The sequence below is a fragment of the Panthera leo genome, chromosome D4 (assembly GCF_018350215.1).
Source record: "Panthera leo isolate Ple1 chromosome D4, P.leo_Ple1_pat1.1, whole genome shotgun sequence".
NCBI lineage: Eukaryota > Metazoa > Chordata > Mammalia > Carnivora > Felidae > Panthera > Panthera leo.
The window spans coordinates 65,135,683-65,250,257 of record NC_056691.1 but is presented as its reverse complement, the minus strand read 5'-3'; the positions used below and the strand labels follow the sequence as shown (position 1 = coordinate 65,250,257).

Here is a 114,575-nt window from a genome sequence, read left to right as displayed (position 1 = left end):
TTTCTAAAAAAAAAAAAGCATTCAGAAATGCTTATTGTCTTAAGCCACTGGATTTTGGAGTGATTTGTTACACAGCAATAGTTAACTGACACACTGATCTTTAAAAAGTGATATAATTTAGATTAGAGGTGAATATTTAATCACACCTGTAAAAGTTCAAAGCTCACGTTCTTTCCATACACTGCATGGGATATGAATAATGAAGAAGTGTTATTGGCTAAAGTAGTATGGCTATTCCAAAGAGGGAAGACCAACTTTGATTGACATGATTTAAAAACCTATTACAAGGAAGATAGTCTTTGGATTGTGCCCTTAATAGTGGGAGAAGGAGGCTTGCAGTTGAAAATGAACTAAGATACAAAAGCAGGAAGGTGAAAATCGTGTTCAAAGACTAGCCAATGAGGCTGTTACCCACAAAGCACAGTTGTCAGGAAAGAGCACTGGGAGATAAGGCTCCCAAAGTGGTTTTTATTTATACTAGTTCTTTTTTTCATTCATATGGAAAGACATTTTTATTAGTTTATAAGCAGAAATAATAACTGGTTGAGTGTTTTGATTACTTTGGTTATAATTCATCATGTTTTGAATTAAAATATACAAATGTCAAAGTGTTATTTATAATAAAAAATAGGTGTTTAGAGAAGAAAATATACTTATACTTTTAAATGACTTCAATATAAATGAAAGGTTATAGATGTTAGAGAGACAACATTGGATGTGAAATTCAGCTTAGCCATTTCCTGCTTGCACCTGGACAACACCCCTAACATCCCTGAGTCCTTTTTTCCTACCCTGCACAGTGGGGACAATGAATGTGTATTTCATAGGATTGTTGGGAAAATTAGATATAAGGTATATAGAAATATCTAGCATGTAGTCAGCACGTGGTACATAGCAGTTATTTTGACAAAATTTCATAATTTAAAAACATTTCAACATTTCATGTGTTAAAAAAAATCCGTGGGGTGCCTGGGTGGCTCAGTGGGTTAAGCATCCCACTCTTGATTTCAGCTCAGGTCGAGGTCTCATAGTTCGTGAGTTCAAGCCCCACAAGGAGCTCTGTGCTGCCAGTGCAGAGTCTGCTTGGGATTCTCTCTCTCTGCCTCTCTCTTGGCTCCTTCCCACCCCCCACCCCCACTTGTGCATACATGTGCATGTTCTCTTTCTCTGCCAAAAATAAATAAAACTAAAAAAATTAAATCTTAAAAAAAATAAATCCCCTTAGAATCAAAGTGTCAATAGTGATCTCAAAGATGGACACAATCATGAATAATTTCAGTGGTGCTCATAAGTGCAGGGATTCTTCTTATTGTACTTCTGTAATTTTAGATTATATGTCAAACAGAAATACGTACACTATTATGCAATTATGGAGCCTGCAAAAACTCATCTTAATCCCTACTTCCTCTACAACATGAAGTGCAAAATGATATATATCATGTTCCAACATCAGAAAATACTGAATTGGTGATTTTGTGGTAAGAATACAGTGTAATATGAGTCCCTATCACACACACTTAAAGAATGAACCAGCAAATTGGAAAGGGGTAAATTAGGGGTGGGATCGCTTTCCCTTCAGAGGATTATCAGCTGCCCTTGTAAACTTGTCATTGTCTTAAGAGTTCTTATATCAGGCGGCTACAATCTACAAAGGGATAATGAGTCCACACACCAACAATCGGATACAGAACAAAACTAATGTGACTATTTATTAAAGGAGTAAAATCCAGTGCTGTATCTTTTCACAACTATTAGCAAATATATGCGAGTTTATGTTGAAACCAGTGCACTACTACACACCACTGACAGTATAAATTGTAGTCATTTTTTGAACACAAAGTAGCAAAAACCTTGAAAATTTTCAAGTTTTTTGACCTGCTGTTGCTATTGTTGACACTCGGTATTATTTTAAGGAAAGAGTAAAAATCACATGCAAAAGTACTCATTGCTAACTTATTTATAACAGTGACAATCTGAAAGCAGTTTAATGTCTGAAAACTAAGAACTGGTTCAGTAAATACTAGGATATCAATTTGTAGACTAGAAACCATGCAGTAAAAAGTATTATTGTGGGGGTGCCTGGGTGGCTCAGTAGGTTAGGCATCCGACTTCTGCTCAGGTCATGATCTCATGGCTTGTGGGTTCGAGCCCTGTATCAGGCTCTGTGTTGACAACTCAGAGCTGGGAGCCTGCTTTGGATTCTGTGTCTCCCTTTCTCTCTGTCCCTCCTCTGCTTGTGCTCTCTCTCTCTCTTTCTCTCTCTCTCTCTCAAAAATAAATAAACATTAAAAAAAGTATTATTGTGAAGAAGAGGAACATATAAAAATGTTTATAACATAATGTCAAGTGAAAAAAAAAAACAACATTAAAATGTACACTATCCTTCCAAACACACAAAATTGTTTTCCTTTGATCAAGAGAACACAAAATGTGAAAACACAGGATTTGTTAGTGAGGTGGGATTGTAAGAGATTTTCCTCTTTATTTATTTCTTCCATTATTAGTATAATGCCTTTAGTGCTACAAATAGAAGACAGAATTAGAAATTAATAAAATGGAACTAATTACTCCTATGTCAGATCTTAGAGGCACCTATAAGTTGATTCTTTACAGTTTACCAATATCAGTGTAATTTCTTATTTCCAGAAATGCTTCATCTCCTTTCTTCAACAGTTCAATTAAATGTTCTTGTAGCTGTAAATTGACATCAACCTGAAATAAATACCATAGGAATAATAGGCTTGAATTTATGTAGTCTGCACTGTGTAGAGTTTAGAATGAATGATGAAACAATTACTCACCTCAACACTTCACTACATCTTGGATTGGGAAAAAGAAAAAAAAAAGAATTCTTAAAAATGGTATTTTCAATATCTTTTGGGCCATGTTTTGAAAAAATGAGAACACCCTTTTTTAGCTGTGTGAATTTTAGCTGATTACATCATTCACATTCCACATTAACATATATAATTCTTTTCTTCTAAGCTTTTTAAAAGATTTATTTATTTTGAGAAAGAGAGAGAGCAGGGGAGGGGCAGAAAGAAAGGGACATAGAGAATCCCAAGCAGGCTTCATGCTCCCCACTGAGCCTCACGAATGTGAGATCATGACCTGAGCCAAAATCAAGAGTCAGATGCTTAACTGACTGAGCCACAGAGGCACCCTATAATTCTTTATATGAAATACAGAGCTCTTTCTTTTTCTATTCACATCACAGAAGGAACCATCATAATATTGAACATTTGAAAGAATCATTTTTGTGTGTTGAATGCTGACTTTTAGGAGATTTCTATCTGAAAGCTAGCACTAACTTCTAAAAGAGATATTACTCGCTTTCAGCTTCAATGATCTTATTTGTAAGCTGAGAGCAATTTCTCTTTTTCTTCTGCTTCTCAGGAAAAGTTATAACAAACGATAAATTAATGAAAAGAAGTGTCAATTCACTGGAAAACATAAAATAAAATTGTATTTGCTACCCCTTAGAGAGGTATTAATAAATATTGAAAACATTCTATTATAAAAAGAAAAAAATTATATTACTCTATTCTACATATCAATTCCTTGGTCATGCAATAAATATTAATTTGGGGCCTACAGTCCCTGTGCTAGATACATGCAATACGACCATAAAAATGGCAAAGATCTTGTTCTGCAGTCCAACAGGAAGGTAGAAAAGTGAATAGGTAGTAACAGTAGAATTTGACACTTTGTGGTAGGGTAGTATGGTAGTGCTATGGATTGAATGTTTCTATGCTCTCAAAATTGTTATGTTGACTTCCTAATCACCAATGTGATGGTATTGAGAAGTAGGTCCTTTAGGAAGTAATTAGGTTTACATAAGGTCATAGGAGCGGAAACCCCATGATGGGAGATAAAATACGATGGAAATAGGTACCAAGAAGTGGGGTTCCACTGGAATGAATACCTAAAAATGTAGATAGAAGTGTCTTTGGAAGTAGATAGTGGGCAGAGGCTAGCAGAGTTTTGAGGTAAATGCTAGCAAAATCCAATATTGCTGTAAAAGGATTTTTAAAGGCAATTAAAATTGTCCTGGTGAGTGCTTGGAATGGAAAGAGGAAAGCTATAGAGGAAGCTTCTATCTTCTTAAAAATACATTAATAATCATGTATGGAATGTTGGTACAAATACAGATGGTAAAGGCCATTCTGATGAGGTCCCAGATGGAGATGAGGAACATGTTACTGGACAATAGAGAAAAGGTAACCCCTGTTATAAAGTAGCAAAGAACTCCACTGAATTATGTTTGTGTTCCAGTGTTTTCTGGAAGATAGGACTTACAAACAATAAAACTGTATTTTTAGCTGAGATTTCTAAGCAAAGTATTGAAGGAGTGGCTTGGGTCCTCCTGGCTACTTATATTAAAATATTACAGGTGAGAGATAAATTGAAGATGGAATTGGTTAGCAAAAAGAAATCAGAACATGGAGCTTTGTAAAATTCTCAGCCTGTTCATATTACAAAAAAAAAAAAAAAAAAAAGAGACCACCAAGGGTTTGTCATTTTTTTAAGAATATTAAATATGGGCATGAACCACAGATCTTATTAGTCATCTTAAAAAAAGAGTAGAAACAGAATAGGGATGACATGGGGCGCCTGGGTGACTCAGTCAGTTAAGCGTCCAACTTTGGCTCAAGTCGTGATCTCGCAGTTTGATTTCGAGCCCCACGTCAGGTTCTGTGCTTACAGCTCAGAGCCCGGAGCCTGCTTTGGATTCCGTGTCTCCTTCTTTCTCTCTGCCCCTCCTGCACTCATGCTCTGTCTTTCCCTCTCTCTCAAAGATAAATAAACATTAATTTTTTTTTTTTAAAAGAATAGGGATGACATTACACCAGAGAAGACACTGCCAGTTTGAACTTAAGAGGACAGAGAAAGTGGGATGAAATGAAGGAAAGTTGCTGGACTTTTTAATCCCACAGAACTGGACCATAGAGCTATTTAGCTGTGAACTTGTGCTGTCCTTCAAAACAAACAAACAAACAAACAAAAAACAGAGAGAGAGAGAGAGAGAGAGAGAGAGAGAGAGAGAGAGGACTCCAAGAGTGATCCAGAGATCATTGGGATGACCACCTCAACAGGCCAGATGACCTCCAACCAAATTCTTGCTGCCATCCCAGTGGGTCTGGAGGGAAGAGCTTCAAACCAAAGAGGATTATTTTTGAGCCTTAAGGTTTAATGGAGTTTGCCTTACTGGGTTTTGGACTTAACTTGAAATCTGTCACTCCTTTATTCTTTCCCCTTTCTCCCTTTTGTAATGGGAACGTCTGGCCTATGTGTGTCCCATCATTGCTGGCATTTTGAAATGATTGCCTTCTATATATAGACCTCGTATCCTATGACCTTGTTAAACTCACTCAATTATTTGAGCTACTTTTGTGGATTCTTTGCAATTTTCTAAATAAACCAACATGTCTTCTGTGCATACATTTTTTCTATCCAGGCTACCAGTCTTTTCTATTTCTTGCTTTATTGCACTAGTCAGAACTTATAGTTTTGTGTCGATTAGGGGTAGTAAGAGTACATCCTTGTCTTCTCAATCTTAGAGAAAAGCACTCAGTCTCTCACCATTAAGTATAATAGTAACTACAGGTTTAGATTTCGATGTTGTTTATCCTGTTAAGGAAATTCTTCTCTTTTTTAAGGTTATTTATTCATTTTGAGAGAAAAAGACAGAGAACAAGTGGGAGAGGGGCAGAGAGAGGGAGAGAGAGAATCCCAGGCAGGCTCTGCACTGTCAGCACAGAGCCCAATAGAGGGCTCAAACTCACAAACCATGAGATCATGACCTGAGCCAAAGTCAGATGCTTAACCAACTGAGCCACCCAGGAAATTCCTTTCTATTCCAGTTTTTTTTTTTAAGATTTTATTTTTAAACAATCTCTATACCCAACATGGGGCTTGAATTCACAATCCCAGGATGTTCCAGAAAATTCCTTTCTATTCCAGTTTTTTTTTTAAAGATTTTATTTTTAAATAATCTCTATACCCAACATGGGGCTTGAACTCACAATCCCAAGTCATACACTCTACTGACTAAACCAGCCAGGCGCCCCTATTCCTAGATTCTTATTGAATGTTAAAGTTTGGCAAATGCTTTTTCTACTGAGATAATCATGTAGGTTTTCTTAGTCTATTTATATGGCCACTTAATTGCACGTGATGTCTTATCCTTTTTATATGTTTATGGGTATTTTATATATTGTTAGATTTGCTAATGTTTTGTAGTCTTCTGATAGCAGGTCTGATACTAGAATTTGTGCTGGGGCAACCAAACCTTTTTGTTTTCCATTAAAAAAATTTCTTTAATTTCTTGAGAGTCCAGTAATATTTTAAAGAGCATATATACATACAATATCTATCTTGTTTAGTATTTAGAAGTCCCTTCAGAATGAAGTCTCCTGATCAGTTGAGTCAGAAGTACACACCCTGCCACGTTTTGATAAGAAAACTGAGAACAAAGATGATATATAATCTGCTCACAATCCTCGAACTAGGAAGTATTATACATAGGATAATATTTTTGTGTCTGCACCAAAGTCCACATTGTCTTCGTAAAACCATCTTCCCATCTTCTGTTGGGTACATATAATGGGAAATATGAAGCCTTATGACATTCTTCATTCTTGCGTGTGTTTTCACATTATCTTATTTGCAGGAAACCACTTGTTGGTTTTATTAGGAAATCAGAATATTTTGTCTGAGCACTCAACCACAGCTTTTACTATTACCTCTGCTTACTCTTTCTTTCAGACTAACCAAATTTAGATTTGCAACAGCAAGAGTTTCTACTTCTCTGTCAGGATTCCATGGCTCCTGTATTCTGGTTGTAGTCATTTTTGTAGTCATTCATGTGCTCAGCAACTAGAGAATCTAGTTTTGGTTTCCTCAAACCTATCCTGAAATCACTAGTACTCTCCTGTAATTGGCGTGCATTAACATTAAAGACATGATTTGAAGGCTAGGATGAAAGATTTTTAGCCAGAGATTTTTTTCTCCTCATACCCATTTTGTCATTCAAACATCTGAGCATGTTGCATTATTGTGTGCTATTTTTTTAAGTAATAAAAATCCACACCTAATTTGACATGATTTCTTTGGCAGTTAATAAGAACACATTATACAGTTTAATGAATCTGCAAACTAAATAATGGTTGTAGTGGGTGTGAAAATAGGGATATTTAAATGCATAAGGAAATTTAGCACACATCCCAGTGGCCATGTAAATAGACTTCTGATTCTTTTATAAATTGCAAATACTTTCTTGTGCAGAAACACACTGAAAAATATAGTCCTGCATCCATACATAGAGCTCATTATCATACCTCAGAATGCTTACTGCATGTCTATTATCCACTTCAAAGCCCCATTAAAACAGCCACTCTGTTTCAGCAGCAGCTAAACAAGTCAAAAACTAAGCCTCATTTGTCACTATTTATCCCCAGAGATTAAAGACAGCTGTATTGATGAGTGTATTTAAGATTACATCTTCAGTTATTTTGATAAAAAGCTTTCAAATATGACCTTGTGTCATATAAAATCAGTATTCAAAAGCTCATTATCAGCATAAATTCTAGAATAGACAGAGCCAAGAGGAATGTACATGAAAAAAAATGATTGTGGGTAACGGACATTTGGTAGATTATACTGTTAACTTGCTATAAGAAACGTAAGCCTTTTGGTGTAATAGTTATTTATTGTTATTTACAATGTATGTGTGCACGGATATCTAACATGTTCAATGCTTTACATGAAAGTAAAATAATTAACAAGATAATACATTGCTGAGAAATAGAAATTGGGCTCCAGCTTAAGACCAAGTAAAGAAAACATAACACAGAGGCTACTGACATTCATAATATGTCATACAATGCATTTTGAAACCTGTGGTTTTAAAAGACTGTGATAGTCTCTTCTCTTCATTTGGCTCCATCTACCCTTTATTTAGAAAACATGGACCATTGCTGTGAGGCCTATAAATGGGCAGATGGGAGCAATAGAGACGCAAATCAGAATGTGTTAGATTAAGCTTCTAGAATGAATATGAAAAGAGTGACAGTCATATGGAGATCAAATAATTTTTTGAATGCACTATGCCTGACCTTTAGATGAATGACATGAGGTGAACTGTATGATGTCTATTTAGATGAGCATAGATCTAACCCCATGTGTGCACATGTGTTTTCCCATGTTTAAATATAAAAATGTATCACTATCTTGATCCATTCCTCTGTATCTTTATGCAAATATAATTATTGGGAATTCAATGCACATATTTTCCAGCAATATAAAAACTTTATCAGAATGAGTGTTGAAAGAACCTTCTTAAAAATAAAGATGCATGTCACTGTTTAACCAGTGTATTTAAGCATTTCTTTCTCTTTATTTATTTTTTACATTTGGAAGAAAGTTACCATCTTGCTTTTTCTTTTTACGTATGTATGTATGTATGTATGTATGTATGTATGTATGTATTTATTTCAATATATGAAGTTTATTGTCAAATTGGTTTCCATACAACACCCAGTGCTCATCCTAAAAGGTGCCCTCCTCAATACCCATCACCCACCCTCCCCTCCCTCCCACCCCCCATCAACCCTCAGTTTGTTCTCAGTTTTTAAGAGTCTCTTATGTTTTGGCTCTCTTCCACTCTAAACTCTTTTTTTTTTCCTTCCCCTCCCCCATGGGTTTCTGTTACGTTTCTCAGGATCCACATAAGAGTGAAACCATATGGTATCTGTCTTTCTCTGTATGGCTTATTTCACTTAGCATAACACTCTCCAGTTCCATCCATGTTGCTACAAAGGGCCATATTTCGTTCTTTCTCATTGCCCTGTAGTACTCCATTGTGTATATAAACCACCATTTCTTTATCCATTCATCAGGTGATGGACATGTAGGCTCTTTCCATAATTTGGCTATTGTTGAGAGTGCTGCTATAAACATTGGGGTACAAGTGCCCCTATGCATCAGTACTCCTGTATCCCTTGGGTAAATTCCTAGCAGTGCTACTGCTGGGTCATAGGGTAGGTCTATTTTTAATTTTTTGAGGAACCTCCACACTGTTTTCCAGAGTGGCTGAACCAACAGTGCAAGAGGGTTCCCGTTTCTCCACATCCTCTCCAGCATCTATAGTCTCCTGATTTGTTCATTTTGGCCACTCTGACTGGCGTGAGGTGATATCTGAGTGTGGTTTTGATTTGTATTTCCCTGATGAGGAGCGACGTTGAGCATCTTTTCATGTGCCTGTTGGCCATCTGGATGTCTTCTTTAGAGAAGTGTCTATTCATGTTTTCTGCCCATTTCTTCACTGGGTTATTTGTTTTTCGGGTGTGGAGTTTGATGAGCTCTTTATAGATTTTGGATACTAGCCCTTTGTCCGATATGTCATTTGCAAATATCTTTTCCCATTCCGTTGGTTGCCTTTTAGTTTTGTTGGTTGTTTCCTTTGCTGTGAAGAAGCTTTTTATCTTCATAAGGTCCCAGTAATTTATTTTTGCTTTTAACTCCCTTGCCTTTGGGGATGTGTCGAGTAAGAGACTGCTACAGCTGAGGTCAGAGAGGTCTTTTCCTGCTTTCTCCTCTAGGGTTTTGATGGTTTCCTGTCTCACATTCAGGTCCTTTATCCATTTTGAGTTTGTTTTTGTGAATGGTATGAGAAAGTGGTCTAGTTTCAACCTTCTGCATGTTGCTGTCCAGTTCTCCCAGCACCATTTGTTAAAGAGACTGTCTTTTTTCCATTGGATGTTCTTTCCTGCTTTGTCAAAGATGAGTTGGCCATACGTTTGTGGGTCTAGTTCTGGGGTTTCTATTCTATTCCATTGGTCAATGTGTCTGTTTTTATGCCAATACCATGCTGTCTTGATGATGACAGCTTTGTAGTAGAGGCTAAAGTCTGGGATTGTGATGCCTCCTGCTTTGGTCTTCTTCTTCAAAATTACTTGGGCTATTCGGGGCCTTTTGTGGTTCCATATGAATTTTAGGATTGCTTGTTCTAGTTTCGAGAAGAATGCTGGTGCAATTTTGATTGGGATTGCATTGAATGTGTAGATAGCTTTGGGTAGTATTGACATTTTGACAATATTTATTCTTCCAATCCATGAGCACGGAATGTCTTTCCATTTCTTTACATCTTCTTCAATTTTCTTCATAAGCTTTCTATAGTTTTCAGCATACAGATCTTTTACATCTTTGGTTAGATTTATTCCTAGGTATTTTATGCTTCTTGGTGCAATTGTGAATGGGATCAGTTTCTTCATTTGTCTTTCTGTTGCTTCATTGTTAGTGTATAAGAATGCAACTGATTTCTGTACATCGATTTTGTATCCTGCAACTTTGCTAAATTCATGTATCAGTTCTACCAGACTTCTGGTGGAGTCTATTGGATTTTCCATGTATGATATCATGTCATCTGCAAAAAGTGAAAGCTTAACTTCATCTTTGCCAATTTTGATGCCTTTGATTTCCTTTTGTTGTCTGATTACTGATGCTAGAACTTCCAACACTATGTTAAACAACAGCGGTGAGAGTGGACGTCCCTGTCGTGTTTCTGATCTCAGGGGAAAAGCTCTCCGTTTTTCCCCATTGAGGATGATGTTAGCTGTGGGCTTTTCATAAATGGCTTTTATGGTGTTTAAGTATGTTCCTTCTATCCCGACTTTCTCGAGGGTTTTTATGAAGAAACGGTGCTGGATTTTGTCAAAGGCCTTTTCTGCATCGATTGACAGGATCATATGGTTCTTATCTTTTCTTTTATTAACGTGATGTATCACGTTGATTGATTTGCGAATGTTGAACCAGCCCTGCATCCCAGGAATGAATCCCACTTGATCATGGTGAATAATTCTTTTTATATGCTGTTCTGTTGAATTCGATTTGCTAGTATCTTATGGAGAATTTTTGCATCCATATTCATCAGGGATATTGGCCTGTAGTTCTCTTTTTTTACTGGGTCTCTGTCTGGTTTAGGAATCAAAGTAATACTGGCTTCATAGAATGAGTCTGGAAGTTTTCCTTCCCTTTCTATTTTTTGGAATAGCTTGAGAAGGATAGGTATTATCTCTGCTTTAAATGTCTGGTAGAACTCCCCTGGGAAGCCATCTGGTCCTGGTCTCTTATTTGTTGCGAGATTTTTGATGACTGATTCAGTTTCTTCGCTGGTTATGGGTCTGTTCAAGCTTTCTATTTCCTCCTGATTGAGTTTTGGAAGAGTGTGGGTGTTTAGAAATTTGTCCATTTATTTCAGGTTGTCCAGTTTGTTGGCATATAATTTTTCATAGTATTCCCTGAAAATTGCTCATACCTCTGAGGGATTGGTTGTAATAATTCCATTTTCATTCATGATTTTATCTATTTGGGTCATCTCCCTTTTCTTTTTGAGAAGCCTGGCTAGAGGTTTATCAATTGTGTTTATTTTTTCAAAAAAACAACTCTTGGTTTCATTGATCTCCTCTACAGTTTTTTTAGAATCGATATTGTTTATTTCTGCTCTGATCTTTATTATTTCTCTTCTTCTGCTGGGTTTAGGCTGTCTTTGCTGTTCTGCTTCTATTTCCTTTAGGTGTGCTATTAGATTTTGTATTTGGAATTTTTCTTGTTTCTTGAGATAGGCCTGGATTGCAATGTATTTTCCTCTCAGGACTGCCTTCACTGCATCCCAAAGCGTTTGGATTGTTGTATTTTCATTTTCATTTGTTTCCATATATTTTTTAATTTCTTCTCTAATTGCCTGGTTGACCCACTCATTCTTTAGTAGGATGTTCTTTAACCTCCATGCTTTTGGAGGTTTTCCAGACTTTTTCCTGTGGTTGATTTCAAGCTTCATAGCATTGTGGTCTGAAAGTATGCATGGTATGATCTCAATTCTTGTATACTTATGAAGGGCTGTTTTGTGACTCAGTATGTGATCTATCTTGGAGAATGTTCCATGTGCACTTGAGAAGAAAGTATATTCTGTTGCTTTGGGATGCGGAGTTCTAAATATATCTGTCAAGTCCATCTGATCCAATGTATCATTCAGGGCCCTTGTTTCTTTATTGACCGTGTGTCTAGATGATCTATCCTTTTATGTAAGTGGAGTGTGAAAGTCCCCTGCAATGACCACATTCTTATCAATAAGGTTGCTTATGTTTGTAATTGTTTTATATATTTGGGGGCTCCCGTATTCGGCGCCTAGACATTGATAATTGTTAGCTCTTCCTGATGGATAGACCCTGTGATTATTATATAATGCCCTTCTTCATCTCTTGTCACAGCCTTTGATTTAAAGTCTAGTTTGTCTGATATAAGTATGGCTACTCCAGCTTTCTTTTGACTTCCAGTGGCATGATAAATAGTTCTCCATCCCCTCACTCTCAATCTGAAGGTGTCCTCAGGTCTAAAATGAGTCTCTTGTAGACAGCAAATAGATGGGTCTTGTTTGTTTATGCATTCTGATACCCTATGTCTTTTGATTGGCGCATTTAGTCCATTTACATTCAGTGTTATTATAGAATATATGGGTTTAGAGTCATTGTGATGTCTATAGGTTTCATGCTTGTAGCGATGTCTCTGGTACTTTGTCTCACAGGATCCCCCTTGGATCTCTTGTAGGGCTGGTTTAGTGGTGACGAATTCCTTCAGTTTTTTTTTGTTTGGGAAGACCTTTATCTCTCCTTCTATTCTAAATGACAGACTTGCTGGATAAAGGATTCCCGGCTGCATAAATTTTCTGTTCATCACATTGAAGATCTCCTGCCATTCCTTTCTGGCCTGCCAAGTTTCAGGAGAGAGATCGGTCCCGAGTCTTATGGGTCTCCCTTTACATGTTAGGGAACGTTTATCTCTAGCTGCTTTCACAATTTTCTCTTTATCCTTGTATTTTGCCAGTTTCACTATGATATGTCGTGCAGAAGATCGATTCAAGTTACGTCTGAAGGGAGTTCTCTGTGTCTCTTGGATTTCAATGCCTTTTTCCTCCCCCAGATCCGGGAAGTTCTCAGCTATTATTTCTTCAAGTACCCCTTCAGCACCTTTCCCTCTCTCTTCCTCCTCTGGAATACCAATTATGTGTATATTATTTCTCTTTAGTGCATCACTTAGTTCTCTAATTTTCCCCTCATACTCCTGGATTTTTTTATCTCTCTTTTTCTCAGCTTCTTCTTTTTCCATAATTTTATCTTCTAGTTCACCTATTCTCTCCTCTGCCTCTTCATTCCGAGCCGTAGTTATCTCCATTTTATTTTAGTTTTCTCCATTTTATTGCAGTTCATTGATAGCATTTTTTAGCTCCTCCTGGCTGTTTTTCAGTCCCTTGATCTCTGTAGCAAGAGATTCTCTGCTGTCCTTTATACTGTTTTCAAGCCCAGCGATTAATTTTATGACTATTATTCTAAATTCACTTTCTGTTATATTGTTTAAATCGTTTTTGATCAGCTCGTTAGCTGTTGTTATTTCCCGGATGTTTTTCTGAGGGGAATTCTTCCATTTCATCATTTTGGATAATCCCTGGAGTGGTGGGAGACTGTGGGGCACTTCCCCTGTGCTGTCTTGAATAACTTGCATTGGTGGGCGGGGCCACAGTCAGACCTGATGTCTGCCTCCAGCCCACCACTGGGGCCACAGTCAGACTGGTGTGTGCCTTCTCTTCCCTCTCCTAGGGGCGGGATTCACTGTGGGGTGGCTGGCCTGTCTGGGCTACTTGCACACTGCTAGGCTTGTGGTGCTGGGGATCTGGCGTATTAGCTGGGGTGGATCGGTAGGGTGCACAGGGGCAGGAGGGGCAGGCTCAGCTTGCTTTTCCTTCAGAGATCCGCTTCGGGAGGGGCCCCTCTTCTGTGGGCCTCTCGTCTGCGCTTGGCTCCGGAGACTCCATTCTGCTAGTCTTCTGGCGGTTTTCTGGGTTATTTAGGCAGGTGTAGGTGGAATCTAAGTGATCAGCAGGATGCACGGTGAGCCCAGCATCCTCTTACACCGCCATCTTCCCAGGATCCTCAAGATCAGTCTTGACAGCAAAATGTAGGAAGAACAGTATTTCACAAATTTACTTCATATTCTAACATTTTCATTTAACCTCCATATATATCCTTGTGAAATCTCCTTCTATGTCCATTTAGAGTCAGCAACTCTTTATCAGTTCTTACTGGGTAGTGGAATATAGTGATCAGATGTCCAAGTTTGGTTCATAGAACAGCACTGGGTTAATGGCCTCCATTTTTTGGTCAGGGCAGGCCTGCCTTGCAAAGGACCATCAGGTGCAGCTGACTCTTCCCCCCATCTTGCTTTTTTTTGATTTCCAGACGCAGCAGGTGTTGGTTGTCTATAAACCATCATCCTTATTCACACACCTTTTTCTCCTTTCATTTAAAAAAGCCTGGTTTATGTCATGGGTAACATGCTAAGTTCATAAAACTAAGCATGAGTAATCTACACTAATCATTTCCCTATGTTAGTGGATGGTGAAGGAGTGAACATCTGACCTGGTCCTGGTCAATAATGTGCTTGGAAGGGTACAGTCCCTACAAGGGAATCTGCCCCCTGATAAAAGGAGAGAAAGCAAGGTGTCTCTTTCCTGCCTCAAAGGGATTTTGTGGGGACCTGATGCCATGTTGGAGCAATGTTATTATCATGTCCCCTCCGTGCTAGTGCAGTGGATGGACTGGAGGGAAGAAGATGCATTAATGAGTAAAAAGTTATTCTGGGAGTCTTAAACAAAGAAATGGCAGTGGATAGAGAGTGGATGGAATAGGTTCCAGAGATATCTGAGAAGTAGAATGGACAGGAATTGGTGATGGATTTGATATGAGTGAGAGAGCAGGAGTTGTTGAAGAGGACATGAGATTTCTGGCTTAGAAACCCAGGAGTGGTAGTTCTATTAACCAGGAAGATAAAATGTAAGATTTAATAAGCCTTTAAATGTCAAGGTAGTGTTCTCCAGAAAATAGTTAAGTAAGGATCCCAGCTCAGGTTAGATTATAAGCACTAGAGCTAGAGTTATAAATTTGGAATTGTTGGTTTATAAATATTAGTAAAAGTTTTGGATATAAATGAAGTCAAAAGAAATGGGAATCTTCCTTAAATTATTGTTCATTATAATTCCTTCCTGCTTGTTATTTATTTTCTATCTTTGTGTGTCAACAATCCTAATCCATTTCTCATATATCCAACTGCCACTGAATATCTTTTTACTTGTCAACTTATAGGCACAGAATATCTAAACAGAACATCTAAAATCAAACTTGCACCTTTACCAAATATAATACCTCTTTTCTATTTTTTTATCTCCAAGAAAAATAAAAACATCCTCCCAATCACAGAATTTATGAGTCACTTAGAATTCTACTTTTTAGTTACTCCATATTTAATCATTCTACTTCCTTAGTGTATCTTCAGCTTATTACTCTTTCTCCATTTCATTGACTAGTTTAGCTAATAAACATAGCATTTGTTGGCTGTATTATGGAGATAGTCACCAAATCAACTTACTTCTAATTTCGGCCCTTCCTCCATCCCAATGGTTGTTGGAGTGGAAAGCTTAAAGTGCAAAGCTAATTGTGAAATCTCTCTGCCTAAAATCTCTCAGTGGACATTAATGTCATTCAGGATAAAATTTAAATTTCTTAGCTTGACATACCAGACACTTCACTATCTTCTACCTCACTGCACACTCACCTTTCCTCCCTTTAGTTTTCCCTATGTGTACTATTCGTTTTTTAATGCTGCCAAAGAATTAGTATAAATTTAAGGGTACCTGGGAGGTTCAGTCAGTTAAGCATCCAACTGTGGCTCAGGTTATTATCTCATAGTTCATGAGTTCCAGCCCTGCATTGGGCTCTCTATTGTCTGCATAGAACCCGCTTTGGATCCCGTGTCCCCTCTCACTCTCTGCCCCTACCCCACTCACGCCCTCTCTCTCTCAAAATAAACACACATAAAAAAAAATTACTACAGGGGCGCCTGGGTGGCGCAGTCGGTTGGGTGTCCGACTTCAGCCAGGTCACGATCTCGCGGTCCGTGAGTTCGAGCCCCGCGTCGGGCTCTGGGCTGATGGCTCGGAGCCTGGAGCCTGTTTCCGATTCTGTGTCTCCCTCTCTCTGCCCCTCCCCCGTTCATGCTCTGTCTCTCTCTGTCCCAAAAATAAATAAAAAAAAAAACGTTGAAAAGAAAAAAAAAAAAATTACTACAAATGCAGTGGCTTAAAACAACACAAATTCATTGTCTTACAATTTCTCTCTGTCGCCCTCCCTCTGCCTCCCCCCACTCTGCTAGCTCATGCTCTCTCTCTCTCAGAAATAAATATTAAAAAAAATACTACAGATTTAGTGGCTTAAAACAATACATATTTATTGTCTTACAATTTCTGAACGTCAGAAGTCCAAAATGGGTCAGTAGGGCACATTTCTTCTGGAGGCTCAAGGGGAATCCATTTCCTTGACTTTTCTAGCTCCTAGATGCCACCTGCATTCCTGGGTTTATGACCCATTCCTCCATGTTCAAGCCCAGGAGTGTGCTTTCCTCAAATCTTGATTCTCTCTGACTTCTGCTTCTGGTCATCTTCTCTGATCTTCCCTTTTCTACACCCCTCCCCCCCCCCTTTTTTTTTTTACCTTTTAATCACCTTGTGATTAGATTGGATCCACCTGAATAACTCAGGATACTCCCCTCATCTGAAGATCCTTAAGTTAATCACACCTGAAAAGTCCCTTCTGCCATGTAAGGTATATTCTGGTGATTAAGATATGGAGGTGACAGCCAACAGACACATGAAAATATGCTCATCATCACTTATCATCAGGGAAATACAAATCAAAACTACAATGAGATACTACCTATGAGAATGGCTACAATCAACAACGCAAGAAACAACAGGTATTGGCAAGGATGTGGAGAAAAAGGAACCCTCTTACATTGTTCATGGGAATGTAGACTGTGGAAAACAGTATGGAGGGTCCTCAAAAAGTTAAAAAGAGAACAATGTTATGATCCAGAAATTGCATTACTGGGTAGTTACCCAAAGAATACAAGAACAGTAATTCAAAGATATATGTGCACCCCTATGTTTGTAGCAGCATTATTTACAATAGCCAAAATGTGAAAGTAGCCCAAGTGTCCATTGACTGAAGAATGAAAAAGATGATGTGATATATATATATATATACACATATATACATATATATATGTATATATGTGTATATATACATATATATACATATATGTGTGTATATATATATATACACACACATACATATACACAATGGAATATTATTCAGCCATGAAAAAAGAATGAAATCTTGCCATTTGCAAAAAGCTAGAGTTTATAATGAATATACTCTACATATACTCATATATATACTTGTGAAGCTGGAGTATATGATGCTAAGTGAAATAGCTCAGTCAGAAAGACAAATACCATGAGTCCACGAATGTGAAACTTACAAAACAAAACAAACAAGCAAAAGAAAAAAAATAATACAGAAAAAGACAAAGCAAGAAACAGACTCTTAATTATGGGGAACAAACTGATGGTTGGGAGGAGGGGATGGGTTAAATATGGGATGGGGATTAAGGTGTGCATTCATTGTGATGAGCCCAGGGTGATGTATGGAACTGTTGAATCACTATATTGTACACTTGAAATTAATATAACACTATATGTTAATAAACTGGAATTAAAATAAAAACGTAAATAAATTTAAAAAATAAATATAAGATAGGTATGACAATATTCTGCTACCACAATTACACCTGACAGTAGCTAGAAACTGTGTTATTATTGCCTTTTTCCTGGAATGCCATTCCCTTCATCCCTGTTTCACCTAACACCTAATTTCAGATGTTTCTAAGAAAGAATGCTCAACTTCAGGTTTCAATTTCCTTTCCTTATGAAAACCACAAGCAATAAGGAGAATAAGAGACAGAAATACATACTCTAAACACATAGTCTAGATAATTTCTCTAACTCTAAGGTCAAACGTAGGAACATGGAAATGGGAGTGGAGTAGCACCTGATGTAACAGAATGAAAAATTTCAAATCTAAGAGTTTGCAGAGAGATACCATGAGAACAAGATTATTGCTTTCTCCATAGCATTCTGGAAAGGCCTAAACAATCAGAAGCATCACTTACCACAAAGGTCAGGAGGGAAGAAGTGGGTAGGGTAAATGAAAATGTTTATGAAAATGTTATGAAGAACTTCCTCTACACTCTGTAGGAGACAAAATATTGTTACTGAAGAAACAGATCCAGGGAGTCTCTGAATCAGTGTAGGAGTCTCAGTGTGGATCTAACAGAGAAGAGTTTAAGCCAAGCATGAACAACTAAATTGTCTTACTCAGTTGTTTAGTTGATGCTGAAGCTAATTTGGGCACAGACACAACCGATCAGCCCTGTGTAAGCCTGGACCATTCACACTGCTCTAATTTCACCAGTGTCCCAGTCAGTAATTTTCCTCAGCATGTCTGTTTCCCACCCATCTTTGGTTTGTAAGTTTTCTTTGTAGAATTAAAAAAAAATGTGACCAAAGAGAAATTGGTACTAGGAAATACACTAAAGACATGTTTTTTCAAATTCTTTTTGAAAACAATTTCATGTGAAGTAGATACATAAAGACAGCTTCTGGCTAAAGTAGAGACAGAACCAAAACTGGAGGGAGGAAAACAGCCACACCATATTCATAAGAGATGGCTTTTAGCACTTGTATTTATTAAGATAAAAAGACATTAGAGATTGCAGTGTGAAAGAGGCAATGGAAACATCAGTGGTCAGACAATGAGACACTTGCAGCAAGTCATCAAAGGGCGGTAACATTTTATGTGTTTCATTCTTCACCAACTAAAGGCACAGCATTCCATCAAAGGATTGCTTTTCATAGTTTTGGCCGCCCCCTGCTGTGCTGTAGTCCAGGAGGGGACTCTGCAGCAGCTGGCTTAAATAAAATCCACTCAGTGCTTTTCCTTTCTTTTCACACAACTCTATAAAATCTGGAATTGCTTGATGTCTAGATTTACCACTGGGCTTTGATATTTTTATCTGATGACGTTGCATCATCACTGGTGAATCCACTGTTGGCAAACCTCATTAATTGGGTGGAAGCATAATCGGTGACAAATCGAAATTATTGAAAATTTAAAAACCCACTTGTTATACTTTCGAGGAAACTAGATGATAGAATATGAAAATGCAGTTTAAGAGAATGCTTTAGGGAAACAGTTTCAATGAAGAAATAAAAACTATTGTAATTAGCCTATTACCCCAGGTATTTACATGTAAATGATGTTTCTAAAGTATTCGAGGTTGCTTAAAATTTCTTCCTTGAATTAGTTATAAACTTTACGCATTCTGTTCACAATGGTTTTCCTCTATTAATTTGCTTAATAAACCATTTCTTCATCATTAGCACAAAGGTAAACAGCAATGTAATTAAGAAAATTTCCAAATTATGGTGCTCTATATAAGTGGATTTCATTTTTCCAAGGTGAAGCAGGTGTAAACTTGATGTCAGAAATGGACATGGGCTATGACTAAACATATATTACGTCTGTCTGATCTCCAAGAACTAGCATATGTATCAGTTCTAGCCAAGAGATAATCTTGCTTGTAAGACTGCTTAGAACACAAAATCAAAAGACAGTGTCCACATCTAAAGCCTTTGTATCTCACAGTTCCACCCAGTGTGGGAGGAAAATCCTCTGACATATTAGGGCAGAAGAGTGAGTCCCAGGGAAAGCAGACTCCTGAGTTTAGTAGTGATGTTAAGGGCACTATTGAGTGAGTGCAAGCTGCCAAGTAGAATCAGCTCCTGTAACAGATGCTCTCAGTTTAAAGAAGTAAATGCAAGGCTGCAAGAGAAATAACTTCTCAGCACAGAAGCCTAGAAGCCCTTGAGGATAGATGATGCCAGAAAAATGTGAGATTATCATGCCTACTAGAGTATATTAATACTATAAATACAGATAATTTCCTGAGGAAAAAGATCCTTGAAAAGATGCTGCATATCATGTTAAAACAGCAGACACAGAGTGGTAAGCACGCTTAGATTGCCGCCCTTCTCCCTTCCTCAGGGTACTGAAACAAGACTGGGATGTCTCACAGGTATGTTGGATTCAAACGGGTCCCACACTAAATACATTAATTTTTTTCTCATGCTTCCTTCTCTTTCCAGATTCTCCATCTTCATTAAAGTTAGAGATAGGCATCCAGTAGCTCAAGAGCTGAATGATAAGGTTGATTCTTTCACTCAATGAATATTTATTAAACAACTAAGTGCTGGGCACTGTTCTAAGTATTTAGGATACATTAGTGAGCAAAACAGACAAACATCCCTGCCTTCTTGGATCTTACATGCTAGTGAAGGTGAGTAGTATGGACAGTAAGCAATAAATATAACAAACAAATAATTTGTATCGTGTATTAATGATTACTGTAGAAAACCAGTACATCAAATAAGTGGGGAGGAGTCAGGATTGTGGTAAGGAATGGCAGGAAGGGTGGGAGGCAATTTTAACTTGGGAGGTCAGGGTAGACTGAAATTGAACAAAACTCAACTATACTTTCTTCTGCTTCTCTTTCTCACCATACCTAGCGGAGTTAGATTCTACCCATCCTTCAATGTCCCTGTTTAGAAGTCATCTTCTCTGTGATGTCTCCCTGGTTCCCTCAATATTCCTTAAACATTCTCTCCTTGACATTCCCACATGTGGCTGTACTGTTGCTCACCCCATCCGTCTCTGAGGAGCAGAAAGGTCCTATGCCTGTGCATGGGTGCAGTCTGACAGGTTCCCCCCTCCAGTGCTTGCATCTCTGACTCTCTGCCTTGGGGCTTTCTCCAGTGCCAGTGCTCAGAAAGCGAGGAAGCCCAGAAGTGCTGGGAATTTAACACCTCCCTGGGATAATCCTCACACGAGGAGAGAAGAGAGTGGGTAGGTAACTATGCCAGCTTCCCCAGCTGCTAGTAGAGTAATTTTGAAGTGCATTCCACACAATTCCTCAGAGGCTCCCAGTGAGATTAAGCACTAGTAGCTCGTAGTATTTGTTTATTAATGCACCATTTACAGATGTTTTGCCCTTCCCTGTCTCCCTTTGCATTCTTTCACATGTGCTTTCTGTGCTCACTTTATAAATAACCTATCCAACCCAATCCTTCACGGGAATCTAAATTCAGATACCTTAGCATTTCAGTTTTGAACTCCTATGGTCTTACTGGATTTTTCTTTATATTGTTTGTGAACATTTGCCTCTTTTACTAACTTGTGAGTTCCTCAATTTATATCCTAAAAATTCTTTATTGCTAAACATAGCTTTTGACCTTAAATCCAAAATATTAGGTTACCTATATATTTGGTAAAGTTGGCCTGGCTTTAATCAATTACCTGAATTCAAATCCTGGCTCTATTATTTGACAACTATATTTGTGGGCACTATTCTGTGCCTCAAATTTCTCATTCGTAAGCTGGAGATAAAAAAACCTAAGTCATAGGATTGGGATTCATAGGATTGGGATTCTCAGGATAAAATAAGAAAATGTACCCAAAGTTCCTAACATAGTGCCTGGCACATATTAGGCACTCATTCAGTGTTAAGTTCTTTCCTGTCCCCTGCCTTTATCTCTCTTACTAAATTCAGTATTTTAAAATAAAGGAACTGGTGTCTTTTAAGACTGATTTTGACCTAAGCATATGTAATGCTAAGTATAATGCATTAATTGCAAACAAACAAACAAACTGAAACATATATAGAATTTCAAGTCTCTTTAAAATATTAACATGCTAAATCAGAGGCATTTCATCTGAGTAAGATGCGGAACCATAAACTGATACATGTTTCTGTATTTTCTCCTGTCCCTTTTAATTCAATAAAGAAGTTGGCACCATGTATGGCAAGATTCCATTTATCTCTTTAAAGTGTCTGATATATATTGTAGAAATATACTGCCAATAAAAGAATCACTTTGGCCAATTAGTTACCTAGGCAGGTATGTGCAAAAGAATTACTACGTTATTTGTAGCAAGTTTCTGCAATCAAAAAATGCGTTAATCATTAGATACTCTTTTTTTTTCTTATTCTGCATTTTACGATAGTGATTTGAGGGCAGAGACCCAAGTATTCTAAGTGTGGTGCCTTGCAAATTATAAGAAAATATTACTTAACTCACTAATAACTACAGATAGTGAAATATTTTCAGAATTTCAATTTAAGAAATATTTCCTGCATATGCAAAATCCTGTGTCAGGTGTTTAAAGTTTACAGAGAAGAATAAGAGTAGGGGGGAAGATTTAGGATTGTACGTAATAGGATGGGGTCAAATTTGGGTGATGAAAGATGTATGAACTCATTGCAACATAGGTTCAAAAGAGAGAAAGATAAGGACCATTTCAGCAATCAAGAAATGTTCTTGAGATAATATCTGAGATGAACTGCTCTAAGGACATTAGTATACAGAAACGAACAGGGGGTATTTCTGAAATGTGGGGCAGCCTACACAAAGATTGGTCAAAGGAAATAAAAAATATTTTCAAAAAGAGATTGTAGTCTTTCAATGTGGTTTAAAAAATGAAGTGTATTGGAATAGGTTGTAGTAAGTAGGGGTGGGAGAGGGGAGAGAGGCCATAAGGTGAAGGGTCATGAAAATGAGAGAGAGAGAGAGAGAGAGACAGAGACAGAGACAGAGACAGAGACAGAGACAGATTTGCATCAAATGGGAATGCAAGTAACTGAAAATGCTGTCATAACTCATTTGAACAATAAACAAAATTTATTACCTCACACAATCAGAAGACTACCTTCCTTTTGGATACAGGGTACCCCAGGTTTGGTTGATTCAGTATCTCAATGATTTAATCAAAGAATCAAGTTGTTTTCATCTTTCTGCTGAAGCCAGGACATCAGCTTTGTCTCCTGCCAGCCACCTCATCATCACAAGTTGCCCACTATGGCTCCAGGCATCAAATATCCAAACAAGATATCAGCCAGCAGAAGAATAAGAACTGTCTTTATATGTGTATAGAAACATCTTTCAGAAATCGCTCTCCCTGAAGCAGCTACCTCTCACATTTCACAGGCTAAAATTCATCACATGCTCCTTCCTAAAGTAATTACTAACAAAAGGAATGGAATGTTCATGTTGGCTCAGATGATTCAATTTATATCACTGAATTATGTTGATGGAGTGGATGTCAGAAAAAACAGTTTTTCTTCCAGAAAGAAGAAAGGCATGACACTCCCCAGGAAGTTAAGGTGACCACATATCCTGCTTTGCTTGTTGAATTCTGGTTCATACCTGCTGTCCCAATGTAATTAATGACAGTGCCCTTTCACTTTCAAAGTGTCCTGTTTGGACAATAAATTATATGGTCACTGCAGCTAAAATAAATCATTTTAGACATTTGAAGATTTGAGTATGAGAGCTATAATGTAGAGTGATTAATTAGTAAATAATGTGATAAAAAAAAAAAAACACTCACAGGTAAAGACCAAGAGAGTAGTTAAAAGATGACTAAAATACCTCAAACAAAAAATTCTGAACTGGTGTGCTGGCAATGGGAATGAAAAGAAAGAGACAAAGCGTCCTTACAGAAGTAATAATTTAATATTGGCATCTGTTGATGTAAGACATTACAGTAAGGGAGTAGAATAAAAGGTGAAAAGCTTTAAATACTGAAATTCACATTACTGAGAGGATACATTGTTCTAATGGAGGCAGTAAAGCCAGAAAGACTTGTTTCAGTGGGTAGAATGATGAGTTCAGTTTTGATACGCTGAATTTAGTTCTGTGGGAAAATTAGGTGGAAGAATAAGGAGGTATATTAGGGCTAGCTTCTGTGATAATTTAATTAGAAATCTAATTTTTTTTTTTTTTTTTTTGGGTGGGCTCTCATGGAGTGGAAGCGTATTACTCAGCAAAAGTAAACAAATACACAAAAAACTTTAATTCATCACTTACTCAGTAAATAATTACTAAGCGCCAGGCACAGTTCTAAGAGTTGAGGAGTGAGCAGTAAATGAAACAGATCAAATCTTTGACCTCTTGGAGTTTATATTCTAATGGAGAGAATCATGACAAACACACAAATGTAGTATTATGACACAGTGTGATAAAGGTTATAAAAGAAAAATAAAAGTATTGGGGTTGATCATGGAAGTCTTTTCTAATAAGGTGACATTTGAGTAAAGAGCTGGAAGAAATGAGCTCTACAACTTGTTGGGACGAGCACTGGGTGTTGTATGGAAACTAATTTGACAATAAATTATATTTTTTAAAAAAAGAAAGAAATGAGCCCTACAGATATCCAGGAAATGAATGTTCTAGTCTGAGAGGACAGCAGGTATAAAAGTTTTTATTGAAGTGTTCTTAGAACCTGCAGGAACATCAGTGGGACCAGTGTGTCTGGAGCCTAGAGAATGAGGGAGACAGTGGAAGATAACTCAGATAGACATCTAGGGGCCAGGTTGATATGGTCTAATGGGTCCTAGTGATCACTTTGAATTTTCCACTGAATGAGGCAGAAAGCCAAGAGGATTTTTAATGCTGGTGAGTGGAGAATAGACTGCTGTCAGGCAAGGGTGGAGTGGGAATACTAGTGAGGAGGTTACTGCAAAAATTTTGATAAGAAACTATAGTGCTTTAAGTAGGAAGGCAGCAGGCAAGATGGTAAAAAGTAGTCAGATTCAGGATATACTTTGAAGGTGGGATTAAAAAACAGATTCGCTGATGGATTAGATATGAGGTGTCAAAGCAAGAGAATAATCAAGTAACCCCAGAGACATGGGGAAGACTTTTGGAGGAGCATGTGTGAAAGAGAGGTGGTAAGTCAAATATTCATTTTCAAAATATTAAGTTTGAGGTGCTTATTTAGACATTGGAATGCAGATGTTAACAAGGCAGTTAGATGAAATGTGAGGTTCAGCAGAGCAATCAAAGCTAGAGATAAAAATGTTGGAGAAATTTTTATCAAATAAGGAGACGACATTTAAAACCATGGGTCTGGGGGCGCCTGGGTGGCGCAGTCGGTTAAGCGTCCGACTTCAGCCAGGTCACGATCTCGCGGTCTGTGAGTTCGAGCCCCGCGTCAGGCTCTGGGCTGATGGCTCAGAGCCTGGAGCCTGTTTCCGATTCTGTGTCTCCCTCTCTCTCTGCCCCTCCCCCGTTCATGCTCTGTCTCTCTCTGTCCCAAAAATAAATAAAAAACGTTGAAAAAAAAAAAAATTAAAACCATGGGTCTGGATAAAATCCCCTGGAAAATGAGTATAGATTAAAAAAAATTAAAAAAAAAAAACAAAACAACCTGGAATAGGTCTGAACTGATAACCCTGGGGCATTCCAATGTTGAAAGATCAGGAATATGCTTTTGCAAGGCAGGAGAAGAACTAAAGGAGCAATGTCCCAGAGTCGACACCGTGACTGTAAATGTTTAACAAAAAGCTATCTAAAATTAAAAGCCCTGATATCTAATGCTTACCAATTTCTGTGGCATAACTTCTACCATGGCCAACTTTACGCTATGTATTATTATTCAACAATAGGCTTGCAAAATTCCAAACAATTAACAGTTGTCTCTTGCAAAACAAACTCCAGTATACCCCTGCCAGAAAGCAAAGTAAGATGTTTTAAGAAAGAGGGACTGGGGCGCCTGGATGGCTCAGTTGGTTGAGCGTCCGACTTCGGCTCAGGTCATGATCTCGAGGTCCGTGGGTTCGGGCCCTGCGTCGGGCTCTATGCTGACAGCTCAGAGCCCGGAGCCTGTTTCGGATTCTGTGTCTCCCTCTCTCTCTGCCCCTCCCCCACTTGCACTCTGTCTCTCTCTGTCTCAAAAATAAATAAACATTTAAAAAAAAAAAAAAAAGAGGGACTGATAAGCTGTGCCAAATGTTGTTGGTAGAACGAGTAAGAAGAAGATTCAGAAACAACCAATGGATTGGCAACATGGACGCCAACTGATGAATTTGTTGTTTTTTTTTTCATTCTTTTTTTTTAAATATATGAAATTTATTGTCAAATTAGTTTCCATACAACACCCAGTGCTCATCCCAACAGGTGCCCTCCTTAATACCCATCACCCACCCTCCCCTCCCTCCCACCCCCCATCAGCCCTCAGTTTGTTCTGTTTTTAAGGGTCTCTTATGTTTTGGCTCTCTCCCACTCTAACCTCTTTTTTTTTTTCCTTCCCCTCCCCTATGGGTTCCTGATGAATTTGACCAATGAATATGACAGACGAAAAAGTTGCTTTCAAGAGTGTTTTTCCTACTTAGTAATGTGGGTAATGTTTAAATTTTCTCAGAAAGCAGTTTGAGAACGTGAAGCATTTAACTACATAAACAGTGAGGGAGAACATTCCAAGGAGAGAAAGGCCCTATAACAGGAATGATTTTCATGGTTTCATGAATTGAGAGAACACCTATGTGTTGCAGTATAGTGGGTAAGGCAGGAAATAGCCAGAGATTAGCTGGAGATGTAAATAAGATCAAAGTGTTCCTTGTAGGCTATCAAAAGCAATTTATATTCATTATAAATAATATGGAATTATGTAGAAGGGTTCTAAGCAGAGGAGTCTCATAATCTGATTGGGATTTTACAAAAGATTACTGGCCAGTGTATAAATAATGCATTGGGAATTAGGGGAAAAATAAGAAAGTGTAGTGTCCCAGTAGGAGACTTGTTACAGTTGTTCAGGTGGAAGGAAGATAATGGTGACCTGGTGCCAGATGCTGGCAGGAAAGAAGGAAAGGAAGGGATACATTTTCAAGGTATATAAATCATTTGTTGATAAACATAAACAAGAAGGCGGCATTAAAAATGTTTAGATTTGTGGCTTGGGCACTTGGGTAGGATGTCATGCCACTTACTGAAATAGGAAACATAAAGGGAAAAATAAATCTTAAAAGAAAAAAAACACATGTATTTCATTTTTTTGTATGTTAAATGGATTTAGCTTCATGGGGTTTGAGATGAGAAGAAAGATTTGGGTCACTGATATACACTGGGGACTTGTTGGCACATGTATGATATTCAAAGTCCTAGAAATGAATGAGATCACCCAGTGAAAGAGAGTAGAGAGAAAGGGAAGTTGTAGAGTGGAGGAACATCTCTGAGAAGGAGAATGCAGAGAGAGGAGAAAAGTTAGAGTGAAGTGGTATTGTAGATTCCAAGAAAGAAAAGTAATTTGTGAGGGGACGGTCCATGGTTGAAGGTCCAGTGAGAGCAGAAAGCATGGGGGTCACTGGACACCTTGACAAGGATAATTTTAGAGAAATGGTGGGGATGGCAGCTAAATAGCAGGGGATTGAAGAGTGACCCTCTGGGAGAAGTATAGACAGTTTGTGTTGACAACCCTTGTAAGAAGTTTGGCTAGGAAAGTAAGCAGAAAAATGGGGACCAGGTAAAGAGGATGTAAGGAGATATTGTTTAAAGATGTGTGCTGGGGGTCGACCTTTGCATGCCAGCAGGAATAATTTATTACAGAGGGAAAGACTGATGATGTGGAAGACGGGGGGAATAATCAGGAAGCTCAGCCCTTTCAAAGTGAGTGGCAAAGGGACATGGAGTGAAGGAATGACTTCAGCTGGGTAGGGAGCTTCTCCCTCACAACTGAAGGGTAGAAATAGAGAAGTGCAGTGTCAGACAAGTTTGTTGACTTAGTGATAGGAAGAGGGGGTGCTTCCCATATCATGGCTTCTGTTTATCTGTGATTTATCAGACAAGGTCAGCATAATAAAGTGGTGGTGGGAGGGGGCGTGCAAAGTAATAAAAAGTGATTATTTGACTAAAGAATAGAAAAATAAGCTTCTTGGAGAAACAGAGTAGCATTGCATGTTGTACGTGAGTATCTAATAAAGGCTGGTGATAACAGTGTGAATTTAAAGGGACGCTAATTACATCAATTTCCTCAGTAGTGTGATTTTCTCGATAATTCTATTATGTTGTGATTAGAAACTGAAATTATGTCATGTATGTACATATCATAAAAAATGAAATTTATAATGTTGAAGTGGATAAAAGTTATCAGTTTCCCTTCAACTGTCACTTATTAATAAGCACATGCTACATGTCATGCAGTGAAGATTCAAGGACAAAAGTCATGGTCCCTGCTGTGAGAAACCCACAATACAGTAGTGCCGTAGGCAATTACAGAAGAACTACGGTCCGCTCACATCAGCATGTAAGAACATACTGGTCTAGGACACATCAATACAGGTTTATATTGAGTGTATGTGAGGTCTCCCAGCTTAAAGCGTTCATAATAACCCTATGATTAAAAAAGAAAAAGCAGGGCTGCCTGGGTGGCTCAGTCCGTTAAGCATCCAGCTCTTGATTTCAGCTCAGGTCATGATCTCACAGTCTGTGGGATCGAGCCCCGTGACAGGCTCTGTGCTGGCAGCATGGAGCCTGCTTGGGATGATCTCTCCCCACCCCCTCTACCTCTCCCTGCTCACACACTCTCTCTCTCAAAATAAATAAATAAACTTAAAAACTCCAAAAAGCAGTATTATCTGGTATTTTGTCAATCATAGGATTATACAAACTAGCATTTTTGATGTTCTCTTCCCCTCCAGAAACACAAATATTGGCCATACTTATCTAAAATAATTGTCAGAACAGCCTAGTATCCTATATCCTGCATGAGTCAGAATCTCTGAAGGTAAATTGCACGTGTCCTGAAAATTTAAATACTAATTCTGTTATATGTACACATTCTGCCTCAAATAATAAGTGCTAGATACTGTGCTGAGCACTAACACACTATCTCATTTTAGCATCAAATATACAACAAAAAAAGTAGATGTCATTACTAATATTTTTTCAGGTAAGGAAATTTGGTCTAAGAGAAGTAGTAAACTAGGCTTTACATCTAATCTGTCTACCTCAGTCTATACTTTTATCACCTCTTTAATTCGATTTTTGATAAATATTTTAAGGATTGTCTTAAATGTTTAAACGTTCTTTACTTAGATCCTCCCCCCACCTCCTGCCCCCATGCCAAGCAAGGCAAACATTCTCTCTTTTTTAAAGATTTTATTGTTTTATTTTATTTTATTTTATTTGCTATTCATCTTTGAATAAATTTCTACTGTGCTCTTCATCCTCATCAAAATGTGCTTAAACTGTGTCCTCCCTTAGAATTTCTGAGGGCAGACATCACGTGTTAATCCTTCATTTATCTCTTAGTTCAGTTCCTGGCACACAGTTAGGGTTCAGAAATACATGTTTATCTGAACTAAAGATGGGGTTTGATACCACAGTGGGAGTTTGAGTGGTCATGGCTCCAGGCTTAGAGCACAATGACATCTTTAAGCTGTGACCAAAAGCCTCAGCAATGCCTGGTGATTTGTGGAGAGGGATGCTGTGGACACACACATTGTCTCCAGGATATTCTAATGACAGTGAGCGTTCGTTTCATGTTAGAAAATGGTGAGCTCGATGCATATAAGTTTTTCTCTAACATTCAGAGTCAGGACCTTCTGAGGAGCAGGGGTCAGGTAAAGTAAGGCAGAAGCTCTTTTGTGCTTGTATAGCCTGGTGATTCCACCACTATTCTGGCTCTTATCTCCATCATAGTTTCAGAAGGAGAGACAGAGACAGACACAGACAGAGAAAGAGACTGAGGTTCACAGCCTCCTGCTATTGCCTAGGTCTAGAGCCTTCAGGGAGTAAGTTCTGCGAATTTCACATTCCTTATAGTGTGTTTTCCTTCCAAGGTTAATAAGAGATTTAAATGACAAAATATATATGTACATTGTGAGAAAATGTGGCCTTCTGCCCATTATGTAGAAAATGTTGAATAATTGATAGCTGTTGACATTGTGACATTTTTAGACTGACCTCTTTGAAGCCAGGAGTTATGCCATGTCTATCTTTATGGCCCTGATGACAAAGCCAAGTCCAGCTTAGAGGAGTGAATTGAGAAAGAATTAATAAAAGTAATAGCATTTTTCTATTCTTTTGTCTAAAGGCCCTTGACCTTTAGGAAGCTGAGGTCATACATCAGCAGATTTTTACTAGACACACATTTGTATTTTTAATTATTAATCACATACTTTATTTGAATTGACTCTTTTATTTACCACTTTGTCTAAGTGATAGTAAACATAATCATTCTCATTATAAACTAATTTGAAAGGTAATTTTCCAATTAATAAATATATACCAATGCAAATTGTGTTTCTCTGATAAAATAATTATAATAGCTGCCAACAACTCTGGAAAGAAAACAAAGGCATTTATTTGTTAGTGGCAACACCTAATGAAAGATTTGATGGGCTAAACTAGAAAAATTGACAGGCGCAATTCCCCCCACAAGAACAATTTGTTACTGATGATGAAACTGAGAAATAACCAGAATGAAGGTTGTGAGATTCACAGTGAAAGCCCTCAGGGTAAAATTAATTTCTTTATAACACAGTTTAAAGGCACACACAAGGAAATTGCTTGTGCCAGATGGGATAGGAAAGGCATTGTGAATAAAAATGAGCATCTCTCTTCTGCTTACAAATATTTAAATTAAGATGATACCAGCATGTCTAGTTAATGGAATAACAATATTGATGGTTGCACAACTTTCTAAAGATTTTCTTGTTCTTTTCAAATGGACTTGTCCACGCACCGAAATATTTTAGCAATATATTAAACCTGGCTCTTGTTACCAGAGCACATGCTATTCTCTTTGAATGATTGTTGCAGGCAGAACAGGAAGAAACAATGGCTAAGGGGCTGGATTTAGAGTCAGAGAACCCAAGCAGCTCTTGTTCAGGCTCTGACATGGAGTGGAAGGAGGCGAGGCAAGTCACAGTCCTCCAAGGGACAGTTTCTTCCATTAGTAGGAAGGGAAGGTGTTCCCATCCTCATTCATCAACTAACTTCCATGAGGATTAAATGAGTCAGATAACAAAGGCAAACATCTCGTGTGAAACCCATAAAGCATTATGTGTGTAGACTCTGATTTTGTGGCTTATTTTTCTGGAAATGGTCTGGAAATGATCTCCAGTGTTCAGATCCTGTATCTGATCTGAACTGTTGGTTGACAGCTGCTAGCTTTCTTCCTGTTATAATCTCATGCATTTTTATACATAACATTTTAAATCTAATCATTGAGGATTTATCTGATGGTGAGCTCTCTCTGCTCTAAAGCACCTCTAATAGTTACTTAGTATTTCTCGTATACCACCATTTATCTTCCTATTCATGTGCCCTCTCCACTTGGCTGTGACATCAACTCTTGAATATTAACACTCCTACTACTAATAGCTTACACTTATTGTTTACTATATGCCAGGCACTGTGCTAAGCATTTTAAGTAGATGATGACATTTAACAAGTAGCAGAAAATGCATCCTATTTTTCAGCGGGGTCACATCATACATCTGCTATTTAATGTGAATTAACATTTCACACTCATCAGTTCCCATTCTCCAAAAAATGAGAGATGAAAGCTATAGAAATATAAATTTATATGAACATTTTCCTTCCATTTCACTCAGTTAGCCTATGCCCCAGAGTGAGAGGGGAGAGGCGAATATGCTCTTTCCCCAGCTGAAGTCACTTTTCATACAGCTTTCACAGTGTGAGCACCTAGCTGTCGATTATAATGACTAAAGACTGTGAATGTAGTCTATATACGTTAGCGGATACTAACCTAAGGGAATTTCCAATGCCAGAGCAGAAACTGGTTGTATTAGACTTCTTAAGAGAAGACATGTCAGTCTCCAATGTGAAACTTCCCAAGGAATTTTCAAGGCTAATTTGACAGTATGCAGTTTTTGCCATATATGTTGACTTACCAATGAAGTGAGAGGGAAGAGCCTCAGATAGAAGTTAAAGAAAGGGCTTTTAAATTTCAATCAGAAAGGAGGGAAATATGTGAAACGGTTAGTAGTATGGAAGAGTAAGGGAGTATATAAATTAAGGAAATGTTGTAGAGTTGTCCAGCAATGGTAAAAATCGGCTATGCATTTGTGATTTTGACTTCAAAGTGTGACAAATGAGTCTGTGGCCATACCAACTTGAATGTGCCCAATCTTGTCTGATCTTGGAAGCTAAGCAGAATCTAGCCTGGTTAGTACTTGGATGGGAGACTGCCTGGGAATTTCAGGTGCTGAAGGCTTTAAAAAATAGTGTGACAAATGAGCATGATTATGCTTTTTCTCCCAATACAATTAGCAACTAAAGTACAGAGGAAGAAGTAGGTAGAAAATTGTGATTAATAGAAGGTGGAGAGGGGGAAAAGGATATATGGGTATATACAAGAGGGTTATTTTAATGCTAGGCATGGAGTCTGAGCTGGGTAAAAAGAAAGTGAGGACATGGATTGAGAGAGTGAATAATGAAAAAAAATGGTGGGGTCAATGTACTGAAAGTCCCAGTGTAGTCAAATAATCTTGGATTAACCACAAATTTGCTATGCTCATCAGCTCTTTTTTCTTTTTCAATTAATGGTGCCATCTTCTTCCAATCTCGGAAGGAAGAATCCTAGGACCAATACTCTATTTCTACATCTTACTCAACCCCTTCCACCTCATGATACTCACTTAATAACCAAAAATAGTAGCTTCAATATTCTGATGTTTCATATCTGTATTATCTAGAAGACTCATAGCTTCTCTCTGCCTTGTATAAGCCATTGCCACCCTATCCCTTTCTACCACCTACATTATTTCCAGGATGACTTGGTAACAGGAAAATTATGCCATGGCTTCCAACAGATTTTGGGGTTAAGAGAACATAAAGGCCTTCATGACCTGGCCTTTGCCCACTGCTTCATCACCACATTCCCTCTCCCAGTTGCATTGCCACACACCCATTCGTTGCTCCAGCCATACCTGCAGTTTCCACAATCAGTCCATAATTTTTTTCTGTTTCTCTCTGGCCTTTTCCATGAAACTGCATCTAACAGCCTCAGTCTTCAACACATGTCTACTAGGATGAATTCCCTGAACAACACTTTTGGAATGTAATTATTTGTTAATCACCTTCCATTTCAAAAGGTGACATATGATTTTCTAGTCTCTTAAAGTAGATTATAAGGATTCTGAGATAGGAATTGCATATTGTATGTAATATTCTATTCCTTATAGCACCTAACGTAGTTTTAAATACAAAGGAAGTACTAAAAAGTGCTTGCTGGAAAAAAATACATAAATAATTGAATACATGAATAAATGAAAAAACTTCTTTGAAGCAAACCTCCACTTTTAAAATATTTTTTAAATTTAAATTCAAGTTAGTTAACATACAGTGCAGTGTTAGTTTCAGAAGTAGAACCCAGTGATTCTTCACTTACATATAACACCCAGTGCTCATCCCAGAAAGTGCCCTCCTTAATGCCTATCACCCATTTAGCCCACACCCCCACCCATACCCCTTCCAGTAACCCTGTTTGTTCTCTGTATTTAAGAGCCTCTTATGCTTTGCCTCCCTCTCTGCTTTTATCTTATTTTGTTTTCCTTCCCTTCTCCTATGTTCACCTGTTTTGTTTCTTAAATTCCACATATGAGTGAAATCATATGTTACTTATCTTTATCTGACTGACTTATTTTGCTTAGTATAATGCACCCTAGTTCCATCTACATTGTTGCAAATGGCAAGATTTCATCCTTTCTGATAGCCAAGTAATATTTCATTGTATACATGTACCACATCTTCATCCATTTGTCAGTTGATGGACATTTGGGTTCTTTCCATACTTTGGCTATTGTTGATAGTGCTGCTATAAACATTGGGGTGCATATGCCCCTTTGAATCAGCATTTTTGTATCTTTTGGATAAGTATCTAGTAGTGCAATTGCTGAGTCATAGGGTAGTTCTATTTTTAATTTTTTGAGGAACTTCCATACTGTTTTCCAGAGTGGCTGCAACAGTTTGCATTCCCACCAGTAGGGCAAATGGGTTCTCTTTTCTCTGCATCCTCACCAACATCTCTTATTTCCAGAGTTGTTCATTTTAGCCATTCTTTCAGGTGTGAGGTGGTATCTCATTGTGGTTTTGATCTGTATTTCTCTGATGATGAGTGATGTTGAGCATCTTTTCATATGTCTGTAGCCATCTGGATGTCTATTGGAAAGACATCTATTGGATGGAAAACTGTCTTGGAAAACTGTCTATTCGTGTCTTCTGCCCATTTTTTACTGGATTATTTGTTTTTTTTTGGGGGGGGGTTGTTGAATTTGATACTTTATAGATTTGGGACACTAACTCTTTATCTGTTATGTCATTTGCAAATATCTTCTCTATTCCATCAGTTGCCTTTTAGTTTTGTTGATTGTTTCCTTAGCAGTGCAGAAGCTTTTTATCTTGATGAGGTCCCAGTAGTTCATTTTTTGCTTTTGTTTCCTTTGCCTCTGGAGACGTGTCAAGTAAGAAGTTGCTGCGGCCAAGGTCAAAGAGGTTGCTGCCTGTTTTCTCCTCTAGGATTTGGATGGTTTCCTGTCTTACCTTTAGGTCTTTCCTTCATTTTGAGTTTATTTTTGTGTATGGTATAAAAAAGTGGTCTGGTTTCATTCTTCTGCATGTCACTGTCCAGTTTTCCAGGCACCATTTGCTGCAAAGACTATCTTTTTTCCATTGGGTATTCTTTCCTGCTTTGTCAAAGATGATTTGGCCATACATTTGTGGGTCCACATCTGGGTTCTTTATCCTGTTCCATTGATCCATGTGTCTGTTTTTTGAAGCAAAGCTCCACTTTTGTGATTTGATAGTGATTATTTTCCTCCGATGAGTAAAAATATGAATTATGGCTCAGCAGAAGGACATTTTATTTTATTATTTTAAAATTTTCTTTAACTTTATTTATTTTCAGAGAGAGAGAGAGAGAGCAGTGGAGGGGCAGAGAGAGGGAGAGAGAGATAATCCTAAGCAGGCTCCACACTGCCAGTGCAGAGCCCCATGTGCAGCTAGAACTCACAAACTGCGACATCACAACCTGAGTTGAAATCAGGAGTTGGATGCTTAACAGACTGAGCCACCCTGGCACCCCAGAAGAGCATTCTAAATATCTTGTGAACTTGCAAGGTATTTCACCATAAATAGTCTGGAGAGAAAGTCTTCTTAAAATACTTGAAAAGCTATAGATTTGGAAGTTCAGATTCACTTTGATAGTTTGCTGTTTTTCGGATATTATTTCATTGATATTGGAGAGGATGACTTCGTTAATTCATTCATAAAATATTACTGAATGTTAATAATAAACTAGACATATGGGAGATGCTGCAGATTACAATGGTTAGCCAAAACAGACAGTAATGCTCCAATGAAATGTACAATCTTGTAGAGAAGACAAATTTAATATTTATTCACACAAATAAACGCAATTTGTAAATGTTATAACCCTATGAAGGAGAAGAACATGGTCCTGTAAACACTCATAAAGGAGAGTTGAATTAGTGTGGCTGTAGAGGAAGTTGGTTTGTTTGTTTGTTTTTAACTTTTTTAACATTTATTTATTTTTGAGAGACAGAGTTAGAGCATGAGCAGGGGAGGGGCAGAGAGAGAGGGAGACACAGAATCTAAAGCAGGCTCCAGGCTCTGAGCTGTCAGCACCGAGCCTGATGCAGGGCTCGAACTCATGAACCATGAGATCATGACCTGAGTTGAAGTCAGACGCTCAACCGTCTGAGCCACCCAGGCACCCCAAAGAAGTGGTTCTTGAACAGGGATATTCTTTGCCTCCCTGAAGCCTCAGTTTCTTCATCTCTAGAGTGGAAATAGAGAACTGCCATGGAGTTTGAATAAAATAATAACTATGAAAGGGCTCTACAACTATATATTTTTATTTCCATTGCATTTATACCTAATCTAGATATCATTTTTCTTCTTTTCCAAAAAAGAGGAAGACTTTCTTGTAATAAAAGTTCAAAGCCTCAGAAAGCCTTTGTTTTGTTCAGTGAATTATTTTATTTTTACTTTTTGAAGTAAAATAAATATACCGCCTATGCTTTTAAAGCCTTCAAGTTTTTTTAACCTCTCACTTCAAATTTTCCAGAGATTGATCCCAGATCATCATTGCATAAATTTTGATCAGATAAATCAGCAGAAATAGGTAGCAAATCAATGGATTCAGTAAACATTGGCACATCCTGTCCCATCTTAGATAATACCGGTTTAGGGGCTAGAAGAAGGTTATGTCGAGCCTCTCTGTCACCGCCTTACCTCATAACTGGGGCTTCTTGGGCATCTTGCTCTGTTTCGTTGTAGTTTCCCTCAGAGTCTCGAGCATGGTAGCATGGCTAGCTGGGCTCTTACATGAGAACTCAGAGCTGCAAGGGTTCATGTCCTGAAAGAAAGAGAAAGCCAGGCAGAAACTTTTCATAGCCTAGCCTTGAAAGTCATGTAACAGTCTAGTCATCCGAATTTGATTATGCATTCCAATGTTGGTAAATACTACATAAGTATAATTCTTGGTGTTATTTTTTCTTCATCATAAGTTATTTTAGAGTCATTCCCAATAGAAGGAATAGCTTTATTTCCTTAATTCTAAATGGGGGCATATGCATTACAAATGACATTTTCTCCTTAGTTATATTTTTGCATATAGTGTCACAAAAAGAAACAACTTAATTACATTTAATATTACACTTAATAATTGATCTTTTTTGAAAGAATACATGAAATTTGGATGCTTTTGCTAATCACACCAAAAGATTCTCCTGAAAATTAGCTTTGTAGGAGGAAGAAAATACTAAGGATATGAGCAGACATAGTAAATTGACTGAACAGTATAAGAGCCTCAGATTAACTTTTAAAATCTCAAAGTAATTCCTTTCTACAACTAAAGAAAAATTTCAAAATTTCATGGGAAGATGCAGATTATCTTCCAAAATATTACTTAATGATTAAACATAGAAAAATATGACTGTTCAGAAGAATGGGGACATATTCGTTTATTATAACTTCAAAAAAACCTAATTTTTGTGATCCCAGAAAATACGATTAAATGATGAGTTTTGGTGGAAATGAGTACTAATTGTGTGTAGAAATATCAATTCTTTCCTTTTTACTTAGTGACAGAAACTCCAATTTGAAACTTGAAATAATGTTTACATTCCAGGGACTCGTTTACATCTAGGTATGGCCACGGGACTAAGCAAAACATGCAACTTTAGGAAAACTTGGCTAATGGAAGAAGGCATGCTTTTCCTTGTCCGGTACTCCCAAAGAACGGTTAGAATATGAACTTGGTGAGGGAGCCTCTGAACAGCCACCCCGATGCATGTGGCGCCATATTACCAGGGGCAGGTCGATGCGAGTGAATGAGCTAGGGTTGCTGACGGTTGTGGGACCCCCAATGCTAGAGCTGTCCTGCCTGCGCAAGCTTTCATGTGAGAGAGAAATAAATATCTACTTTGTTTAAGCCACTGTTATTTTGTTTTTTTCAGTTATCTTCAGCAAAACCTATTCCTAATAATAAAGATGTTCTTTAAGCACATGTTTATGTTCTCTCTCTCTCTCTCTCTCTCTCTCTCTCTCTCTCCTCCCTGCTTCTCAGGTGGAAACACTCTTCGATCTCTACCTTAACTCTCTTATTTATCTCATCTTTTTTTTTTCTTTTGCCTATTTTCCCTCCTTCCCTTAAATATCAATAATAGTAATAAATGTATTTTTGTTGTTGAATCATCCCATTACAAGAAGAATTAAAAGATACAGGTTTTATGTTTCCTGTGCTTACTTTTTAAAGCCAGGATATATCATATTTTATATTTTTCCTGAAAACAAATACAAAAAACACCTCATCACATGAAATTTTTCTCTTGGCTGTGATATTCTACTGAAGGTTTTTACCTTCCAGTGAGTCAGTGTTTCATGATTGACCAATGTTTTCCCATCCTGGCTAAGGTCACACAAAGGCTATATTTAATGCCTCAAAAGTTTCAACAAATCAATGTTTCTTTACGTTTATGATTTAAAACTCCCTGCCTCAAGGGTCTGTTCTGGAGTGGGAAGCTCTTAAATGTAAGTCATGGCTTGGGAGTGAAACTCTGTTAAAAACAAACATAAAACTCTTCACAGCTGGGAGTTGCCCTTTCATTTTTAGAAATTCATTCTTGTTTCCATAATGTAATAAAGACTTAGCCTCTGATCTCTGGTCATATCTCACAGGTTTTTGCTAAAGAGTGGCTGGCAGAAAATCCACTCTTTATAATTTCAGCTACATTAAATTGTCATTTTAAGGTATTCAAAATGCAATAAACAGAATGTAATAAACTGGAGTACTTAACATCCATCCCTACTGAACACTTAGCCATTATCCTAGAACTAGCCCAGATTCCTGTTTTGCATCTCTATTAAAAGACTACTTCAAACACACAGTCAGGTAATGTACTAAATCTAATTGTACAGGGACCTCTTTAGAGAACAGAATTTGATGCTATCTCTCAATTTTCTAAAATTTGTTTTTTTTCTTTTTCCCCAATAATTAATTTGGTGTAAAGTCTCATTTAACATTTTTTGTAGATGTGACTGAAACTCCTTTGATATCTTTAGAAAAGATTAAAAAGCAATGTATGTTTCACTCTTGTGGGCTTTTTAAAAAATGGCTATGGATTTTAGTTTGTGAGGACTCTGACTATAACCAAGAAATCTGTTTAATTATATAAAAACAAGGTTTAATTCTATGACATGACTCTGAGATTCTGCCTTTATATATATAGATATATATATCTCATACCCCATCACTTAACCCTTAAACATAGCTATTATACAAAATGTTATACTAAATCTTCTCTTATTTTTGGATGTTGCAGGACAAACTAGCCTAATTGCTGTAGCTGTAAAATGGGAGATTAAAAAAAAAAAAGTGTGTGCTGTTCTGAAAGTTAAATAATGTACAATGCACTATGAAATACAGTGTAAGATGATTGAAGGCTTATTGCTATCTCCCCTGCTTCCAGTGTCTGCATGATACCTGAGGTATTGGGATTTCATGTAACTCTATCCCAAATATTTTCTGTAGGAAAATCAAAGGCGATTTACTTTGTAAATATTGAAAATCCTAAATAGATCTATTTCCTTCAGGCTTCCTTTTTATTATTGTGACTCCTTCTGCTGGCTGCCTTTCTTGATCCCATGGTCTTTGTTCATTTTGTCCAAAGACAGTGGTGGCAATAATAGGAAAATTAGAATTATGGATTCTTGGAATTTTTCCCTGATCAAATGAGTAGGAAATGGGGTGCAAAAATGCAAAGACAAAAACAAACTAAAACCCGCCATGAGATAAGGTTGTTATAAAATCACAATCCAGGGGCGTCTGGCTGGCTCAGTTGGTTAAGGATCCAATTGTTGGTTTTGGCTCAAGTCATGATCTTGTGGTTCCTGAGTTCAAGCCCCACACTGGGTTCTGCACTAACAGTGTGGAGCCTGTTTGGGATTCTATCTCTCCCTCTCTCTCTGCTCCTCCCCTGCTCGTCCTCACTCCTTCTATCAAAATAAATAAACTTAAAAAAAAAAAAAAGATCAGCATCCAGTTATCAAGCAAATCTTCCATTGAATCAATTAACAGAATTTGCATTACTGACTGCTGGATGATGAGGAAATATCACCCACTCAATCACAGTCTAGCACCTGATGGAGCGCAAGTTTCTTTATATTTTTTTCCCTTGGCTTACTCCAAGGAGAGAAGGGATAGAAGGAAGAGAGGATACAGGAAAGCATGGAACTCTGTCCTAAATTTTCTTCTTTTCTATACTCTCTCCCTAAGTGATAGCATTTATTACTATGACTTTTAAAGCTGTGTACATGCCATTGACTCCAGAATGTATATCTTTACTTCAGATCTGAAACTCAGGCTTATTTATCCAATGAACTACCTGGCATCTCCTCTGAGAGGTCTTATAGACATGCCAAGATGAGGATGCCCCAAATGAAACCTATCACCACTTTCCTACTCTATTCTAACAATTCCCCTCAATCTTCTTATCGAGTTAAATATCATAATCCACTTAGATGTTCGTGCCAAAAACCTGAGAACCATTTTTAAACATTCTACCCTCTTATCATGTTCATTCTGTTTGTCAATTCTATCTTCAAAATACATCCAGAACCTGGCCCCCACTTGCCACCTTTGCAGATATCATCTCCATCCTTTCTCACGCAGAGTACTGCATAGTCTCTTACCCGCTTTTTTCTCTTGCCCACCTTCCTTTTCTCAACACACACAGTTTATTCTATACATGGAAGCCAAAGTGATATTTCAAAAATGCAAATCAGGGTACCTGGGTGGCTCAGTTGCTTAAGCATCTGACTCTTGACTTCAGCTCAGGTTATGATCTCACGGTCATGAGATTGAGCCTTGTGTCAGGCTCCACACTGTCATGGAGCCTGCTTAAGATTCTCTCTCTCCCTCTCCCTCTGCACCTTCACCCTGTGCATGTGTGTGCTCTCTCTCTCAATAAATACATATATACATACATACACACATACATACATACATAAAATAAAGGGGTGCCTGGGTGGCTCAGTCGGTTAAGCATCCAACTCTTGGTTTCAGCCCAGGTCATGATCTTATGGTTAGTGAGCTTGAGTCCTGCATTGGGCTCCATGCTGACAGTGTGGAGCCTGCTTGGGATTCTCTCTTCTTCCTTTCTCTCTGCCCCTCCTACATGTGTTCTCTCTCTCCCAAAATAAATAAATAAATAAACTTAGAAAAAATAAAGAAAATAAAAGATGCAAATCAGATTATTTTGCCCTGTTTAAAACCTCCCTACAACCATGTCTTCAACTTAGTGTTAATACTGTTTTTACTCTTGCTCATTATATTTCTGCCATCCTGGTCTTTCCTATTCTTCAAATGCATCAAGTGCTCTCCTACTTTGGGACCTCTGTTCTCTGCCTGGAATGTTCTCCACAGCCCACTCTTCACCTGGCTGGCTGGATTTACCCTTCCAGTCTCTGTTTACATGTTGTTTCTTCAGAGACACTTCCACTAACTATGGTGTTATTTTCTCTCATGATAGCCTTTACTTTCCCTAAGAGATTTACAAAAGTTCAGAGCCAAGATCATGACAGTTAGAGGCAATGTTGGCTCACTTGTAAGCTTATTAATTCCAGGATACCCTTACCCCTTTGCCTCTCCTTTTCCCTGCTGGGACACAGGCAGGTTGTACTCTCACTGTTCTTCTTCCTGTGTCAAGCTATGGACTAAGATAGCTTCGTGAATTATTTAATTTTGTTTGAGAATGTTCTTTCATTAGATACAAAATCTATTCTATTACCTAATGTTCCTTCCCTAGTTATCCCTTCTGAATGCTCCAAGCAAATGCTCTTGGGTGTTTGTGTTTTCTAAGACAGAATATCTATTTCTCAGGTTTAAGATAAATGGAAACTTAAAAAAGAAACTAAGCTCCTGCATTATCAAAATCAAAGTGGTTGCCTGTGGGACAGGCATTTTGACCCTATTTATTCAAATCTGTTTGTCTGCCCTCCACATCATTCAATGAAAGACTTAAGGTGTACTACAACAATTAATTCTATGAAATTATAATGAAATAGAAAAAATTAGAGGAGTGGGAAAGAAAAGACAAATATGCCAACAGTGAAGGCCTAAATATTTCCTGCAGTTATATTCCAAGTTGGGTTCTGAGTTTTTTGGAAGAAAAGATGAGAGACTACATGTGTTACATATTTCTTATGATCAGAGAGAAGAAAACAAAATTATGTGGTTCCTTAGAATAATCAAAGCTTTTTCTTGCCCTAATTTCATGTTCCTGTTTCTAATAATGACCTTATTGCTGAAAGCCCCACATAAAAAAACAAAAAAAATATAGCCATAAAACAACAATAACAACAGTAATAACAGCAATAAAACCAATGCAGTGGCATTGATTCTACAGAAGGCTAAGGTAATGAGTTTAAAAAAATATAAGCTGGTGAAAATGATTCATTTCTCCCGGTCACACACAAAGACATATTCAATTATTGCATTCGGTGGTAGTAAACTTTTGACCAACTCTCAGCAATCCATGATGTGTGCAATGGGAGTGCTTAATAAATGCTGAGCCAAGCTTTCAAAGCTCCCAGGCTCCTCCTGGATTGTAACTATTGCACTTTTGAAGGCTGCTATCTAATAATCTGGTACTTCATTGTGCTTAGTCTGATTCAGTATTGATTAAGTTTTCAGCCCTTTTGAGTTCACCACTCTTTTCTGTCAGTTGAAGATGATTGCCTCCATTTCTGTGCCTTTTCCTGGGAAATGTATCCCTTTCAAAATGCTGCCTGAACCAATTTCTTAGCATTTGAAGGCAGATCAAAGGTATGCTATAATGAAAAAGGGATCATCTACAACACAATTTCTTTAAGTCAAACAAGAACATGTGGATTTATAGATTTCAGGTGGAGAAAACCAATAAGTGAAATTTGCCATAGAAAAATTATACCCGAAGCCATAACAAAAATTCAGTTGCTGTTATAATCCATGATCAGAAATTACATTAATCTCTGTACTCAACTTCTTGCCTCTTACACTGAAGTAAGAAAAAGAACAAAACAACTACATTACTTTTATTCTAGTTGTAGGATCATTGGATTTGAAATTGGTACAGATTTTAGAAGAGTCGGTTTCTCTAAATAGCTGTGGTTTCTTAGGTAAATATATTTAAAATATTCACTATGAACCTAATTTATACAAAAAATAACCAAAGAGATTGGACTAGATCACTGGTTCTCAGCTCTATCAGGGCCAGCATCCCTTTTATAACAAATATTTCAATGCCTTCTTTGTTATCCTGAAATGAAGTTTATGTATAATATAATCTACTACAGATATAATTACCCGCAAAATAGGTATAATACCCTAACTATACAGATGAATTTAAAAGAAAGTAACTCATCGGGGCGCCCGGGTGGCTCAGCTGGTTGGGCGACTGGTTTGGCTTAGGCCCTCATCTCACAGTTTCCAACAGTGCAAGAGGGTTCCCGTTTCTCCACATCCTCTCCAGCATCTATAGTCTCCTGATTTGTTCATTTTAGCCACTCTAACTGGTGTGAGGTGATATCTGAGTGTGGTTTTGATTTGTATTTCCCTGATGAGGAGCGACATTGAGCATCTTTTCATTTGCCTGTTGGCTATCTGGATGTCTTCTTTAGAGAAGTGTCTATTCATGTTTTCTGCCCATTTCTTCACTGGATTATTTGTTTCTCGGGTGTGGAGTTTGGTGAGTTCTTTATAGATTTTGGATACTAGCCCTTTGTCTGATATGTCATTACAAATATCTTTTCCCATTCCTGACGGAATGGAGTCATTTTTAAACATCTGCCAGCTCTGAGAGAGATTTTGTATCAGCAGTTAAGTGAGAGCTTAACTACCTTCCTCCTCCCCAGCCCCAGACTGCTTCTCTTTCCTCTCTCTGCTCTGAACTCAGAAGGCCAGGAAAAGGAATAGTGGCTGCTCTTTAAGTCTGCTGAGTCTTCAGAGTGACTGTTAGTGACATATGGTTCCTTTCCTGAGTAATGTAAGTGAGTTGGGGCACCTGGGTGGCTCAGTCTTTTAAATGTCTGACTTCGGCTCAGGTCATGATCTCACAGTTCATGGGTTCGAGCCCCGCGTTGGGCTCTGTGCTGACAGCTCAGAGCCTGGAGCCTGCTTCCGATTCTGTGTCTCCCTCTCTCTCTACCCCTCTCCCACATGTCTCTCTGTCTCTCTGCCTCTCAAACATAAAGCAAACTAATAAAAAAAAATTAAAAGAAAGTAACTCATAACAAAATAATATGTATATTTCAGTAGGCAAATGTTCAGTTATGGCCTGACATATTGAAGTGGTCAGAGAACTGCACTTCCTTATGATGAATGTTTGGATTTATTTCATGCCAGTTGGTCAGGAAACATTCCACAGAAGAAATATAGGAAAATAAGAGACAAGAGTGCACATTTAAATAAGAAAAATAGTGTCAGAGTCAATTAAAAAAAAAAGATCAGACTTATTTGTACATGGTAGGAAAAGGAGAGAAATAACCTTAACTGAAAACAAGCTAACATGCCAAGACAAAGTGGAGATGGAGGAGTAGATACAAGGAGGGCACATATTATAATTGCAAGTGAAGTGCATCCTATTTTCAAGTGTAATATCCAAATAATTATTTTGTGACATGGGAAAAGGTAGCAATAGAAAAAAACAGTTATGCCTTATGTTGCAATCTTTCCATGGGTCTGTAATACTTGAAAGGACCTTAGAGACTGTATCTTTTGACATGTGGTGGGGAATGGACTGGGAAAGTAAACAGTAATGAAAAGGATGTTGAGGAGATGTGTAATAGACCTCTGAGAACAATATTAGAATAAGATCAAAAACCAGCTGAGGCACCTGGGTGGCTCAGTTGGTTGAGCATCCAACTCTTGATTTCGGCTCAGGTCATGCTCTCAGGCTTGTGGGTTTGAGCCCTGCTTCGGCTCCCTGCTGACCGTGGAGCCTGCTTAAGATTCTGTCTGTCTGTGTGTCTGTCTCTCTCTCTCTCTGCCTTTCTCCCCTGCTCATGCTCTCTCTCTCTCTCAAATAAAAACTGAAATAAAAAAAAAAAAGATTAAAAACCAACCTGCATACTCAAAACAAATTAATGATTTTAATATGTAATTTTTACATCTGTGTTATAATAGGTTGGCTGTTTTATATCTGTGCTGCTCTAGGGTGTTTATAAATATTTTGAAATAACATATTAGTGAAATATGGAGAAATCTGTGGTTTCTGAGCTCTTTACTGATTTAATAACATTTAGTTCTAAGTTTGTTACAAGAAGTTTCAAATCTCCTTTGTTACATATTTACATGCAAAAGCTGTAAGTGCAGGCTGGTAGAGGTTTGTGGTACGGGTGCTGTCATTGGCATTGGTGATGACTAATTTGGGTGATAGGATTTTCTGAAATCCTCTCTGAAAGCCTAAACACAACAAAATTTAAATCTCTTAAGTTATATGGTAGCTGCAGTACTAAAATATTCAGTGTATATTAAAACCATGCAACAACAGCTATTTAAAAAAATCTTTTTAATGTTTATTTATTTTTTTGAGAGAGAGAGACAGACAGCAAGCTGGGGAGGGGCAGAGAGAGAGGAAGACACAGAATCTGAAGCAGGCTCTAGGCCCTGAGTTGTCAACACAGAGCCCGATGCGGGGCTCCAACCCACAAACCGTGAGATCATGACCCCAGCTGAAGTCGGATGCTTAACTGACTGAGCCACCCAGATGCCCCCCAAAATAGCCATTTATATGAAAAATAAATCTAGTTTCCTGACTCAGAACTATAAATAGATTTCCTACCTAGAAGACTACCCATCTAGACCTATAGGTCTCGAAGTGTGGTCCCTGGACCAGCAGCATCAGCATCGCCTAGGAACTTGTTAGAAATGCACATTCTCTGGCCCCATTCTAAGGCACACTGAATCAAAATTGGGGGTGAGGGGTGGGGACCACCACTCTGTGCTTTAATAAGCCCTCCAAGTGATGCAGGCTGAAGTTTGAGAACCACTGATCTTCAAAGGATATTTGCAAATCACCTAGGATGCGAGGTGAGTCTTCATTTTGGGTAGCTGTCCCACACATTACAGGGCATCTCTGACTCCCACACACTACATACGAGTCAGATTCTCAGTAACTGCAACAATCAAAACATATACCCACAAATTTCTCAAATGTTCCCCAGAAAGCGCTACTATTCCTATGGAGAACCCCTGGGTTAGATAATGGCTGTAGTCCTGGCCTATGATTCCATTACTTTCATGGAGGCAGCAGGAACCTAAAAGACAACACAAGTCAGAGCTAATAAGCTCATGACTCAAAACAGTAAGATTGCAATAGGACATGGGTCCAGAGGCTGGACTTGTGCTCATATGGAGGTACTGCTGGGTCTCATTCTTCGGGGTACTTTTAAATCATCACTTAGCAGGCAGGAGCAGAAGGGCAAAAAATTAAGCAGAAATAAATTCTGGCTCTAAATGTCCCAGATTCTTGGTTCATCTACTTCAGATTTCTCCTTAAGGTCCTAGAATATGGCTGGTTCACACTACTAGTTAGTTACAATTGAGCAGACCTCTAATTTGCATGATAGGGATTTGAGGGGCCCAAGAGGAAGGATCTGTCAACCCTTAATGCTTTGTCAGTTTTCTGTGAACCCAAACTACAGAATACCTCAATCCTGCCTAATGTAAGAAAGAACTTCAGAGTTTTTTAGTTAGACCCATGACAAATACTGAAAGACCCAATCAAGATCTCATAAGCATTCCATTATTAGCAGAAATTTAAACTAGCAATTACCACAAATAGAGCTTAAGAGAGCTAAAAGTAGTATATATTGAGAATCAGAACTATGTCCCAGACTATGTTTATCATATTAGTCAGGGTATAGATTTACAATTGGAGTTTGAGGTATAATATTAATGAAAGCCCAATTTGAATTCTTGATAAATAACAGAAATAAGTGGCATGTGTAGTTTCAATGATTAGTCCATACTTAGTTTCTTTATACAATTTCTTCTTCATTTTAGTTAATTTCCTCCTCTCTGCAGTCAAATGTTCTACCCTGGAGCTATACCTCCCATCCCCTCTGGAAAATTAACAAAGGAAAAACAATTCAAATGAAAAACAGTCTTGTGACTTTAATGCTAATCAAACAATTTGCTGATAAGAGCAGTCTAGCTTTAAGATAAATTGCTGATGTGACAGCTCTCTAATTGATCAACTGACCTCTTGACAGAATCCATGCAAGAAAGACACCCTCCTTCAAATATGTGATCAGAGTTTCCATGCCATTTCCTGAAGCCTTCACTTTATGAATGTTCAATAAATTTGTGTGCAAATTCTGAAATCAATGTCAGTTTTCCTTTTCTTTTGCCTCTTCTTTTTAGTGTTTATCAATATTGACAATTCCCATTTAAAGTGCAAACTCCTCAATTAACCAAAAATCTTGTTTTGCATATATGATCTAAACTCAGCGTCCTGTGTCTTTTTTTATGCAATCAACAAGAACTGAGCAGCTAACTGGGATAATCTCAATGCTAGTGGTTGTCGATACAAAGATAAGGAGGACACAGCAAGATTAGAAATAAGACAAACCACCAGTGTAATGAAATCTAAGTGCAGAGCATAGATGAAGCATATAGGAGGATGATTTTGATTCATTTTGAGTGATAATCAGTGAACAGGTGACATTTATGTATGGATGAAGAACAAATGTATTTTACCCAGATGAGAAAGGAATAAATATACTAAAATTAAAAAGTAGCAGAGCATATTATATGATTAACCTTCCATATCATTGCCAGATTGATGTAACCTGAGTGCTTTTTCCCAGTGTTAAATATTTTTTGAAATTCTGACTTTTAGTAACTGACAGTAATTCACAATATATCATCATTTACTTGATTGTGAGTCTCTATTTAAATGTTTAGGATGTTTTTATTTTTTCATTTTATAAAATCTGTGTATGGCTTTGTTAAAGTTCTGCTTACAATAATCTCACCTTGGAAAGTGAGAAAAAGAAAACACGTTGGTGTAAAAAACTGCATATAGAATATTGTGTATTATCATTACACATTGGAAAAGAGGTAATATCACACAGACTATGTGTTGTTAGAGGATATACAGAGACCGAGTTATTTTCTATCCAATATTCAATTTTATAGTGGGTAAGGCTATTTATAACAAATATAAATATATTTGCTTTCTTACAACTAATTTACTCTTTATTGTACAGTGACACAATTACGAAGTCCACAGACTTTGGATGACAAAATAGGGAGATTAGGTGTCATGTTTATAATTAAACTTAATCTCTATTTAAAGCTACTGTTTAACCTGATGGCAGAGAAACTTGATTTGGGCAATTCTAGCTAAACCAGTAAATTCAGGTTTGCTCTTAGTCATTTCAGTGTGATTACCTCAAATGGATATTTCCTCCCTTCCACTTCTTCCTACAATTGCATCCCAATGCAGGGGGAATGTTGGGTGTAGGGTAAGGCAACTACATGGCATCAGGATAACAGGAGAAGCAAATATGGAACACAGACCTGCATCCATGAAATGTAGACGCCATTTCCATTCCTTCATCTAGTAACTGCTGTGGTGTTCATGTTTGCATTTGGGAGTACTCTGCATCTAGGAAACCTCATAGAAGGTCTACAGCTGTCTATTCCCAGATAACTTCCTTGTTAATCTCAGGGGCTGGAAGGTATGAGGCCTCCCTGGGGCTATGGGAAATAAGCAGGGCTGCTTTAGGTAATTTAGTACTGAAATCCTAGGCAACCAGCTCTACTGTGCCTATCTTATGGTAGGCTGGGAAACTCCTGCTATGGTCTCCCAAGGTTCCATCTTGATTACAATTACTGTTATTTTTGAAGGGGATCGTCTAGCTCTCCTCTATTACTGGGTCACCAAACATGTTGAGGGTCTCCTGCCACCCTGTCTTGTAATGCTAACTGGATGTGAGTTCAGAATTCCATCTTAGAGACTTCCTTCAGCACCATCTGTTTGGCTGCTCTTCAGCTCATCTTCCACCCACAGTCCAGAAGGATTCTCATTTTTAAAAATGTCTTCTTAGGTAAGAAATATAGTTCAACAACCACTCTCTCATTTTAGTCCTTACCTTGATCATACCTACAAAGATTCTATCTCCAAATAAGGTTACATTCTGAGGTTATGAGTGTACATCAATTTTATTTTTATTTTTTATTTTTATTTTTATTTATTTTTATTTTTATTCTTTATATAGAGAAAAAGCACAAGTGGGGGAGAGGGGCAGAAGGAGAGAGAGAGAGAGATAGAGAGAGAGAGAGAGAAACTTAAACAGTTCTATGTTCAGCACAGAGCCCAACATGACCCTGGGATCATGACTTGAGCCAAAATCAAGAGTTGGATGCTCAACCAAGTAAGCCATCCTGATGCCCTTGATTTTATTTTTAGAGCACACTATTTAACTATGTTACAGTTGATATAGAGAATTACAGTGTATGGGGAGAAAAGGGAAACAATATTACAACTTTCAGAGTCTAAATGTATACATGTATGTATCATAAAAATAAAGTACCTTTCCCTGAAAAATATCTGCTGGCTCAATTAAGGTCTGGATTTGACTTATTAAATAATATAAACAATCAAAAATCATATGGAAAGGGAGAAATAGGGTCATAAGTGGGATTACTAGGCAACACATCTTACACATGCTCATAAATACATATGTATTCTGCCTTAGATAACTGGCATTTGTAAATTTCATTTGTTCCCTTTCATGTTTGTATGCAACTCTAGGGAAAAGAGCCCACCTCATTCATCTTTGCCTAGAATAAAATTTTACACTCTTGAAGTTCTCAAAAAAATATGCCTTTGAAATTTGTACTAACAAGACCAGAATATACTAGAACACATGTAATACAGCCTTGAATTTATGTTAAAATAGAAAAGATATATACACTGATGGTTTCAACTATAGAGAAATCTGCTTCCATCAGCTTAATTTGAAATGCCTTCATTATTATTTTCTTAATTCCCATTACAGAAAGCAGAGAGGTAGAACAAGTTTTGACACTGACTGATACAAAGGCTCAGTGATTTCATTAAGGGTTTATGTTCTTTCTTTCCACTCTGTTATCTACAGGGCAACTGCATCTTAAGGCTGATTACCCTTGTGGTTGGCAGATAACTGCCAGGAGCAATTGATAAAGGCTTCTTAGGAACTTCTCTCAGCTGTCTCTTCTTACAGGCAAGGGAACTTGTCCCCAAAGAAATGAACTATCTGACTCAGAGTAACAATGACACAAAGCTGCTCATGTAAAGCAATGATTCTACCCATGATTAATTTGGAAAACAAGGTCATTCACCAATGTATCATCACATGACCAACCCAAGTCCTCCAGCAAACCAAACAGAAACAACAAAACACATTTTCAGGGAACAAACCTGAAGGAGCAACAAGTTGGTTTATTGTTTTGTTTGTTTCCACAGCAGCATCCATTCATCTATGCACATCTATGATCCTATATGAGTACTTCATTTCTTTCTTTAATGAAGACAGCACCATAAAGAGGTAAAGAGAAATAGAACAGAAGTCAAGAGACAGCACCCAGTCTCAGTGAGGCCTTCTTTTATTTGTGTGACATTGGGCAAGTCAGGCAGATCTTTAATGTGACCCCATAATATGTCCTGTTTCCTACTTTGTTTTTCCTCGTGCCACGTTTCTTTTGGTTTACTTTTAAGCCATTTCACTTATCTCTCCTCCATTCTTGGAAAAGGTTAACATCTTTCCCAACTGAAGCCTTCCTGAAGGCCTGCCTAGCCCAGTCTTCCTTGTATTTTTGCCCAGATAACTCCCAATCATCTCTGTGGTGTCACCTTCAATGTCCCTTCTTCAGAGAAGGCTTTCCTGACCTTCTCATCTAAATTAAGCCATCTTGTTGTTATCTTTGCTCACACCCTTTTATTTTCTTCATATAATTTGTCATAATTAACAATATAACATATTTAAGCCCTGTCTCCTCTACTAGATTTAAGACTCATGGGGATAGAATCTATACCCACAATATTGATAAGCTATACCCTTAGTGCCTTTCCTATCCAACACACCCAGGAAATTCTCAATAAGACTTGATAAATAGGGCACATGGGTGGCTCAGTTGATTGAATGTCCAACTCTTGATTTGGCTCAGGTCATGATCCCAGGGACATGGGATCGTGGAGCTTGTGTGGGATTCTCTCTCTCTCTCTCTCTCTCTCTCTCTCTCTCTCTCACTCTTTCTCCCTCTTTCCCTCTCTCCCACTCTCTCTCACTCTAAAAAAAGAAAAAAGAAAAAAGAGAAAGAAAAAATTCATAAATAAATTATCAAGGTCTTGATTTCCTCCTCTGTAAATCATGAATAATCATCACAGGATTGTTATAACCAATATGAATTAATAAATATTTGGCCAATAGCAATCTGGTATAAGGTATTATTTAAATAAAACTAGCTTCCATTAGTAATAAGTGAGTGTGTCTCAACATAAAAGTTTACAGAGACTTTTTATAAACATGCTTTGCTACCATTACAAATACATTTTAAAAATAGGCTGGACAATGTGTGATTCAAAGCTTTGGATTTGAAGTAGGCCTGCTAAACCATGCCAATTTCCTGGGGGAATGTTATCAGTCTTCCAGTTGTGGTCCTGACGGAGAATGCTGCAGTTGGAAGAAGTGGTTTGCAAAAACAAGAGAATGCTAGTTGAACTGTGACGGGTGGACTTATCATGTGGGGCAGGAATCAAGGTTATCTGCATCCAGGAAACAGATGGCATTCCAATTCAACAGTGCAAACCCATGGGCTGCTCATGAAAGAAATGAATTCAGGAGATTATAAAGTCAAACCATTTACTTTTGAGGGGAAATTATTGGCTGAGTTTCCAATAATTTGGCTTGTCATCCCCAACATCTGTTGCCTTTGCTGTTACACCACTTTGCTCCTGATGACAAATTGAACAAGATCACAGTAGTGCATGATAACTAATAAACATCTTCATGGGTAAAATCAGTCAACATTAAATGCAGGACAGAGGCATCACAGAATGCAGCTCCCTAGTAGAAGCTTCTCCATTTTTACCATCTTTGCATAATTCTTATACTCCTCATGGATCCCTTATTTTAACCATCCCTCCCAGAAAAGACCTTAATTCTAATACCTTTCTTGGGAAAGTAGCCCTCAAAAAAACACATGTATAATATAACTGCAAGGCTAGCTGATGCATGTCTTGTGAATTATTATCACAGATAGATAGAATTATCTATCACAGTCCTATCTGTAATGAAACAAAAAACTACACTGAAAAGAATAGAAAATGATTTCGTTTTGCCTTCTGCTTGGCCCATCTGCTGTTATTTTTTCTCCCTACTGGCAAAATGTTAGACAATATTTCAACTTCCCATCTCATAGGCACTTGCACAACAGAATAGATACACTATATTAATGTTCCATTTATTTTTTAACTCTGTATACTATTTTGTTTTCCCCCTAGTTAATAGCAAGGCTAAGTAGATCACTATGCTTTCATCTCCTAGTAAAAGTCATATTACATATCTAGCTTTCCTTTATGCTATGTAGTGGATAAATAGTAGTTCAATGATATTACTGCTCCACGGGTGAAAAAAATGTATAGACTTGTGGTTGATTCTGGGTTAAGGACAAAGGCTCAGGAATCAAATCTAGAATATGTGCCAGTGACTGAAGTAAGCTTTTAAAATAATTAACTCCTATATGAAACAGACCTTCAGTGACATGAGTTCATAATTTCCTGCAAAGGATAGACCTGGTACTGAAAATAAAACCTGCATTTTGGTAATATCAAAAAAACTCCGACCTCTGTCCCAACATGTATTTATTATTGATTCATTAATTGAATCTTATATTTAACCTGAATGACCTGAGGCCTCATCAGCTTTGGGTAAGTGTAAGGTTGCATGAACTTTAACACTAACCTTCTCATGACTCCTAGTTCAATCTGCACAATGGCAGAACCTCCGTCTGCTTGATTCTTCTGGAATAAACACAACTATTTCTGAGAAGCCCCAAAAGGGAGTTTATATGAGTTCTGAATAAATTTTTTCATGTTCTTCTGCTATGATATATTTGCCAAAGTTCTGATGACCAAAAACTTCTTGAGAGGAGGCCCTCTGCACCTGTATGACCACTGAGACTTTAGGTAAGAGTGAAGATTTTGGTGGGTGCCATAATTTCCCCTATTACTTGGTCATAACAGAGATTTTTCATGGGTCACTGCTCCAAACCCTCTCATCCTACAGACTATGGTAGGGTAGGACAATTACTCTGCATCTACTTCTGTCAAATTCTGCTCTGGGGACCTCTAAAATAGCACTTATTCTCTAAAGTTTTACAACATTACTTCTTGTAATCCCTTTAGCTTTTTCCAGTTGTTGCTCTTTCTATCCACATCAGACCTAGCTCTTAGGCTGGATCACAACAGGTGTATCCTGTCTTCCACTTTCTCATTTTATCTCTCCAAACATCAGTGTAAAAAAAAAAAAAAGTAAATGTAAGAACCTGTTCTTTCTTTCTTTTTATTTGTCAGTCTACCCCCAAACAAAATTGAACATGCTTATCAATACTAGTAAGTTGATTCCCAGGTGTCAGTAACACACTGCTCTGCTAAGAGCCAGTCTGAGTCCCAGTTTTACTCAGAATAAAAAGTTTTTGAGCCATGAGCTAGGGCTAGATTTAGCACTTGGTCAGAAAAAAATAAAAAAATAAAAATGAGACTCGGTCCCTGCCTTCTTCAATGAGCTCATAGTTTGGGAAATAGCATACAATGATAACAAGTAATAGAAAACAACGCCATAGATGCAATAATAAAAAAAGAACTAGGGATTGTTGGGGACATACGTGGGAATGACTAGTTTGGTAGGGTACAGCATTTGGAGAAAAGATACTTGGAGGAATTGACAAGGGGAATTTCATAGAGTTGGTGGGTGTATTAAAAGGCTGACTTGAATCCCACTAGGTTAAGAAAAAGATTAAGTGCACTCAGCAATACAATGAGTAAAGTAAAAGCATCCTCAAATGCTCACAGATCTCACTGGGAAATTTGTACAAAGTTTTGTGTGGCTGGGATGTAATGCATATAAAACTTTGTACAAAGTTTTATATGGCTGGGATTGGAAGAAGTTTGCAGTAGGTTATTGAAAGGATTTTGATTGCCAGATTGGGGTGTATGGATTTTATCCTGTTAGATGATGAGTGGTTATGACCTTAAACAAGGTTCTGACACATAACTGTGTGTTAAGTTATAACTCTGGAAGAACTTTGCAAAATGGATCGGGGCAGGGAGAAACTGTTGGCATGAAGTTGAGTTTGGATGCCTTTGAAACAATCCATGCAAAAAATTAAAAGAGCCTGAATTTAGGATGCAAATGGGACAGAGACAGGAAAGTTTTCAGATGTTTTAGAGTTTGGATATGAGAAAGAATGAGAGGGAGAAGTCACTGCTGCTTTTGAAATTTCCAATATGGGATATCAGGAGAAACATTCTATGAAGACCTGTTTAGTAAATAGGATAATGGCCCCTCAACGACACCACCATCCTAATCTCTAGAAACTATAAATATGTTACCTGATAAAAGGGACTCTGCAGATGTCACTAAAGCAAGAATTTTGCAATGAGGAGATTATCCTGGATTACTCACGTAGGTTCATTGTAGTAACAAGGGTCCTGTTAATAGGGAAGAAAGATAATTGGGAGCAGGGAGAGGGGGTGTGATGGTGGAAGTAGAGTCAGAGTGATGTGCTTTAGAGATGGAAGAAGAGACACTAAGGTGAGGATGGCAGGTGGCCCTGAGGAACTAGGAAAAGTAAGGAAACAGATCATCCCTGAGAGCCTCAGAGGGAATGCAGCTCTGAAGACACCTTGACTGTAACCCAGTGGGACGCATGTCTGACTTCTGACATTTAGGACCAAAAGATAATTTTTGTTGCTTTAAGCCATGAAGGTTTTGGCTACAGTCTGATATGTCCAGATGATCTCTGTGCACATTATTGGGAGAACTTCAATATTTTTCCTCAGTGGAACAGAGATAAAACTCTTCAGCATCATTAATATTTTTATTTGTGTCTCAGATCCTTTTAGGAAGAGATGGGAGTGTTCCACATAGAGTCAATCGCCTGTGCAAAGGCCCACATTCTAAAGGCCCAAGAAGGAATCTCTGCTGAGGGTACTTTTTAGTTGCTTTTTGCCAACATTGTTGGCATTCATCATGTCTATTCAGTAGTTCCACCCGTCTGAGAGAAGTTAAAGCCCCATTGTAGGCAATGGCTACCACTTCTGTTCCTGGGTCATTTGACTGTAATTCCTATACCTTCTCTGTAACCCTTGCTCTGATGATCCATTCTGGACCCTCTTTTCTTTAAATCAGCAATACTGATTTTGTCTCTTGCAAGCTGTGTGAACTTGGTCAATACATAAATCTCTATAAAGTGTCTGGGTCAGTTACTTCTCCATAAAATGGGAATAATACTCACAACCTCACTAGGTCAGGATTTGAGATTGCCTTTTGACTTACTGATGCAAGGCAGTAACAGGTTAGAGACACCTAACCTCAGGATACACATAAGAGCCAGCTTCTCCTAACCTCCTTGCCAAAGGGACCCAGTCTACATGGCTTCTTATTGCTATTTATTCTCCCCACAGGGTTTCATATTTGACTGGAGTCTGAGACCCATATTTCTTCCAGATGTATGAGCGGGCGGACACTAAGGGGATGAAGTGAGTTTCTGTTACAAGGTTCTGGGTACAGTTGGTGTTTGAAAGACTTCCTAAGGACAGGTCGTATCATAAATCACAGCTAATTACAGGGGCTGAAACAGATGGCACCAGAGTTCAAAGCCTATATATTTTCAGATGTTTCAATTCACTTGTGGATGGGTGCGAATTTTCTGGATACACCCTTTCACCTTCCTTTTTATTCCCTCTTCCTATTTCAACCGCCCCACCCCGCAAACTGACTTAAAGATCTAAAGACGAATGATTTGTACAGAAGATTTTCTTCTCCCCCCCTCCAAATTAATGACATAGTGGCAATATATAGTATAAGGAATATCAACATTTTTGTATCAACATAGAGGAAAATGGACTTAACTAATATCTACTGAGTACTTAATATATGACAAACACTGTGCTAGGTATTTTATATACCTTCTTGGTTAGAACTCATATCAACCTTAAGATATTGGTGTTAATGTCTCCATTTTATACATGATTAACTGATAATCTGATACTTAATGAGACTTGTATAGTGCCAAGGTGCACACAGCTAGCAAGTGATAGTGTTGAGATTAGAATTTAGGTCTATTTTAGAATACCACTTGATTTCACTAATATGTGGGATCTAAAAAAACAAATAAATAGGGGCACGTAGGTGGCTCAGTTGGTTAAGCACCTGACTCTTGATTTCAGCTCAAGTCATGATCTCATGCTTTGTGGCAGTAAGCCCAGCATCTGGCTCTGTCTGGCCATGCAGAGCCTGCTTAGGATTCTCTCTCTCTCTCTGCCCCTCCTGTGCACTCTCACTCTCTCTCTCAAAATAAATAAATAAACTTAAAAAAATAAACAAACAAAAAGCAAAACCAGACCTATAGATAGAAGAAACTGTCAGTTGCCAGAGGAGACGGAGTGGGGGAATGGGCAAAATGGGTGAAGGGGAGGGGGGAGATGCAGGCTTCCAGTTATGGAATGAGTAAGTTATGGGAATAAAAGGCGTAGCATAGAGAATATAGTCAATGATATTGTAATAGTGTTGTATGGTGACAGATGGTAGCTACACTTGTGATGAGCATAGCATAACATATAGAGAAGCTGAATCACCTGAAACTCATGTAACGTCGTCTGTCAACTATACAAAAAAATAAAAACAAGTTTTAAAAAAGGATTTTGGTCTGCTTAATTCCAAAGATGATGTTCTTCTCTTTGCCCCATGCAGAGAATTAAGAGCCCTGGGAATTATTTTATAAGCTGTCATATGGGGTCTAGTGCCAGAAATCCTAGAAGCAGAAGTGGGAAGATCTGGATGTGTACAAAGTTGTCTGTGGACTAGCTGTAGGAATTTGGATGAGTTGTTTTTTCATCTCTTTGCCATTCATTACTCCTGGTGCCATCACATGCGTGATGGAGAGTGGCAATAGCACTTGACTAAAAACGAGGTGTTTCCAGTTTGGGTTCCAGCTCTGCAATTAATTAGCTGTGTGGTTTGGAGGATTTCATTTAACCAATCTAAATCTCAGTTTTCATTTGTTTGTGTTATTGTTTTTTAATATCTAAAATGAGAGGAATGTGGAAGGCTTAATTCCTTCATGTCTGAAATTTTATTACATAAGGGTTTTCGTTTCAATAATGATTGTTTCACCCAGACAGCCAGTGGGAGCAACTCTAACAGTTCACTACTACACACACAAACTTCTTTGAGCAATGAGATACTATCCTGGATAGCCTGGGCTCCAACCAGATATATTTGCAGAACATCCTTTAGCTTGAAACAGAAGTGTACTGCTCAACCATCTGTCACAATTAAGAAAAGGTTTGAAATGTTTTCTATGTGTTTGACTAATCATGTTTTAGGGCCCTGAGGGTACTTTACAAATTACATGCCTTCCCTTCTTTTTGGCGTCATTAAAAATCTGGGATCTGTTTCCAAAATTTACCGCTCTCTCTCTCTCTCTTATTATTTTCTCTGTTCTATTTTTTCTAAGAAACTAGTTCAGTCTCAAGTGAAACAAAGTAAGCAAATATGCTTCAAGATAAAGTTTATTCTATAGCAAAGTAAGCATTTGTAATTTGCATTCATTGGACAATAACCTGACTGGTATCAGCCCTGAGGAGTTAAGCCATTAAGATCCATCTACTAAGTGGAATCTCTGGTTCTCCCACTAAGAAAAAAATGATACAATATGATGCTGTTCAACCCCTTAATCAAAAATGACCTACCCATGTGGCCAGTACTAAGAAGAAAGTACAGTTGACCCTTGAAAAACATAGGTTTGAATGGTGCAGGTCCACTTATATGCTTATATACTTATATATACTTGTACACTTTCATGTTTTTTTTATACAGCACTATAAATGTATTTTCTCTTCCTTATGATTTTAATAAAATTTTCTGTTTTCAAGCTTTATTGTAAGAATATAGTATATAATGCACATAACATACAAAATATCTGTTAAACAATTATTTATGTTATCAGAAATGCTTCCAATCAACAGTAGGCTATTAGTTAGGCTTTTGGGGAGTCAAAAATTATACAGATTTTTGACTGTGCAGGGGGGGTCACCATCCCTAACCCCTGTGTTGTTCAAAGGTGAACTGTATTTCATGGGGTGGTGGGGGGAAATTCTGGAAACTTCATGCCCCATTCTACCTTTCAACTCTGTTACCTCTTACTTTGTCTCTGTGTTTCATCCCATACTTTCACTCAAGGAGGTAAGATGTAGGAATTAGCACTTGGGCTCTGTTCCATTTATACTTCATAATTTGCCCCGTTCTCTCTCCTAGTCAAGGGAATGGTCCTTTTTTTCTGTAGTGGGAGAGATGAAGTCTTCTTATAAGGTGCTACTCTTAGAAACATTCTCAATTGCTTCTGTCAGATTTATTGCCATGGAATGGTGAGGTTCTTTCTTCCCACCTCTATCTCACATATGTCCATCTTCTGTGTCCACAATTTCTGCACTTGTAACAGGGAAGCTTACATATTTCCTGGGAGGCAGGCTATTTATCAGATGATCCTCACATCACTATTACTGATAAATAATGATCTAAGATGGGATCCCACTCATAGACGGCTTGTTCTTTGGGTCCTTTCCACTGTACTTCTACAACCTCTAGAGCAGTCTTTTTCAATCTTCCCATCCTGGAGGAACTACTGAAATAATTGTGGGTTCTCTGGGAACCTCTACATAAAAATTATTATAGCAGTCATTCAGGGTGCCTTAGGATTATCAGGAAGTAGATGTAATAATCTTATAATAGTTGCCAATGTTCTTTTGAGCACAGAATGGTATTTTCCTGTGGATTGATTTGGTCAAATTATTAGACAATTTTTTTTTATAGTTCCCCTTCCCCACACAAGAAATAAACTTCATGCAAGTCAGTAGTGTTGATAAAGAAAAGTTCGAGTGTTCCCTTTCTTAAATTTCTTACTTGATTTTAGGGGTGCCTGGGTGACTCCGTCAGTTAAGCGTCCGACTCTTGACTTTAGCTCAGGTCATGATTTCAGAGTTTGTTGAGTTCAAGCCCCACATCCAGCTGCTGATAGCACACAGCCTGCTTGAGATTCTCTCTCTCTCCTTCTCTCTGCCCCTCCCCTGCTGGTGTTCTCTCTCTCTCTCTCTCTCTCTCAAAATAAATAAATAAACTTTAAATAAAAATTTCTTACTTGGTTTTTAAAAATTTTATCCTTGGACCTAAAAGTCTTTGCATAAAATTTTATTTTTATTATTTTAAAATAATTTATTTTAATGTTTATTTATTTTTGAGAGACAGAGCATGAGTGAGGGAGAGGCAGATAGAGAGGGAGACACAGAATCAGAAGCAGGCTCCAGGCTCTGAGCTGTCAGCAAAGAGCCTGACATGGAGCTTGAACTCATGAACCATGAGATCATGACCTGAATTGAAGTTAGACACTTAACTGACTGAGTCACCAAGGCACCCCCAATTTTTATTATTCAAGCTACTAATCAGGTCTTTCTCCATTTAAACCAAGAATGACTCTAAAGCCAAACTTCTTGGGGATGGGGTGGTGGTGAGGGAGAAACCAACCAGACTGTTAAGCTTAGCTTAGCTTTTTTTCTTAAGTTTTCAAGGATCTGAAGACTCTTTAGGTAACCATAATAAACTTCTGTTAAATAAGGGCCAATAACCTCTTTCCATAAAGGGCAGATGATAAATATTTTAGGCTTTGGAAGCCATGTTGCAACTATTCTGTTGCAACTATTCAATTCTGCTGCTGAAAGCAAAAGCAGCCATGGAAAGTACATAAGGGAATGGATATGGCTGTCTTCCAATAAAGTTTTATTGGAGAAAACATTTCATATAGTCCAAATTTAGCCTGTGGGCTATAGTTTGCCTGTGTTAAGTAAATATCTTAAGTGAAAATAGGATTTACTTCCTCTAAAGGTAGGCTCAGTAAATTTAATTTAAATAAAGATATGTGTTACTTTAAGCAATGTGGGTTACAATATGAAAATTTGTTCACAATGTTGAATATAGTAAATTTATTAAAACCATAAGACAATATAATACAATAAAATATATATCCTGAAACAATTTCATGCAAGCCTTTGATAATTTTTAACTGAGGGACATATCATGTCCACTTTAATCCTAGTTCTATTTTAATTCTAGCAGTTGCAAAATTATTATACACGTGTTGGTTTATTGCTCTTTTACAGATTTATATATACATAAAGGCATTATTTTTGAAACTAGAAATAAAGAATCATTTTATCTTTTAATGTGGAATCTGTGTTTCATTTTCACTGCACAAATTCTCCATTCTGGATGAAGCTTGAGATAAGCACACACAAATTTCATGTTCAACAGAAATATAATTTCTGTCCTCGCTCTTAATGATTGCTAACTGAATAAGCTTGCTCACTCATTCAAAACTGGAAAACTTCAGTACAGTGTTCATTGCTTTCCAATGAATCACAGGGTACTCTTTATTCACAGAAACCTAGAAGTGATCTAAGGTCAGTGAATAAATATCACCTTGAGTATTAAATCAGTCTGTGGCTCACAGAGTTCTTTTCTTCAAAGCTCTCAGGCTGGGCAGGAGGTTCAGAGAAAGGGTCATTCCCAGTCATATGTATGTGTTAAAGGGAGGAAAAAAAAGAAAAACTGCTCATTTTTCTATTCTGCAGTTTTCCTAAGTGGTTTTCAATATAACTTGATTCCCTTCCTATATTCTCAAATTCTGGCAGCAGTGGAAACATTAAAAGACTTTCTTTTGAAACATGAAATTCTTTCCCCCCAAAATTCAGTTTCCTTTTAAGTCCAAGAATCTTTCAGTTGTGTCCAACCAGTTCACATGAAGAAAAATAGCTCTTAAGCAGGCTAGTTTCTGTAGCATTCTTCTCCTTCAAACCACTCAGCAAAATCCAGCTACTACTCTTTTTTAATCCTAGTACTCCTACAATATATAATTTGTTCAAACACCATATTGAGAATTCTTCTCTGCTAAGCTGCCAGATTTCTGCATTTAAAAGAAATTTATATGCTCTTTATTCAGGTTTGCACAGGTTTTAAAACATTTTCAAGTAAACCTCTTGTTGCTTAATAAAGCTAATTACTTTTGTAGCATCAACCAGAATGTAATTTCCTTCATCTTCGCCTCTTGCAAAGAAATCAGTGCGTGGATACAATGTTAGAATTTTCTTTTTTAGCAATTACAGAAAGAAACCTTCTCACAGAGCCAACCATTGATGGGGCACCATCAGGACGGAAGGCAATGTAATTTCTCTAAGACACATCTTTATTTTTCTCCAAGTAGAAAAAAAAAGTTAAATATATCTTTACCTCTGTTTGTTCTGGGCAACTTACTGCAGCAGTAAAATCTTTCTTAAAATTTTCCATCATTTGCAAATCTTACAAATGCTACAGCATTTATAGGTGATACTTGTTTCTTCATCAACCTGGACAGAAAAGCTCTTGTTTTTCAGTTTATTACACAAAATTCCATTTGATATTATGTGACACATCATCTCTGTATTGACATATTTTTTCAAGGGTGAAATCTTTTCAATTTCTCCTGCTGAATCTTATTTTACTCACTATAGACAGGCATTTTTCTCACCACCTGTGTAACTTTTTTTTCTTCCAGGCAATGTTTTGTTGCTCAGTAACTTGATTTTGAGCCTCTTCAATGAGTATGACAAAAGCTTTTCTTGACAAAAGCTTTACTCTGTTTTGAGACTCTTAATCATCACCTTTCCTTTCCAAATGGAGGTGATTTGCTGTTAAGTGTCTTTCCAAGATTTCTGGAGGCAGTGCAGCACTTTAACTTGCCTGCCATAGGGGCACCTGATTGACTCAGCCAGTGGAGCAAGAGACTCTGATCTCAGGGTTGTAGTTTTGAGCCCCAGGTTAAGAGTAGATATTACTTAAAAAATAAAAAAATAAATCTTTAACTTGCCTGCCATAAACAACATGCAACAGATCAAGACAGCTTGGATTATCAGGTCATGTAAAGTCCATGGAAAACTAGCCTCACTGGTAAGAGAAGAATTTACTCTTTGTCTCCCTGTACCAACGCAGTGAAACAACCAAGAAGATTAGAATTCTTCATAACTAACTGGATGGGAATTGTTCATAGGCCTAACTCTAGAACCTCCTTTTCCATCTCACATCCTGTCTTCAAAGATCCTCCACACTGGACAATCAGACTTGCTTGTAAAACACAAATATTAATAAAATATAAAACAAAAAGGCATATCAAATAACTAAATGGGACATTTCAGAAATAAAAACCTTGTAATCATAATGCAACTTTAACTTACACAATCCATGTTTTGCAATATTTCTGAAAACAGCAAAGCAACAGCAGGACAGTTAGGTTGTGGCACATAAAAATTCCTTTTTTATAATGAAAAAATATCCTCTGATTGTCTGTTACATCAGGTGATTTGTTACAGACTTGTGGGAGGCATGCATGGTCATCAGTGTAGGAAGAATTTAAAAGAGTTAGGGGAGTGGACATGCCAGAGTGGATATATCATGTGTGGCCAGAAGATCCATCAGTTTTGATGGGAAGCTTTAGGAAACACATCATTCACTAAGGCCTTCGGAGATGAGCACAAGCTTGGTTTGTTAATATAATGCAGATGATGAGGTCCCAAAGCTGCAGCAAGGAGATTGCAATTATTGTAATGATGGACAAGTTCAGAGGGGCAGCCGAGTACGCTTAGAGATGATTAATAGAATACGGTATCCCCAGTGGTAACATAGATTAGCAGCCAACAAGAGTGTTGCTTAATATATGCAATCAAAAGAAGGTAAGGATGCATATTCAAGAGACTGTGGATGGGCCACTTTAATCGAAAGTCATGATCTTTTGCCAAATTCTTAACTTGAGCCAGTTTTCAGAGCTAGAACATTATGACTAAAGAGGTGGTTAGTCCCTTCTTGAGGAGGAAGGACCAGGCAACCCCATGGCAGATTTAGACTATAATGTTTTCCCTTAAAACACCTATAGTCATTTATGCAGATCACTGTGTTTCAGGGATAGAATAAGATAACATGATAACTGCAGCTTCAAAGCGTTATCAAGGATCTTATTAGAGTGAGAGCCTACAGTGAACAAGTAATAAATAGAGTCTTGTTAAAGGTAGATTTGCAGCAGAAATATTGGTCCTGTGAGTCCATCCAATATTACTGGTCTTGTAAAGATAGAACACTTGACCATAGGGCACCAAGTGACCATGCATCCAGAACTCTACATGAAGAGCTGGATTCTGTCACACTTACCAGGTCAATAAAGTCATATAAGCCCAATAATAGTCCACTGTAAAATGGAAATGGCCACCTCTCAGGTCCTTGAATATATATAATTGGAATTGACCTATTCAGTGGTTGATGAAAGCCCCACCATTTCCCTCCCCACCAAAATATAACTAATCAATACAATATGGCACTCCAGGGGGACAGGAGAGATTAGTTCTATTTTTAAGGATCTTAAAGATATAAAGGTGGTAGTCATTATTATATCACCATTAAATTTTGAAGTCTTGTCCCTCCAGAAAATATATATATTCTGGAGAATGACTTTATTTTATTATTTAAAAAGATGTTTTTAGGGGTGCCTGGGTGACTCAGTCAGTTAAGCGTCTGACTTCAGCTCAGGTCATGATCTCATGGTTCATGAGTTCTAGCCCTGAGTCAGGCTCTGTGCTGACAGCTCAGAGACTGGAACCTGCTTTGGATTCTGTGTGTCTCTCTCTCTCTCTGCCCCTCCCCTGCTCACTCTCTGTCTCTCTTTCTCTCAAAAATAAGCAAACATTACAAAAAATTAAAAAAAAAATAAAAAGATATTTTAATGTTTAGTATTTTGAGAGAGACAGAGCATGAATGGGGGAAGGGCAGAGAAAGAGGGAGACAGAATCCAAAGCAGGCTCCAGGCTCTGAGCTGTCAGCGCAGAACCTGACATGGGGCTCAAACCCACAGACTGCAAGATCATGACCTGAGCCGAAGTCAGATGCCCAACTGACTGAGCCACCCAGGCACCCCTCTATACAATGACTTTATCCTACTGCAAACTCACCCCAGTGGAAGCCCTGATTGTAGCTACTATAGCAGATGTGGTATCTTGGCTGGAACAGATTACAAAGGCCTAAGGCACATAGTATGAAGCCACTGGTTTCTCAAATGCATTGTTTTCTATTGCAAATAGTTTGTATTCATGTAGAATGGACAACAAAATACATTTACAGTGTTATTCCACACTGTATTTACTTTCCTGTTCTCTGCCATAATATAATCAGAAGAGATGTAGACTGTCTGGACATACTACAAAATATCACAGTGATTTATTATATTGATACCATCATGTTGATCAGGCAAGGTTAACAAGAGGTGGCTAGCATGCTGGAGGTGTTAGGTAAGATTTATATGCTATAGAAAGAGGCAGATAAAATTCATAAAGATTCAGTGTCTTGCCACTTGGGTAAATTTTTAAAGATTCGGGTTCTGATTTGTGCCAGAATACCTCCAAAGTGGAAAGACACATTTCTGCCTTTTGCATTCCCTACTACTGAAAAAGAAGCACAATGCCCAGGAGACTTCCTTGGATTCTGGAGGCAACACATTTCACACTGAGGAATAATGTTTTGGTTCATATTTTCGGTGGTGTGGAAGGCTTCCAGCTCTGAGTGGGACTGAAGCAGGAAAGAACTCTGTAGTGGTCTACACTGTAGTACAAAAAACTCTTTTATTTGGGTCCTATGATCCAGAAGAACGTATGGTAACAGAGAGTCCATGGTAGAAGGGCTTTGCAAATTCCCTGTAGGAGAACTGTGGCACAGGTCCCAGGGGATCTGGAATCAAAACATGCCCTCTTCAGCAGAGAATTTTTGAGACACTTTTTGAGACACAACTCCTGAGTTCTGTGATTTGTCCAATAGAGGTGGAACACTTGAATATGAGCAACCAAGTGACCATGCATTCAGAACTCTATACTGTGAGTTGGATTCTGTCAGACCTACCAGGTCAATGAGGTCAGGTAGGCTCAACAACAGTCCACAGTAATATAGAAATGGTGTGTATCTGTGTTTAAGCCCAATTAGGAAGAGCAGGACTTCATGTCACCCAACAATTGTCCCTCCCTCAGCTTGCACCTATGACAATACAGAAAAAGGAGAAGAAGCTCAAGTTTGGCTCATAGAGAGGTCAGCTTAATTTCTGGTTATAAGCCAAAAATGGGTGGTGGCTACAATACAGCCACACTTAGGGGAAGCCTTGAATACAGTTGTAAGGAAAAATATTCTCAATGAGCAGAGTGGTCACTCATTTTGTGTGGGAGGAGACATGGTCTTAGGTAAGAAGATATATAGAACTGTGAGCAAAACCAAATGGCCTGACCAGCTGGCCAGGGGTCTGAAAGGAGAAGGACAGGAAGATCAGAGTAAGGAGGTCCAATGAAGATGTGTGTGGATGAGCATATGGAAATGGGTGATAAGGAATGAAAATTATTTAAACAGTGGGGGTAGGGAAAATACCTGCTGGATAACCTGGACAATCCCACTGGGTGCTTTTCCATAGTCCCTTGCCTAACTGTGACCAATGTGGGGACAGATGCAGCAACTCTAGCTTGAGAAGGATAGGATCACTTTGGGAATGTGGATTACAGTGACACCCTGATTTAAGTCACTGACACAAGCAGAGAATGGATATTTGGAATGGATAGTGGAGGAGGGATGCCAACTACTGTACTTTGTCCCATTAATCTCTGGCTTCTAAGTTTCTCCACAGAAAGAGGTCAATTGGAACCTGAACATGTATGGAAAAGTAGATTCGTGTGGCGTAAGAGGTGGAATGTGGCAGCCATGGAGGTGTGCTGCTCAGATTTCAAGAGAGAATTTGCTGGTCAGCTGCGAGGATACTGCACTGCAGTGTTTGAACCAAGGCCATGTTCTTCCCAGGCAGCCCATAATGAACGACTGAGTGTGTCTGGGTAGCAGGGTCTGATAATTTAGGTCCAATGAGAGACTTTTTGGGATATCTTTGTGTGCCAGTAACCTGTTCAGCTGCTTGACTCTGTCCACAAGTCATCTTGGCACTGTCATCTTAAAATCTGCCAACCTGATTTCCTTTCTTTCCTTACCCTCTCACAGATGTCAGATCAGCATTCCAGTCTAAAGGCTTCCCCTGCCTACTTCTGTTCTTTCTTCATCTTTCATAGGAATTTCCCCCAGTACTTCTCTTTCACTTCTAACTCTGTCTTGGCATCTACACCTGGAAGACCCAACCAACACAGCTTCCGGGAAGGTGGGTTTTAGAAGGATGAAGCCTGTCATCGGCTCCTCAATTCAATACCATGCTCATCAATTACCATCAGCCTCTTTTATCTTGTGTCAAACACCGAGAATAGACTCAATCAAGTGAACACAATCCTTCCGCACGCTGCCATTTGGGTTAAAAGACATCTGATGAGATCACAAGCAAGGCTGCACTGTGGCTGTTGTCTACCACTCTAAGTGCTAGCGTTCCACAGAGCACTAAGTTCCAAAAACCATGTATCACTTATTTTTCTCACAGTCTCTCAAGGAACCCCTAGTGGCGTCATGTGGAAACCTAGGTTTCTGAAGAACCCCGCTTAAGAAACTCTGCTCTAGAAGTTTTGTCCTCATTCTCCTACCCATGTTCCCCTCATTCTTCCTATGATTACTCATCTCCTATTTAAGTTGCCATTTTTCCTCCCCTCTGCTGTCTGTCAGTTCGAACCTTACATGGTTTCTGTGAGGAGGGAAAACATCCCGGAAAGTAAGCCTATGAGCTTTTAATTTTTACTTCTGTTTTGGAGTATACTGAAGGAGAGAAAATGACACCCAATGGTCTATTTAGAAGAGGAGAAAAAACAAACAAAAACACCCCACAATATTAACACTGTGGTATATAACCATGACACATGTCTTTTTAGCAAAGACCTTTGAAGGCCTAAAAACATTAAGACAGCCCTCAATTAAGACCTTGAATTTAAGTAAACAAGCCTTTATAACCCTCCCAAACTTTTATCGACTCCCTCTCCCTGCCAAAATTCACACGAATCTGTCTTATTTTTTTTTTTCCCTGACAGGTAGGGGATGTTTTATCCTATAGAAAAAGAACCACAACTGTTTATTTGGTTGATTCTTCCACAGTCCCTACTTCCTAGTTTGCTGATTTAATGTAAAGTGTAGTTCTAGTCTGCAGTGTTTTCCGTTTGTGTTATACCAATTTATGATTTAAATTATTATAAATTATCAAATATCTCTATCAGTGAGTTGAGGAAAAGCAAAAAGCACATGCTGGCAGACAAACAGGTGAATATTTTGAGGACAGCAATAGACACCAGTGGAAACAGTCTTGTGATCAGGTTAGACGACTGTCAGTTCACAATGTGCTTCACGGGACCACACATTTCTCACCAGCTTCAAGATATTTCTATGTCAGAATGATGACCAGGCAGATCTGAGTATCAGATCTGAAGTGGAGGGTATTAAAGATCTTTTCTCATTACTTTTGTTCTCCTTTAGCTGGTATATCCCAGGAAATAGGTGTTTCACAAAACTTATTTCCCATTAATTGTAATAATCCCTTTTAAGTGACAGTTCACTTTTAATCTTATTTTTAGTGGAAATATATCAAAACAGCATTACACATTTTTCTGGCTTTCTAAACTATTGGCATTTGAATGTTTAAACTTTGGGTAAGATGACTTAGGGGTCCCTATCAATTGTGGAAGCAACTTACCATCCTGCATCATGCTCACTACCCTCAAGTTCCTGAAACACAACCGGCAAGGGAGGTTTCTCACCTCAAATATACCTTTTATTTATGGACAGAGGTTCTGTTCTGAGTTTCTGCCATTTTCAATGCCTTGGTGGGTTAGGATAAAGAACATGAAAGAAACCCTAAATCCTACTTTTACTTCTCATCTGAGGTCAATTCCTGAGGTCTGCAAAACTGGCAAGCCTTCTGAGTGAACTTGGTCTTTTCTCAGGGCGAGATGCCCTAGGGAAATGTGAATCCCTAGGAAGTTGACATTTCCCTCTTCTGAGATTTTCTTAAGGAAATCTCAGTCCCTCATATAAATATTTTAGTTCCAACCTTTCAGTTCTATAGGCAGGCAGGAACATGTCTGACTGAACTCTGGGCTGAAACAGCTAGGCTACACATGGGATTCTTGGCTTAAATGCATTCATAAATAAAGAGTCTCGAGAGACTATTCGTTTTCACTTACATTCTTTTTCTTTCAAACTATATATGTGCTATGCATTTGAGTGGTTTTCAGAACAAAAGGCATAATGGTCCTTGGGCAGCTAGAACAAAATAGTTGTGAGGGCTCAAAAATGGCAGCCAGGACAGCCATGCAGATTTTCAAACACTTATATAGGTATTTCTACCATATTTAGTCTTTCTTCACCCCAGCTGAGAATTACTCATGCATGGGCACTGGAAGCACATGCTTTGTTGAAAATAACTGGGTTGAATACACCATAGTTTTATATTCAGGAGCCCTGGGATCTTGTCCTGGTTCTGCTGCTCATTAGCTTTATTAGACCAGGGCTAATTATTTTACATTTATCATCCTCACGTTTCTTACCTGTAAGAGACATTAATGTGTAACAACCAAATTTTGTTGAAGATTATATGATAACGATGTATGTGAAACTTTGATTATTATAGATTGTTATAAAAATGTAAAGTTGGGGGTGCCTGAGTGGCTCAGTCAGTTAAGCATCCAACTTTGGCTCAGGTCATGATCTCACATGAGATCAAGCCCTGCATCGGGATCTGTGCTGTCAGTGCAGAGCCTGCTTTAGACCCTTGGTCCTCCTCTCTCTCTCTGCCCCTGCCCTGCTCACACACTCTCTCTCTCAAAAATAACTAAACACAAAAAAATCATTAAAGAAAATTAAAGTTGCATGACTAGCAGGGAGAAGGGGAGTGGAGGTTTGTAGGAAAGGTAGCAGGAGGAAACACCCATGGTCATTTTGTCTAGCCATCTTTCTAAAGCCTTCTCATGAGACAGGGGATTACTAAACTGTTCAAAGCCTGAGACATTCACTGAAATGACATTTGAATGAAATGACATTTGAATGAAATGACATTTGAATGAAAATGAAATGAAACTAAATGACATTCATTTTATTGTGGTGTGGGGTTACTATATATAAAATATAGGATCTCAAGTAATACATCCTCTCTTATCCTCCCTGAACTTATTTGGGTGGTGTCCCTGGCAAGGCTTCCTTCAGCAGGCCCAGCTGTCATCTGGTTCTCCATGTTCTGTGACTGAGGTGGGTAAAGTGGGTACCATCCTTAGGCATAATTATGGACCCTAGGCGAGGGGTATAGAGAAAAAAGCCTATGCTAATGAACTCCAGGAGAGCAACTTTTAGCAAAGGAGATAAACTACATAAATAGTTACAACATCACTAACCTAAAGTGGTAAGAAAGTGCAAACTGTATTTTCCTGCAATCAGGTCTAGAAAGCTCAGGAAGGTTTCCAGGATGGTGTGATGCTTGAGTTGAGTCTTAGAAGACAAGCACCAGTAAGGGGGAGAGAATTAGATGCTGTTCTAGGTACAGGGAGAAGCGTGAGTAAATGCGTAGGGTTGTGTGAGTAGAAAATTTGATTAGTAGCTTGAAATTGTTGGAGCCAACAGTGCAAGGAAGGAAGTAACGAGAGACACAACCAGCACACAGGGCAGAGGATGCGTAATAAAGGGTGTAGCCCACCTTAGAAACTTCAGTTTTATCCTGGAGTCGAAAGGGAACTACTGAAGAGGGTTTTGTGTGGGTTTTTTTTTTAATGTTTATTTATTATTTTGAGAGAGAGAGAGAGAGCATGGGGCGAGGGGCAGAGAGAGAGGGAGACAGAGGATCTGAAGCAGGGTCTGTGCTGATGCAGGGATCAAACTCATGAGCCGTGAGATCATGACCAGAGCCGCAATCAAGAGTAGGATGCTTTACTGACTGAACCACCAAGGCGCCCCCTATTGAAGAGTTTTGAATAGATAACGTGGCACAGTCATATTTGCATTTTTGAAAACAAATGTTCAAAAAAAATTTTTAAAGAAACCAAGTCATGTACTTGGTAAATTTGAGGGGAATGTGACTGGAAACCTGTTAGGAGGCTTTTTGAGTAATAATTTAGGTCAAACATTGAATTTAGGAATTTAGCATTATAAACATACATAAAAGTATCTGTAATGTATATATTGCATATAAATATAATAATTATTATATATTATCATAGATGTAATTACTTTATGTGATCATATATCACATTATATGTTTATGATATGCATATTAAATGTATTATATAATGCATGATGTGTTACAATATGTATCACATATAATCTGTATTATGTTTGTGATATATGCATTATATTGTAACATATTCCATAATACTACATATATTATGATATATAAATATATAAAAGTTATATTTATATAATTTTTAGGCAGAGGCTTGTTTTCTCCCATTATGCATATAGAGAGTGTTTTCAAATAGAGTTCCTTTGGAAGCTGGATCAAGAAATCTGGATAGACTAAAAAATGGCTAAAGGGACAGTCATATAAGTTTTGGGAACACTACAGAGATATTTCTAACATATTTAGTCATCCTGTCACCCACTTGAAAACCATTCATGCACAGGCACTTGAAGTATTCTTGGCTGCAAATTGCTAGGTTGAAAATATTATAGCATTTTATACCAAAATCTTTCTCATTGTTATTGACATCTTAGAATATGATGACTTTTTATTATGATGATAAACAACAGTTTACTTTTCTTCTACTAGAGAAAATGAATTGAAACCTGCAGGACAGTATTAGCATGGGTTTGTTCACAAGTTTCTCTAAAGTGAATTCTTCAATTAAATGATTAATAATTTCAATTGCTACTCATCCAAGAAACATCATGCTTGACTACACTTTTAGTATGACATAGTCATTACTTATGACTAGGGATTTCTCCTTCACCAAACAAAATTTATGATGTTTACTCAGGTCTACTCCAGCATGCAGGTAAAGTCAGCAAAGGTACCAAGGTAAGTGAGAAAGTCAAGTAGCTACTGTCTTCAAAGTGTCCCCCTGGGCACCTGATACATACTTTCCGAGTTGTAATGTTTCACATTTTCCTTGTAAGTGATAACCTCAACCTGCCTCCATGCTTTTCTATATGTCATTGTATCATATTAACTGAAAAAAATTTGAATATGCTTGTAAAAAGGGTAACACAAGTGTCCCATCTTCAGAATAGATGGGTATTAAACAGTAATTCTGGGAATGATTTAGTGGAGAGACATGATGCTATACTGATCTGGAATCGACTCCTAGCTCAACTACTTCTTGGCAATGTGACCTAGGGCAAGAATTTAGTCTGCAAGGACATTGATTTCCTCCTACAAACTGTGAGTAATAAAACTTACCTCACAGAGTTATTTTGATAAAAGTATTTAAAGTGTCTCACTTGGCAAATAACAGACATTCTACAATTATTACTATCTTTTTATTCTTTGCTGTCACTTTCTGATAATTGGTATTTTTTCCCCTTTCATCACTGGCTACTCTTCCTCAATTTTCTTTGTCATCTCTTCCTTGCTAACTGCTGGAGTACTAGAAATATGTGATCTGGGAAAACCTTTGTTTTCTATCTATAGTGCTACATGGCCTCACTCAGTTCCAGGAACATTCTCAGTATGCTTATGACTCCCAAATCTTTATCTCCAGCCATGGCTTCCTCCAGTCAATCTGGACTGCCTACTTGAAATCACTGCATGGATGCCTAATAGGCATTTTCCATAGTAAGTAAATATTATGTTGTTATTACTATAAATTTTATTACTATAATTATAGATGCTGAAGGCATATCAATAGGAAAAACAAATGGAATTCCTCTCCATACATTTATGCTCTGGAAATACTATATCAAAATAAATAAATTATATGGTATGATAGTAATAAGTGCTATGGAGAAAAATAAAACAAGTGAAATAGATATTTTTTTTTACTGCTTCATGGATTATCCCATATTTAGTACCTTAGAACAATGCATATTTGTTATCTCCCAGTTTCTGAAAGTCAGGAATACAGGCATTGTTTAGCTGGGCAGTTCTGGCTTAGGGTCTTTTATGAGATTTCAGTGGAGATATTCATCAGGCCTATAGTCATCCAAAGACTCATTTGAGACTAGAGGATCTGTTTCCAAGATGGCTTTTTCATGTGCCTTCTGACAGGAGGTTTCACTCCTAGAGAGCCTACTTCAAGAAACTGGAGACCTTCTGAATCATAATGCATGTACAAGAAGGTCCAGAGCAACATTCTTCATAATATCCAACTGTTCATCAAAATAAATGGTATATTACTTGGGGTTCCACAGAGAAACAGAATCAATAGGATATGTATATGTATATGTATACGCAGATGTATATGTATATGTATGAGGAGATTTATTATAGGAATTGGTTCCCGTAATTTGGAGCCCGAGAAGTCCCACCATCTGCCATCTGCAAGCTGGAAAACCAGGAAAGCTGGTAGCATGGTCCAAGTCCAAAGGCCTGAGAATCAGGAACACTGATGTCCAGGGCAGAATATGGATGTTCCAGCTCAAACAGAGAGTAAATTCTCCCTTCCTCTGCTTTTTTGTTCTAGTCTGTCCCTCAGTGGATTAGATGATGCTCACTGCATTGGTGAGGGCAATCTTTACTTAGTCTACATATTCAAATGCTAATCTCTTCCAGAAACATCCTTACAGATACACCCAGAAACAATGTTTTCCTGCTACCTGAGGATCCCTTAGCTCAATCAAGTTGACACATAAAATTAAACATCACAAATGGATAATTTTGGCATATTCATAAATAGATTTCTTTAAAGCAGTGAAAAATGAGCCAGCTTTAGCTATGTGCAACAACATAGAGGAGTCTCACTCCTGGGTTAAAAGAAGCAAAATGCAAAAATACATACAGTATTGATTTATATTTAGTTCAAAACCAGGCAAAAAATCTACATTTTTTAGGGCTGCATTCATGGATGGTAAAATTTAAAGAAAAATCAAGGTCATGACTTTCACCAGAATCAGGATGACGATCATTTTGATAATCAGAAACTATTAGCCAGAGATTGAGAATTTTAATCCAGAATGAGCACATGGGGATATTTGGGGATTCTAGTAATTTTATAATTCTTTTTCTAATGTTTATTTTATTTATTTTGAGAGAGACAGGCAGAAAGAGAAGGAGAGAGAGAATCCCAAGTAGGCTCTGCACTGTCAGCGCAGAGCCCGATGCGGGCTTGAACTCATGAACTGTGAGATCATGACCTGAACTGAAATCAAGAGTCAGATGCTTCACCGACTGAGCCACCCAGGTGCCCCTTTTATGATTCTTAATCTAGACGGTGATTAACAGACATATGCTTATAATTTTTATTAAACTCTACATGTTTAAGTCACTTATCTATATGGGCTTTATATTTTACAATTAAAAGGAAAAAAGATTGTGTGGTCACAGTAGGCCACAGTAGGCCACTCAGTGATATGCAAAAGAGATATGAAAAAGGTAAAGAAGAGAGTTCTCTCCAAAAAAAAAGAAAGGAGGAAGAACAATTATGCAATGGACTACTCTGGTACTTTTAAAGGGGAATATTTGTTCCCAGTTCCTGACATCTCCCTTTTTGTGGAAGGACCTTCATTAGGGTGCTGCTCCTGGCAAGTATCTACTCTCCATTATTCTTTCCCTGAGGGGCAGTTAGAGGGATGGAGAGGGAAATGACATACCTAGTTGATGAGTTTTGGAGAAAAACTAGAGCATTAACAGCTCAGGCACTTTCTCTTTTTTTTTTCTTTTGCGAGTGAGCTAATTGCTGGGACCACATGTTAGTTTCTGTTCCTCTAAATATAGGTACCATCTAGTGAGGTCTACTCTGAATCTAACCATAAATGGGTCAATAAGGTTTTCCCATTCAGGAGCTAAGTATGAGGAAGCTTACTTGCTCACAAAAGAAGCTACATTCTCAAATTTCTGCCTTGTTAGTAACAAACATAAGTAATTTGATATTCATCTGCTGACTTCTGGCCTTATTCTTTGGATTGATATAAAACCTAAGTGGGTGGAAAATAACCTTATTTATCCCCCTGTGCCTTTCTACAGTCTTGGGCTGCTGTCAGCTCATTTTGATGAGGACTTTATCTAGCTCCCAAATTTGTCCTGCTCTAGTACTGTGAATGGTATTATGGCACTCCTTGTGACTTAGAGGTTTAAAAGTAATTTTATCTTCCTTCTTGTTTTCCAGATCAGGACTAAAATAAGGCTTTTATGATCAGCTTACATTTATGGACCCATTTTGGAAGCAGGCCCTCAAGATTTCATGACAACAATGCCAATCAATAAGCAAAGCTAATTCGAGGATGTACACATGAGAAAAACAATATAGGAGTAAAAGCTAATAGCACAAAAAACATGGAACAAAGCTACATAAACATAAGCTAATACATAAACTAATAAGCATCTCCCTTCTGATGTGCCTTTGCTGCATGAAACAAAGTAAGATTAGAACACAAATGTCTTCAATTTCAATGAGCCAAGAGGCATATTGTATCTATTTTCGAAGCATAGGGTAAGACAAAGAGCATGTACGGTACAATGAAAACTCTAACAGCTCAATAAAATAATTATTGTTTATAATAAAAATATTATTAACAGTAATATGTGTAAGGTCTCTATGAATCGGTAGCTGTTACTGCTAGCTATTAAGAGTACTGCTGGTGTCGGGAATCAGAGTGAGAAAGAGGAGGATTATGAAAACCCCAAAGAAAAGTCTAAGATCTATTTGTTTCCATATGTATCTTCCTCATTACCTCATCCTCCTCCCAGATTTACTTAATTCCTTCCTGTCTGCCTTCCTGTCCTTTCCTTACAGTTGAGTCTATGACTGCTCTTTAAGAAACTGACATTTGTAGTAAAAACGAATAAATAAAATAGAGAAAAGGGGGTGTATTTTGGCAGCTGTGAAGTAAAGAGGCTCATGAGGCCTAAGGAAAATTCTAAGCTCTCATGAGAGATCAACATAATGGAAGAGAAGCAGAGCCAATGTGGGGTTCAGGATGTGACCAGAAAAAGATGACTTAGCTGTCTTTCACCAGGCTTTTTACTAGGTGCCATTATCTTGGTGAATTTGTCCAAGTCCAGGCTATGATCATCAGCTTTGCAGTCTTAGAAATCTGAAAGGTTTTTGTTTGTTTGTTTGTTTCCAACACAAGTGGAATCACAGTAATTAAGCTCATCAAAATGATGTAGAAAATCGGAATATTAATATGTTAATTTAAAAAGGAGAGTGAAACTTTTACATAAAGTAGCACTCTTTTTACTGGCATTTCTAGAAAGTGGTTATTAAGTACACAGGCAAGTTAAAGTCTGAAGAATGCTTGGTGAGTACAGAAACAGAACAAGTCCCCCATTATCCCACATGTTCACCTCTTCAGTAAACTTCAGTATCAAAAGACAGATACTCTTCTTTCCTTTTTTTCATTTAATTTTGTTTAATTTGTATTCATTTTTGAGAGACAGAGGGAGGCAGAGCATGAGTGGGGAAGGGGCAGAGAGAAGGAGACACAGAATCTGAAGCAGGCTCCAGGTTCTGAGCTGTCAGCACAGAGCCCAGCACGGGGCTCGAACTCATGAACTGCGAGATCACGCCCTGAGCCAAAGTCGGACACTCAACCAACTGAGTCGCCCAGGCACTCCACACTCTTCTTTCCTTTATCAGAGAAGCCATAGTGGAGTTCTTTAAAAAATGCAAAACAGTACAATTTGTCCCTGTGTAAAACTCTTCAACTGCTTGCTATCACAGACAGAAACCCTAAGCCCTTTGCATTGCCTGAAAGTCTCTGTATATCATGACCCCAGTTTACCCCAAGAGAATTTAATCAGAGATGCTTAACTTTTAGAGCAATATTTCCAGGCTTACAAACACAATTAATGAAATTCCTGTCAGAAAAATTATTTTTATTGGGACTTCGGAAGTATCTACCTCATATTCCTCTTTTCTTCCCAGAAGTGTGTTTTTACAACTTATTTTTAATAATGCGGTGTTAAATTAATTAAACAAGGAGGTCACTGACTGCTGTGGCTCTAATGCCATGGCTGTCTATGTAAGCAAATCAAAATCAAAGCCTGTAAGTGCCTCAAGATTATGAAAGCAAACCATTAACTAAGGACAATCAATCCCAAACAGTCAACTAGGCTTAAGTTGTAGCCAATCACATTTTTTCCTTTCTTTCCCTCTCCACTTTTTCTGTGTAGTTGTTTTCCCTGGTAGGGAAAACCTCCTGGTAGGGGTGGGAGCAGGGGGGAGCATCCCTAACCACTTCAGTTTAGCACTGCCTGGTTGAAAGTGACACATGCTCAAATGAACTCTCCAAAGTTTTTAATATGCCTCAGTTTATCTTTTAACAACAGGTTTATTTTTGGTGAAACAACTTACTTTGAAAATCAATTGTTACCAAAATGGGCATTATCTCGATTAATGATTTATTACAACATCTAACGTCAGTCACAGGGATTTAGGAAGTGTCAGAAGACCTTGCTTATTCATTCATTTAAGAGTCATAAAGCACTCTCTAACTATTCTACTGTCTTAGGTGTGGAGCAAGAAAGCAACAACAAATTAGATTTCCTGCTTTTTCATAGGGCTTAATATTAGGTATAGGGGGATATAGATATCAGACAGACCCAAGATGCATGCAGAAAATTAAGAGGGTAGAAAGATACAGAATGATTATATTGTAAGGAAAGGAAGAGAAACCTTAGCCACTGTAACTGGACAAATACAATCCAAAAGGAGATTTATATAGATAGTTAACATATGAAAAATTCCCTGTGGCTTAGAGTAGGACTTAATAATTTATATGCAATATCATTACTAGGAACATGAGCTCTGTTTATCTAAATACTAATATGTTACATTTGGATGGGACCTCAGATTCTATATTGCCCGATAGGATCCCAAGTGAATTCTTTTGTGTATTGGAAAGGACTTGCAAGAGGGAAAAAGCTGGTTCAGATAACTATGCACATTTTAAGGTACTTTAAATTCTTGAGAACTCTCAAGAATGCTTAAATGTGGTTCATAGGAACAAACTACTTGCTATTAAATACTTTAGTGGATCTGATTATCTTCTTCAGCAAACAGTTCTGCTACTCTCAGCCAGCTGTCTCACCAGATAAACTATGAGGATTGCTAAAAGGCCAAGGGGGTATTTCGGAAAGTATGGTTAACTTGAGACATCTCTTTTAGGAAGATACATTAAAACCTGTACCTGAACTATTATGAAATGTCAAGCTACTTAGGTGATGAAAAAAAAAACATTCAGAAGACATCATTCCAGTTTAATCTTTTTTGAAGATTTGGGAAGGGTAGGTGAGCCAAAAGCCAACATAGTGATTATTTCATAGAAAAATGAAGTATGCCAGTAGATACTGACCATGAAAAACATTGTTGAACAGCTTTATTCTCCAGTTTTGATTTCCCGAAAATATATTCATGACGATTAGATTTCTCTCTTAAAGCAATTAGAAAGAGAATCCAGGGGCACCTGGGTGGCTCAGTCGGTTGGGCATCCAACTTTGGCTCAGATCAAGATCTTGCAGTTGATGGGTTCGAGCTCCATGTCAAGCTCTGTGCTGAGAGCTCAGAGCCTGGAACCTGGTTCGGATTCTGTGTCTCCCTCTCTCTCTGTGCCTCCCCCGCTCATGCTTTGCCTCTCTCTCTCAAAAATAAAATAAACATTAGGGGGGACCGGCAGAAGATGGTGGCGTAGGAGGACGCTGGGCTGACCTCGCGTTCTGCTGATCACTTAGATTCCACCTACACCTGCTTAAATAACCCAGAAAACCACCAGAAGACTAGCAGCACGGAGTCTCCGGAGCCAAGCGCAGACGAGAGGCCCACGGAAGAGGGTAGGGAGGGCAGGAAGGGCAGAGAGGCGGTGTGCGCTGCACGGACTGGCAGGAGGGAGCCAGGGCGGAGGGGCACCCTGCTGGCCAAGCAGAGCCCCGAGTCTGGCTTGCAAAAGTGGAGGGGCCAGACGGAGTGTGTTCCGACAGCAAGCGGGACTTAGCATCTGGGAGGTCATAAGTTAACAGCTCTGCTCAGAAAGTGGGAAGGTTGGAGGACAAAGGGAGGGAGAGTTGCTGAGCCCCGGGACGACAGAGCTCAGTTTGGCAGGGAACAAAGGCGCTCGCCAGCACCATCTCCTTCGCCCGTCCCCCCGCCAAAATCCCAAAGGGAACCAGTTCCTGCCAGGGAACTTACTCGCTCCACGCAAACACCCAACGCTGTGTTTCTGCGGATCCATCGCTCCGGCGGGTCTGACTCCCTCCTGGTGCCACAGGGCCCCTCCTGAAGTGGATCACCTAAGGAGAAGCGAGCTAAGCCTGCCCTTCCTGCCCCTGTGCACCTTGCCTACCCACCCCAGCTAATACACCAGATCCCCAGCACCACAAGCCTGGCAGTGTGCAAGTAGTCCAGACGGGCCACGCCACCCCACAGTGAATCCTGCTGCTAGGAGAGGGGAAGAGAAGGCACACACCAGTCTGTCGCCCCAGTGTTGGGCTGGGAGCAGACATCAGGTCTGACTACGGCCCCGCCAACCAACTCCAGTTATACACCACAGCACAGGGGAAGTGCCCTGCAGGTCCGCCGCACCACTCCAGGGACTATCCAAAATGACCAAACGGAAGAATTCCCCTCAAAAGAATCTCCAGGAAATAACAACAGCTAATGAACTGATCAAAAAGGATTTAAATAATATAACAGAAAGTGAATTTAGAATAATAGTCATAAAATTAATCGCTGAGCTTGAAAACAGTATAGAGGACAGCAGAGAATCTATTGCTACAGTGATTATGGGAATACGGAATAGTCAGGAGGAGCTGAAAACGCTTTAAACGAGATGCAAAATAAAATGGAAATGACCACGGCTCGAACTGAAGAGGCAGAGGAGAGAATAGGTGAACTAGAAGATAAAATTATGGAAAAAGAGGAAGCTGAGAAAAAGAGAGATAAAAAAATCCAGGAGTGTAAGGGGAAAATTAGAGAACTAACTGATGCACTAAAAAGAAATAATATATGCATAATTGGTATCCCAGAGGAGGAAGAGAGAGGGAAAGGTGCTGAAGGTGTACTTGAAGAAAGAATAGCTGAGAACTTCCCGGATCTGGGGAAGGAAAAAGGCATTGAAATCCAAGAGGCACAGAGAACTCCCTTCAGACGTAACTTGAATCGATCTTCTGCACGACATATCATCGTGAAACTGGCAAAATACAAGGATAAAGAGAAAATTCTGAAAGCAGCAAGGGATAAACGTGCCCTCACATATAAAGGGAGACCTATAAGACTCGTGACTGATCTCTCTTTTGAAACTTGGCAGGCCAGAAAGGATTGGCAGGAGATCTTCAATGTGTTGAACAGAAAAAATATGCAGCCGAGAATCCTTTATCCAGCAAGTCTGTCATTTAGAATAGAAGGAGAGATAAACGTCTTCCCAAACAAACAAAAACTGAAGGAATTCATCACCACTACACCAGCCCTACAAGAGATCCTAAGGGGGATCCTGTGAGACAAGGTACCAGAGACATCTCTACAAGCATAAAACATACAGACATCACATTGACTCTAAACCCGTATCTTTCTATAATAACACTGAATGTAAATGGACTAAATGCAGCAACCAAAAGACATAGGGTATCAGAATGGATAAAAAAACAAGACCCATCTATTTGCTGTCTACAAGAGACTCAGTTTAGACCTGAGGACACCTTCAGATTGAGAGTGAGGGGATGGAGAACTATTTATCATGCCACTGGAAGTCAAAAGAAAGCTGGAGTAGCCATACTTATATCAGACAAACTAGACTTTAAATCAAAGGCTGTGACAAGAGATGAAGAAGGGCATTATATAATAATCACAGGGTCTATCCATCAGGAAGAGCTAACAATTATCAATGTCTATGTGCCGAATACGGGAGCCCCCAAATATATAAAACAATTACTCATAAACATAAGCAACCTTATTGATAAGAATGTGGTCATTGCAGGGGACTTTAACACTCCACTTACATAAAAGGATAGATCATCTAGACACACGGTCAATAAAGAAACAAGGGCCCTGAATGATACATTGGATCAGATGGACTTGACAGATATATTTAGAACTCTGCATCCCAAAGCAACAGAATATACTTTCTTCTTGAGTGCACATGGAACATTCTCCAAGATAGATCACATACTGCGTCACAAAACAGCCCTTCATAAGTATACAAGAATTGAAATTATACCATGCATACTTTCAGATCACAATGCTATGAGGCTTGAAATCAACCACAGGAAAAAGTCTGGAAAACCTCCAAAAGCATGGAGGTTAAAGCACACCCTACTAAAGAATGAGTGGGTCAACCAGGCAATTAGAGAAGAAATTTAAAAAAATATGGAAACAAATGAAAATGAAAATACAACAATCCAAATGCTTTGGGATGCAGCGAAGGCAGTCCTGAGAGGAAAATACATTGCAATCCAGGCCTATCTCAAGAAACAAGAAAAATCCCAAATACAAAATCTAACAGCACACCTAAAGGAAATAGAAGCAGAACAGCAAATGCAGCCTAAACCCAGCAGAAGAAGAGAAATAATAAGGATCAGAGCAGAAATTAACAATATGGAATCTAAAAAAACTGTAGAGCAGATCAATGAAACCAAGAGTTGGTTTTTTGAAAAAATAAACAAAATTGACAAACCTCTAGCCAGGCTTCTCAAAAAGAAAAGGGAGACGACCCAAAGAGATAAAATCATGAATGAAAATGGAATTATTACAACCAATCCCTCAGAGATACAAACACTTACCAGGGAATACTATGAAAAATTTTATGCCAACAAATTGGACAACCTGGAAGAAATGGACATTCCTAAACACCCACACTCTTCCAAAACTCAATCAGGAGGAAATAGCTTGAACAGACACATAACCAGCCAAGAAATTGAATCGGTTATCAAAAATCTCCCAACAAATAAGAGTCCAGGACCAGATGGCTTCCCAGGGGAGTTCTACCAGATGTTTAAAGCAGAGATAATACCTATCCTTCTCAAGATATTCCAAAAAATAGAAAGGGAAGGAAAACTTCCAGACTCATTCTATGAAGCCAGTATTACTTTGATTCCTAAACCAGACAGAGACCCAGTAAAAAAAGAGAACTACAGGCCAATATCCCTGATGAATATGGATGCAAAAATTCTCAATAAGATACTAGCAAATCAAATTCAACAGCATATAAAAAGAATTATTCACCATGATCAAGTGGGATTCATTCCTGGGATGCAGGGCTGGTTCAACATTCGCACATCAATCAATGTGATACATCACATTAATAAAAGAAAAGATAAGAACCATATGATCCTGTCAATCGATGCAGAAAAGGCCTTTGACAAAATACAGCACCCTTTCTTAATAAAAACCCTTGAGAAAGTCGGGATAGAAGGAACATACTTAAACATCATAAAAGCCATTTATGAAAAGCCCACAGCTAACATCATCCTCAATGGGGAAGAACTGAGAGCTTTTTCCCTGAGCTCAGGAACACGACAGGGATGTCCACTCTCACCGCTGTTGTTTAACATAGTGTTGGAAGTTCTAGCATCAGCAATCAGACAATAAAAGGAAATCAAAGGCATCAAAATTGGCAAAGATGAAGTCAACCTTTCACTTTTTGCAGATAACATGATCTTATACATGGAAAATCCGATAGACTCCACCAAAAGTCTGCTAGAACTGAAACATGAATTCAGCAAAGTTGCAGGATACAAAATCAATGTACAGAAATCAGTTGCATTCTTATACACTAACAATGAAGCAACAGAAAGACAAATAAAGAAACTGATCCCATTCAAATTGCACCAAGAAGCATAAAGTACCTAGGAATAAATCTAACCAAAGATGTACAAGATCTGTATGCTGAAAACTATAGAAAGCTTATGAAGGACATTGAAGAAGATATAAAGAAATGGAAAAACATTCCATGCTCATGGGTTGGAAGAATAAATATTGTCAAAATGTCAATACTACCCAAAGCTATCTACACATTCAATGCAATCCCAATCAAAATTGCACCAGCATTCTTCTCAAAACTAGAACAAGCAATCCTAAAATTCATATGGAACCACAAAAGGCCCTGAATAGCGAAAGTAATTTTGAAGAAGAAGACCAAACAAAGCAGGAGGCATCACAATCCCAGACTTTAGCCTCTACTACAAAGCTGTCATCATCAAGACAGCATGGTATTGGCATAAAAACAGACACATAGACCAATGGAATAGAATAGAAACCCCAGAACTAGACCCACAAACGTATGGCCAACTCATCTTTGACAAAGCAGGAAAGAACATCCAATGGAAAAAAGACAGTCTCTTTAACAAATGGTGCTGGGAGAACTGGACAGCAACATGCAGAAGGTTGAAACTAGACCACTTTCTCACACCATTCACAAAAATAAACTCAAAATGGATAAAGGACCTGAATGTGAGACAGGAAACCATCAAAACCCTAGAGGAGAAAGCAGGAAAAGACCTCTCTGACCTCAGCCGTAGCAATCTCTTACTCAACACATCCCCAAAGGCAAGGGAATTAAAAGCAAAAATGAATTACTGGGACCTTATGAAGAGAAAAAGCTTCTGCACAGCAAAGGAAACAACCAACAAAACTAAAAGGCAACCAACGGAATGGGAAAAGATATTTGCAAATGACATATCGGACAAAGGGCTAGCATCCAAAATCTATAAAAAGCTCACCAAACTCCACACCCGAAAAACAAATAACCCAGTGAAGAAATGGGCAGAAAACATGAATAGACACTTCTCTAAAGAAGACATCCGGATGGCCAACAGGCACATGAAAAGATGCTCAACGTCACTCCTCATCAGGGAAATACAAATCAAAACCACACTCAGATATCACCTCACGCCAGTCAGAGTGGCCAAAATGAACAAATCAGGAGACTATAGATGCTGGAGAGGATGTGGAGAAACGGGAACCCTCTTGCACTGTTGGTGGGAATGCAAATTGGTTCAGCCACTCTGGAAAGCAGTGTGGAGGTTCCTCAGAAAATTAAAAATAGACCTACCTTATGACCCAGCAATAGCACTGCTAGGAATTTACCCAAGGGATACAGGAGTACTGATGCATAGGGGCACTTGTACCCCAACGTTTATAGCAGCACTCTCAACAATAGCCAAATTATGGAAAGAGCCTAAATGTCCATCAACTGATGAATGGATAAAGAAATTGTGGTTTATATACACAATGGAGTACTACATGGCAATGAGAAAGAATGAAATATGGTCCTTTGTAGCAACGTGGATGGAACTGGAGAGTGTGATGCTAAGTGAAATAAGCCATACAGAGAAAGACAGAAACCATATGGTTTTACTCTTATGTGGATCCTGAGAAACTTAACAGAAACTCATGGGGGAGGGGAAGGAAAAAAAAAAAAGAGGTTAGAGTGGGAGAGAGCCAAAGCATAAGAGACTGTTAAAAACTGAGAACAAACTGAGGGTTGATGGGGGGTGGGAGGGAGGGGGGGTGGGTGATGGGTATTGAGGAGGGCACCTTTTGGGATGAGCACTCGGTGCTGTATGGAAACCAGTTTGACAATAAATTTCATTAAAATAAATAAAATAAATAAAATAAACATTAAAAAAAAAAGAGAATCTGGCAAGACAAAATCCTCAACATTTGGTAAAAGAGAGCCAGAAAGAGGCATGACTTTGGAAATTTGGTCTGTAATAAATTTACCTCAGTAGTTCTATCAGGAAAAATTGTAAAATGATAGTACCCTAAAAAAGTTCACAATTAGAAATACCAAATACTGGCAGTGTTTAAATGTTTTAAGATGGCAACTCTTAAGATGGAGTTATTTTTGGGGGCGACTGGGTGGCTCAACTTGGGGGCTCAGAAACTGGTGGCTCAATTTTTTGGGGGCGACTGGTTGATTAAGCGTCCGACCTTTGGTTTCAGGGTCATGGTTTCATGTGGGGCCTGCTTGAGATTCTCTCTCTCTCTCTCTCTCTCTCTCTCTCTCTCTCTCTTTCCCCATCCCCTGCTCGCACTCTCTGTCTTCTCAAGATAAATAAATAAACTTAAAAAAAAAGATGGAATTATTTTTAATGGCTTTGGACAGGAAACTAGCTATATGGCAAAAACCTGTACTTAAATCTTTTCTCTATATTTACCATGTCTATATATCCTGGTAAGTTATTTTCTTTATCACTTTTTTCTATCTTTCTCTGTCTGTCTGTCTGTCTCTATATATGTATGTATCATACATATGTATACATATGTACATATAAATAAATACTTATGTTTATATGTACATACTTATGTATATGTATATACTTACATATTTATTAGCTAAGGTATACACTGAAAGTTACTATATGTTATCTTATTTCATCTCTATGGCAATGAGCCAATGACATAGATAGTATCAATATTCATATTTTTCAGACCAGGAAACTGATGATTACAGTTGCTATGAATCTTCCCTTAGGTCATGCACTAACAAATAGAAATTGAAATTAAGTCTGTCTGAGACTAAAACTTGAGCCTCTAACCCCTGTGTACTACAGACTCAGTAGGTCATTATAACATTAAATGGAATTATATATGGGACAATGCCTAACATAATTTAAGCACCCAATATATATGTAGCAGTTATGAATCTTGGTATGGATCCTCAGCTTTGCAAGAAAAATAGCATTTATTTCCTTTCAAAGAAAATAATTAGCATTTTAACCCTCATCCTGTCTTGCCAGCCAAAATTTCAGTCTAATTCATTAATTGGATTCAACCTTCTGGTGTTGTACTAAGGTCTCTGCATCCTATGCTGTGCCAAGGAATTGGAATAAGCCTCTCTTTTTTTTTTTTTTTTTTTTTTGGATTTGGTCCATATCTATTACTGCTGAGAAGATCCTTGTTCCTCCTATCACTCCTCCTTGCAATCCAGTAGTTCTGATATGTCTGAGGCATGGAAATCTTTGATGAGACTGTGAGTATTCTACTGCCATTGTTCATTCATTTAATATTTATTAAGCGTCCTTTGAGTATCAAGCACCATCCTTGATGTTGAGGAAAAAGCAGCAATAAAACCAATAGATTTTCTATTCCCTGACTGAAGTCCAGCCTCACTTGGTATGTCATGTAATCATATACCGTGTAGAGTCTTGCCATCTCTTAATGGGATGCTACCAAGTGGCATACAGGTTCCAGCCAGAGGCAAATCTACCATGAAGCTAAAGAAGCTTGGACTTAGAGATCCTCATTTTCACAGCCCTTCCAATTCTAAGATGGGCCTTAAGAATGTTTATACAAGGTTTGGGTGCCTGGGTGGGTCAGTTGGTTGAGTGTCCATCTGACTCTTGATTTTGGCTCAGGTCATGATCTCACAGTTTATAAGCTCGAGCCCTGAGTCAGGCTCTGCACTGATAGCTTGAAGCCTGTTTGGGATTCATTCTCTCTCTCTCTCTCTCTCTCTCTCTCTCTCTCTCTGTCTCTCTGCCCCTTCCCCACTCACATGCACACACATGTGCCCATGCACGCTCTCTCTCTTTAAAATAAATAAACTATGTTTATACAAGGTGGTTTCTGTTTTCGTTGGTTTGTTTTAAAAACTAAAGATACTTTAGCTGCAAACAGATGGTTGTCTGACTTCTCTGTATTTTTATGGTCTGGGAAATTAAGATCACTATTAACATTGTTAGATGTGCTAATATTATGGTGGTTATATGAAAAATTTGTTCTTATTTATTAAAGTTGTGTACTAAGTATTTATAGGCAAAAGGACACAAAGTACAGAATATTCCTCCCAAAAGGTAAAAAGAGGATACAATAAAAAAGAAAAACTAACATAATATTTGTAATTGTTGAAGCTGAGTGATGGATACACAGGGGTTCCTTATATTGTTTCCTTCATTTTTGTATATATACATTGCCAAAGTAAAGAGTTAAAAATGCCAGAACCCAGGATAAATCTGGATATGATATGATTTTTTATGTGTTTTTCATTTAACTTAGTAGGTCATTTTATGTGTAGTTTCTAGTTTTTTTTATTCATTTTTTTCCCTCAGAAGTTCTTAGACTGTATCTTGGTTTTGCTCTTGCTATTAATCTTTTCAAGAGTAGTGCACTTAATTCATAGGTTGGATCTGTGATTCTGTTCGAAGTGTTTATCGCATTGTCATATATTTATCTCTATGTCTTTTTTTATTTTAATTTTTTACATTTATTTATTTTTGAGAAACAGTGAGACAAAGCGTGAGTGGGGGAGGGGCAGAGAGAGAAGGAGACACAATCTGAAGCAGGCTCCAGGCTCTGAGCAAGCGGTGAGCACACAGCCTCATGCGGGGCTCGAACCCACAAACTGTGAGATCATGACCTGAGCCAAAGTCGGATGCTCAACTGACTGAGTCACCCAGAAGTCCCAATCTCTATGTCTTTTTACCTTGCATTCTTAGAGTTTTTCAAGTTTATTTGCCATATTATTGATTTTATTTTCTGCAGGCCAGGTCTATTACTTACTGCACCCCATTGCAGAATGAAATTTTAATTTAATGAGTTTGTTTTGTTTCTTAGTCTATAATTCTCTCTATTGACTCTTACCATATAGCTCTCTGTTCTTCTTTCATAAGGCAATATGTTAAGTTTTATTTATTATCTTCTGGCAATTTTTTTTAAGCTTCATTTATTTATTTTGAGAAAGAGACAGAACACAAGCAGGGGAGGGGCAGAGAAACAGGAAGAGAGAGAATCCCAAGCAGGCTCCACACTGTCAGTGCAGAGCCAGACGCAGGGCTCAAACTCACAAACCACGAGATTATGACCTGAGCTGAAATCAAGAGTCACGTGCTCAACCGACTAAGTCACCCAAGAGCCGCTGGCAACTTTTCAAATAAACCAGGTAACTTATTGTCTCTTTATTTTAGAAGCTGAAAGAGATGTGTATGAAATGGTCTTTTTCCTTATGCTGCAGTATTTCTTCAGAGACTTCATGGGTGCACTGGTACATTGATCTCTAAGAGAAGGAAATATTTCCCAAATATTTAGCTTTTCCCGCTATTATGAGGATACCTTGAAATATCTCTGGCAACACTATCTATGGTATGTCACTTTGGAAAATGTTGGCTAAACATTTTTGAAACTTTTCTTTTCTGTCTATAATCAGTAGGAAGAGGGTAAATTCATACCTTGCGTCTTGTATATGTCTTCACCATTACTCAGTTCAGTAAAATATTACTTTATATCTGTGAAGGACCAAGCCCTGTGTGGCTCTGGAGATACAAAGGCTAATACTTCTTCCCAAAGAGGACTCTGGGATAATAAACACATAAATGTAGGTGTTCTGGTGACAGAAAGGAAGGTGTATATAACTCTCACTAATAGCAATGAACTAAAAGCTACCAAAAAATCCATTAACAGAAAGAAGCCTTCCAGGAGTAGTAGCTCAATTACTAAGTGGTTTGTTTTTAAAAATAAAGGCCATGTGTTTTCTTTATAAGCTAAGGTTTTTGTTTTGTTTTGTTTTTGTTTCTGTTTTTTGGTGTTGGTTTTGGTATTTGGGATAATCCTGAGGAAAAAGAAAACTAATCTTATTTTGCCAAAATGTTTCAAAACCTTTTAATATGTATTAAAGTGAATGGTTTCTGAATTTAGAAAAAAAGAGATTATTCTGGTTCAATACTAAACCTCTTTAAGATTTACTGAGAGGGTGTTTAATATTAGAACAACTGTTTTGGTTCATTAAATTTTTTTAAGAGGTTCTAAACTCTAATCAGTGAGAATCCACTCAAGCTTCTAACTGCAAAAGCAGGCTCTTTTTAAGTAACCTGACAACTTTAAAATCTTACCGTTTTAAAACTCTTCTTCACACAATTTGTCATAGGCACCCCAGAAGTTCTGGATTTTGCTAATGAGATAATGCTTATAAATAGAAGGCTATAAACTCTATAGGGTATAAAGACTAATACAAATGAGTTTTCTAAGTCTAAATTTGGTTTATAGTTAAGATTTTAGGGATTATTTTATAATGTTTATAATGTAAAATAACATTATTTTATAATGTTATTTTATAATGTTAAAAAAGGCTAGTATTTGTTGTAACCTTTATGGTTTAGTGTTTTCTACTGTTCTATTTCATAATCATTCCTCTGCTAGTACCTCCAACAATGATGAGAAAATCCCACATCATGTTAATATCCCTAATATATAATGAGATATGACATACCTGCAAGGAAATGTGGAGTGGTCTTCTAGAAAAATGGATAAAGGAAATAGAAAGTACACAAACATACAACACAAATTGTTGATATGTGCGTAAAACACAGAGAAACCAAGGGTCAACAACAGCAATAACAACAAAACATCTATACAAAACAATAAGAATGGAAGAAAGCATCGAATTGGGAAATCATTTTAAAAATAACAGTCATCTTTTTGGTGAGAGAAAATACGAATTCAGGTACTCTGCTACTGAATTTGAAAACTGGCAGGTTTTCTGGAAGAGAGAGATAAAAAGTATGGAAAAAACCTTCAAAAGCATTTATCTTTTCTGAGTCATTAGTGCTTCTCTGGGAATTCATTCTCAGGAAAATCTACCCATGGTGCTTGAGCATAATATCTTTGTATGACCCTTATTACAATTTGGCTTTATGTCACTCAGTATTCCCATATTACAGGTGAGAAAGACAAAACCCAGGGAGGATGACACACAAAAATTCCCACAATGAGTCAGTGACAAGCCTGGATCAGATCTTTTAGATTTCAACTTCGTAATTATTGCTCAGGCTGAAAATATTTAATTCAATACTTTTTTTGGTACCTTTTCCATGCTACATTCAATGTTTGCTTCTGGATGTATAACATAATGTCTGTTGAGCATTACCTAAGCACTAACTTCTTCATCTGTGGATCACCTCATCTTATTCTTGGAACAAACCTTTGGTGTCCTGGGTTTTTCAACGAGGAAGCTGAGTAACTCTCCAAAACATCGAATAGCTGAATGAACAAACCCACCTGAACAATCTTACTCCAGAGTTCTCTCTCTTAACTATTACATTGATCTCTCTCCCCAAGACATAGCACTCATAGATCCTGTTCTCAAAGAACTCACAGGGTACTTGTAGGGAGACAGATCTGTTATGGTTTAGAACACATGACAAAAATACTATGGGAACAGAAGAGGAGGCTAACGTAACTATGCTTTTGGTCCTCATGGTGCTGATAGATGGTGGGTAATTGGGTCCTTAATACTATTGTCTTTTTAAGACCAATTTGTATTTGCAATTTCAGATAATCAAATCCACTGTCTGAGAAGACTGTAACAAGAGATATATATATTTTTTTACTCTTTGATTAATTAAAAATTCTACGCATCTTTAATCCCTCTATAACAAAGAAAGCAAAAGCATAAAAATTCATAGAAAAATAGTGACATTAAATGCATTAAAACATTAACAGGGTCTCTTTCTACTGCCACCAACAAAAGGATTGTTTCATTCTCTTTTTCATGTCTCTCTATAGTTGCTTTGCTTTTATAATCAGACAAATACATATTAGTTTGTTTTTAATTCACATAATGATATGATGATCAGTGTCAAAAACTTAATTGGCAACCTCTTGGTGGTTGTCACATCGTCTAGCGGGTATTTTATACAGTTGTTTAAAGGCAGAGGGCAGGAAGGCACCATGTGAACTTTCAGTGATTTTTCCAAATTCCAGCCTAGCTTCCAGCCTCATGCATTGGGTAAATGTGGGTGCTCTCATACTGGTCTTTTTGGGAAGGCTTAATCAAAACTTAAGGGTCTGGTAGGGGTGCCTGGGTGGCTCAGTTGGTTAAGCAGCCAACTTCGGCTCAGGTCATGATCTCGTAGTTTGTGGGTTAAAGCCCTGTGTTGGGTTCTGTGCTGAAAATTCAGAACCTGGAGGCTGCTTTGGATTCTCTGTCTCCGTCTCTCTCTCTCTCAGCCCCTCCCCTGCCTGTACTTTGTGACTCCCTCTTTCTCAAAAATAAATAAAAATTAAAAAAAAATTTTTTTAAAGAGTCCAGTGGCGGGACTGGTCACAGAAACAGGATGGTAGCCATGAAGCTAAAGTGTTGGTTGTCACACCAAATGAAAAAATACATACAATTGCATTTGAAAACATAATTATTATATAAATAAGAGATATATTTTCAAGCTTTTAAAGTATGAAAAGGAGTCTTATTAGCAGAAAAATCACCAAAGAAATAATGCTATCTAGAAGTGTTCCTGGTACTGATTCCAGCCACAGTATAACCACTGTTAGCCAGTCATTCACAGATGCTCTCTTGAAGGTAAATTTTGAGTGGAGTAATTTTCAAGCTCTAACACAAAGAGCAAACATCGGCTGAGTGTCCTTTACACCAAGTGCTTAAGGGAAGGACTCATTTGAGCCTCACAACAAATTTTGGTTTCATCACCACAAATGTGGGGTCAGAGGCTTAGATGGGGTAAGTAACTTGTTCAGGGCCACATTTTTGTGAGCTGTAAAGCCAGGAATTAAACCCAAGCAGCAGCTGAGCCCTTTGTCATTACCAAATGATCTAGGGCACTGAAGAAATAAAATATTAAATACTGGGAATTTGATAATCACTGTCCCATGTTTTCTGCTTCTACTCCCATCCACCTAGCCTGTAACAACTCCTCCAATAGCCTGCATAACATATTTTTAAGATGCTAATTAATATACGTTTTCATTTAAATATTACGGGGTAACTTGGCAGAATTAAGCATATCCTGCAGTCCTAAAGTTAGAATTAAGATTTTCTGGTGTGGATAAAAGAGGTAAGTGAGCAAACAGTATATATTCCTTTATCCCCTTTCTATTATACAGTGTTTTAAATAGGCATATGTGATTTTGCAGTTTTTTTCAAATATTCCCCCAAATACAGTAGTTCACAAGTTCTGTACCTCTCTATTCATCCACTTCCAACTCAGAAAATTTGATAATTCCCCCTGTGTATTGTCCCTTAAGTCCAAATGTGTCTACTATAATTTTAAAGAAAATAATGCTGCACTATTACCTCCATAGTGTCCCCTACTCTAGGAGCAGAGTGGATTGAAGAGAACAAAGCCCATTTTATAATTCTGGTCATCCCACTAATTATTAATATGAATATGTCATTAAGGCACAGGGTCAAGACAAGAATCTTTATCCCATCTTTGGTAGGTGGAAGATTTATGGAACAGTATAAATGTGGAAGAATCCCCTAGAAGTCATAGGTGTCCCTACTGGGGGGATGGAAGACTACTTTTAAGAAATAACTGGTGGAAAGTTAAAAAGAGGAATTCAGAGAGAAAATGATGAGCAACATGGAACAGTGGAAATACTGGAGAATTTGTAGTTCAAAGACCAGATTAAAGGTCTATCTCTGTCTTATATAAGCTGTATTACCTTGGGAAGTTAAATAAAAGTTGGTTTTCTCACCTAACCCCATAGGGGTATTTTGAAGATTAAATGAGTTTATGCAGAATGCTTGTACACGCTAGAACGCAGTAGGCAGCAAATATATAATAGTTTTCATAGCCACTCTTAGATTACTAATGTTGGGATAATGCTATTTACCACACAGGGTGATCATGAGAGTTAAAGGAGTTTCTAGGCAGATGGGAGTTCACCTTTCTATACCACTCAAGCTCCTGGATGGATCTCTTTGTTCTTGGTTAAGCTTTCGTAAAAACATGATAAAACCCCATTGCAGAATTTATGCATCCCCACAAGGCATTCTATCTAGCCACTCCAATGCATTTTCCATCTTTTGTAATAAACAAGTTTTATTTTTATAATCTGACCCAAAGAATAATAATAAATGTTGCTTTGAGGCATAAAGAAATCATAGTTCTTGGGAAATTTGGCCACAAGGGGGAAGTAGAAGAATTTGTTCAGGAAATTTAGCAGTGTTTTTCTTTGTTTAATTCCTCCTCCTTTCCCCCCTTCACTTCCTCAGTTCTGTTTGGCATCTTGTACTTATCTTGCAAGCTTCCTGATTCTAAAAATATCCTCACAGGCTCTATACTTGGAAAGTTTATCAAAGTCAACCACCTTTTGATATCAGAGTGATGTCTGCAGGATGAGGTAAATGGTGCCTTGCTGGCAATAATGCCTTCGATTCCTGGTCTGTCCTTATGGATTGTAAAGCAATAATTGCTCACTGCAGCACTGTCCCCATGCAGTTAATCACTGAGAGGAATTATCTGTGGTCACAGTATAGATGGCTGTGTAAGAGTCAGTACAACAACACCTACATGGGAAGAGGTGCTTTTCAGGTCCTACTTTCTTGGTGAATTACTCATTTAGATTGCCGGCTTTTAGCTTATAGGATTTTTCTGGAATCTACCTGTTTTGTTGCTCTTTCTTTCCAGTAACTAGAGACTCTTTTAAAAAGAAAAAAAAAAGTACTCCCTTTGTCTGTACTTGATTAAAATCCAAGCTTTAGGCTACACAGATTTAATCAATTGTTTCCAAGGTTACTTATTTTGTTTAATAAGCATGTGTTGTGGGCCATGTATATCATACAGTCCTCTAAGCACTGGTTATGGCATCAAATAAGGCAAGGACTCTGCTCCTAAGGAGAAGAATGTGACAGGTTTTTTTTTTTCTTCCTGCTAACATTCAAGTTGTATGGATATCTTGATATTCTAAAACCTTCTGGGTTCTCATTTCCTACAGAACTGAGTCCAAATATCATGAAATATAAGGCTGTATAGCTTAGCTTCCTTGAAGGAAGATAGTGCACCCATTTACAAGTTTACAAAGGCAGCCATTTACAAATGTGTCGGGGGGAGGGTAAAGAGAAATTCCCAACTGATGGCAAACCTTAGCCTCTATCCCTGAACTAGGTGAGAGCTGCAGCCTCAGGAGAGGGTCACTCATAGAAGATGAACACTTTGGAAGTTAAATAGCTGGGATTCAGCCTGGCAAGTAGGGAGCTAAGAAAACAAATGTCTCAATATATGCTTCATAACCTCCCATCTGGTGCATCCACTAGCAGAACCCAAAAGGAAGTCAGATTGGTAAGGGAACATGGCAAATATAGTCTCCAAAGTTTGGCCTCTTGGAACCCAGAGCAGGATAGATTAGGAAGGAAAATGCATCAAGAAGGGAGGAAAAAATATCTAGCACAAAGGCCACTCCTGATCTACCCCAACTTAACTTGCCATTTATTATGATTCTATCCCTCTATTTCTGTCCACATTTGCTACTACTCCAATTCCTATAAATTTAGACAATTTTGGAACTAACAATTCTCTTTACTAGTAACAATTAAAAATTAAATTAATAAATATTTTTGGAGTGTACACGATGTACCAGACATATTTCTAGCATATAGAAAGGTCTCGAGTCTTCAAGAGCTTATGTTTGAGTGACATCATCATCAAGAGGGTACAGTACAGTGTGTGATTAGAGAAAGACACATCAGGGTAACTAATGTAATTAGGGGAATTCAGAGATATTTTCCAAATATAATAATGGCTAAGCTTATTTGTGGAAGATAACAAAAGAAAAAAGAGACTTGAAAAGTATGTTCCAGACAGAAACAAAGGTGTGAACAAAAAACCTGGACATAAGAGCAAACACAGTCTTTTTTTGTGGAACTGCAGACAGGTCATACTGGTAGTGTGCTGAAGGGATAGATGAGGTATGAAAGGTGAGCAGAGGCAGAACACAAAGCAAGCCCTTGAAGATGTGTTAGAGAGTCAGGGACTTTGGGTAATTGGGAGGCACTGAATAGATTCTGCTTTCTGTACAAATCTGCCATGAACTGTTTGAGAGTGTTTCCTAAGAAAGGACTCTCTTGGAGGGAAAACCAAAATTTCTCCAATATGTCCATGTTCTCAAGTCCTTTGGTCTATCCTCACTCCCTGTGTGGTTCCATTAACAGTTTATCAGGACTAAAGCAACTAGGGTTAAAAATGGTCCAAATGCTGCATTGGTGCTTTTTTGCCATTACCAGTGGGTCACCTCTAATTCAGCATTACTGGGCTTTAAGCGCTGTGACAAGAAAGGCCTCCTTGGTATATGCCACTGCCTAGGGCAGCAGGTATCAGAGCATCACATGTGGCAGTAAAGTCTCCATTGTCTGTACCCACCACCCCCTACTGCCCTTCTCCTGCCCCAGAGCTGGAATCAGACTGCCTACATTTCAACTGGGGCTCTGACTTAAATTAGTTTTATAACATCACTTCTAATTTCTCTAAAGCTCACTTTCCTCATCTGTGAAATCTTGAGAATTTTAACTTTTGTATTGAAAATTCAGTGAGACAATTAAAAAATAAAAAAATTGTATAACTTGTAAGTACACTGCTGCCTGAGGCTCCTGTGGTCTGGCTTACAGGCAGGAGCCTCTGGTTCTTAGTACAAGGATAGAAAGAACCTCCGTGGACTGATGTCCAGAGTGGTGGGATGAGGCTGGGAGGTTGGCAGGGGAGGGAGGTAGGGCAACTTCAGGTACTGATTAGGTGGTAGGGTAAAACCCCAGGAGACCAGCACTGGATTAAGTCTGGTTGCATTATATGATGATTCCACTCCCAGACAAATACCACAACTCACTGTTTTTTAGTATTTTAGCAGATGAGACTGTCCTTGGGGAGCAGGAAGCCAGGGTAGTCTGTGGTTTCCAGGTGATAGGAGAAGAGAATCTATGTGGCTTGTTTCCCTGACACATGGATATTGACCAACATCTTGAAGTCCATGCTTCTGTTTCTTCCTTTCTTTTTTTTTTTTTTAAGTTTATTTATTTTTGAGACACAGAGAGAGAGAGAGAGAGAAGGCAGGAGGGGCAGAGAGAAAGGAAGACAGAATCTCAAGCAGGTTATGCAATGTAAGCACAAGAGCCCAATGTGGGGCTTGAACTCACGGAACTGTGAGATCATGACCTGAGCAGAAATCAAGAGTGTGGATGGTTAACCGAATGAGCCACCCAGGCGCCCCCATGCTTCTGTTTCTGCAGACAAAAGCTGAGTAACTCACAACCCGTCCTGAGACTCTCAGGAGGTCTGAGCACAGATCCTTGCTTTCCTCTTTCGTGCTAAAGCTAAAAACGTGGACAGCTAGGTTCAGCACCAAGATTAAATGACATTTAGCATGCATTATAGACCCCACACTGATCTTGAATATTTTATACCTGGTCCCAAAGACAGTTTGGGATGCCAGCATCTCAGGAGAAAGTCTGATTACTTTTCTGAATTGGAAGCAAGAGGATTAATATCATCACTTGAGAACTGGGGTTGAGGCTGGGGGAGGGGTGGCAAAAGCAGATAAATGGTAGGCTAAGAGGAGTAAGGCAACAGCGGCCCTAGGATCCAGAGGACTGGGGAGCCATGGACACATAGGCAGGTCAAACAAGCACACAGGAAAGTGGTCTGGGTGAAAGCCAGACTGAAATGCTCTTTCACTTCCACATACCTTTCATAAGCTCTCTGGGAATTGATGACCATGCAAGCTGACACTTTTCATGTGACTAGAGTCAGGATCCCTGCTTGAATCTTGGTCCTGTGTGGGTGAGCAAGTAATTTAACTTCTTTAACACTCATTTTCCTGACCTGTAAATATAATCATATTTAGGACTCAGCTACCTATAAAGGTTTTATGAAGTTCAGATGGTATTTATCTAATAACTTTTATGAATATATGCTATAACAATCTAGGACATGTATGTGGAAACTATATATACATCAAATATATGCTTGCCAATTTTAATTTTTAAAGATGATTTATTAACTGAAAAGTGTTATAAAATTATAATCTTGCTTTTGTCTTTTTTTTCCTATTTAAAAAAATTGTGTATTCCACCAAATGTTTACTTTTATCATAATAATTTCAAATAAGGTATCCTAAATTTTCATTCTTCATTTTGTGGTTTCATGATTGCATAGATTTGGTCTCTTTGTAATGTATTCTGTAAGTGTTGAATTTCCCTTCCCTGTGTTAAAATCCAAACAGAAGGGGAAATGAGGCAGTAAAGCTCAGGTACATGTGAATCACAACAATTTTCTTAAATTCTGGCTGTACAGAATATAGTTTTCATTTCTGATTAATCCTGACAGTCTTCTTCAACTGCCAGTGCATAAACTTGAAATCGTATTCTACAGATATTCCAGACGCATGTTTATGCTCCTTCATTCTTTCATTTGTTCACTTGATAGATATCTACTTACTTTACCCCTTATGAGCTTGGCACTGAGCTGGTTGCTGGAAATACAAGAATCAGACATAGTTTCTGGACACAAAGAGCCTATGTTCTAGTGGGGGAGATACTGATGAGGAAGAAGGAAGTTGTGATACAGAATGATATCAGAAATGGAAACTCAGGACAATTCGGGAGCATAATTTCTCACTCTCATTAACATTTTGGTTTTCCTTTTTTTTTTTTTTTTTTTTGGAGAGCAGAACCCTAACAGTTGGACTGCAATTGAAAATTTCTTAAGAATGCCATAATCTGCTTGACATAGAAAGAAATGCCTTATATGTACAAGGTACTATGTATATAGACATATAAAAATCTTTAACATCAGAAGTCAAGACAGAATTGACAATTTGTTTCAGACATTGTACTACCAACATATTTTTCTTGAGTCATAATTTGGGGCTTTTGTTTGTTTATTCCTTATTTGTGTGAAATGTCTTTCTGTCCCCCCTCTCCTCAAGGAATATCTTTGGGGTTCTCATTTTTGAGTCATTTAGAGAAAACAATCACAATTTACTTTTCAGGATGACTTCAGAGAAGACAAAAGAAGTAGTATTAACTACTGAGACAAAACAGTGTCCTTGGCATTCCTTGTAAAGTGCCTTATAATAACTAATTTGTATATCTAATACCTTTCTTATATATACCATTAGCTCAGTGACACTTTAGATATTTCATTCATTAATTTTTTCCTGTTTCATTTATTCATTCATCAAAATTTATTGGCACACTCTGTGGCTCTATGTTCTGCAAGGAAAATAATATATATATATATATATATATATATATATATATACACACACACACATAATATATATATATATATATATATATATATATATATATATATATACACGCACACACACTCATACACACACACCTTCAGGTAATTTATAGTCTAGAGAAATAAACAGACAAGTTCACTAAAGAGAGCATTTCTAGATGGTTACTGTTGGTCCTGGCATCCTTACTTATAGATATTTTAAAAAATAACTCCACATCCAACTAATTTTGAGAATTTTTGGCTCAAACCAGGAAATGAAACTTTATGTTTGCTAAGTGCTAAATGAACTAAATGACTCATAATAATAATAATAATAGTAATAATAATAAGGTAATGAGAGAAGATTCAGAACTTCAGAGACAGACATTAGTCAAATGAATCTGTCAAAAACTGCACTCAATATATCATAATCAGATATTACATATGAGAAGTAAAGACTTATCTTCTGCTTTAGGAAACTGAGGATTTAAAAAAAAATTGTCTGCAGGCAAGCTAATTTGCAACTTTTCTTTTCTCAGTTGAAGCCAGGACAGTCAGGCTCCCCTATCTCTAATAGAAATATTGTAGAAATAATTTTTTTTTGAATACAGGACTGTACAATATCTCACAGTTTTGTTTCTTACTGTGTTGTTAATCACATAAATTATTTCTTGAAATGGAATTACCCAAACCCTGAGGTACCATGTTCTTCTAGTTTCAATTTTGTGGTATAGCTTTATAGTTGAGAAAGGAGCTATGTGGCAGATGGCCAAAAAGTCACCAGGGCCTGTAAAGTTCAATTGTTCAAGAGTCCCCTGGCACAGCAGCTTAAAAGAGGAAAATAGGCTTATACAGAAAATAAAAGAAACTGACAGAAATACCACATCCCTTGTGTTCCAAAAGAGGTGCCTATTCAACTCTACAACATGTGGATGTCCTCTGAGCCCTGTCAATGTCGAACTCCTTCCCTTTCTCACTTCAAGACTCCTAAGTATTTCAAAACATTATATAAGTTAAAACACAACCCCAAAACAAAACAAAACTATGAATTTATGATATTATGATTTCTGAGAAATATAAATTTGGTCTGCTCTTAGGTCCTGGCTCCTAAAACCACTGGAATTTCCTGTGATAAGAGCAATAAAAGTGTCTTTTGTTATGTTAATAAGGTGAGTTTTGGAAAGCTGTTAGGTAACTTCTGGATGGGGGGGGGGGGTGCGGTGCTGGTTGTCAGGGAAACCACCTTTGTGATTTAGAAGATTGGAACATTCAGGTACCTGGACCCCACATCCATTCCCAATCTCCTCCAAGGCAAGGGAGAGAAGTGGAGATGGGAGTTAAATGGTCAACGGCCAATGATGTCATCAATCATACCTTTGTAAATGAGTCCTCCATAAACCCCCAAAAGACAAGGTTTTAGAGAGCTTCTGTGCTGGTGAACACGTGGAGGTTTGGGAAGAGTGGTTCGCTCAGAGTGTGGAAGTTCCTCACCCTTGCCCCAGTAAACAGATTTTCTGAGCTCTGTGAGCCATTCCACCAAATTAACTGAGCCAAAGGAAGGGGTCATAGAAACCTCTGGTTTATCGCCCATTGGTCAGAAGTAGAGGTAACAACCTGGACTTGCAAGTGCCATTTGAAGTGGGAGGCAGGTGACTCTTGTAGGACTGAACCCTTAGTGGATACTATCTCTGGGTAGATAATGTCAGAATTATGTGGAATTGTAGGATGCCTTGCTGGTGTCCAGAGAATTCCTTAAGGGGTGGGGAGAACCTCCCACCCATGAACCGGAATTGGAAAATGAGCATTTCTAGAATATAAATTACTTAATACCTTTGAAAGCATGCACATTCCTGTAATAAAATACTGCCAGACTGGGTGTAGTTTACTTCTCTCTAGTGAAATATCCACTCTGTGTTGGCTGCTGCTATCATAGCACTAATTGTTGGTATGGTTCTGAAGGGAACAGGTGCGTGAGTGAGGAACAGAATTAGTTACATTTATGTTAGAATTGTTAAATTATTCCATTTATGGGGTTTTTCTGTTTTACTTATTTAATGTGTAGATGTCTTTAAGAGGCTTATAAGTGAAAAAAAACATAAGCTAATTTTCAGACCATGTTGATGACACCTGGTATCCTGATACAACTCCCAGCGCAGAAAAATCACAAATAATCTTATAGTCACCCAGGAAATTTCTACATACAATTTCAAACTCCTTTTTTACTAGAAAAGTCACTCAAATTATGGAAAATGTCTTCATAATAATAATTACAAATATTTTTCAAATGATAACGATGTTTTCAAGCAGTTGTAAAAATAAGCAGGTTTACCTCAATCTCTTCACAAGTTGTTCTTATGTCTGTAATATATTAAAATGTGCTGGTTTGGGAGATCTCTATGAGAAGTATTTGGTTACCCCTTTTTGACTCAAAACAGATTTGGCCATATTTGCAGCATAGCACTTTTCTAAATGTACTTCTAAATATGATATTTCTTTCCAAAATGATTTTGAAAGTGATCTTGAAGACAGTGTCAGACAATTTTTCATTTGCTTGTTTGATTGTTCTTTTTATTGTTTTGCTCCTAGTCAAGACATTTCTCTTTTTAGCTCCCAAACTTCTGATGATTTTCCTTCAAAATTTGCATGATTGGCTTTTAAATGTTGCTGAAAGGGAGTTTCGTGCAGTAATTGTTCAGTTTTTTTTTCACACAACAGATACCGAAATTTAGACTAATTTGCATCTCCCCAATAATAAAGCCCATACTTTAAATAAACATCTAAGTACATCCCATGGTTTTTATATTCATGACTGCTGCTTAGTACTGAGTCACTAATTGTGGCTGAGCAGTGCTATCATCTTTGTTACTTGTTTCTTTGGGAAGCCTCAGGGACTGCACCCAAGTGCCAAGTTTCCTAATTGGTTGCTACAAATAGTTTTCTACTTTGCAAGTTTTCATGATGAAAACATGAGCTTGGCTGCCTGAGAATAGTAAGGTGCTGCTGAATTTGTATGTACGAGTATGTGGTGAAACTTCCCGAAATACAGAACACAAATTTATTTTATCCCCAATTCTAAGCAAAATGTTAACTTCTTGAAAGTGCACCGTGCTTATCCTGTGCCTTCGTTTATGGCCCAGCACACCATGTGTTATGTGCTGAGTATAAACTGCCAGGGAGCCTAGCCTGGTTTACCTTCATGCCCCCCTCTGGCTTTAACCACAGGAAGTTCTCAAACTGCTACTTAAAGTTTACTTATTTACTTTGAGAGAGAGAGAGAGAGAGAGAGAGAGAGAGAGTGAGAGAGAGTGAGCAAGCATGAGTGGGACAGGGGCAGAGAGAGAGGAAGAGAAAGAGAATCCCAAGCAGGCTCCACACTGTCAGCGCAGAACCCGACACGGGGCTCAAACTCACGAACTGTGAGATCATGACCTGAGCCGAAAACAAGAGTCAGACACTCAACTGTCTGAGCCACCCGAGTGCCCCTCAAATTGCAATTTAAGTGATTTTTTTTTCTTAAATATGACTCACATGTCACTCTGCTGCTTAAAATACTTACAAGGGGTTCTGATGTCTCTGTTCACCTCCATAATATAAGTCAAAACTCTAAAACCCAGTTTACCAAGTTTGTGAGAATCTATCATGAAATGGTTCACATCAGCCTCTGCAGCCTCAGAAGTTACCATTTATTTCCTCATGGACATTCTACACTTTTCTTAGTTCCCTGAACTTGTATTCTTTTCTTTTGGATCTTTGTCTGTGTTGTTCCCACTGGACAAATCACTGCCCCAGAACTTCACACTCTTTTCCTTTCTTGCTTAATTCCTCTTTATCTTTCAGGCCTGGAAAGGCTTTCCCAATTTCCCAAGTTTAGGTCAGTTTCTCTCAGATATGAATGTACGAAAGACATAATCTCAACCTCCCTATTATACTCCTTGTAGTATATTTTAATTGTCTGGTTTTTGTTCCTCCAGTGATCTTCCAAAGGCAGAGATGAGCTCTTTTTTTCTGCTCTATTTTTAGTCATTAACATAGTGCCTTGCAAATGATTGAGATTCAGTAAGTATGAGTTGAAGTAACAAATGCCCACTGTAATAGGTAACCATCACTCAAGAGTCAACCAAGAGTCAACTTTATAAGATGCAAATCTCACCCAAGGCTTTAACTTTTGCAATGTGCTTTCCATTCTATAATCTGTCCCTCTTCCTCTCCTGCCACCTAGGTAGGACCAAATTGTACATATATCATTAGAAATTCATAATAGGACTTTGATATGAGGTAGATTAGACAGGAGGTATTCATCTTTTCTGACAGGCATGCACATTCCACAAGGGGCTTTTATGGCACTTCTTACCTGATATTGTTGTAATCATACTTTCCCCAATAGTCTGTAAGCATTTTAAGGGCAGCAAGCTTGTCTGGTTTTCAGTGTTAAGCCCCAAGTCTGGCATATAGTAATAGAGTTTAGCATATAGTACATTTAATAAATGAAAAAATCGATTTCATTATATGGGAAACTGGGTCTCAAAAACATAGAATAAGATGTTTGAAGCTCACAACTACTAAATTGTGGAGGTGTAGAAGGCTGGAAATCAGAGTGTTGGCTCAGAATTTGACTAGAATCAGAATTTTGTATTCTCTCAAATTATTTAATAGTAATCTGACACCCCTTATTTTAAGTTACACCAGACTGTCAAGAACTATGCCATAAATTCCATGGCTCTGTTTGATAAAAGAGGAAACTATGGCAGAGAACAGTAGATCCCAACCACTTTAAAGGAAATGGCTCAGGACAAAGTGATAATGTAGAAGAGAGACAAAGAACCAGCTAGTCTCCTTCCTGAGTTTGGACCATGGGTTCAGCTTCACTATGGTGGACACTTTTATTCCATCTCTCTTTCTCCCTTCTAAACTAAATACTGAGGTAAAACATGTTCCAAACAGATAAACACAGATCACAATTATATAGCTCAATGAATTATCATAAAATGAATACTCAATGTGATCACCACTCTGGTGAAGAAATTGAAGAATGATAGTAACAGCACCCATTGTGTTCCCTTCTCAACAACCTCCCCTTTCTATTTCCAACCTTTTGTTTTAGATATGTTGCTAGGACATAAGGTATAGAAGGAAAAAATATCACCATCTCTTGTAAGACTCTCACAATCTAATAGAAGAGGCAGTTTTATTCAACAGATATAAGACAATGCACTAAGAGGCTAGCAATGTGAGCAAAGTATTATGGAAACTCAAAAGAGGGAAACTTCTGTTAGCTGAGGTGGGGCAAATAAGTCTTTACAGAGGAGGTGATAATTAAAGAGGTTCTGAAAATTGGTTTCCTAGATTAGCAAAGGGAGAGAAGTACATTATCCTAACCAGAGGGAAACAACATCATGGTGAGAGCAAAGGGATTGGCTGTTTGAATAAAGGCTGGTAGTCTGATGTGATGTGGTTAGGGCAACAGGTTTCAAACTTGGTTGTGTATCAGATAAAATCTGCGAGGCTGTTTACAGGCCACTCTGTACTCCAGAATTATAGGGATGAGACCTACATGTGTGGAATATTTACAAAACTTCATAATTATTTTGGTTTGCAAACAAGGTTGTCAATAAATGGAGTGGAGGATACAGAGTATCTTAAAGAATGTGAAGTACTGTGTATATGGATGGTCAGAGTAGATTATGGAGAATTGTGAATGCCAACCTATGTATTTTGGCTGAAGTCTTTAGTGTTTGTTTTCTGAACTTCCCTAAATAAGAATTCCAGGCAGCCTAGTAAAAAGCTTTCTTGGCCCCTATAAGAACTGACAAGGGAGAGGGCCTGGAGATTAATTTTCCTTCCCCCCACACTGCCCCCTCCTTCCCTTTCTCTCCTTTCCTTCTTTCCTTTCTTCTTCTGTCCTTCCTTCTTCTCTTATCCCCTTCCTTCCTTCTTTTTCTTTCTTTCCAGAGAATTCAGGTGACTTTCATGATTACTCAAACTGGGAAACTTTTTTCAGCCAGTTGGAAGACATTTAGATTTCAGTGGAGTCAGACCTGCCATAGAGATCACCTTGGTACAAATGTACTGGTTGAAGAAAGAGACTTATGTAGGGGAGAGAAGACAGAGGCTTGTTATATAGTTAAGGGGCTACCTGAGTAGCAGGAACCTTGGTTCCTAATGTAAGACTGTGTCCAATATGTAATTGTTGCTAAGAAATACATGTTAAATGAAAGAATGAATTATTAGCTCATTACTTTGGCAGGTATGTGCTATTTTCAAGGGCATTTTAGTAGGTAAAATAAACAGGAGTTGGTGAACAAATTGAATGTGGAGCTGGGAAGAAGGAACACTGAGCATTATTTGGGGATTTCTAGCATGAAACTGTTGGTGGGTGATTATGCCACTCACTGGGCAGGACCATGTATTATGTTTTAGATTCAAACTTGAGGAAAAGACTGTTTTCTTAAAAAAAAAAAAAGTTACCAGCAGATGACCCTTTGAACATCGCAGAACCTGTTATACTTCCTTTCCCCTCTTTATACTTCTATCCAATCGTGGCAACAACACCCCCAACAAAAATCTCAACTCACACAAGTGATGCATACTGGCATGGAGTATGGGTTATGCATTTAAGGTCCATGCCTTAGACTGACAAAGCCAATTTTCACACCTGTCAGATCCCCTCCCCTTTGCTCCTTTCTTCCTCCTTCCTCAGAGCGACTATTTTTTCCTCCATAACAGCTTTAATACGAGAGAGCGAGAGAGAGAGAGAGAGAGAGAGAGCGAGCACATGCCTGAATGAAATGACGGCTGTCTGACTTTGTTACAATATCTGCTGCAAAATCCTGTGTGAGTGGTGTAACTTGGAGGTAGGGTTTGAACCAGAAGGGCGAAACTCTAATTGAATCTAATCTTCAAATAACCAGAGTAATAAAAGAGAAGTAGAGGCGGAACTTCATCGCAGTTCAATTTGAGAACTCTTGTAGCTGCTCAATTTGAGAACTCCACATAACAATTACCTGTATATTAACAGATCATAGGTGAGTCTCGAGTTTTCACCTCAGTGAACATTTTTCTGGCAATAAAACAAGCGGTACTTTCTTTCCTTATTACGGTAAAACTGCCACTGGGCTTCATTTAATAAGAATTAACTGTGAATAAATTACAGCATCAAATTATGCACCATGACATGACTTGGTGTGAAAAATCTAGGCAGCTGCAAGACTCCTCGAAGTTAATTCAAGCTGAGCTCAGTAGAAAAACCGTTAATTACTTCCTGGAACCTGTGGATCTATTTTCAGTTCCTGGTGCCATTGGGATCACAGTTTAGATGAATTACCAGCAAATTCTAATGAAAGGCAGCAGCGGGAATGGGCCACAGAAATGGGGGTCAATTTTTTTTTTATTCTTGGATTTGCCTCTGGCTTTTATTACCAAGTGTCTCTACAAATTGGTTTGAGAAATCACAGCTGGATTTAGAAGACTCTACATTTTATATTTGGAAGGAAACACAGAATCATCTAGTTTTATCTCCTACAGAGAACAAACTTCCCTTCCCTGTCATTTCTAGAGATGGTCAGCCTCTACTTACAATAGCTCTGTGACCAAGGCTCGTTACCTCCCAAAGCAGCTCATTCTTCTGATGGAACAAAGTTTTAGAAATTGTAGTCAAAATCTAGCTGGTTTTAATAGTTTTCCTAGATCTAGTTCTGTGCATTGGAACAGTTTCCCAAATTTGCCTGATTAATATCACCTGTTACACTTGCTAAACCTGCAGATTGCCTAGCTTTTTCCCTGGGAAATTCTGAACCAAAAAGTCTGAGTATGGGCTTAGGAATCAGCATTTGATCATCAGAGGATTATTGCTTTCAGATACATCCAAGAAATACTCCTCTAACCGATTCTTAGACACGAATGTGCATGTAAGAATCACCTGGGATCTTGTTAAAATCCAGATTCTCATTTAATGAATCTGGGATGAGATCTGTGATTCTGCATTTCTAATGAGTTCCCAGATGAGCAACACTGTTGGTCAGCGAGGCACGTGTTGAATGTCCAGACTTGTATCTCCAATCTAAAAGCTCTTGATTACATTATTTCTCATACAGTCTGGATATCCACAGAATTTAACTACTAGGACTAAGGACTGAGGCTACTCATATCAATATGATTTAACTTGCTCAGGAATTTTTTTTTTAATTTTTTTTAACGTTTATTTATTTATTTTTGAGACAGAGAGAGACAGAGCATGAACAGGGGAGGGTCAGAGAGAGGGAGACACAGAATCCGAAACAGGCTCCAGGCTCTGAGCTGTCAGCACAGAGCCCGATGCGGGGCTTGAACTCACTGACCGCGAGATCATGACCTGAGCCGAAGTCAGCCGCCTAACCGACTGAGCCACCCAGGCGCCCCATCTCAGGAATTTTTTTAAATGTTTATTTATTTTTGGGTGGGGGACAGAGAGAGAGAGAGAGAGAGAGAGAGAGAGAGAGAGAGAGAATGAATGAATATGAGTAGAGGAGGGGCAGAGAGAGGGGGAGAGAGAATATCCCAAGCAGGCTCCACGCTGACAATACATAGCCCAACAAGGGGCTGGATCTTATGAACCATGAGATCCTGACAGGAGCCAAAATCAAGAGCCAGAGGCTTAACTGACTGAGCCACCTAGGCACCCCATGCTCAGGAAATTTTTAACCAGGAAAATAAACCTGCAACCCTATATATATATTTTTTTCCTCCTTGAAGAAATTTTTACAAACCAAACTATTCAGGTAAATGATCTGGACAAAAGTTCATCACCTAGCTACAACTTGCTTATCGGAGCAATTGTTTGATCATCAAGGCTTGCTTTAAGATCCTGACTTGCTGGTACAGCAATACTAAAGGATAAATCATAAGCTTTCCCCAGTCCCAGTTAGTTTCCATCCTGACAGACCTTGACAGACACTTTATCAGAGACTCCAAATTTCAAGACTTTCCCAAACTTCTCCCTTTTAAGACAATTTTGAAACTATCAAGATGGTGCTCTCCTTTGCTTCAGTAAGTTTAATAAATTCAGTTTTGTTGGGTTAACAGGTTTCTCTGGTGGTCTTTATGAGGAAGCTGACACCGTTTATTCATAAAGGCTTTAAAGTATTCCTAGTGGTGAGCTTTTGATATCTTGATCTATAAATCCTATGAAGATGCTGAATACTTGCTCCAAGCTTATTTAATGATTGATATGAACTTTTGCAGTCTTTTAGGAGAAGAAAAGAAATAGAAAAAGAGAGAAAAGAGGTATTGAGGAAGATGATAGAAAAGAAAGGATCAAGAAAAGGAGATATAGGTGGATGGAGAGGAAAACAGAGACGATAAAAGGAAACAAGAACATGAGAGGAAAAACACTACAGGAAGTATGAAACGACAAAGAGGAATGAGGGAAAAAAATACGACTAACTACCTTTTCCCTCCTTGTTCTTTTTTCATCATGGAAAATAGGTTGTGATTTCTTGCTGTTGTCTGCCAGCAAGATTTTAGCTACAAACGTGGACAAGGAAAAGACAATGAGAATATTTGGGTGTAGGGGGTGATAAAAAGACACGATTGGTCACTTCACTCATTCTGCAGACAAGGAGCACTCCTTCCTTCCTTCCGGAGATGGTTCCTCCCACCCAAAACTGCTGAGCAATGCTTGGGACTTGCCTAGGTTGGGACCTCTATAATCTGACACATAATGAATTTTAACTAATACTTATCAATGTATCCCACAATTAATTGAGGTTCATTCTTTATGATGTTTCCTAGCCAACTTAGACGGGTTTCTAGTTTTTGTTTCACTAGTGAATATTTACCTATTTAGATCCATACTGCTGAATCTATTCATCATCTTTTTAGAAATAGAGGTATTTACCACTTTCTAGTTCTTTTATACATTGCTCTTTAATAGAGAGATCTTAAAAATTATTCGTTATTTTTAAATAACATTTTCAAATGTCTTAAACTCTAGAAGTGTAATCTAACTAATCATGTATAAGTTGGATGCTTCTAATAATTAAATTTATGCAGGAGTCTGTTGCCCAAAATGTTTTGTTAGGAAGTATAAATGGCATGAATAGATATAAACAACTTTGAAAATAAAATTTTTCTAAAGAAGAGTTTAGGCTTTTCTGTAAATTTCTATAACACAGCATAATATTCCACTTCTGGGTCTTTTATTTTTCTGGATACAGGACAGTCACACATTCATTCTCCATTGACTGAGAATGTGTTCTCTCATTCTTCCTAAGCCATTACTCCCCTTACAGAATCCAGGGTGAATTCTTTTTTTTTAAGTTTATTTATTTTGAGAAAGAGTGAGAGAGCACAAGCAGGGAAGGGACAGAGAGAGATGAGAGAGAAAATCTGATAGTGCAGAGCCTGATGCGGGCTCAAACTCTGAAACTGAGAGATCGTGACCTGAGCCAAAATCAAGAGTAGGATGCCGACCCGACTGAGCCACCCAGGAACCCTCAGGGTGAATTCTTATAACATCTTAAAACTGGTTCTTTTCCTTTAAAATGTTTTACTTTTGGGGGTGCCTGGGTGATTCAGTTGGTTGAGCTTCTGACTTCAGTTCATGATCTCACGGCTTGTGAGTTTGAGCCCTACATTGAGCTCTAGTGCTGACGTCTCAGAGCCTGGAGCCTGCTTCAGATTCTGTGTCTCCCTCTCTCTCTCCCTGACCCTCTCCCACTCATGCTCTGTATCTGTCTCTCTCTCTCCCTCTCTCAAAAATAAGTAAACATTAAAAAATAAATAAAATGTTTTATTTGTTGAATATGGAGCATATGATGGAAGTGAAGAAATCAGTTTCAGTAGAAAACCAGTTTGTTAACCTAAGCAAACTTGGTGTAACAACTTCATAAGACATAGAAGCCACAAATTAGCTTCTCCCATTGCATGAATTTTACACTAAATGAGCCTTTATAAAGCAACCAAGAGTATCTTAAACTTTAGGCCTGAGCTGCGTTATTGATGTTAGGAACTCTTCCAAGAATGGAAAGCCAGTAACCGAACGGATGTGAACTGGAACTAGTTTATATGGATTTGAGAGTGCAACCAAGACAGGGTGCAAGCACAAGGTGAGGAAGAAGTAAATGGTGGTATAAATCTAGGATCATAAACCCTAGGGACACTGGCCAAACTCAAATCCAAGCCAGGCAGACATCTGTTCCAAAAAAAATTCTATTTTAAATAGGGCAGACATTTTGTGTGACATTACAGCTTTGAGAGCAACAGAGGGGACATTGGTAAGGAGCATGAATAATGACCACAAGCTGAGGCCAGAGACTCAGTATTCCCAGCCTATCAGAGGGAGTTTAGTCTGTAGTCACTCACACAGAGACACTGCACAGCATTAGTGTAGGTCAAGAAGTTTCAGCATGATGCTCTTACAGACACCTGGAGTTTTGAACACCTCCAGAAACTCATTCATCAGGCATGGATGTCAGCTGTGAACTATTTCTGAATTCCACTTGCTAAGAAGAAAACTATTAATATATTTTTGGCTAGTTTTCACACTGGCTGGAGTTTAGCTGACAGGTGTGCAGAGATCATTCCTGAAATGGGGTTAAATAAGTCATAACTAATACTGAGATATGTGTGGAACGTGGGGTAGAGAGTGGTGAGTCATAAAGAGAAGGTAACTTCCCTCTTAGGGTATTCTGATGGACAGACTTTCACTCTCTCCTCATTGTTTATAATTCTAGGTTATAAGAGGAACCTGGTAGCAACAGTCAAATGTTCTTTGCCCTTGTTGTAAATTGGACTATGATCAGAGCATTCATTTATGGTATTTTATTAAATTATTCCAACACTGTGTGAACTAGGTATTATCAGTTTTCATAGATGACCAAAAACACTGAGGCACAGAGAGGTAAACACCTTTCCTTTGGCTGACTCCAAGTTCTGCACTCTTCTTCTACACATCGTATTTTGGAGACATTCTTTTTATATCTCCTGTAGAACACAAAGCATCTGCAGAGATTGACTTCAGAAATTATGCCTACTAATTTAGAGTAATCCACGATAATTAGGCAAATCAAGCTCAAATAACAGTCCTTCATTCTTATGTATTGATACCCTGAGGAAAGATATTTTCTGAGACTACTTCCATAAACCTGGCCAATGATAGTATATACCATTGCCAAACAGGATAGCCTGATGCTGTCATAGGATTCCATGCTGATCATAAATAAGTTATATGTAGTAATTTGTATTTTTATCAGTAAGTGCCATCCTCCTAGATGAACAACAACAGCAGTCACATTCTCTTCAATCATTATAGCTGCTTGTGTTGCTGTGTTTTTCATAATTCTGACTATAGGTCTTAATCCAGCACTAACACTTAGCAGACCATAGCAATATCTCTTCTGTGCTCTGTTTAATGTCCAAACATTAAAATTTTATGAATGACTGCAAATAGATAACAAGTGCCAAAGCAGGCCCCAGTTGCTATTGTTCAGCAGTGTTTGCTCTGCAGCAGTTTTCTGAGCTCTGCAAACATATCTTCCATCTGGCAGCTGGCTATGTTTTCAATTTTTTCTCGGTTTAAAACCCTTCGGCAATGCCATTTCATACATTTTGCTACTGAGGCTAAGTGAATAGCCTGTCAACCTCTTCTGAAGAAGTCCTGGTAATTAGTATCATTGATAAAGTACAGAAAAATTACCAGCATATATTTGAATATTCCTTGCTTCTTCAGAATCTACGAAAAAGCCTTCAAATGCAATCGTGTATGTTTGGCTAACAAATTACTTTTTTTTCTCTTTGTTAAGCATACACAGACATCTTCTGCCTTTCCCAGTCTTACAAGTTTAGGTGTCTCTGGTTAATCTGCATCTCCAGACTCAACTAAAATCTGAGGTCAAGTTGGTCAAGTCAGCCCCTCTATTTCATCATTTACTCAGACCTGGAATTTGTGTTTTCTTGCAGACTTAGTGTAGAGTGTGCCATAGATGAAATTCTAATCCATTTGAGCTGTGTTGCAGTTATCTCCCATTCCTGGTTCCACAAAGCACACTAACTCATTTCACAGATGGACTTCTGTGTTAGATTACTCATTTACGTGAAAACCAATCTATTTGTTTATGGTATTTACACCTGACCATCTCATTCCAGATGACTACTCCCCCCCAAAAAAAGTCCTGTGTGCATATCTACTATAATTGATTCAAGTAGCTTTTTTGATAAATAGTGCTTTAAAAAGAGTTGGTGTAGCTTACCAAGAATTACATGGAATTGGATGTCAAAACCTAGGTCCTTGCTCCATTTCTATCTCTAACAGTTTTGTTTTAAGCAACCACTTAGCTAATCCTGGATCTCAGTTTCCACATCTGTAAAATCGGGAACTGTGAAAACCTGTTTGAAAGAGGTGGAGAATTGCATCTACTCAGATAACACTAAAGAATGAAAGAACAGTCCTCTTGTAATTGAGAAAATTGTCCTCCTTAACTCCTGTGCTGAAATTCACAAAGGAAATGAATTATACAGTGAAAAAAAATTGCTTGGCCAAATCAGCTGAATTTAATCACTTGGTAGGTAGGTGGATTGCCCTGAATTCTATGTTAATTAGATGATTCCCTGGGTGTCCTTCAATTCCAGTAAGTCAATAATTCACTTATATTTGTTAGGAAAATACAGTCAAATAATCAATTGATGTAGTTTATGAATTAGTAAATGACTGGTTTTATAATCAAGCTGTTTTCATACAATTAATGCAATCATCAATGTGGAGTCTCGGAGTTTTTTTCTTTCTTTCTTTTTTTTTTCATACCATTCTAGCTTCAAAGAGCCATTAGATCACTCAAAATTCCTTCTGGAGAGCAAAGACAGTCTCCAGCTAAACATCTCCTGCTATTGAGTGACAAAAGAAATCCTCTCTGTGTGGCTAAAATGAACAAATCAGGAGACTATAGATGCTGGAGAGGATGTGGAGAAACGGGAACCCTCTTGAACTGTTGGTGAGAATGCAAACTGGTGTAGCCGCTCTGGAAAACAGTGTGGAGGTTCCTCAAAACATTAAAAATAGATCTACCCTATGACTCAGCAATAGCACTGCTAGGAATTTACCCAAGGGATACAGGAGTGCTGACGCATAGGGGCACTTGTACCCCCAATGTTTATAGCAGCACTCTCAACAATAGCCAAATTATGGAAAGAACCTAAATGTCCATCAACTGATGAATGGATAAAGAAATTGTGGTTTATATACACAATGGAATACTACTTGGCAATGAGAAAGAATGAAATATGGCCTTTTGTAGCAACAAAAGCAACAGTTTGGATGGAACCGGAGAGTGTTATGCTAAGTGAAATAAGTCATACAGAGAAAGACAGACACCATATGTTTTCACTCTTATGTGGATCCTGAGAAACTTAACAGAAAACCATGGGTGAGGGGAAGGAAAAAGAAAAAAGAGAGGGAGAGAGCCAAACCATAAGAGACTCTTAAAAACTGAGAATAAACTGAGGGTTGATGGGGGGTGGGAGGGAGGAGATGGTGGGTGACGGGGCACTGAGGAGGGCACCTGTTGGGATGAGCACTGGGTGTTGTATGGAAACCAATTTGACAATAAATTTCATATTAAAAAAAAAAAGAAATCCTGTCTGTCATGTAGGAAACATTAATTAGGGTCTCATTTGTCAGAACCATTATAAATAGAGGAGTAAACCAAGCATTGGTTTAGGGGACAAACAGAAATTTAAAAAGCAGAAGCACCATAAGAAGATTAATGCAAATATTTTTCATCTTAACCAGATTCTTCCTGCAATTTGTAAAACCTAGTACAAAAGGATTTTGAACAAGTTGAATCAATCTGGGTTCATCATACTACTACAAAGGTTCACATACTACTACAAATGGAATCTACAGAAAGTTATTTAATAAGCTTCATTTTATGGGGCACCTGGGTGGCTCAGTAGGTTAAGAGTCTGACTCCGCTCAGGTCATGATCTTACGGCTTGTAAGTTCAAGCCCTGGGCAGGGCTCTGCCTGGACCCTGCTTCAGATTCTGTGTCTCCCTCTCTCTCTGCCCCTTCTCCACCCATGCTGTCTCTTTCTCTCTCAAAAATAAACATTAAAAAAAAGCCCCACTTTATTTAGCAGTGCCAAATCTTCCCATGATTAAAGTGTTGTAGGTCTAATCCTTTCAAAAAGATAAATTCTTATTATAGAAAATGTGGAAAATATTACAATGCATAAAGAAGAAATAATAATCTGCCCAACTTCAGTGAATATTATTTGGGGACTTTTCTTCTGGTATTCTGTATATATGTGTGTGTGTATGCATGCATCTTGCAAAATAGGTATATGATAGGAACACAGTTTTGAATCAAGCTAGTTTTAGTTAACTATATGTTCTGGGCATTTTCCTACTGAATTAAATATTTCAAAAAAGCTAAGAATATTATATTAGATTTTATCAAATGGATATACCAAAGTTTTTACACACTTTCCTAAAAGAGACTTTACTGTTTCATCATAATGGTGTTAACCAACGTATATGTATATGAGATAGTATGAAAGGTATACTATTCAAAATACATGCATTACATGTATTAACATATGTATTAGCACATTTAATTCTCAAAAGAAACATGAGGTAGGTATTATTTATCTTTTTTTTATGGATAAGGGAACTGAGTTGTCAAAAGTTAATAGAGCACCTACCTCACCTGCCTCCTAATAAATACGCTAATGACTTACCTTCCAGCAGATCCACTGATATCTGCTAGCACAGGCGGCTTTATTATGGAATGCTTTTAGCAGGGTCTATACAATCTGTCTAGAATTGTTTGTGATAAACAAACCTATCTTTATAGGGAATAGGTCCCTGGAATATGTCATATATGCTGTGTAAATGACTACAAAATTGAGTGACTGAATGAGTAGGGAATGACTGAAACAGTCCCCTTTCTTGTAACCGACATGACTATAAACCATTCTTAGAGGCATAATGTGACAAGAAAGGACCTGGGGAACTGGACTGATGGTCTCAAACCTCTCCTTGCTATCCTTATGCCTGGTGATTATTTATACACTTGAAACTGTTATCTCCATGTGGAATAAGATTTTTTTTTAATTCATTTGATTCCGATTTTTTTTAATGTTTATTTATTTTTGAGACAGAGAGAGGCAGAGCATGAATGGGGGAGGGTCCCAGAGAGAGGGAGACACAGAATCCGAAGCAAGCTCCAGGCCCTGAGTTGTCAGCACAGAGCCGATGTGGGTCTTGAACTCACAGACCGTGAGATCATGACCTGAGCCGAAGTCGGCCGCTTAACCGACTGAGCCACCCAGGCGCCCCTGAATCTGATTTTGATAATCTCATCTTTTGTGCAATATATTTTTGAGACTTTTGATATTTAGGGCACCTCAAGAGACAATTATCTATATTTTATAAGCACAATTTTGTAAATTCCAAATAATTTTCATAGATATTTATGTAGTGGAAAATCTTGGAAAATAGAGTTAATGTCTCCCTCCAGAACAATGGTAAAGCAGTTTACTGTCCATGTAATTAGGTTCCAGTTCCTCTCTTCTATTGCAATCTATCACATATGGGTATGTCACCTGGTCCTCTTCACTTTCCCCTGTGGAAACTGGGGCTTGGAGGACAGGCACAAGAAAATAATGATATAGTGGCTACATTATCTTCTGCCGACCTCCATATAAATATTGTAGGCTAAATTTTTAGCTTGCAAGGAACGTAAAATCTCTAAAACTCTTCATAGTTTTTTTCTGGGTCAAATTTCCCTTCATTGGTACCTTGTGGTTTCAACTAACAAGGTCATTAATAGTGGATAGAGTGTGTATATGTTACTCACTTCTAACAATATTGGCTACTATCATAAAGTCAACTTTCTCAACTTTGTTAATTGACAGTTTAAAGAAGGCATCTCTTTGCTTGGATATGTACATTTTGATCATTACTGAAGAAGTACTACATGGTGTTATAATTACCTTCATTTGTTTATTCCTAAAATAGACTCTCAACCTTGAGAGCCAAAGACATGGTCTAAAGTATTCTTTATTTCTTATGGTCTAACTCACTGCCCAGCATCTACTGGGTAATCAGAAAATGTTTAGAATTGAATGAAGAAAGTAATGTATTGCTTTAATGGCTGCCAAGACCTTTTCTGGTTCTTAATCTTTATTCTCTAGATTAACTACTCCTTTGTTATTTAATTTTCTTGAAGTTTCAACATTTTCCTTAAAAATTCACTAGTTTTTTTGAGAGTCATTTCCCATTAGCAATCTGCTCCCTTTCTTCTCAGTAACCCTTCTTTTCTTTGGCTGTCTGTTGAAGTAATCCTTTGTTTCTAACTTTACAAAAGAGAAAATTGATCATTTATAAGTCGTTTCACTCTGACAGCCCTGAAGAAGGACTGTTCTATTTTCTAGTCATCTGTTTCTTAAAGCCTAACAAACGTTAGTCTTCAGCTCAACACACTCATCTTCTTATCTAGCATCTGTCTCTTCCATTAGCTTTGATGTTTTTTTGTTTACCCTTTTTGACCAATTTACTTCCGTAATCTATGAATGGAGAAATTTTATTTGCTTCAGTGATTTTTATCCCAGCAGAGTTGAAAGCCTATTTTCTGTAGGGTGATGTTTGCAGTGGTTTCTGAAATTCTCATTCACATATGCCAGATTGGCTTGCTTCTTCAAATCTCTTTTTGAAAAATAAATATTACAAATATATTGAACTGATTTAAAATTGTGCATCTATATTTATATGCATCTATATGTATTAGTCTCATATAAATTAAATATTGTATTTTGGTGCGAACTTTCTGGACAATAAATTGCCCATTTAAATCAGGAATCTTAAATACCTCTTC

The 114,575-nt window shown here is 38.1% G+C and overlaps 1 long non-coding RNA gene and 1 pseudogene across 1 annotated transcript; one reads left to right on the top strand and one right to left on the bottom strand.

The window, feature by feature from the left end:
* Positions 1–2,612: 2,612 nt before the first annotated feature.
* LOC122205033 lies at positions 2,613–95,315 on the bottom strand. The gene is made up of 3 exons (XR_006195880.1): positions 95,188–95,315; positions 36,122–36,245; positions 2,613–2,712 (listed from the first exon to the last, which is right to left on the bottom strand). It is a non-coding gene; the product is annotated as an uncharacterized LOC122205033 (long non-coding RNA).
* On the top strand, positions 31,963–32,081 carry LOC122205748 (annotated as a pseudogene).
* Positions 95,316–114,575: the final 19,260 nt, after the last annotated feature.